At 40.5% G+C, this 140,351-nt stretch overlaps 16 protein-coding genes and 1 long non-coding RNA gene across 23 annotated transcripts in view; 4 read left to right on the forward strand and 13 right to left on the reverse strand.

Annotated features, from left to right (window-relative positions):
• Nucleotides 1-14,143: 14,143 nt before the first annotated feature.
• On the reverse strand, nt 14,144-15,120 carry LOC104415328 (UDP-glycosyltransferase 88B1-like). Its single transcript, XM_018868007.2, has 3 exons — nt 14,737-15,120; nt 14,444-14,647; nt 14,144-14,272 (listed from the first exon to the last, which is right to left on the reverse strand). Exons 1-3 carry the CDS (start codon nt 15,118-15,120, stop codon nt 14,144-14,146), a joined length of 717 nt encoding a protein of 238 aa, XP_018723552.2.
• A 5,194-nt stretch (nt 15,121-20,314) lies between these two features.
• Nucleotides 20,315-22,177, reverse strand: LOC104448101 (UDP-glycosyltransferase 88A1). The gene has a single exon (XM_010061884.3). It carries the CDS (start codon nt 22,089-22,091, stop codon nt 20,658-20,660), a length of 1,434 nt encoding a protein of 477 aa, XP_010060186.2. The 5' UTR covers nt 22,092-22,177; the 3' UTR covers nt 20,315-20,657.
• Nucleotides 22,178-25,799: 3,622 nt separating this feature from the next.
• LOC108957750 lies at nt 25,800-27,626 on the forward strand. Its single transcript, XR_005547620.1, has 2 exons — nt 25,800-26,196; nt 27,001-27,626. It is a non-coding gene; the product is annotated as an uncharacterized LOC108957750 (long non-coding RNA).
• Nucleotides 27,627-29,632: 2,006 nt separating this feature from the next.
• Nucleotides 29,633-33,227, reverse strand: LOC104448122 (anthocyanidin 5,3-O-glucosyltransferase). The gene is made up of 2 exons (XM_010061899.3): nt 30,415-33,227; nt 29,633-30,271 (listed from the first exon to the last, which is right to left on the reverse strand). Exons 1-2 carry the CDS (start codon nt 31,406-31,408, stop codon nt 29,820-29,822), a joined length of 1,446 nt encoding a protein of 481 aa, XP_010060201.2. The 5' UTR covers nt 31,409-33,227; the 3' UTR covers nt 29,633-29,819.
• Nucleotides 33,228-39,021: 5,794 nt separating this feature from the next.
• Nucleotides 39,022-40,830, reverse strand: LOC104448112 (anthocyanidin 5,3-O-glucosyltransferase). The gene is made up of 2 exons (XM_010061893.3): nt 39,739-40,830; nt 39,022-39,591 (listed from the first exon to the last, which is right to left on the reverse strand). The coding sequence occupies exons 1-2, from the start codon at nt 40,748-40,750 to the stop codon at nt 39,140-39,142; spliced, it is 1,464 nt and encodes a 487-aa protein (XP_010060195.2). The 5' UTR covers nt 40,751-40,830; the 3' UTR covers nt 39,022-39,139.
• Nucleotides 40,831-48,617: 7,787 nt separating this feature from the next.
• Nucleotides 48,618-49,187, forward strand: LOC120287387 (uncharacterized mitochondrial protein AtMg00820-like). The gene is made up of 2 exons (XM_039300177.1): nt 48,618-48,935; nt 49,116-49,187. The coding sequence occupies exons 1-2, from the start codon at nt 48,618-48,620 to the stop codon at nt 49,185-49,187; spliced, it is 390 nt and encodes a 129-aa protein (XP_039156111.1).
• Nucleotides 49,188-50,485: 1,298 nt separating this feature from the next.
• On the reverse strand, nt 50,486-52,232 carry LOC104415350 (UDP-glycosyltransferase 88B1). Its single transcript, XM_010026630.2, has 2 exons — nt 51,164-52,232; nt 50,486-51,010 (listed from the first exon to the last, which is right to left on the reverse strand). Exon 1 carries the CDS (start codon nt 51,893-51,895, stop codon nt 51,281-51,283), a length of 615 nt encoding a protein of 204 aa, XP_010024932.2. The 5' UTR covers nt 51,896-52,232; the 3' UTR covers nt 50,486-51,010; nt 51,164-51,280.
• Nucleotides 52,233-73,715: 21,483 nt separating this feature from the next.
• Nucleotides 73,716-74,844, reverse strand: LOC104415359 (UDP-glycosyltransferase 13-like). Its single transcript, XM_039303100.1, has one exon. The coding sequence runs from the start codon at nt 74,104-74,106 to the stop codon at nt 73,768-73,770; it is 339 nt and encodes a 112-aa protein (XP_039159034.1). The 5' UTR covers nt 74,107-74,844; the 3' UTR covers nt 73,716-73,767.
• A 10,977-nt stretch (nt 74,845-85,821) lies between these two features.
• LOC104448133 (UDP-glycosyltransferase 88B1) lies at nt 85,822-87,692 on the reverse strand. The gene is made up of 3 exons (XM_039300183.1): nt 87,352-87,692; nt 86,600-87,285; nt 85,822-86,446 (listed from the first exon to the last, which is right to left on the reverse strand). The coding sequence occupies exons 1-3, from the start codon at nt 87,690-87,692 to the stop codon at nt 85,983-85,985; spliced, it is 1,491 nt and encodes a 496-aa protein (XP_039156117.1). The 3' UTR covers nt 85,822-85,982.
• A 5,242-nt stretch (nt 87,693-92,934) lies between these two features.
• LOC104448141 (protein SGT1 homolog) lies at nt 92,935-98,652 on the reverse strand. Its single transcript, XM_010061924.3, has 10 exons — nt 98,359-98,652; nt 97,771-97,840; nt 97,197-97,321; nt 95,687-95,831; nt 95,315-95,411; nt 95,141-95,206; nt 94,487-94,625; nt 93,711-93,814; nt 93,489-93,593; nt 92,935-93,269 (listed from the first exon to the last, which is right to left on the reverse strand). Exons 1-10 carry the CDS (start codon nt 98,516-98,518, stop codon nt 93,162-93,164), a joined length of 1,119 nt encoding a protein of 372 aa, XP_010060226.1. The 5' UTR covers nt 98,519-98,652; the 3' UTR covers nt 92,935-93,161.
• Nucleotides 98,653-106,484: 7,832 nt separating this feature from the next.
• Nucleotides 106,485-109,720, forward strand: LOC104448148 (pentatricopeptide repeat-containing protein At5g52850, chloroplastic). Its single transcript, XM_010061934.3, has one exon. It carries the CDS (start codon nt 106,794-106,796, stop codon nt 109,128-109,130), a length of 2,337 nt encoding a protein of 778 aa, XP_010060236.2. The 5' UTR covers nt 106,485-106,793; the 3' UTR covers nt 109,131-109,720.
• Nucleotides 109,721-110,104: 384 nt separating this feature from the next.
• LOC104448157 (probable NADH dehydrogenase [ubiquinone] 1 alpha subcomplex subunit 5, mitochondrial) lies at nt 110,105-112,035 on the reverse strand. The gene is made up of 2 exons (XM_010061944.3): nt 111,627-112,035; nt 110,105-110,624 (listed from the first exon to the last, which is right to left on the reverse strand). Exons 1-2 carry the CDS (start codon nt 111,937-111,939, stop codon nt 110,428-110,430), a joined length of 510 nt encoding a protein of 169 aa, XP_010060246.1. The 5' UTR covers nt 111,940-112,035; the 3' UTR covers nt 110,105-110,427.
• Nucleotides 112,036-114,695: 2,660 nt separating this feature from the next.
• LOC104448165 (probable WRKY transcription factor 27) lies at nt 114,696-116,652 on the reverse strand. Its single transcript, XM_010061956.3, is given in 4 exon segments — nt 114,696-115,518; nt 115,521-115,633; nt 115,741-115,854; nt 115,949-116,652. Coding segments are annotated over 4 exon segments (1,194 nt in total). The 5' UTR covers nt 116,449-116,652; the 3' UTR covers nt 114,696-115,051.
• A 5,986-nt stretch (nt 116,653-122,638) lies between these two features.
• Nucleotides 122,639-127,276, reverse strand: LOC104448180. Of its 2 annotated transcripts, none has more exons than XM_010061981.3 (9): nt 126,708-127,276; nt 126,510-126,604; nt 126,081-126,160; nt 125,324-125,365; nt 125,121-125,248; nt 124,426-124,603; nt 123,846-124,024; nt 123,217-123,441; nt 122,639-123,130 (listed from the first exon to the last, which is right to left on the reverse strand). In XM_010061981.3, exons 1-9 carry the CDS (start codon nt 127,145-127,147, stop codon nt 122,818-122,820), a joined length of 1,680 nt encoding a protein of 559 aa, XP_010060283.2. In that variant the 5' UTR covers nt 127,148-127,276; the 3' UTR covers nt 122,639-122,817. The 2 variants fall into 2 exon arrangements, with proteins under 2 accessions (XP_010060283.2, XP_010060277.2); XM_010061975.3 differs by having other exon boundaries at nt 122,639-123,136; nt 126,708-127,274.
• A 1,867-nt stretch (nt 127,277-129,143) lies between these two features.
• LOC104448203 (pentatricopeptide repeat-containing protein At4g21190) lies at nt 129,144-132,183 on the reverse strand. 3 transcript variants are annotated; one of them, XM_010062011.3, is made up of 7 exons: nt 132,083-132,177; nt 131,789-131,960; nt 131,492-131,576; nt 131,123-131,221; nt 130,809-130,952; nt 130,487-130,699; nt 129,144-130,051 (listed from the first exon to the last, which is right to left on the reverse strand). In XM_010062011.3, the coding sequence occupies exons 3-7, from the start codon at nt 131,573-131,575 to the stop codon at nt 129,707-129,709; spliced, it is 885 nt and encodes a 294-aa protein (XP_010060313.2). In that variant the 5' UTR covers nt 131,576; nt 131,789-131,960; nt 132,083-132,177; the 3' UTR covers nt 129,144-129,706. The 3 variants fall into 3 exon arrangements, with proteins under 3 accessions (XP_010060313.2, XP_010060299.2, XP_010060307.2); XM_010061997.3 differs by having other exon boundaries at nt 131,714-131,960; XM_010062005.3 differs by lacking the exon at nt 131,789-131,960 and having other exon boundaries at nt 132,083-132,183.
• Nucleotides 132,184-134,492: 2,309 nt separating this feature from the next.
• LOC104448220 (uncharacterized protein At3g49140) lies at nt 134,493-139,821 on the forward strand. Of its 2 annotated transcripts, none has more exons than XM_039318091.1 (11): nt 134,493-134,703; nt 134,948-135,038; nt 135,134-135,344; nt 135,476-135,578; nt 135,695-135,762; nt 135,989-136,162; nt 136,874-136,999; nt 137,480-137,815; nt 138,424-138,576; nt 138,958-139,053; nt 139,516-139,821. In XM_039318091.1, exons 1-11 carry the CDS (start codon nt 134,625-134,627, stop codon nt 139,603-139,605), a joined length of 1,527 nt encoding a protein of 508 aa, XP_039174025.1. In that variant the 5' UTR covers nt 134,493-134,624; the 3' UTR covers nt 139,606-139,821. The 2 variants fall into 2 exon arrangements, with proteins under 2 accessions (XP_039174025.1, XP_039174058.1); XM_039318124.1 differs by having other exon boundaries at nt 135,155-135,344.
• A 170-nt stretch (nt 139,822-139,991) lies between these two features.
• LOC104448226 (DNA-directed primase/polymerase protein) overlaps nt 139,992-140,351 on the reverse strand; it is a 7,594-nt gene continuing 7,234 nt past the window's right edge. For all 3 annotated transcript variants that reach the window (XR_726204.3, XM_010062045.3, XM_010062038.3), the window contains one exon: nt 139,992-140,351. This exon is cut by the window's right edge and continues 296 nt beyond it. The gene's annotated coding sequence lies outside the window, so the exon portion shown is untranslated.

The following is a 140,351-nucleotide window of genomic DNA, read 5'->3' on the forward strand; positions in this document are numbered from 1 at the left end:
AACATGGAGAAATTTTGATTAGTGCAATGTCGATAGAAAATTGAATCTGTAACATTGAAAATGATGGGTCGACCAAATCCGAGTGTTTACATTTAGTTTTGTATAGATTCACATTCGAATGAATACTCAGCTTATATTCATGGGACACTTGCTGTAAAACGTGGTGTCCCATTCAAATGAATACTATAGGCTGGTTTAGAAAAAAATGTTTTATAGCCTATAGATCATATAGACTAAAGTCATTTTTTTATCGATGATGTAGGCGTTATGGGGAGCCCCATTAATAATTAATAGTTAAGACAATATTGATCCACAACATGATGATCTATTAACTCATTGTAAAAGCATTGATCGTGCTCGATCAACCGCTCTCCTTCTTTTGTCAGCCAATAGGTTGACTCTTAGTTCCCAAGGAAGTGGGTTGACAAAGAGCAGCCTAACCAGTATGATGTCAATAAGAATAATAGAATCGACCTTTCTTAACTTCTCGCACAAAAATGTTGTAGATCTATAAATGTGATTTGGTCTCGGTTATCAATAATGTTCAGAATTATATAAAAAAAAACTTACAGATGCCAAACGTCCAGATTTATATGGCCGGCAGTTGATCGACGATGATTTGGATGTCAGCCATTTCACATGATGTCATCAACGCTAACATAAATAATTTTTAATAATGTTTTAATTTTTTTTTTCTTTTTTCTTTCGTTCGTTATTCACTTTCTTCTTCCTCTAACAAGTTGCCGACTTGTACCCAGAGCCAACAAGTGACAATCAACTAGAAGAAGAAGAGAGTGAAGAATTAAGAAAGAAAAAGAAATACAAATACAAATACAAATACAAATACAAATACAAATATCAAAATAAATATTAAAATATTTAAAAAAATCCACGCACGGTGTCGGTGGCACGTGTCAAGTAAAAAAAGAAATAACATAAAATTATCTATAGAAAATGCTATAAAAAAAAAAAAAACCAATCCCAATATTTTAATATACGAGTTTATTAATACATTAATGATAATTACAATAGGATTGAACGTATAATTTGTAACGTAATTTTTATGTATATATTTATCTAATCTCTAAGGACGCCCATTACTTGACATGGTCAATCACTATCAACCAAAATCATATTGAAGTTTAGAAGCTAAACATTTTCATTTAAGATTTTCCCAATATTATTGAAAATGGCGATTCTCGTTCAAAAGTCGTTGTGATGCATTAGCATACAATGGACTAGTTTGGTAGTATCACCTGCTGGTTAGGTAGTGCACGTGCGTCTCGGTAAAGCCGAAACAATAGCACGCAACGAATACTCTAGGGCCTCCTTCTTCTTTTTTGCCATTATCAAAAGCAAAAAAAAATTATTTCTTTCCCATCAAAATCGAAATGCTATTAAAATGCCAAAATACTATGAAAAAAAAAAAAGCATTTGCGCTAATTTACGTGCCAGTAGTTATATACCATGACAAATTTTGATTTTATGAATAAAAAATTCAAATTATATGAAATGCAAGATGTCAATTAAGAAAAAGAAAAACGAAAAGTTGAACTTGACCCCTCTATATCTTTTACAAAAGAAATAATTGTAGAAAATAACTTCAATTTTACACTTATGTATCAAAAACCCTCGTCACTTTTAAGGATCTTTAGATTGCTTCTCTTCCGAATCAAAAACCCCCAACTTTGATCAGGACAGGATTTGAGGCAATGACCATTACCAGTCTCAAGTCCAAGGTCGGCACCCTAGGGACAGCAAGGGGTAGCTTGAGGAGGCTATGAATATCAATTCTTCAAACATAAATGATTGCGAAGAATGAATAACAACTCTTCAAACCTTTGATTACTGCAATTTCGAATGAAACACTGGAAAAATCATATGAGGTATTGAAATTTTGATTATAACATTGTTTGGCAAAGCAATACGATCAAGCTCCCAAACAACTATTCATATAAGAAAGATGTGTTTCAACATCCAATAAAAATGTATTACGCCAATGTGTACGTGAGTTTTCTTATACTTAAACCTTGCCGTTGTGTAAATATTAGAAGTATATTTGGATTTACTTTCAAATTCTTTTGTCCAAATTTGAGGTGCACAAATGTTGATTTTTTACTCAATTTTTTTTTTTTTATATATGTGCTTGTGGGTGAATAACCATGTACATTTGCAAATATGATTTTTGTTATCTTCGTAATGTGGATGATAATTTGATTTTACTGGAAAAAATTTAAAATTCGAGGAAGTAAAAGGAACATCAAATGCACGCTAGTATATTTAAAAGTACAGATTAGTTTGTGAGACAAAATAAATTTCTTTTCTAAAAAAGATAAATTTTCGTCATTGTATTTTAACGTGCTTTTTAAAATTGAAATCCATATATTAAATCCAGCCAAGGTGTCATTGGAAAATTTGTGATGAGACATGGATAAAGTTTTTCCAATATGAACATCCAAATGGCTATTTAGTTGACTATGTTTTATCCACGTCATATTCTATTATTGTCTACGTTATTTGATTATTTCCACAAATGTTCGTGAATTATGTATTCTTTATATATTGTTTTTAAATGCAGCTGCACTTTAAAGTTGAATGAGATATTTTTCAAAAGTTATCATAATTTTAGAGGTGTTGTAACCGGTGATATATCAAAATCGCGTAACTCAGATTATTTCCTAATGATACAGTTGCTGTCTGTAAAACCACCCGAAAATGGAGATAGATAATCCAAAACGAGAGAACGAATTCCAGAGAGATATTGTTTCATTCAGAAAATAAAGGATTTTGTTTGCACGTGGAGAACGAAGCACAGGCCACTTTGTTTGTAACGCGCGTCGATTCGCCTCCCTCGAATATTGCAAACCCAAAAGACGACAGAAAAATTCGTCAACGGACGGCCAACCACACGACCTACAAAATCCAGGGCATTTCATTCGCGCTTCCACGACTCAATAAGTCCAGCCAATGCCGACCAAAAGGACCCGCCGAGGGTCAGAGCGGCCTGAGCTTCTTCCTTCATGGCAAGCACTCGCTCTCTCACCATCTTGCCCTTCTCAGGGTGTGCAACGGAAATCGCCTAAATCCGAAATCGCCCGAACTAGACCGGATTAGCTGGTTTTGGACGGCTTAGGGGGTCCCGGTCTGATTCCCGGTTCCTATTTTTGGAATGGGTGATCAGACAGTTCAATTTCCGGTTTCAAAGCGGGAACCAAACCAACCAGACCAAATCAATAATTTATGATTTAAAAAAAAAAAAATTCTGGGCAACCCTATTGACGGGTTTGCACAAAAGGAAAATCGTAAGTGCTGCCTACCCAATATCTTTTAGTGGGGAAGAAAAAGAAATCCTGGAACAAAACGTGACTTGCCATGCAACTGCTCCCTAAACCAAAGAAGAAGGAAAAAGGAAGCTACCTGACATTCCTCTCTTTTTACTCCTCTTTCTTTTGTTTTATTTTCAAACTTACATCAAAAGTTGAGAAAAAGCCTCTCTCTCTCTCTCTCTCTCGTCCTCTCTAGAGTAGCATGCTGCCCCTTGCACGTGTGCTCTCCCTTGCACGCGTAGTCTCCCTTTCGTAGCATCTATCAGACGTCAACGTTTTGTACCCGCGATCATAGCCTCGCCTCACGCCTCACTCCGATTGAGTCGTTCGAGCCTCAACGTCAACGCCTTTCCCTCTCGTAGCCTCGCCTCCCACTTAACTCAACGTTGATGCCTTTGCCTCGTGCTAGATGTCGACACCTTTCAAGGAGTATCACTTTAAATTGTAAACTTTAATTGAAGAGAGCTCTTGATCTGAACAACTAAAAGATGTATATTTATTTGTTTTTTTCAATGTAACGACAAAAAGTGATTTGCTCCATTAGAACTGGACTCAACCAATCAGTCCAGTCCTATTAAGCGATTCTTCGGGTCTCGTTCCTGGTTCTTGGATGGAACTTGGTTGGACTGGGAAAGATCACCCCTACAATCCTCACTCTCCATCAATTCTTTGACTCGCTTTCCACCTCCTCTGACCTCTCCAACCCATCCTCCGACTCGTCCACCAGTAGGGCGATCCTCATCTCCTGCACCAACAGCACCCTATTGTGTCGTTGCTTCCCGTAGAGTGGCCACACCAGCATTGGCACACCCGTGCACACCGCCTCAAGCACCAAGTTCCACCTGCAGTGAGTCACGAATCCATCCATCGAGGGTTGGCTCAACAGCTCTACTGCGGGGCCCATTTCTTGACCTCGAGCCCCCTCCCTTTGGTATGTTCCAAAAAGCCCTATGGAAGTAGGGAGGTCCTGTAAGAGTTTTCCTAATGTAAATAATATTAATTGTTATTGTAATTTATCGTTTTACGGGGTTGGTCTAAAATGAGATATAATATTTTTTAATTAGTCTAATATGAAACAGCTAATGTGGGCTGAGTTAAGCCTAGCCCATAATAAAAGGGCTTGGTTGGAAAGCTCAAGTCTTTTTCTCTAACCATAATTTTCACAAGTATCCTCACAAAATGAGCATTTACCTTAAAGGGTGATGGGTTGTGTCGGGAGTGTTGGAGAAATCTCTCTAGAGTGTTTTGAAGGCGACAAAACGTTTCTATCGGTCTAGTCTGAAGTCACATGCGGACCCTTGTACTTAGAGTCTGAAGACTTTCAGATCACCAGACTCAGCACACAAGACTCAAGACTCAAGATTATTCTCATTGACAATTTCTAATCTAGCGACGAAGGCGATCCAGAGCTAAAGTGTTTGGTTAAGGATTTGGTCTTGTCGACGGAGAAGATCTCTGGGCTGGATTTGATACAACGGATTAATTATTCGAAATCAAGATCGTTTGAAGATCCTATGATTGACGAAATATTCTTGGAAGGTTCTATTCTTGGAAACCAAGATCCTGATTGTATGGGCGAACAGGATTGATGGGCTATCGACATGTTCCTTTAATAGCTCGAATGACTTTCTTAATTGATTCTGTCCAATGGGAAGATTGGAAGAATTCCTTTGGTAAGTTTCAACGGGTATGATGGCATAAAGGAGTATAAAAAGAAGACGTTCCAGTTATTCTAGTAAGTGCTCGATAGAGAAATTCCAGTCCGAAGCTCCTTGATTATTAGTCGATTCATATTGAGCGAAACTTGTACACACAAAGAGAGTCTATACTTAGTGATACCTTGAGAGAGTGTAGTAGATCTTCTACACCAAGAAATCAAGGAAGAACAGTCTTTGTAATATCTCTTTGTTCATAGTGGAATCCAACCGGTGGGGCTGTCGGTGCGGAAGAGTGGACGTAGGCTTGAAATAAGCCGAACCACTATAAACCTCGTGTTCAATTTTCTCTTCCCTACTCTCAGTCTTACTTTGATTGTTGTTTGTTTATTGACGAAGAAAAATTGTCTCATTTCTATCAATTGTCTAGTATTGTGCAATTATCATTAGAAATTACTCGTTATACCTATTCACCCCCCTCTAGGTACTTATACTAGTCATATCAATTGGTATCAGAGCTCGTGTACTCACTTTATTTGAAGTGTTTTACTTCAGAGTAAAAGATCCATGGCTAGTATGCTAGCTCCGAGGCTAGTGGAAGGTCAAAGCAATACCAGACCTCCTTACTTTGATGGAAAGGACTACAACATCTGGAAAAACAAAATGAAAGCATTTCTTCGATCAAAGGATCCTCTAGAATGGGACGTTGTAGAAAAAGGAATCACTCCTAAAGTTGCATCCGTCTCAGAAAGAGGGAAATAAACTGTTGAGACCAGCGGAATGTCTCAGGAAGAGATAATCAAGAGACAAACTCTTGATGCAAAAGCTATATATTCTTTATATTGTGCCTTGTCACCCACTGAATATAACAAAATATCTTCTTGTGTTACAGCAAAAGAAGTCTGGGATAGGTTACATATCACCTATGAAGGAACTGATCGAGTAAAAGAGACCAGAATCAACATCCTTCTCGGTCAATATGAAGCCTTCAAAATGAGACTGGAGAATCTATAACCGACATGTTTAGCCGTTTTACAGAAATTGTAAATGGTCTTGAAAATCAAGGACAACCAATTTCGATCCCATGAAGGTAAACAAGCTACTGCGTGGACTCTCCAAGGATTGGAATCACATAAAGACTTCAATAAGAGAGACGCGAAGAATCATGCCACTATATGTCGATGAGCTGGTTGGAACTCTTCGATCTTATGAAGTGGAACAATTAACGAAGACAAAGATCCAAAAGGTAAGAAATCCATTGCATTAAAATCAAATGATGATTCTGATGCTACTGATTACGAAGATGATATGGACAATGAGGAGCTTGCTCTCATGATAAGAAGATTCAGAAAGCTGAATAGAAAAGGAAGAAAATTCAACTCAAAGAAACAAAGCTTTCAAAGATAACGGACCAAGTCATTGATGATGATGAATCAAACAAAGATATAGTTTGCTTTGAATGTAAGAAAAGGGGACACATCAGACCCAACTGTCCTCTTCTAAAAAAGAAGAAAGGAAAAGCTGAAAAGCTGAAAAGCCTCGAAAGGCTCTCAAAGCCGAAACCTGGAGTGATGCAGAGTGTGAAGGAAGTGATGATGAATATGCCAATTTGTGTCTGATGGCGCAATCAGACTCAGACTCAAACTCTAAATCAGACTCAGACAGTGAATTTGAGGTAAGTAATTTTAAAATTCCTGTCAAGGTTTCTAAGTATATTGATGAGCTGTGTTTTAGTCTTAAGACTTCTCTTAAAAGGATTTCCGAACTTAAAAAGAAAACGTTGTTCTAAAACAACGGGAAATGTGTTGAAAGAAAGAGTTAAATGTTTAGACATGAATGTTTCTACTCTTAAAGAAAGTGAAGAAAATCTTTTGAAAGAAAATGCTCTTTTAAAAATTGACTCATCAAATATTTCAAATAAATTTTCAATAGGGTTCAAAAAACTTGAAAAAATTCTTTCAGCTCAAAGACCTTATTTCAATAAGTCTGGTTTAAGTATGACTCAAGGAAACTATTCCCTTGATTGATTTTCCTAAAGTAAAAGAAATAATCAAGCAAAGACCCTCAAGAGAGGCCTACAAAAATCATTTCAAGAAGGTTTTTGTAAAGTACTGTAGGTCGAAATGCTCTCAAGTGTTTAAAATGCAATAGCCCGGATCACTTTGAAAAAGAGTGTCCTATGGTTTGGAAACCCGTTAAGAAAACATGGGCTAATCTTGTTTATCTTACTAATACCAATGGACCCAAGAAAATATGGGTACCAAAGAAAACTTGAGACTCTCTTTTAAATGCGAGTCTCCATCAAAGAAAAGGTAAAGTGGTATCGGACAAGTGGATGTTCAAGACATATGACGAGACTCAAATTGCTTTATAAAGCTCGTTCAAGTAAATGGTGGAAAAGTCTCATTTGGTGGAAACAGCAAAGGAAGAATTGTGGGATTTGAAACTGTGAAAATTGGAAATCTCACAATAAGTAATGTTTCCCTAGTAGAAGGACTCAATTATAATCTTCTCGGATAAGCCAACTATGTGATACTGGTTTTAAGATCTTCTTTCAAGAAGGAATATGTTACGGAATCGGTAAAGACTCTACTCGCCTTTTATGGGTCGAAGGCATGGAAATATCTATCTTCTATATATGAAACCGGATGAATCGCAATGCTTAATTTCAATTCAAGACGAAGTAAGCTTGTGGCACAGAAAGCTTGGTCACATCAATATGAAGCAGATAGCCAAAATCTCATCAAAGCAGCTTGTTCGTGGTCTACTCAATTTATCATACCAAAAGTCTGATCTATGCACCCCATGTATATTGGGAAAGCATGTAAGAAATTCATTTAAGCCAATAAATCATGTCTCTACTAATCATGTACTGCAGGCTACATTTGCATATGGATCTCTTCGGACCAACCGAACCCGAGCATTGGAGGTAAGAAATATTGCCTAGTGATCGTGGACGATTACTCCCGATTTACTTGGGTATATTTCCTTGCAAGTAAGTCTGAAACCTTCTCGTATTTTGAAAAATTTGCTAAAAAGGTTCAAAATGAAAAAGGATATGTCATTTCAAGTATAAGAACAGACCATGGAGGTGAATTTGAAAATCAAGATTTTACAAAATTTTGTGATGAATCTGGCCTCAAGCATGTGTTCTCCTCTCCATACACTCCTCAGCAAAATGGAGTTGTGGAAAGAAAGAATAGATCTCTTCAAGAAATGGCTAAAACTCTTTTAATTGAAAGTAAGATTTCTTCATAATTTTGGGCTGAAGCTGTTTCAACAGCGTGCTATATCATAAATAGAATCTTTTTAAGACCTATTCTAGAGAAAACCCCTTATGAGTTATTCAAAGGCAAGAAGCCTATTGTTTCGTACTTTCATGTGTTCGGTTGCAAATGCTTTATATTGAAAAATGCAAAAGATCGAGTTGGTAAGTTTGAAGAAAGATCATATGAAGACATCTTCCTTGGATATTCTACATCAAGCAAAGCCTACAGAGTCTATAACAAGAAGAGTCAATCAGTGGAGGAATCAATGAATGTCAAATTTCAAGATTCAATGCAAAATGAATCCAGTCAGACTCAACATGAAGAATCTAAACCTGCTCCAGACTCTTCAAAGCTTACATCTCAAGAAGCATCTCGGACTGGAAGACCAAAGATCAAGTTGTTCGTGAAGATTCAAGTAAAGAAAGAGATCATCAATCGACAAATCAACCAAGAATCGGAAGCATAAGTCCGGTCATCCCAAAGATCTCATTATTGGCGAAATTAATGAAGGAATTCGCACCGCATCCAAAAGGCGTGAAGAGTCTAGTCTTTGTGGCACTTGTTTCTGAAATAGAACCCAAAAGCATAGAAGAAGCTTTATCGGATGAAAGCTGGATTGAAGCTATGCAAGAAGAGCTCGAACAATTCGGTATCAATGATGTCTGGGAATTGACTCCTAAACCAAAAGGTAAATCTGTTATTGGAGCTAAATGGGTTTTCAGGAACAAGATGAATGAGAAAGGAAAAGTCGTAAGAAACAAAGAAAGACTCGTGGCCAAGGGATATACGCAAGAAGAAGGGATAGACTATGATGAGACCTACGCTCCGGTAAAGGTTAGAAGCTATTCGATTATTGCTTGCTTTTGCTTGTTATGAAAATTTCAGGTTATTCCAAATGGACGTCAAAAGTGCCTTCTGAATGGATTTATCCATGAGGAAGTTTATGTGGAACAACCACCGGGGTTTGAAGACCCAAAGAAACCAGACTCGGTCTTGGACTGAAAAATGCCTTGTATGGTTTAAAGCAAGCACCTCGAGCTTGGTACGACAGACTAATCTATGCAGGATGAGTTTGAAATGAGTATGATGGGAGAGTTAACCTTCTTTCTTGGACTTCAAGTAAAACAATTGAAGGAAGGAACTTTCATTCATCAAGAAAAATATGCTAATGATCTTGTCAAAAGGTTTGGACTGGAAAAGTGCAAAAAGACCGACATACCAATGTCAAGTTCTTTGAAGATAGACAAAGATGAAGAAGGGAAGAAAGTTGATCAAAAGCTGTACAGGAGTATCATCGATTCACTTCTTTATCTTATTGCCTCTAGACGACATTTTGTTGAGTGTGTGCATCTCGTGCTAGGTTTCAATCGTACCTTAGAGAATTTCATCTCGGTCTGCGAAACGGATTATTAAATACATTGCTTCATCTTCAAGTATCGGTCTTTGGTATCCTAAGAATGGAGACTTTAATCTTATTGGATATTCAGACGCAGATCTAGCCGGTTGCAGAGTTGATAGAAAGAGCACCTCGGAAACTTGCCAATTGCTTGGGAACATGACAATGTCTTGGTTTTCAAGGAAACAAAACACTGTGGCTCTCTCTACAACAGAAGCAGAGTATGTAGCTCTTGGAAGTTGTTGTTCGCAAATTATGTGGATAAAACAACAGCTACAAGACTTTGGAATTGAAGACTCATGCACCGAGATTAGATGTGACAAAGACACCAAAGCGCAATCAATCTTACTAAAAATCCAATCCTTCACTCAAGGGCAAAGCATATAGAGATTCGCCATCACTTCATTAGAGATCATGTTCAAAATGGAGAAATCTCGATTCAATTTGTTGAGTCAAAGAGCCAACTAGCGGATATATTCACAAAGCCTTTGGAGAAGAATCAATTCGTTATCATCCGTTCCAAACTCAACATTTTGAAGCTTGAGGAAATCAAAGTCTAGAGACTCTCAGACTCTCAGACTCAACCATTCACGGCCATAGACTCGTAAGTTGTTTTAATATTCAATCTCGAAAAGGTACGATCTTTCGTTCGCTTATATTTGATTTATCTTTAATTTCCGAGAAAAACGGAATCTTGTCTTTTCAAAAAGATAATCTCTATTAAAAAGGCAATTATCGTTTTTAAAAAGGGGACGACTGTTCACTTTCCTTTATGTTGATTGGTTTTTTCCTTTCTTTAACTGGGTTATATACGTAAGTTGTCTTCTTCGCTAACTCCAAAACCCTAAAAGGCATTCTCCTTCCAATCTGTCTCGATTTCGTGTTCATCTTTGAGAAAGTTGTCATCTTTTCTTGGGAAAGCGAGTCAAGGAATCTTTCAACGACAAGAAACGATGTCTTCTTCTAGAAGGTCTTCAAGAATCGCAAGCGGGGACCACGAGAATGAGGGAGGGTCCTACCCATTTCGATCTCACCGAGGAAGAAGAGTTACCGAGACAAAGCAACGAGCCCGATTCACTCTCGGCCACGTCAATCTCCATTATCTACCCCACGAGTGTGGATCAACTACCACGGAAGAAATAATCGAGGAAGCGGACCTTGTAAGAGTCCAAAACCCACTTTTATTTATAAGCTCTATCGTGCTTTGAAAAGCATAGGTACACCACCGAACTATGTGGATGCCTTCCTTAAAGACAAAGGGTATAAAAATGAGTATATCTTTTTGCAACGGATGGAGGATTTGGGAATTGCTTCCAAAGGAAAGGCCGAGGAAGCACTTGCGAACATTCCAAGTGACCCTCGTGTAGGGGATTTAATCCGACCGACGAATGACGATGATAAACTATTTAGAGAATTCCAACCCAGGATGGGTGTTGCTGCGAAAGTGAAAGGAAAAAGAACGGAGTTGTTCAAATCAAAGGAACAGGAGGATCTGTTTTTCAAATTGTTGAAACGGGGGTAATAAACCCCGGAGCGTTGATTTTGATTTTCTCGGATGCCATCAATGTGAACTTAAAGGAGAAGTTCAATCTGCTTCAACTAGAGCAATTTTGCTCGACACCACGAACGGCTATGCACAATTGACAGCATATTTCTATTCGAATCTCAGCTTTTAGATGCGAATAGAATATCCTTCATGTTCGAGACCAAGACTATGAGGTAGATGTGGACATGTTGGCGAGACATAATTGGAGTTGAAAGAGGACGATATCAACCGATCAAGGTTTCAATCGCTCGTACCACACTGGAACTTGTCAAAGACAGGAGTACAGAAGGAAGAGTTACCTACACAAGAATGCATGCCATCAACATCTTACTGCACAAAATCGTGATCAACTGTCTCAGGCCAAAATCAACATCCAAGATAGACGTGTCTAATTCTAAGGCGAAATTGATGTACGCGATCAATTCAGGGAAGAAGTTCTCTCTTCCTCACACCATTCTCTTCCACATGTACAGAGCAATGGTGAAGGATAAGGGCTAGTTGCCTTACTCAGGTCTTGTGACTAAGATTTTCAGACACTTGAACATTGAACCTCCACATACTCTTTGCGTTCGACCATGCGATAAAATGGTGGTGGGTTTGAAAATGCTGACAAAAATGCGTCTGAAAGAGCTTGATAAGGCAATGGAGAAGTTCAAAGTGAAAACTCCGAGTTAAATCTCATCCAGTCTCTTCGTCGAAAAGGAAAGGGAAGGAGCCCATGGGTGCTCCATCCAAAAAGAAAAGAGCTCTAATCTTAGAGGATGAAGATGAAGATGATGAACTCACTATCTCTGCCTTGGCTTTGAAAAGACTCAGTCTAACTGTATCCGAATCAATGGAACGACAGGAGAAAAGAAAAGAAGCAGAGGAACAAGAACATAGAGAAGCGAGAGAGAGAAGAGAAAGAAAAAGAAGAAGAGGAGAAAGAAGTTGAAGAAGAAGAAGAAGCAAACAAAGAAAAGTCTGCAGATGAAGCTGGAGAGAAAGGCAATCAAGATTCTACCGAGCATGACCATCACTATTCCCCAAATGAGGCCTTAGAAACAGGGAGATGACGAGCAAGGAAGGACTACACCATATCATGATCACAAAGTGAAGGTGTGAGTCGCTCGCAAGCAAATCCGTAAGATATTCGGCTTCTCAAATGCCCGAGGAAGGACATGACACCTCAACACTAAATTTGCGCGATTACACCGAAGTTCCATCGTCCGCCTTCACTCCATCGATAGAGCAAATGCCAGCACGCACGGACAATACCGCAGATTTTCGTCGTATCCTTGATCTACTTCAATGCAATGCGGTCAAATATATGCTTTGGAATGTGAACTTCAAGTCCTGAAGAATTCGGACAAGCGTCTTCTCACCCCGTCGGATCAAATACAAGACCTCGCTCATCAAAATCAAGCAAATGCCAAAGGAGTAGAGGTGACTCGTCTAAGGGAAGACTTGAAGAGGCTGGAAGGTGTCGTATAGTCGATGGGAGATTTCCGATTGTGCGTGTTCCCAAAGCGGACTTGACTCTTTCTCACCTTTTTAATGATGACAAAAAGGGGAGAATTGCCAGCTTTGAACTGAACTAAACTTTGATTTTGAATCTGTCTTTAATTTCAGTTTGTTTGGATATTTATTTTTGAGTATGACTTGAGTGTGGTGGACTTGGTGAATTTGACTGACTTGAGTGTGTGGATTTGAAATTGACTGTTGCATTATTTATATCAAGTGTTATTGTATGTCTTTACTCATGAAAGACTAACCTATTTTCTGTGGATGCACGAGTCTAGTTGAGTTATTAATCTTTATGAGATATCCATACTGCTTGAGTAATGTTTTGCAGGTCAAAGTTGTTCAAATCTACGGGAAAGTTTTGTCACCATCAAAAAGGGGAGATTGTTGGAGAAATCTCTAGAGTGTTTTGAAGCGACAAAACGTTTCTATCGCCTAGTCCGGAAGCCGTAGACCCTTGTACTTAGAGTCCGAAGACTTTCGATCACCAGACTCAGACACAAGACTCAAGACTCAAGACTATTCTCATTGACGCTTTCTAATCTAGCGACGAAGGCGATCCAGAGCTAAAGTGTTTGGTTAAGGATTTGGTCTTGTCGATCGGAGAAGATCTCCCGGCTGGATTTGATACAACGGATTAATTATTCGAAATCAAGATCATTTGAAGATCCGATGATTGATGAAATATTCTTGGAAACCAAGATCCTGATTGTATGGGCGAACATGATTGATGGGCTATCGACATGTTCCTTTAATAGCTCGAATGACTTTCTTAATTGATTTTGTCCAACGGGAAGATTGGAAGAATTCCTTTGGTAAGTTTCAACGGGTATGATGGCATAAAGAAGTATAAAAAGAAGACGTTCCAGTTATTCTAGTAAGTGCTCGATAGAGAAATTCCGTAGTCCTAAGCTCCTTGATTATTAGTCGATTCATATTGAGCGAAACCGTACACACAAAGAGAGTCTATACTTAGTGATATCTTAAGAGAGTGTAGTAGATCTTCTACACCAAGAAATCAAGGAAGAACAGTGCTGTAATATCTCTTTGTTCATAATGGAATCCAATCAGTGGGCTGTCAGTGCAGAAGAGTGGACGTAGGCTTGAAATAAGCCGAACCACTATAAACCTCGTGTTCAATTTTCTCTTCCCTACTCTTAGTCTTACTTTGATTGTTGTTTGTTTATTGACGAAGAAAAATTGTCTCATTTCTATCAACTGTCTAGTATTGTGCGATTATCATTATAAATTACTCGTTATACCTATTCACCCCCCCTCTAGGTACTTATACTAGTCATATCAGGGAGAAGAACTTGTGCATGGATCATCGCTTTTTCGCTTCCGCATAAAAAAACAATGGATTCCAAAACATGTGCATTAATTTTTCTACTCGATTATCTATGCTTTTGTTCTAGTTATGGAGATCATGGGATTGCACGTTTTGTATCTTACAAGACCAAGTCCGGGTCGGATATTATCGACATGGTGGCCTTTTGGTTCTTGTCCTTGGTCGGGTGACGGACCACCCACAAGAACTGTTGACCGCTCCTCTCCAGCCCCGTGGCTATTTCCGTCAACTATTCCACCGAGAACACGCCAAAGCCCCCGAAACACAGGAACACGACGCTCCCTCTTGGCTGCGAGTTCAGCCACGTGAGAGATCTAGCGATCTGCCATTGTCATCTCCCTTGCTAGAGATCAGTGACCCGATGCAGTAAAGCCGTTCTGTGGGCTCGCCGGGCACACACTCGCCGTTCAAGATGGCTCGTATAGCTCTGGGCTGCGTGCTTTTTGAAGTCGTTGACTATGATCCCAGCAGAAGTCTGCATCTCCAGGGATGAGTAGGCCTTGTCATAGCGATCCTGCATTGGCTTCGCAACATCAGAGGGCGGTATAGGCGGTGAGCCCGGGACATCTATGGGGGCGTCAAAGTCTTTAAAGCTCTTGGCAAACTTGTCGTGAAAAGTTGGGACGTAAAGGAAGAAGTTTAGGTAGCCGGCGCCCGAAGTGAAGAATCAGTTGCAGGGGATGTTGAGCTTGCGTGTGGTGGCGATAGCAGTGACGCAGAAGAAGTCGATGATGAGGCCGTGAACGACATGGTTTTCGGAGATAGAGGTGAGGACGCGGCGGACATTGGGGTTGTTGAGGCGGAGGAGCTCGTTGGCGAGGGTCTTATAGTTGGGGGAGTTGGTGGAGAAGTTGGGGGTAGGGTGGTGGCAGGGAAGTAGTGGAAGGCAATGGAGGGGACAGTGTCAGAGACAGAGGCGATGTAGGCGGTAGTGGAGCCGGTGTCGTACGCTTGGTTGGTGCCGAGGATGTGGATGGAGAGGGAAGGGCGGTGGGTGAGGAGGAGCTTGCCGAGCTCCACCAAGGCGATGAGGTGGCTGATGGCCGGTGAAGGATAAAGCACGATTGCTTCCTTCATTGTTTGGGTTTTGTTGGTGTTGCTGGAACGACGATGGAGCTCCCTGAGACTGAGGGTTTTAGTGAGATTGGTTTGTTTCTTTTTAGTCTGGTTCACAATTAGTCTTCTCGAGATCGAAGTATATTTGATGCGTGAGGGAACGGCTGACACAATCAGTTGAAAATTTACTTATGTGAGGTTAAAGTATCGGCCCGATAGAGCTTTAAACGTGGAGAAATTTTGATATGAGTGCAATGTGTATAATAAAATTGGATCTGGAATATTGTAAATAAATAACTATTTTCAATAAAACTTTGAATCAAATAGCATCTCTTTGGAAACATTTATATCGATTGACAGACATGCTGGGTAAAAAGAGAAAATGACTGGAAATTGTTTATATGAAATGTGATAAAGAAAATTAGTCATAATATTATGAAGTACAAATACGTTATTACGTTAATGATGATTATAATGTAACCGAAGATGTAATTTGTAACGCATTTCTTATATATATTATTTAATTTCTAAGGATGCTTATGAATTACTTTTCGGACAATTCAATAATCAATCATAGTGAATCATATTTAAGTTTAGAAGCTAAACATCATCATTAAACATTTTGCCAAATTTCATAATCATTAAAGTAAGAGATAAGTGCACTGAAAATCTTAAAATTTATAACTAGTCCTAAAACTTTTAAAAAATACAATTAAATCCCAAAACAACCGATAATTGCTATGATTGGTGCAATCGAGGCATCCATTAACATTTAGACAAATTGACGATGTTACATAATGACTCAATTGTACCAATTTGTCAAGTTTTAGGACTTGATTGCGTTTTGACGAAAGTTTTAAAATTCAATTATACTTTTACAACAAGTTTGAGAACTTTCAATACTCTCATCCTTTAATCAAAAGCAAACATTTTTTCTCTTTCTCATCAAAACTTAAAATGTTATTTAAATGTCAAAATGTTATGAAAAATGCATACTTTAATTTTCGTGCCAACAATTATATACTATGACGACTTCAAATCTTGTGAATTAAAAAAATATTCAAATTGTGTGAGTTGCAAGATATTGATTAAAAAAGAAAAGAAAATACTAGATGCCCCCGTATCTCTTACACAAGGGATGGTCGTGAACAATATATTCAAGTTTTGTAAAAGATATCTTCAATTTTACATTTAGGCTCCATTTATTTAGCGAAAAAATAGATGATTTGGACACATTTTCTAAAAATAATCACTTATATCAGTTTAAAAAATAAATGAACAAGAAATGTTTCCATTGTTTACAAAAATTTTACACATAAATTATTGACATTTTTTATCGGCTAGTTATTTCAAAAAATACAAGAGAACCCCATGCTTTTTGTAACATAAAAGGGGAGGTGATTTAATATTAGTCGCAATCCTCATGCTTTTTGTAATTATCCCTTAACAAAATTTGTCTCTATGGCATCATGTATGCTATGCATGCGCTAACGTAGAGAGATGCCAATAACTTTCTAACATCATATGAAAACTTAGGCTTTGTCCTAGTAAATTTTGCGTGTGCCTCTATTTCATTCATAAAATTTCACGTGTCATTCTTAATTCTTTTTGCTTGTGAGAGGGAATGTAGAAATATCCGAGACCCCTTGACTTGCGGGTATCAATTTAAGTTTTTGGATTGGACTCGGCTTTTTAAGGCTTTGATTGCTGCAATTTCAAATGAAGCACTGGAAAAATAATGTGAGGGATTAAAATTTTGGGTATGTTTGTTTGGGAGAAAACTCTATGATAAAAGAAAATACTTTTTGGAAAATTATTTATTGGGAAAATGGTTAGTTCTCCTTTGTTTGATGATATATGATCAAAAATGTTTTCTTTGTTTAGATCTCATTTGGAAAATGAGAAAATGACAATCTCATTAGTCTGCCCGTGAACGCGCTCATAACTTGCCCCCTAGCTCAGCAATGACTTGTCTCCCCCCTTAGCCCATGCCTCTGAGAAAATATTGAGTGCCTTTCAAGTGCCAATGTGGCAAATAAGAAGGCTTTTAAGAGTGCAACACGTGTCGCGTATGGGGCCCAATTTTCAGGGCATTAAAAGCTCCACTCTCTCTCTCTCTCTCTCTATGTTTGCCCCCTACAATGCACGCTCTCTATCTCACCCATGTTGAAGCAGAGGCGGAGGCCGCCCGGTTGTTCGTCATACGAGCCATTGCGCCCTCGCAGATCTTCGAACCACTGCACCCAACCAATGAACTCCACGGTGACGGAAGAGGCAACCTTTTGAGGTGGGGGTAGAGACGTGTAAAGGTTCGTCAAACAAGCCACCGCACTCAACCGACGAACTTTGCGACGGTGGAGGCAACTTCAAGGCAGAACCGTGCGGTGATGAAAGAGCATTGACACAAAAAGAAGAAGAAGAAAGAAAGAAAATGAAATGATGGCTTCTTTGTCACTCCACTATGGACTTTGCTTCTTGACTTGTATGAACATAATGAATGAATTGAGTATAAGATGCGAAAACGCAACCCCAAAATCTCCATAACTATAATAAAAAATTCATATAAACAAGTAAAGAGATTTACGTACCTAATTTGGACTATTGTTCTTGATGCGAAATAACAACGATCCAAACTCAAGAACTTCTCTTTCATTGTCCTTTGTATAGCTTAATGAAATAGTCTCTCACCCTTAATGAATTAGTAAACGCTCATCTATGAGGATAATTATGTATGTTAAAGTTAGAGGAAAGATTTCCAATTAGGCCTTATCATTACGAGTTAGGTTTAACTCGGCCCATATTAGCCAACTTCATATTAGAATAATTAAAAAGCATTCCATCTCATCTTTGATCAATCTCATAAAACAATAAATTATAATATCAATTACTGCAGTTCATATTAGAAAAACTCTTACATCGAGGTCTTGTCTTCTGTGCTTCGCCATTGCTCATGAAGCTCCTCAATGGGGTTAGGATTTGTGGGGGAAGAGCAAGATGGGGAGGGAAGGAGGTTGGGTTCCACGTAAAGAGAAATTCTCATAATGTGTTTTCACATCTTTAGATTGAGGAATTCACTTTTCTAATTTTATGCATAAATGTTTTCTTTAATCAAAATGCGTTTTCAATTAACTAGTAATTTATTGCAAACCAAATAGGTGAAAATCTAAAAAATTAACTTTTAAAAAGTATTTTCAATCAAACAAATACACGTTTTGATTATTACATTGTTTTGTAAGGTACTATGATAAAACTCTCGGACGTCTACAATTATAAGTATGATGTGTTTAAATATCCAATAAGCTAAGTAGCACCGATGTCAACACGCGACGCGACACGACACGACACAATACGATACATTGACACATCGTTTATAAAAAAAAAAAAAGAAAATTCCAACACGTTAGGACACGTATATTAAATATATATTTTTATATATACATAATAAATTATTATTTTTACGATTATTTCAATAAAATTAATTTGATTCAAATTCATAAATAAATAAATAAAAACCTAGAATTAATTTACACTAAAAATATAAATCTACCATTTATTAATATCATATATTATTTCCATTTGACAAATTTAACTCCATTTTAATAATTCATAAAACTTGAAAAAAAAAAAAAAAAAAAGCAAATAATTCACATTCTAGACTCGTGTATCAAACGTATCGAAGAAAAGAGAAAAAAAAACTTGGGAGTTGAATTATGTATCACAAAAGTGAAAGTCCGAAGAGAAGAGAAAATAAATTTTTCTTTTTTTTTTTCTTGTTTATTATTATTATTATTATTATTATTATTATTATTATTATTTATTTTTTCATATATATACATTTTGACTCCTCATTTATAAATTTTTTTTAAATTAACATCACGTGTCGAGAACTCAAATGTCGAAATTCCGATTAGAGTGTCGAAGAGTGTTGGGAAAATTGATCAAATGTAGGATTTTTCGACACGTGTTAATCGAGTGTCGCAGAGTATTAGATACGTATCGGAGTGTCTAACATGACACGATAACTCTAAAAAAGTATTGGCGCTTCTTAGCCAATAAATATGTATTGCACCAATTTATATGTGAGTTTTGTAAATTAATTCAAATAAGTGACTCTTTACCAAATTTTTTTTTACCTTTACCAAAAAAAAAAATTCAAATAAGTGACTTTCACCAATGATTGCGGGGTTGATTTTAGTGGCCTGGACTGGCTCGAGTAAGGAGTAGAGAAAGGCTGCCAAAGGAAAAAGGTAACGGGTGCTGGCAATCGTCCACTTATGTTGTCGGAAAATTTGTGATGTGACGCGAAGAAAGTTGTCGAAAATGGTTGGCCTAATCATGTGGAAAACGGACAATCAACTGCTAAGTCACACATTTTTCATGAATTTTGCTTGCAAATTTCGACACCCTTGCGTTGGAGAAAAGACATTTCGTGGCCATCCTTTTTTTGGTCAAACATGGCATCCTTTGACTGTTAGTAATACCCCAAAGTTTTCGAATGTAGACATGCATGTGTCTATAGTTAGCTAAGTTTTATCCACATATTATATCAACGTCTGTCTACGTTAATTAAAATTTTCCACACTTGCCTACTTTTGTAAACTTGGTCGAATTTGAAGTCACACGGATTTTATAAATAAAATTTGTAAATGTAAAAGGAGTTAAAAAAAATAAAATTAAGAAAACTTAATTAGAAAAAAATAAGAGTATGGGACAAAAAAATCTTGTGAAGACTTCGGGCATATACTTTTACGGCCGAGGGACCGTTCAAGATTTACTCATAAATGCGAAATCCGTGCTTAGCAAGAATTCCTTAACTTGCTCAAATATCTAAGAATCATAGCTTGCAATGTTGTAAACGGGTACGTGACCGCATACTAGTTGTTATAAAATCACATCATTTTCACAAATGCAAAGAGATACCGTATAATATATTGCATGATCTTGGATATTCTAGTGCTCTTTACACAAAATAATAATAATAATAATAATAATAATAATAATAATAATAATAATAATAATAATAATAATAATAATAATAATAAACAATAGAGTGAATCGTGGATGAAACTAGAAACGAGTTACTCGCACTAAACTCACCGTTTAAGAGCTTGTTTGTTTTCCAATTCAGCTAAAGCAGCAAATAATTTTACTTCCACACCAAATTGAAAAATAATATCCAAATTTTGATGAAATTACCCACATAAAAAAAAATATATCACTTGTAAATCTACACGTCGATATTTATATAATTTGGAAGTTTCGACTCTTTTGAGCTAAAAAAGAGTCGATACATGAGCTCCGTGGGATTTAGATTTAATAGGTTGAGAAAATTAATTCAGACACGTGTTAAGTCTTTAGTTCTTGATAGAACGATGTTACACGGATCAAGGAACCTTATTAAATCGTCTTACCAAGCGACAAGACACTGATGCTAGAATGGCACGTACTTCAAAACCCAATTTTTAAAGGGGTAAAAAACTCTTAATAAATTTTCTTCGTGCAACTGCTATTTTTCACCTTATTGATGCAGATGCTGGATGCTACTACATCCCACCTACTCACTCCCGCTTCCACGACTCGACGAGATTACTCAGTTCAACGCTGGACGACCCGCCCGGACTCAGAGCAGCCTTCGCTTCCTCCTTCAAAGACTTCACTCGTTCCCTTATGATCTCACCCTCCTCCGACTCCATCAGCTCCCTGACTCGCTTCTCCACCTCCTCCGAACTCACCAGCCCGCTCTCCGACTCGTTAACTGGCAGGGCGATCTTGATTTCCTCCACCATCAGCCCTTTGTTCTGCCGCTGCTCCGCGTAGAGCGGCCACGCCACCATCGGCACGCCGGCGCACACTGCCTCGAGCACCGAGTTCCACCCGCAGTGAGTCACGAACCCGCCCACCGAGCTGTGGCTCAGCACCTCCACCTGCGGCGCCCACGTTTTCACCACCAGGCCCCTCTCCCCTGTCCGCTCCAAGAAGCCCTCTGGCAGAAGCGAGCTCAGTTCCGGGTCGGGCATCGCTGACGTGGCGGTCTTCTGGTCTGCATCACGTGGGGGGTTGCGGACCACCCACAAGAACCGCTGGCCACTCCTCTCCAACCCTGTCGCTATTCCCTTCAATTGTTCAACCGAGAAAACACCCAAGCTTCCGAAACACAAGAACACGATGCTTCCTTTAGGCTGCGAGTCCAGCCACGTCAGACAATCCGACCTGCCGGTGCTGCTGCCCTCTTTCTTTCCCTCTCCGCTTGTGATCAGCGGCCCGATGCAGTACAGCGGAGGCGTGGGCCCGTCGGGCACGCACTCTCCGTCCCTGATCGCTCGCACCGCCCTGGGCTCGAGCTTCTCGAACGTGTTGATTATGATCCCGGCAGACGTGGCCATGTTCTTGGAGCCCTCGAGGAAGAGCTCATAAGCCCTGTCGTTGCGGTCTTGCACCGGCTTCGCGATGTCGGAGGACGGCAAGGGCGGGGTCCCCGGGACATGAAGAACGGCGTTGAGGTCCTTGTAGCTCTTGGTGTACAGCTTGTGAAGAGTTGGGAAATATAAGAACGCGGTCAAGACGCTCGCGCCGGAAGTGAAGAAGTAGTAACAAGGGATGCTCAGCTCACGTGCGACGCTCAGAGCTGAAGCGCAGAAGAAGTCGATGATGAGGCCGTGAACGATGTGGTTCTTGGAGATGGAGGTGAGGGTGGCGTGGACGTTGGGGTTGTTGAGACGGAGGAGCTCGAGGGCGAGGGTCTCGTGGTGGGGGAGGTGGTGGAGAAGTCCGGTGGGAGGGAGGTGGGGGAGGTGGTGGAAGGCGATGGAGGGGCAGGCGGTGGAGACGGAGGCGATGTAGGAGGTGGTGGAGCCGGCGTTGTAGGCCTGGCTGGTGATGAGGACGTGGATGGAGAGGGAAGGGCGGTGGGAGAGCAGGAGCTTGCCCAGCTCCACCATGGAGATGAGGTGGCCGATGGCCGGCGATGGATATAGCACCACTGCCTCCTCCATCTGACGCGTACGAGAAAAGCGGTGGAGAGAGAGAGAGAGAGAGAGAGAGAGAGAGAGAGGATTCTTGAAAATGTGTGAGGTGATGCGTTGCACTTATGTGGGAAGGTAGATATAGGATCGGTTGTTTTTCTTTTTGGGCCATCCATGATGTGTGGGGTTAGTTTGAGTTTCACGTCTGCTTTTTCCGAGAAGAATAATCAGTGGGGAAGCACTTCTTTGAATTTTCAGTTACGTCATTTTCTATCTCTACTATTACTCGGCCCAAAGTAGGACCAGAGTCGGTAGAAGGCGATGGTGAGAAACGAGTCATTTTTTGCCTCACATATTTCGCGGAGATGTCTAGAATCCACGGTTGTTGAAGAAGGATGGAGTGTTGGAGTCAAACTGAGAAGGAGAAAATCTGAAGGGTGGGCCCCCTGTACACGTGAATCGACCAGGGCAGGCGTCGTAGAGGAGAGCAGAGCAGAGCAGAGGGAGCGTCAGAGTGGTGGGCCCCACATGCGCCCACGCGAATTTTGAACGCCTGACGCCCTCGTCTACGTGACGCCACGTGTCGATCGTTGAGTGGTCTTACCCACTGCCTACGTGGAGTGTAAAACCCAGCCAATATTTTCTGGAAGTGGAATGCGAACTGCTTGGCACTTGTCAAGTGCGCAATATTTTCCTGAGAAAATATTACGTGCATTTGTGTGCACTGCCAACGTAACAAATAAGAAAGGACGCAAGCTTCCGACACGTATTCAACTGGGGCCGAAACTATCGTTACAACACTCTCGCAAGTCGCAACAGTCAAAAGCCATGACTCACCAATAATCTCCCTCGCTCCCTCCCTCCCTCCCGAACAGTATAGGCCAAAAATCGAATCTCGATACAGGTCTCTCTGGTCGGAATTGGCCGAATCGTGCGCTCGGAAGCTCATCGTGGACGTTTGCCACACCAAGAACTTGATGCCCAAAGACGGCCAAGGCACCACGAACGCCTATGCCATCGTCGACTTCGACAGCCAGCGGCGGTGGACGAAGACCAAGTTCTGGGACCTAAACTCGCAGTGGGACGAGCAGGTCGAGCTCCCCATCGTTGATGCAGAGTCCATGCCCTCAGAGATTCAGGAGATCAATCTCTGCAATGATAAGAAGACCGGCAAGTGCAACAGCTTCCCGGGCAAGGTGAAGATTGCTGGGAGGGGAAGGCGCCGATCAGACGAGGGCTTGGTAAGAGAGAGAGAGAGAGAGAGAAGCGTGCAGGGGAGGAAAGTAACATTTGGGCCCACTTAAACACGTGTTGGCATCTCATGTATCTTCTTATTTGTTGCGCAGGCACATGAGGTGCATGCAATAATTTCTCATATTTTCATCATAAGGCAAGAGAGTTGGAGAAAGCGACTCCATGTCCTTGCTTCCGACTATGAAAAGTCGATTTGTCTTTTGGGATAGCTTTTGGCTCACCGCAACTGATTTAGATCATTACCAAACTACATATTATAATATGACTAATCCATGAATCAATATTGTGAGTGAGTCATCGTACTTGTACACCTAGCATAATTCATTTTTTCACTATAGATTGCTGTGCGTATTCGTCTTTTTATAGTTGCACATGTCCAATGTCATAAAACTTGCCCAGGAAAATGTGAATATAACCCAGTGTAGCTTGTGCGAACTTGATAGGTTCTAGAATAAATGAAAGTGGTTGTCCGATTCAATTTTGATTACCAATGGTTTTAAGTAGGTACTAGGACATTAAAAGTGTCATTCATATGACACTCACTTTAATTCTAAGCATATTGTATATGTATCAATTCAATTCTAAAATTTTAAGTTGTTTCAATGTAGTCATAAACTTTTCATGATTTGTTAATTTAGTTATTCCTGCCAATTTTGACGGAAAAATGCTAGCACGAACAATTTTCTGCATTATGTAAAACTTTTTTTCTGAACTTTTTTTCTTTATTCTTTTATTCTTTCCTCTCTTTTTTTTTCCAACTCTTGGCTAGTGAGGTCGCGAAGATAGCTAGCCACAGGCGAGGGCGTTGGACCCTTGCCCAAACCTGGCGAGAGCGTCATGGCCCTCATTGACCTTCACATTTGGCTAGCTAGGGAGTTGGAAAAAAAGGAAAATAAAAAAGAAAAGATGAAAAAAATAAAATAATAAAGGATAAAAAAAATGCCCACGTTAGCATCTAGTTAAAATATGTCAAAATGAAAATTGGAAAATCGTTAAAATGTTTAAGATTAAATTAATAGGATTGAAAGATCTAGAATTTAATTGGCAAATCCAAAAAGGATTTATAACTGAATTGACGCAAATGTAATAGATTTATGACTTTTTCTTTATTTTTGGCATTTCTCCTCTTTGGGTGTACTAAAACAACTGAGAAAGTTAGGTATGATGTAATTGAGTGTACAATCAAGAAACATTAGAGGACGTATATAATGCGACCATATTACTTTCAAACCTAACTACTTGTCACAATTAAAATTGTTAGGTATTGATGTAATTGAGTGTACTCAACCATTCGGCAAATTTTCATCTCCGGGCTTTCATTCGGTTACGTAAACAAAATTGAATCGAATCCGATGTGCCGTGCAAATCTCTTTCATAGGGGAAGGAGAGTAAGAGTTGTCTTCAAAATAAAGACCCTGGCAGCCCTGCCAACAAGTGAACTACACAGTGTGTACATCAAATGTGGGAGTCTCCCCTTGCTTTGCTTAGATGACATCGTAAGAGGGGCAACCTCAGATAAAAAAGGCCATTATCTGACGTTAAAATCTACCACTTCCAAGTCACTGATGCAACCCAGGTCCAAGTTAGTATTTCTTGTTGGATTGGGCCTGAGGGTCGAACAAATGGACTGGTGCGTGTGCATTGTGCGAGCGTGTGAGGGTCATTTTCTTTTGAGGAAAATAGCCTGGCTAAACCTGTGATAAGTGAACTTACATACCTAAGCATATAAACTCTCAACGATCCAACAAAAAATTATCATATTAGGGGTGTCAAAACCATGCCGAAACATAATATTTCGCTTACGGCTTAACCTTAAAATTTCCAAACCCTAAACTTCAACTGCCACTTCTCCTCTCCTTCAAGTTGATTCCTCCGATATGCTCTTCAATTCGTACTCGATGAAACAAGAACACTTCTTCTCATCTCCTTCGAATCCTAAGTTCAATGTCTCCTTCTTCCTCCCCCTTCATAATTTTAATGAAATTGAGACTGACCTTAAGTTAGACCCGTTAAATGGGTAAGTTGGATTGAAAATGATCCAATCCATTTGAGCCCATTTAATCCAATTCGACTCATATTTATGTAGTATAAATCTAATGACTCATGTTCAATCAAATCCATATTATTAAAACCCATTAATATTTGAGGAAAATCCACATCTACTTTAAGCCCTATACTAATTGGATAAAAACTTCAAATCATATTAGAAAATAGTAAATAAAAAAATTTAAAAAAACCCGTAAATAGAATCTGACCAATAAAATATAAATTTATAAAGAATTTAGGGCTGATAAACCCATTTTGCAACCTGGACTTAATGAGCCCAATTTCATGTGGGTAGCTCTTTTAATTATAATTGGGTTACAAATGATACAAGTTAGAATAAAAATAAAAATTTAAATTAAAAGAAAGGAAGAAAGGAAACGATGAATTAAGAAAAGAAAAAGAAAAAGAAAAAGAGGACAAAATCGTCAAATCGGAGAAAGAATCGAAGCGCGTTCGTTTCTTCACCGGCCTACACCCCCCCTCCTCCTCCTCCATCGCCACCATCATCGCCGCCGCCGCCGCCGTTCCCATCCCTTCTTGACCTCCGCAATCTCGAGTTTCGCCAGCTGCCCCAACCTTTAATTCCCTTCTGGGTCTTAGCCCCCCGGGGGGGGGAGGCCTGAGATGAAACGCCCCCTCGCCGCCGGCAAGGACGCCGAGGCCAAGAAGAAGAAGCTCCAGCCCAACCAGGAGGAGGAGTAGCCGCCCCCGAGGGGGAAAGCGCGGCCCCACTGGCCGAGTTCACCCACCTCAATGAGGACCCGCTGTTCAAGGTGCTCAAGCACGTCGACGCCCGCACGCTCACGGTGGAGGGGGCGGCGGAGGCGGCTCTGAGGTGAGTGGCAGAGGTGGCCAGCGAAGTGTTGCAGTTAGGTCTATTGTATGAGTTGAATAAATTCTGTGTTAGGTTATCCACTTACTGTGGAAATAGATCGAAAATGGATTAGGACGTGTGATCCATTCCGATCCATATAATTCAACTTAAAACTTTTTGAACCTATTTTAATCAGGCTTTTATATAATTATGATCCATATGCAATCCATTAACACCAAATATGAGTCAAAAAATGGGTCGTTGACCCATTTTGACACATCTATGCTAAACGACTTAATAACACATTGTATCATATGATTATAAATATATATTTTTTATTCCTAAATTGTAATCAAATATGTGAACGGGTCATCAATTTTTTATTTTTTATTTTTAAATTGAGTCCCTTGACGGCATGGTGCGCATCAAACCATCGAGTAGTTTTGTTAGATACTTGTAATATTGTTTATATGACAATAATTATATAGTATTAAATTAAATTGCATATTAAGCTATCCTTAAGGTATGCCCCATTCTTTTCTTTTTCGTGTTATAAATACGAAAGCAGAGAGGGAAGAATATGTTGTCAATACTTATTGGATATTGAAGAGGGCCAATGGACCATCTTCAGGTGCTGGTTAGTGCCATTGGGAAAGGGCTAGCGAGCCCTCACCACAGACGAATGAGATCTGTCAGCCCTTGCCGCTAGCAAGTGAACTGGCCGGAACTGTACCGATACAAAATAGAAATTTTTAGGTATTTTTTATTTGGATAAAAGACTAAAAAATTGGGTATTGTAACGGTTTCAATTCGGTTCGGTTTCAGATGTGCCCAAACCGAAGCACCTTCTCCAAGATTTGGAAAATCGAAATACAGCACCTTCGCCCAAATCCAGAAAAACCTCATTCAGGTCTTGAGCCCGTTTTGACTACTTTGCCTCCGATTTCTCCACCAACACGTTCCCAACCGAAGCCCTCACCGAGACGATGCCGTCGCCGGTTGTGCTTCTTTGGCTTGCTTGTATGACGGACGGTGGAGGCGCAGGGCAGAGGAATCGGCCATGGGAGGACATCGACACAGCCACGACAGGTAAATGCAAGGGACACGCCACGAGACGGCAAAAACTTTTTGACATCATGTTGTTACTTCAAGTTGATTGAGGAGTAGTGAGTGCGTAGTCATGGTGAGATGTTTGCAGCATTGAGCTTATTTATATGAATACTAGAAAAGATGGCTGCCTTGATATAAATTGGTGTAAAATTAAAGCAACTGATATTTCTTTTTTCTTTTTCTTTTTTTTTCGGTTGAGTTCATCTTAGAGAAGTCGTAATTAGTGGAAGCACCGGAGAAGAGAGCAGACACGGGTATGACTGTGCACAAGGAGAAGCAAAAACAGAAAATCCGAACTGAATCCAATTGTTTATTTGATAGGATTTTATCGGGTTCAGATATCAACAGATACAAATTTTACCTGTTCGGATTAGGTTGGGTATCACAGCAACCCAACTTGGCCTAAACTATTGAGCAATAACGGCCCTCGTCTTCCTTCTCCTCCATTTTAATTTTTTCACATTGATGATATATCGGATCTCCTGGGTAAGTCTCTAAAAGGCCCAAGGAGGAAATAGGTGGAAGAATCGCTCTAGGGTGATAGACCCCGTGCTATCCTCTATATTTCCTCTTATGTCGGAAAGACAAAGATAAATTAGGAATTATGAGGTCTTATGGTAAGAAATGTAGATTTCATGTCAGGGCGTGCTTGCACACTCTAGCTACTGCTGGGTAGGCTGGTATAGTAACCACCCGCGCTTGGGGTAAGTAGGGGTGGGTGAAATGCCCACTAGGGAGCTAGCACGCCTTATGGCACTACACGCAACATTGATGATATGACTTGTTCCAGGAGATGGTATTATATATATATATATAGCAATAGCAATATTGATTAGTTAAAGAACCAACAAAGAAATTCAATCTCACATTTAACGAAAGTAAGAAGGCTCAGTCGCACTATAAGAAGGGTTAGAGGAATTAAATAATGTGATTAGTGTATTAAAACCTACATTTTCGGTTACGCTCACAAAAAAGTTGAGGATGAAGTAATTGAGTGTAGTAAAAGGATCGAGAAAGTTAGTGATGATGTAATTAGTGTAACCATGAAAATAACAGGATTTATATAATTTAACCTATCCTTTTAATCACAATCAAGAGAGTTAGGGATGATGTAATTGAACGTACTGAAACATCGTGTCCTTGTCACAGGGAGAGCCACTCAAAGTATCCAATTTTCACCTAGCGAGGACTATAGTTGTCCTCAAGGAAAAAAAAAGGAGGAAAATATTTTATTAACAGTCCATGTCCAGCGCGACTAGTGGATCACCTAACATTCACCCTTCTGTCCGCAATTCATCAATCATCAACATTAGGAATTTCGAGACTTACCTTATCAGGCAATTGCAAAATGTTACTCGACAATTTCAAATAGGTTCACTCCCAAATCGAGCAAAAGATGACAATCTAATACTCTGCTACCGTCTTACTCTTGTGAGACCAAAGTTTAAGTGCAATATCGACATCACATGGTTACCATCTATTGATATTGTGGGTTTAATGTGAGTCCCACGAAATTCAATGATTAGGATACTGAATTCAGATGTATCTCATTCATGTGTAGATTCTTGTATTTTGGGAAGTTCATCTGAAACACGCCGCCTCCATTATTGTAGAGAGTTTTCAGATCGAGAAGTCAAAAGCGTAGAAGAGAAGGTTTGGGGGCGGGGGCGGGGCGGGGTGGAGTTGGTTGATTGTTAGTTAAACATCACAGTTTTGAAGAAACTTTTGCATGAAACATGAACCATGAGCCATATCAACATCATAACTAGCATCGCACGTCACCAATCGTCGTAACATTTCTAGAATGAGGTGTTGAAAATGAAAATATCTGAATGAATGCGTCCTAACTACCATTCTCTAGAAATTTTCGCATGAAGCATGAAACATGAAACATGAGGCATATCAATATCATAACTAGTTATCACACGTCACTAATTGTTATTTTAAGAACGAGGTGATAGAAGGGAAGATATTTAAATGAATGCCTCCTAATTGCAATGATATAGTCACATGGAATATCTGTGCTTATTAGTTAGCACTATATCAAGCTGCAATGAAGTTCGAAAGCAAAAGATGCACACAATTTGTAACCTACCAATTAAAGAAAGCTGAGGAAATTTTCTCCAATTACGAGCGAAAAATAATCATGACTTTCGAAGAATTATTGGATAAGATTGAATTGTTGTCATTATGTCACCATGGACTGGTGGCTGAATCTTACAAGACTTCCTAGCGATGCTGTCTGGTCGTGGACTCGGTCCAAATTAGCCTTTTCTTGTTAGCCATATCATATTTAAACAAGAATAGGAACGATGCATTTGTTGATCTTCCTCCTCGTGGACAGAGATTTACGATAATCGCCATGACAGTTTTTTTGTTCTACATATTCTTCTTAGAAAAGTAGATCATATACATAAAGAGGGCATTAAATTTTACAAGCGATCTTATCTAATGCTTATTTTGAGAATTATCGACGATATATAAAACCCTTAATATAAAATATTATTTACGCCAGATAATTGTTACTCATCTTCTCACGTCATTCCACTTTTAAACGAGTCCACCAACTTCGCCATCGCCACCCGCGACGACCCTCCCTCGCTCAACGCCTCCCTCGCCGCGTTCCTCATCTCCGCCACTCGCTCCCTCACCTTTCTCCCTTCCTCCAAGCACATCAGCTCCGCGATCCGCCCTGCCAACTCTTCCGTCGTCACGAACCCACCTTCCGACTCGGCCACCGACAGTACCAGCTTCATCTCGCCGGCTAGGTATGACCTGATCAGCTTGTGCTCTGCGTAGAGCGGCCAGACTATCATGGGCACACCGGCGCACACTGCCTCCATCACCGAGTTCCACCCGCAGTGGCTCACGAACCCGCCTACCGAGTCGTGGCTCAGCACCGCCACCTGCGGGGCCCATGACTTCACCACCAGCCCTCTGTCTTTAGTTCTCTCCGTGAACCCACTCGGAAGGATCGCATCCATGCCTGAAGAGAGACAGGAATTTGTTGGGTGTACTAACAAATCTTTGTAAAACTTGTGGTTGAGAGCTCGTGAACTGAATTATTTGACTTCTGACCGTGATTCGTAGTCCCCCGTATTATTCTCGTACCACTTGATGGAAACATACCTGGATCATCTTCTGGTTTAATAGTTAAGTTGCGCCAGATTTCATCGTCCGGTGGTGGGTTACGCACCACCCACAAGAACCTGAGCCCACTCCCCTCTAGCGCCTGAGCGATCTCTCTCAGCTGCTTGGACGAGAACACCCCCATGCTTCCGAAGGTCATAAACAAGACGCTTCGGTTCGGCTGCGAGTCGAGCCAGCTTAGGCAATCCCGCTTACTGATGTGATCGTCGACTGCCACGAGCGGCCCGATGCAGTACACCGGCGGAGTTCGGCCGTCCGGCACGCACAGTCCCTCCGATATCGCTTTCACGGCCCTCAGCTCGAGCGCCTCGAACGTGTTGCTTATGAGCCCGGCAGATTCCGCCAGCCGCATGGACGTTTCCAAGAAGTGGCCGTAGATTCTGCTGCTGCGGTCCAGCATTCTGGTCGGCATGTGCTTCGCCGGAATGGGCGGTACGCCCGGGATGTCGACGTCGCCGTCCAGGTCTTTGAAGCTGGTGTTAGTGATCTTGTGTAGGGTGGGGAGGTAGAGAAATGCCGCCAGAGGGTTCGCGCCGGAAGGGAAGTAATAGTACGCAGGGAGACGGAGCGCAGCAGCGACCTCGGCGCCGGAACCGTAGAAGAAGTCGACGACGAGGGCTCTGGGCTTCTGTGACGGCTGGGAGGCGGAGAGCAGCTCAGACAAGGTTTGGTGGAGGTTGGGGCTGTTGAGGCGGGCGTACTCAAAGTACATGGCCGGGTCGTCAGAGAAGGCGGTGGGGGCAGAGGAGAGAGAGGGGGGAGGGAGACGGAGGGGAGGTGGCGGAAGGCGATGGAAGGGGTGGCGGAGGAGACGGAGGAGACGTAAGGGGTGATGGAAGGGAGGAGGTGGGGAGGGGAGGAGATGAGGACGGTGACGGAGAGGGAGGGGTGGTGGCGGAGGAGGGACTGGGCGAGCTCCACCAGGGACATGAGGTGGCCTCTTCCCGGTGACGGGTACATCACGATGTGACATTCGTCTGCCTTCTCCATCTCCATCTCCATCGTGGGTTGCACGCTTCTGAGTAATTGGATCTGGTGCCCTTGCGCTTGTGAGGTGGCCTCTTCCGCGGTGGCTTTTATGGCCTCGGTCGGGACGCAAGCGGTGGAGTAACGAGAGCAAGACTGGTTGATGGAAGAGTCGGATGATTCGAGAAAATATTAGGCAGGTGAAATCTCTCCTGTCTCTCTTCAAAAACCCAGGCCCATCACTGCAGCTGCTCTGACCTGATGCTCTCTCTCTCCCCTCTGTTAAGATATATCGACAAAAGAAATCAGCTATTCATAATACTGATGATGGAAATAGAACAGATGGTGCTGCTGAGGCTGCTGAAGCTGATAAAAGAACTAAAGCAAGCGATTGCTGATACAAGCAAAAAGGGGAGAAGTGGCTGATACCAGTCGAAAGAAGAGACTGCAAATGAACGACTGAGATGAAGGGTAATGAAGACTGTCATCGACGATGGTGAATTTGTGAAAAGATTGACACGGATTGCGGATTGCTAGGATATGAAGAAATGTAAAGTTGTTATTCAATTGGAAAGTCAAAAACAGAAATTAGTTTTGTCAGTTAGTCTTCATCTTCTTAAATAGGAAAGTGTGTGTAGTTTCGATTAAGGGTTTTTGAGATGTGTAACAGAGAGATAGAGAGAGAAAGATAGAAAATCTCCATTGTTTTGAGTTCTCTGTAAAAGAGTACAGCAATATGCAGATAAAGAGATAGAAAGTATGGAGTCGAGATGAAAATCTCTTTCTGCTCATTGATGTACAAGTTCTGAAATACATTGTGATTGAAATAAGAAGAATACAAAGTCTTTCTTGATCAATCTTCGAGCTTTCCAATTCATCTTCTTGCTTCTGCATCTCTGGTTCTTCAGTACAGAGTTTCTACATCTCAGGTTCTTCAGTACAGATTTCTCATCTTCACACCCTCTCCCCTCTCCCCGTTAAACTCCGTTCTGTTGCCGAGACAAAAAAAATTCCCTTCATTTATTAAACCTGGTTCAAAATGATTCCCCGCTCTCTCTCTCTCTCTCTCTCCTTCGCCTCCGCGCTTAATCAATCCACTCCCCCACTCTCTGAAACTGCTAGCGAACCACCACGCCTCCGGTTCCGCCGGTTGCCTCCGCTGTCGCGCCCCCAGCCGCCGCGTCGACGGCTCTGCCTGCGGCTCCGCACTGAAGCAATATGCTCTCTTTCTCTTACGTGAAGTGCTGAATCTGCCAGCGAACCACGATGCCGACGCGCCTCTGCCGGTTGCCTCCACCGTCGTCTCCTGAGCCATCGTGTCGACGCAATCTGCTAGCGAACCATGACGCTGACGCTCCTCTGCCTCCACCGTCGCCTCCCGAGCCGCCGCGCCTCCGCCTCCGCCTCTACGCCGAATCAATCTGCTCTCTCTCTCTCCTCCGCGAAGCGCTGAATCTGCTAGCGAACGTTGACGTCGACGCCGACGCGCCTTCACCTCGGCCGTCGCCTCCCCGACCCGCCGTTGTGTTTTTCCCTCACCGTCGCGCCCTCCGCGCTGTTCTCTCTTTCTTTCCTCCGCAAAGCGCCCCTGCTCATGAACCCCGACGCCATCGACGCCGCCAACGCTGTCGCCTGCCAAGCCCCGCCATGGCCTGTCTCTTTCTTCTGATTACAGTATTGTTGAATGCTCGTTTTTTGCAATTATAATCATCATGGCGTCTTATTAGCTTTGGGGACTATGATGCTCTCCACTCCAGCCAAGGATTCTTGCCTATTTGTGTATCATTGGCTCTTCGCTACAACGGCTGGTCGAAGCCAACCACTCCCTTTCTATATGTTTGGAAAAAAGTGTAGATCTTAAGGTTTTAAAAAGATTGATACAATTTCTTTCGCAACGGTTTCTTGTGTTCCGTAAAAGATTCTCGCGAAGGAAAAGAAAAGGGAGGGCATCGCCAACTTCTATTTAACGGAAAAATTAACCAATGAGTCCTAAACTTACTGGGGATATGTCAATTCGGTTTTAAATTTTTTTTTTAATTTTATCAATTTAATCTCAAATCTTGGCATGAAATTTCAATGTAATTCTTCCGATCCATTTCTATCAGAAATCACCGACATTACAATGCAGTCATTGCCGACTATCTTATGTAGCACACCATCGTGTCAATGATTTTCGATGGCAATTGAGGCACGCAAAGATTTAAAACTCAATTAGCAAATTTGAAAAATTTATGACTAAATTGGCATATACAATAAGATTATGACTGATTGAACAATTTCCCCACTATTCACCACTAGCATGTCTTTTCAAGGAGATAAATACCCAACTAAAATCTTCTGCAATTAGCTTGTTCAATGTTTTTGTTTTCCTTTTATAGGACTAGGTGCATTTGAATTATCGACAAGCATTTGTTATAAATTGATCCTAATCAACATCTAAAAATAATAATTTCTCTTCGTTTTATGCTTTTTTGCATAAAAGGTTGAAAGGATGAAATGTTAGAGAACGTTTTCCTTTCATATGTTCAGTACATTGTCCACATTTCTAGGTTTCCTTTTTCTTTTTCATTTTTTTTTTGGCACAATGAACATAAGATATGTCATGAATAATTAAGTATCCACTCTTGAAAGGAAACCATGGGACATCAAGGAAAATTGAACTCAAAATGGTCAAGACCATTTCTTGAGATAAAAAGTTCTAAACCTTATTACATTAATAACAATTCAATGAAAAATATTTTAATTTGATCAAATTAATCATAAATATTTTCACATTGATACAAATTTAGTCTATCTTGCCAATTTAGGCCAAAAGTCGCCCACATGGATGCCGGTCATCCTAAACAACATGATTGGCACTAATGTGGACATTTTTAATAATAATTTAATAATTTTTTTTTAAATTTTTTAATGTCTTTTTATTTCTTTTCCTTTCACTTTTCTTTCCCTTTCTTTTGCCAGTGGCTAGTCGCACCATGGCTAGCGAGGGTTGGCGTCACTAACTTTTGTTTAAAGGGAAAATTAATCGGTCGATCCTAAACTTATTAGATATGTGCCAATTCAATTCTAAATTTTTTAATTTTTCCAATTTAATCCTAAATTTTTACACGAATTTCAATATAATCATTCTAGTCAATTTCCATCGGAAATCGCTAACATTGCGATTTAGTTGTCGCCTGTCCTATGTGGCACATCGTCGTGTTGGCAATTTTCAATGGAAATTAAGGAGGTGAGAAGGATTATATTGGAAGTTCAAGCAAAGATTTACAACTCAATTGATAAACTTGAAAATTTTATGACTGAATTGACCTTTTATTAATAGGGTTAGATTTTTTTTTTTTGGGTCAAAAAATATAATCGAGCTTCATTACTTCACGTAGTTTCTTCATAAGAAAAAACACAGGCCTCATAAACAATAAGGTCCCATAAAGTACTAAGAGGATTAGTAAGCCAATTTCTAGAAAGATAATTACCTTTATGGGCTTTAGTTACCTAGTCCACTACTTTATTTGTTTCTCTTGGGCAATGGGCTGTACTCAAGTTTTCAAATTAGGCCATCTCTAATTGGGAAAATTACCAAAAAAGTCTTAAACTTATTATAATTGTGTCAATTCAGTCATAAACTTATTTTTTTGACCAATTAAGTCTTAAACATTTTACAATTATTCCTGATCAGTCCATCTAGCCAAAATTGGCTGACTGGCGCTAACGTGGTGATCGGCCGATGCTGGTGACCTTTTTTTTATAATATTTTATTTTTTGAATATATTTCATATTTTTTACCCTCTCTCTCTCTCTCTCTTTTTTTTTTTTTTTTTTTTTCTCCCCCTCTCTCCTTCATCATTTGGCTCCGGCGCGATCAACCAGGGGGGAGGGCTGGCGGGTCACTAGATTGAGGCGGCCAAGCTATCTCACCTCGCCAACACCGGGTTTGGCAAGCTTGCTCCCAACGATGGCGAGGCGAGCCCTCACCAAATCCGACAAGGGGGCCTCGCCGTCACGTTTGGCAAGGCCCTCCTCGCCAGATCTGGCGGGGGCTCGCCCTGCCGTCACGAGGTGCGAGCTTGCCGACGGCAAGGCGAGCCCGCCGGATCGCCTTACTCTGGCGACCGACCAGCCTGGCTGGTCGCTAGAGTCAAAGGAAGGAGGAGGGAGGAAGAAGGAAGAGGGAGAAAGGGAAAAAAAAAGAGAGAGAGAGAGAGAGAGAGAGAGAGAGAGAGAGAGAGAGAGAGAGCGAAGCCCGCCGGATTGCCTTACTCGCGACCACCGGCCTACGGTCGCTAGAGCCAAAGGAAGGAGGAGGGAGGAGGGAGGAGGGAGGAAGAAGGAAGAGGGAGAAGGGGAAGATAAAAAAATTAATAAAATATTTCAAAAATAAAATATTATTAAAAAAGATCACCGACATCGGTCGACCGCCATGTCGCACCGGTTGGCTAATTTTGGCCGAATAAACGATTGAGAATAATTGTAAAAGGTTTATGATTCAATTGGTCAAAAAAATAAGTTTAAGACTAAACTTGCACAATTGCAATATGTTTAACACTTTTTTGGTAATTTTCCCTCTCTAATTTGCAGGCGTTGACTATAGTTTCCTCCTCCCACAAAACCTTTTCCTAATCTTCACTGCCCTTTGTTAGGGAAATCGCTTATGATGTTTTGAAGATGACAAAATAAATCAAAGGTTACTAATATATTTGATGGTTGAGTAATAGACCATGCAGATGATAGAACATGTAAATGATATTATCAAAGTCGAAGACGGCCGGGAAGACTGAACGTAACATATGTCCGGAGTATATTTTGAAGATTTCCAGACTTACGTGTCAAAGTCCGAAGACCGCTGACTCAAGACTCAAAGTCGAAGACTGCAGACTTTAGTGTCAAAGTCTGTTACATCGAAGTCCGATCATTCCGACAAATTCCGGATCGAACGTGAATGATGAACCAAAAGACGGAGACTCTTGCTTTGCCGAACCGGGTACGAGACCTTAAAGCTAAATCCGTTCGTAAGCGAGATATGTTCGGGCCGCATTGTAAAGTCTACGTTCGGATTGTAAAGTCTATGGCTCTCGGACTTTACATCCGGATTCGATGAATCGTAACTCAAGCCCAATCACATAACGACTAGTGATCCGGTTTGGATTCCACATCAAGATTGATTTGATTGGTTCAATCTAATTGATTGACGATTGGATCTTGAAGACAAGAACTTTCTATACGAAGAAGCTTTACTTATGGAAACCAAGATTCCGTTTGTATGGGCGATCGGAATCAATTTGGGATTCTATCTTTGTCACTCAACGGCTACCAAATCTTCTAGATACGAGCTGTCCAATGGGTATATTGGAAGACGATTCTCCGGATACTTGTCCAACGGGTAGTTTGGAAGTGGAGGAGTATTTAAGGAGATCATGGACCGATGAGCAAGTAAGAGACGGAGCGTAGAATTTATAATTCCAAAGTCTGAGCGACTTTCGATCATATACTTGTCTCTTGAGAGCTTAAACGTTTGTAATCGTGAGGGAAATACAAAAAGAGTGACTTAGTGAGATAGTGTGATCTACTACTAAGTGTTTGCACTCGAAGTTGTAATCTCTTGTTGATTGCATAGTGAAATCCAGCCAAGAAGGTCATTAGCGTGGGAGAGTGGACGTAGGCTTGGATTAAGTTCGAACCACTATAAATCTTGTGTTCTTATTCTCTTCCCTAACTCCTTTATTTTACTCGAAGTTTATTTTATTCCACATATATTTGCCAAGGTTTATTTTATACACCTATTCACCCCCTCTAGGTGTTCATACTAGCACTCACACCCTTATCACATTTAAGTTGTCTGACTCCACACTTAAGTTCAGTGAAGTGTTCTTCCTCAGATATCGATGCGCCTCCAACAAAGCTAGGGTTTTAGTTTGACTTGATAACGCTGTGGAAACCGTCTTCGCAAACCCATCCACCACTCTTCCAGTTTTGTCTCTATAGACACACGCTATGCTGCCTTCTGATTTGCCTTCCTCGAACTAGCCATCTACGTTCACCTTTAAATTATTTACGTCCGGTGCCTTCCAAACTGCAGGTGAAAACTCTTCTTTTTTCCTTAATTTTTTGCTTCTTGGATTCCATCACTCAAAGCTTTTCCAATTTGCTAAGGCAGCGTCCACCACTCGTGATGGATTTGGAGCACGTCTTCGGAATACGAATGATTTCTAGCCTTCCATATTTCCCAAATAATTGTCACCAGCAATTCTGGCTGAGGAGAGTTCTCTATTTTCCTAACTTGATTTAGCAGCCAAGTTTCAAACCGACCTAGCCCCTAATCTGATATTTTCATTTGTCGCACCGAGTGTTGCCATACCTCGTTTGTCCATTTGCACAACAGAAAAATATGCTCAACAGATTCAGGGCTTTGCCGGCAAAGAGGACACAGCGGTTTAGGTACAGTCTTCCTTTTCCACAAATTGTCTGTAGTCAGGATCGCGTTATGGCATAGGCTCCAGATAAATTTTTTAATTTTTTGATGTGTATGCAAGTTCCAAATCATAGTCCATAGCTCTCTTGGGTATTGGTAAGAAGATGATGGCTGAATTGTGTGCTGCTTCGTATCTGGTTCCCAGATTTGATTGTATGCGCTCTTTACAGTGTATTTGCCAGCTTTTGTTTTAGTCCACACGACTTTATCGTTTTCATCCATATCTGCAAGTGGAATTGTTGTCATTATGTCACCATGGATTGGGTGGGTCATTATTGATGACCACTGGTGGCTGAATCTTACCGGGCTTCTTAGATAGTGTCTGGTGGTGGACTCGGTCCAAATTAGTGTTTCTTGTTGGGCTGGGCTCGAGGGTCGAAAAGAAAGATTGGCGCGACGTGTGTTTGTGTGTTAACAGCAAAATCAATTTAACTTTCTAATTAAACGAGCCAAAGCTAACTTCGAGATAGTGAATTGGCAGAAAAATTGGCACCATTCGTTGCACCCTCTTTGGCCATAACATATCTAAACAAGAATAAGACCGATGCATTTGTTGATCTTTTACCTTGTGGACAGAGATTTACGATAATTAAAATGACAGGTTTTTATTGCATATATATTTTTAGAAAACTAGTTTATATGCATAAGGAGCGCATAAAATTTCATAAGCAATATTATCTATGCTTATTTTGATTGTTATAAGGGGCCACTTTGTCAAATCTACAATATATAAAATCACTTATACAAAATATTATGAGGTAAGTGTACATAAAATTTTAAAATTTGTCATGAAAAGTGCAACTAAGTCTTAATATTTTCAAAAAATATAATCAAATCCTAAAAATTTCAAAGTATACAATCAATTAAAGGACTTGAATGGATCAATTAAATAATTTGTTGCATTTTTTAAAAATTTAAAAATTTGATTATATTTTTTGAAAGATTTAAACTTAATTGCATATTCATAATAAGTTTAAGGGTTTGATTACACTTTTTGAAAATTTTATAACTTAATTACACCAATATTTAACATTACCAATGGATTTATCCCAAATATTATTTACACGGATTTTGCTAGTATAACAGTTTTTGGGTTACTACGAGAATAACATTGTATTTTGAGTCATGAATTTTTAAAGAAATGAATCCCACAATAAATATAATTATTTAAAATTTGATTTTTTATAGTCAACTGTTATTTTTCACTATACATTAAAAACTGTCATACAAACTTTTCTATATTGAGAATACACTGTACAATTACTCTTCTTCTCACATCATTCCTTTTTTAAACGAGTCCACCAACTTTGCCATCGCCACCCGCGACGACCCTCCCTCGCTCAAGGCCTGCCTCGCTTCATTCCTCATCTCCGCCGCTCGCCCCCTCACTTCTCTCCCTTTCTCCGACAACATCAATTCACTGACTCGCTCCGCCAACTCATCTGTCGTCACGAAGCCCCCTTCCGACTCGGCCACAGCCAGGACCAGCTTCAAATCCCAGGCCAGGTACGCCCTGTTCAGCTTCTGCTCCGCGTAGAGCGGCCAGACTATCATGGGCACCCCCGCGAACACCGCCTCCATCACCGAGTTCCACCCGCAGTGGCTCAGGAACCCGCCCACCGAGTCGTGGCTCAGCACCGCCACCTGCGGGGCCCACGACTTCAGCACCAGCCCCCTGTCCTTGGTTCTCTCCGTGAACCCACTCGGAAGGATCTCATCTATACCTGAAGAGAAAGGAAAGTGGCGTGTATAATAAGAAATCTTGACTCAACTCGCGTGGAGAGCTCATGAAGATCATTTTTCTGACCGTGATTTGAAGTCCCGCGCGTTATTCTTATGCCGCTTGTTGTAGACAATACACAGAAATATACCTGGATCATCTTCTGGTTTGATAGCTAAGTTGCGCCACATTTCATCGTGCGGTGGTGGGTAACGGACCACCCACAAGAACCTAACCCCACTCTTCTCGAGAGCGTGAGCGATCTCTCTCAGCTGCTTCGACGAGAACACCCCCATGCTCCCGAAGCTCATAAACAAGACGCTTTGGCTCGGCTGCGAGTCGAGCCAGATCAGGCATTCGTGCTTGCTGATGTGATCGTCAGCCGCCACGAGCGGCCCAATGCAGTACACCGGCGGAGTTCGGCCGTCTGGCACGCACAGTCCCTCGGATATCGCTTTGAGGGCCCTCGGCTCGAGCGCCTCAAACGTGTTGCTTATGAGGCCGGCGGATTCTGCCAGCCGCGTCGACGTTTCCAAGAAATGGCCGTAGATTCTGCTGCTCCGGTCCAGCATCCTCGACGGCATGTGCTTCGCCGGAATCGGCGGTACGCCCGGGATGTCGACGTTGCCATCCAGGTCTTTGAAGCTGGATGTGGTGAGCTTGTGTAGGGTGGGGAGGTAGAGAAACGCCGCGAGAGGGTTCGCGCCGGCGGGGAGGAAATAGTACGTGGGGAGGCGGAGCGCGGCGGCGACCTCGGCGGCGACGCTGTAGAAGAAGTCGACAACGAGGGCTTTGGGCTTCTGTGACGGCTGGGAGTCGGAAAGCAGCTCAGACAAGTCATGGTAAAGGTTGGGGTTGTTGAGGCGGGCGTACTCAAAGTACATGGCCGGGTCGTCAGAGAAGGCGGTGGGGGCGGAGGAGAGAGAGGGGGAGGGAGACGGAGGGAGGTGGCGGAAGGCGATGGAAGGGGTGGCGGAGGAGACAGAGGAGAGGTAAGGGATGATGGAAGGGAGGAGGTGGGGAGGGGAGGAGATGAGGACGGTGATGGCGAGGGAGGGGTGGCGGCGGAGGAGGGACTGGGCGAGCTCCACCAGGGACATGAGGTGGCCTCTTCCCGGTGACGGGTACATGACGATGTGACATATGTCTGCCTTCTCCATCATGATTTGACGCTTCTGAGTAATTGGATCTCTTCCGCGGTGGCTTTATGGCCTCGTTCGTGACGCAAGCAGTGGAGAGCGAGACTGGTTGATGGAAGAGTCGGATGATTTATTGTTCAATTCTGATGTTAGTTGAAATACGGTTCACCAATGTCTCTTCCTTCTGATTACAGTGTTGCTGGGACTGCACGTTTCGTGCAATTATAATCATCATGGCGTCTTATCAGCTTTGGGGACTATGATGCTCTCTACCCCTGCCTAGTATTCTTGCCCATTTGTGTATCATTGGCCCTTTTGCTACCAGGGCAGGTGGATAGCCAACCACTCCTTTTCTATATGTTTGGGAAAAAGTGTAGATACTTACTCACGGTTATTAAATAGATTGATACAATATCTTTTGCAATAGTTTCTTATGTTAGGTAAAAGATTCTCGTGAATTAATAAAAAAAGGGGAAGACATTGTCAACTTCCGTTTATGAAAAAAATAAAATAAGTAGAGATATCAATTTAGTTCTAAATGTTATAATTTTGCCAATTTAATGACGTTACGGTCTAGTTGTCGTCAATTGTCCTATGTGACACGTCGTCATATCAACGATTTTAGGTAGAAATTGAGGGAAACATAAAGATTATATTGAAATTTCTCACAAAGATTACAAACTCAATTGGCAAATTTGAAAAATTGATGATTGTATTGATCTCTGTACAATAATGTTATGACTGATTGAACAATTTTTTCATTGTTCACCAATATCATGTCTTTTCATGGAGATAAATACCCAATTGAAATCTTGTGTAGTTAACTTGTTCAATGTTTTTCTTTTCCTTATATGGTACTAGGTACATTCGAATTATTGGCAAGCATTTGTTATAAATTGATCCTAATCAACATCTAATAATAATTTTTCACTTCATCTATGCGCATTTCATGAATCAATCTCAACATATTTGGCATTTCTCTTTGTTTTATTTGCTGTATAAAAGGTTGAAAGGATGAAATTCTAGAGAAATTCTTCCCTTTATTCAGGACATTGTCTGCATTTGTAGTTTTTTGTCTTCACAGTGAACATAACATATGTCATGAATAAATAAGCTTACCATAACCTCTTACTGACCATGGGGACATCAACGAGAATTGAAATCAAAATGATCAAGACCAATTCTCGAGAAAAGTACAAAAAAAAGTTTCTAACCAATTACATTGATAACAACTTAGTCATAAATTTCTCAATTGGATCAAAATAATCATAGGCTTTTCTATATTGATATCAATTCAATTAATTTGGCTAATTTAAGCCAAACGTCATTTACATAGATGTCGATCATTATAAATGATACGATTAGTATTGGCGTAAATATTTTTAATAATAAATTAATTTTTGATTTTTGATTTTTTAATATCTTTTTATTTATTTCTTCTTCTTTTTTGGGTCAATGGCCAATCCCCAACCATAGTCCATAAGCCATGGTCGATGAGGGTTGGCCTTGCCAACTTCTATTTAATAGGAAAATTAATCAATTAATTTAAAACTTATTGGACAAAAGGAAAGGACAGCAGGTGTAAGAGGCAAAAAAGTCTTAAGGTTCTACTTCGAAATGACAAGTCCTCGTACACTTCTCATCACATCACGAAAAAGAAGAAAAGATGGCCTACTTGACACATTTTTCACCACGGCGGCGAGACCAACACCTTCGCTTTTCCTTGGGGCCGATATCTAAAGAACGTATGAAAGAGAGCGGGAAAAAGGACGGCCCTTCCTGGATCAACGCATTTTTCTGTCTCATGAAAAGACCAACCAACTAACGTTCAGAGCTACTGGAGAAAAGGAAGAAGATGAACCTCCCAGCCTCACAAGAGAGAGATTGAGAATCCACACTACATTTTCCTGTCTCATGGAAAGACAGATCAACTAACGTTCGGAGTTGCCGAAGAAAAGGCAGAAGATGAAGCTCCCAGCGTCCCAAGAGAGAGCTTGAGAATCCAAACTATTCACCAATATGACACCGACTTTGCTCAAAAGTCAGAACGGCATTTGCTGAACTGCCCGTTTCAGATCATTTTAAGGTGCATCTACTAGTCTATAACATGGTGACCTCGTCAACAAGAAGAAAAGATGGTTTACTTGACATTTTTTTTCATCCCAGCGAGACCCACATGCCTTGGCCTTCTCCTGGGCCAGTATCTAAGGAACGCACGAAAGAGAGTGGGAAAAAGGACAGCCTTTCCCTGGACCAACACATTTTTTCTTTTTCTTTTATCAATGGCAGTGTTGCAAATTGTGATCCATTTTCAGCAAAATCTGAAAACTACTCGCTTAATCATGAAGAAATAAGAGTCGAGAACATGAACAACAACTAGTTAATATCTAGAGAAGCCTAGAGAATGTGCAGCAAATCTCTAGCTTGGAGGTTGTATGTGTGATGCAAGAAAAGCTAGCTTAATCAAGAAATAAAATGCTCTTGTCTAGAATTGTTGAGAATGGCGGTTGCTAGCTAAACCTTGAAGACATGCGTGGGAATGCAAGCAAGCAATAGCAAAAGAAACAGTAAGCAGAAGTCCAAGCCGGTGGTCAAAGTCAAGAGTAGTCTAGGTCCTTCATTGTTGACAATTAGCTAGTTGTAACGTGTACAAGTCCAGCTATTGTTTCAGTTGGTTGTCAGCTTATATAAAAGAGCAAGTGCTCCCTGTTTTTTTGCATGGGGAGATGAGCTTAAAACTCCGTTTCAAGATGTACCTCCATTGTCACCTCCATCAAAACTAGTTTTGTCCATCTAATGAAACTATATTCCCTTTATCCCAAGACTTTTATCTTCGAACTACCCTACCTTGTTCCTTATCTATCCTCTACAAGTTATACCATACACAAATACATTTGCACACATTAAACCAAAAACTAATATCAAAATCATGCTTCCGTGCACATCCAAATTTTTAACAGGATGCTGTGAGGGTTTTTAACTAGTAGAAGCATAAAAAATACAAAAGGATAACTAATGATAAGCTGCAAACTTCTGGAGTTCAGAATGCCTGGCACCATTATGATTTTGAAAGTAACGGAATGAAAGTGCAGCTCATGTACAATTGATCCGAAACAATTTCTTCATTATTAAGCATAAGGCGTATGACCTGTATTTCGGTTTGACATTCAACTGTGAAGTCGCCTGATTGGGAACCTCATTCACAATCTGACCACTTTCCTGATCACCTTCCATGGGTACTATTTGGGTTGAGGTCTTTTCAAATGGCTGGTCAAGTGAATCACCAGATTCCTCTAAAACATAATTCCACAGAGCAGTTGATCATTAAGAAGTCAATCGATTTCCACAGTGTGAAACAAATCATCCACGAAGATCAGTATAAACATGCACACTCATGCATGAAACTATATTACGTGAGAAGGTTGGCCTGATCTAGGAAAATAACAACGAACTCAGCGTACTTACGCAACTAATTTAGATTCTAGTTTAAGTGAACTTTGGGCTGCTGTTGAATTGGGCTTAGTTTGCTTTTAGATTGGGCTTATGTCATTTTTAAAATGGATTTAATATAAAAGCCCAGAAATGTCAATGACCCAAGCGTGAGACTCCGAGTTTAGTTCATTTCCGAATTGGGCCCCAGGGCCCAGCCTAGTGTCCCTTTCCAATTAAAAAAAATTAGAAATTATTTTTAAGAATATTTTTCAAAATCAGAAAAATTGAAAAAATTTCCTAGAAAAATTATTTTTAGGGAAAAGCTTAAATATTACTTTTCGAGTAGTTTTTTCCTTAAAATATGTAAAAATCCTTGAAACTCAAAAATTGAACATGCTCGTAAAGCTTTACAATATAGTGTTGTTTGTCTTTAGAGATAGATGTTAGGTTGTTGTGATTATGCGTTTCCATGTCAATTATTATTTAATTGCACACTTTCAATACATTGATTTTTGTTTTCCTTTAGCCTAGTTTGGGATAGAACCTTATGACTCCTAATTAGTAAGAAGACTTCCTGAATATTATGGTTGGTAATTGAACAAGATAGGTCCTAAAATTGTACTAATTGAATGATTAGTGTAAATAAGTCCTTACACATAGATTTTCCGATTGCATAGGAAGTAAGTTAAACTTCCATGTCTCTAGTTGACCCCAATAGGTTAACGGCAACTCATTAGAAAATCCGCATAGTGCCAATTTGACTTAACAACAAGTATCACAATATTGCGCAAGATATAAGCTTGGGAGGATGCATGCTTAATGGAGGGTTGTGGACTTGCTTTTTAGGTGATACCCCTAAACCCATAAGCTCTTGCCCTTTCGGATGGAAAAAGTAGGTTGTGACATACCCCACTCGTCAATCGTATTAAATCTGTTAAGTTTTGATGTGTCGAAATACTTTATATAGGAACTACGAATAAATGCTTGTGATCACATCGAATTTATGATCGATGATTGATTAATTCGGAGAACGGAGAAACTACTATGTCTATTGACTTATTATCAATAGAGCATGCAACACCAAATACTGTGTATTTGGCTATCAAGTCTTATTTAAAATTTAAAGCTTTATACTAACCAGTACTTGTACGACACTTAATTTCGTACCGTTTGTTGTTGGATTGTGCCTGAAGGTCGAACAATTGGACTATTGTGTGTTATATAGACTAGCCTCACTTAAGGGTGAGATATCTTAATTAGCTTGTGATCCGATGGTCAAAACTCATTGAATTTTTAGGAAAAGAAATTCGATAGTCGCATTTTGCTTAATATTCATAATCGATTGGAAAAATCACATGTTTTTTATGAAATCATTTCATTGAAAATTATTAGATAATATAAACCTACAAGACGTGAAAAACCTATAATTTTTTACGAGACCCAAACGTATATCAACATTAATGGCTATTTTATTCTAGTTTGATGCATCAGGTGCATGCAATAACTTCTCTTTATGTAATTAAGATTTTCCAAGGGTTGCGACGATTGTTGACACCGATTTATTCTCGAATGAAAGCACATGCGTAGATAGAGATATCTATGCAGAAGATTATTGTTAATATAATAGTTATTTCCTTTTCCACATGTTGCTGATTTGGTTTTTTAGTTATTAGAATTAGTGAAGTCATGTGTGTTGGTTATCCTAGTTTTTAGGTGTTAGTGGGGCAAGTGCTTTATGGGAACATGGGTAGTTATGGTGTGTTTTACGTTATGTATTTTGTCTTTTGTAAAAGACTTGGAGTTGCTTTGTACGTAAGATGAAGTTTCAGCCTCATCTCTCCTCTCTTTAGCAATTTAACAGTGGTATCAGAGCCTGAGAGAAACGTGGGAGAGTTTAAAAAAAAAAAAAAGAACTTTCTTGAGAAAATTGCAGCAGCAATATTTCCAATGGCCACCGACAATTTTGTTCAACCAGCAATTCCACGCTTTGATGGTCACTATGACCATTGGAGTATGTTAATGGAGAATTTTTTACGATCAAAGGAGTATTGGTCGGTTGTCGAATCTGGAATTTAAGAGCCACCAGCAGGCATGGCTTTGACGGATCCCCAGCAGCGTGGAAGCTCGAAAGTTGAAGGACTGAAGGCAAAAATTATTTTTTTCAGGCTATCGATCGTTCCATCTTGGAGACTATTCTTTGCAAAGAAACTTCCAAGGATATATGGGATTCTATGAAGAAGAAATATCAAGGCTCTGTTAGAGTGAAGCGTGCACAGCTTCAAGCCTTGAGAAAAGATTTTGAAACATTAGCGATGAAAGATGGAGAATTTGTTACTAGTTATTGTGCCAGAACAATGGAGATCAGCAACAAGATGCGATTCCATGGCGAGAAGATGGACGACGTCACCATTGTGGAGAAGATTTTGCGTTCCTTGACATCAAAGTTTAATTATGTTGTCTGCTCAATTGAAGAGTCGAAAGACATAGATGCGCTCACTCTTGATGAATTGCAAAGCTCCTTATTGGTCCATGAATGGAAGATGAACAAGTTCAACAGAGGAGCAAGCATTGAAGGCTTCTACCAATACTCATTCCAACAATTTCAGAGGAAGGGGTAGAGGTAGAGGTAGAGGAAGGGGAGATCGAGGAAATAGAGATGTTGGCAGGAATTTCAAAGCCAATAATGACCAATTTCAAGGCAAAGGCGGAGGACGGGATCCTTACAAAGCCAAGGTAGAGTGTTTTAGATGTCATAAATTTGGTCATTATGTATCTGAATGTTATACTAAGCTGCCTAATAATAAAGAAAAGGCAGAGAGTTCAATCTTTGTTGAAGAAAAGGAAGCAGAAACGTTGTTGATGGCTGTTCAAGATGAAAATGAGTGCGAGTCAGATATTTGGTATGTGGATACAGGCTGCAGTAACCACATGAGTGGAAGTAAGTCTTCTTTTTCTCATCTAAATGAAGATTTTCATTCCACTGTGAGTTTTGGGGATCATTCTACTGTGAAAGTGATGGGAAAAGGAGATATTAAGATAATAACCAAGAATGGTTTTGTGGAAACGATCTCTAATGTGTTGTATGTTCCTGACTTGAAAAGTAATCTGTTGAGTGCTGGCCAATTACAAGAAAAGGGTTATGTAATCATCATTCAGAGAGGTGTCTGTGAAATTTATGATTCCGTTAGAGGTGCTATTGCAGTTGTTCCTATGAATTCAAATAGATTGTTTCCATTAAAGATTGAAAATATTAAGTCTTGTTTGATGGTTGAAAAGAAAGATCCGTCATGGCTTTGGCACTTTCGCTATGGTCACTTGAGTTTTGGTGGATTGAAAACCCTCAAACAGAAAAACATGGTGACGGGTCTTCCTCAAATTACTGTTCCTTCCCAAGTCTGTGAAGAATGTGTTGTTAGCAAACAACATCGTTATCAATTTTCAAAAGAAAAGTCATGGAGAGCAAAGGATGTTTTGCAGCTGGTGCATTCGGACATTTGCGGTCCCATAAATCCATCTTCTAATGGAGGTAAAAGATACTTAATTACCTTCATTGATGATTTTTCCAGAAAAACTTGGGTTTATTTTTTACAGGAAAAATCAGAAGCTTTCTCCACATTTAAAAGCTTCAAAACTCGTGTTGAAAATGAAGCAAGAAAGACTATTAAGACTCTTCGAACAGATCGAGGCGGTGAATATTGCTCAAAAGAATTTGAAGTTTTTTGTGCAGAGTATGGCATTCGAAAGAGCTTATCTGCATATACACCACAACGAGAATGGTGTATCGAGAGGAAAAATAGAACAATTCTCAACATGGTGAGAAGTTTATTGGCAAGAGGAAGAGTTCCAAAGACTTTCGGCGGGAAGCGTAAATTGGAGTATTCATGTTTTGAACAGTCCAACTTTTGCTGTTCGAATATGACACCTGAAGAGGCTTGGAGTGGGAGAAGACCGGCTGTAGATCACTTCAGAATTTTGGATGCATCGCATATGCCCATGTCCCGGATATGAAAAGGAAGAAATTTGATGACAAGGCTGAAAAATGTGTCTTTCTTGGTATAAGTGAAGCATCTAAAGCATATAAATTATTCAATCCACTAATAAAGAATATTGTGACTAGCGGGGATGTTGTTTTCGATGAAGAGAACATTTGGGATTGGAATAGGCAGCAGCCTACCCAAGTTCTTTATGACAATGATGCTGAACAGGAGCAAATTTCAGCACCTTATATGCCCCAAAATTCATCAAATACAACTTCTACAGTTGCTGAAATTTCACCAACAGGCATCAAGTCAATGAAGAAGAAGCCCAATCTCTTCGCCGCGTTAGAAGAAAGCCTGCTTGGATGGAAGATTATGAGGTAACTGGAATTAGAGATTCAATTACTCACTTTGCCTTATTTTCATACTATGACCCTACAACTTTTGAGAGTGCTGTCAAAGAAGAAAAATGGCAAAAAGCGATGGATGATGAAATTAATGCCATCAAAAGAAATGATACTTGGGAGTTATCCGATCTTCCGGATGGACAAAAAACCATTGGTGTGAAGTGGGTCTTTAAAACAAAACTGAAAGAAAATGGTGAAGTTGACAAATACAAAGCACGTTTGGTAGCCAAGGGATACAAGCAGCAATATGGGATCGACTATACAGAGGTTTTTTCTCCAGTTGCGAGACATGACACGATCAGATTGGTGGTTGCATTGATGGCACATAATTCTTGGCCTATTTTCCAACTAGATGTCAAATCGGCATTCTTGCATGGGTACTTGGAGGAACAGGTATTTGTTGAGCAACCCCCTGGTTATGTCAAGATTGGAAATGAGCATAAAATTTATAGATTGAAGAAAGCTTTTTATGGGCTAAAACAAGCCCCTCGGGCTTGGTATAGTCGCATTGAAACTTATTTTCTTAAAGTTGGTTTTTCAAAATGTCCTTATGAGCATACGCTTTTTGTCAAGATTGGAGATAAAGGGAAAATGCTTATTGTCTGCTTGTATGTTGACGATCTTATATTTACTTGGAAGTTGTGATGGCATGTTTGAAGAATTCAAGAAATCTATGATGGATGAGTTTGAAATGTCGATCTTGGTATGATGCATTACTTCCTTGGCATAGAAATGGTACAATCGGATGATGGGATCTTTATTTCTCAAAAGAAATATGTGGGAGAAATTTTGGACAGGTTTCAGATGAAGGATTGTAATCCTGTAAACACTCCAGTTGAGTTTGGCTTAAAGTTATACAAAGATCATGAAGGGAGGAAGGTTGACAGCACACTTTATAAACAAATTGTGGGCAGTTTGATGTATTTAACTGCAACAAGACCAGACATAATGTATTCTGTGAGTTTAATTAGTAGATATATGGAGAATTCTACACAAATGCATTTGTTAGCTACCAAGAGAATTCTTCGTTACTTGCAAGGAACTAGAGACTTTGGGCTATTTTACAAGAAGGGTGAAAAGTCTGATTTGTTGGGATTTACTGATAGTGACTATGCAGGAGATCAAGATGATAGGAGGAGCACTTCGGGTTATGCTTTTATGTTTGGAACAGGTGCTATTTCGTGGTCATCCAAGAAGCAACCAATTGTCACATTGTCAAGTACAGAAGCTGAATTTGTTGCTGCAACAGCTAGTGCTTGTCAAGCTATTTGGCTAAGGAGAATTCTTGAGGAGTTACAATTCAAGCAACCGGGACCTACTAAAATTTTTTGTGACAATAACTCAGCAATAAAACTCTCCAAGAATCCGGTGTTACATGGAAGAAGCAAGCACATTGATGTGAAGTTTTACTTCTTGAGAGATCTTAGCAATGATGGAACAATTGATATAATCTACTGCAGGAGTGAAGATCAAGTTGCTGATATATTCACCAAGGCCCTCAAGATGGAGTCATTTGTGAAGCTTAGAAGGTTACTAGGTGTTTGCACGGTGAAAAAAGTCAAGGCTTTAAACTGAATGTTAGCAAACATCAGTTTAAGGGAGGGATTGTTAATATAACAGTTATTTCCTTTTCCACATGTTGTTGATTTGGTTTTTTAGTTATTAGAATTAGTGGAGTCATGTGTGTTGGTTATCCTAGTTTTTAGGTGTTAGTGGGGCAAGTGCTTTATGGGGAACATGGGTAGTTATGGTGTGTTTTACGTTATGTATTTTGTCTTTTGTAAAAGACTTGGAGTTGCTTTGTACGTAAGATGAAGTTTCAGCCTCATCTCTCCTCTCTTTAGCAATTTAACAATTATGGCGTTGTCGTTGTCGTTATTTCAAGATAGCAAAACCACATAAACACTTGCACCATTCATTACGCCCTCTTCGGCCATATGATATTTAAACAAGGATATAAACGATGCCTTCATTGATCTTCCATGTGGGTAGAAAATGATATTATTACTCTTCTTCTCGCATCATTCCGCTTTTGAACGAATCCACCAACTTCGCCATCGCCACCCGCGACGACCCTCCCTCGCTCAACGCCTCCCTCGCCGCATTCCTCATCTCCGCCATCCGCTCCCTTACTTCTCTCCCTTTCTCCGAGCACATCAACTCGGTGACTCGCCCCGCGAACTCCTCCCTCGTCACGAACCCTCCTTCCGACTCGGCCACTGACAGTACCAGCTTCAGGTCCCAGGCAAGGTACGCCCTGATCAGCTTCTGCTCCGCGAAGAGCGGCCAGACTATCACGGGCACGCTGGCCCACAACGCCTCCATCACCGAGTTCCAGCCGCAGTGGCTCACGAACCCGCCCACCGAGTCGTGGTTCAGCACGGCCACCTGCGGGGCCCACGACTTCAGCACTAGCCCTCTTTCCTTGGTTCTCTCCGTGAACCCAGGCGGAAAGATCGCATCCATGCCTGAAGACAAAGGAAATCGTTGGGTGTACTAACAAATCTTAAGAAAATCGTGCGATTGAGAGCTCGTGAACTGAATTATTTGACTTCTGACCGTGGTTCGCAGTCCCCCGTATTATCCGTGTACCTCTCGATGGAGACGAGACGCAAACATACCTGGATCATCTTCTGATTTAATAGCTAAGTTGCGCCAGATTTCATCGTCTGGTGGTGGGTTACGGACCACCCACAAGAACCTGACCCCACTCCTCTCGAGAGCGTGAGCGATCTCAGTCAGCTGCTTCGACGAGAACACCCCATGCTCCCGAAGCTCATAAACAAGACGCTCCGGCTGGGCTGCGAGTCGAGCCAGCTGAGACAATCGCCCCTGCTGATGTGATCATTGGCCACCACGAGCGGCCCGATGCAGTACACCGGCGGAGTCCGGCCGTCTGGCACGCACAGTCCCTGGGATATCGCTTTGACCGCCCTCGGCTCGATCGCCTCGAACGTGTTGCATATGAGCCCGGCGGATTCTGCCAGCCGCGTCGACGTTTCCAAGAAGTGGCCGTAGATTCTGCTGCTCCGGTCCAGCATTCTCGACGGCATGTGCTTCGCCTGAATGGGTGGTACGCCAGGGATGTCGACGTTGCCGTCGAGGTCTTTCAAGCTGGTGGTGGTGAGCTTGTGTAGGGTGGGGAGGTAAAGAAACGCGGCGAGAGGGTTTGTGCCGGCAGGGTGGAAATAGTACGTGGGGAGGTGAAGCGCGGCAGTGACCTCGGCAGCGGAGCTGTAGTAGAAGTCGATGACGAGGGCTTTGGGCTTCTGCGACGGCTTGGAGGCGGAGAGCATCTCCGACAAGGCTTGATGGAGGTTGGGGTTGTTGAGGCGGGCGAACTCGAAGTACATGGCCGGGTTGTCAGAGAAGCCGGTGGGGGCGGTGGAGAGAGAGGGGGAGGGAGACGGAAGGGAGGTGGAGGAAGGCGATGGAAGGGTTGGCAGAGGAGACGGAGGAGATGTAAGGAGTGATGACAGGGAGGAGGTGGGGAGGGGAGGAGATGAGGACGGTGACGGAGAGGCAAGAGTGGTGGCGGAGGAGGAACTGGGCGAGCTCCACCAGGGAATTGAGGTGGGCTCTTCCCGGTGATGGGTACATCACGATGTGACATCTGTCTGCCTTCTCCATCATGGATTTGATGCTTCTGAGTAATTGGATCTCTTCCGCGGTGGCTTTATAGCCTCGTTCGGGACGCAAGCAGTGGAGTTACGAGAGCAAGACTGGCTGATGGAAAAGTAGGATGATTTACGGTTTAATTGCGATGTTAGTTGAAATAGGGTTCACCAATATCCCTTTCTTCCTTCTGATTACAGTGTTGTTGACAGCTCGTTTTCTGCAATTATAATCATCATCAACCTGAAGGTTTTAGGTGTCATCCCTATCGAGAGCCTTGGCTACTTAGCTGTAGAGGAAAAGCAATGAGGTGAAAGAGAATTACGTACCTTCTGAAGCTGAAGAATTTTGACTACGAAGGATCGAAGGACACTGATTTGATGACTGCATTAGTGCTGAAAATATTCTGCACTTAATGTAACTCTGTACATTTCATTACTTTGTGTCAGTAGTTAACTGAATGATTTCAGTAAAAAAACCCATTTACAATCATATGTAAAGACAATATTCTTGGTTGAACATAGTAACGTGGTGCATCTTTTACTAATAGGTTTTACATGGGGGCAACAATGTCACCCCTAGTCACGTCAAAATCCCTAGCAAAGCTCCGATGGATAATACAACATCCTGCAGCAGCCTTACAATTTCCAATAAGGTCCACAGTTTGTATCATAGCTCATAAGAAACATTGTTTGCATTTTTTTATTATTTTGCTTATTTTATAAGGAAAAGCATATATTACCTATCTACCCAAGAATAGTTATTTAGAAGCTCACACCAGCAGTTCTAATAGTATCTTGCAGTCTGAGCATTTGACAGTCTGATGGCTCATCCAAGACCTATAACGTGAAATTCGTGAGTGAAGTTATCAGCAAAGTCAGGTTAGGTACAAGATTTTATAGACGCCCTAAACACATTAAATGAACTGATATTTGTAAAAGGGTAGAACTCAACATTTTCGTCTTTAGCAAGATGCGATTCCTATCCCAGGAAGTCTCTGACTAAAATAAGAACAAAAAAGAAATAATTCACTTAGACTGGCTTGAGTATTTTCTGGTTGGTTGTCCATTAAAAAGGAAAAGACAGCAGGTGTAAGAGGCAAAAGATTCTGAAGGTTCTATACCTATACGCAAATGACAAGTCCTCGTACACTTTTCATCACATCATGAAAAAGAAGAAAAGATGGCCTACTTGACACAATTCCTTGGGGCCAGTATCTGAGGAATGTTCGAAAGAGAGGGGGAAAAAAGGACGGCCCTTCCTGGATCAAGGCATTTTTATGTATCATGAAAAACAGATCAACTAACTTTCAGAGTTGCAGGAGAAAAGGAAGAAGATGAACCACCCAGCGTCACAAGAGAGAGCTTGAGAATCCGCACTACATTTTTCTGTCTCAAGGAAAGACAGATTAACTAAGTTCGCAGTTGCCAAAGACAAGGAAGAAGATGAAGCTCCCAGCGTCACAGGAGAGAGCTTAAAAATCCACACTATTTATCAGGATAGGGATCATGAACGATAGCTTTCACATTACGTCACAAGACTGAGTAGCAATTGTGGAGGTGATTATCAATATAACAGAGACTTTGCTCAAAAGTCAACAACGCCATTACTAAACTGGACCCCGTTTCGGATTACTTTAAGGTGCATCTGCTAGTCTATAACATGATGCCCTCTGTCAAAAAGAGTCCTTCAAATAATTGCATCTAATAATACATGTTCTTCACAAATCAAACCATGAACTATCATTGGGTCCAAAAATTTTAAAGAACACAGAAAAATTACATATATCACCAACTTCATTGAATTTATGAAAATATTCTCTGCAGATCTTTGAAGAAATTGGACACCATCACAATGTGCGATAGCATCATGAATTCATAGTAGGTCAAACTAAGCCCGAGTGGAGCTTAATGCAAATTGGTGGTGGGTTTTTGAGTCAATACATGTTAAGCAAAATTAAAAACAAAGCCTTGTCTATCCGACTTGATATATGGCCCTTAGTCAGGAGCTAGAGAAACCCCTTATGGAAATTGGGAACGTTTGTGTGTCCTCATGCTTCTTAAGTTGATTTAATTCACCTTCCGTTCACCGGAAAGAACTCAAACCCAACTGGGTTTCCGAGATGTTCTTTGAGTTCGAAGTCTCCAGATCCGAAACACCCTGTTTTGACTTTTATACAGCACGATCTGTTTATATAATTGTTATTGTTCTTAGGCACGAAATCTAGTTGATCAGGAAGGAATCGGTAATATTCCATCGACCTATTCACATGCCCTCGATGAGTAGTTGCTCAGCTTGAAATTTTTGAACTTTTTCACTTTCAGTACAGTTGTATATGGAAATTAGAAATTTTATGAGCTTAAGCACACTAAAGGTCGACCTGATTCATTATCAGATGTCTAGTAGAGCAACAGAGTTTACCATGCATACTTGAGCTCAATAAGTGCTCAAGCTACTCAAATTCAAATCGAATTTGAAAAGAATCGAGCTGACTTTGAATAGTCTATGAGTTAAGCTCAAGCAACTCATGAGAAGCTGAGACCTATATTATCTGTGTACTTGTTTTTATTGTGTTATCAATGTCGAAAAATTGTGCTTGTTTTAGGCTTTTAGTTATGCTTTCAGCTTGAAAAAAAGCTAAATTTGATGGCTCCAATTTTTGTTTTGCCTTATTCAGGCGATCCATTCAAAATTCAAATGTTAATGGAAGTGGACATGGACCAATCCAGTGATGCTATGAGTCTCATAAACTCATTAGAATATGAAGGTGAAGAAGACTTCGAAGAGGCACCCAAGATGAGCAAGGTGCCCAATCTTCGTCCTCTCGGTAAACAAAAATCAACAATATGGCTTCATTTTCATAAAGGGGAAAGCCGAGAATGGGAAAACTGAAGTCTTTTGCATTTATTGTGGGGCCAAGTATAGTTACAATATTGATAACAGAACTTCTGCTATGTTGAAGCAGTTGAAAAAGTGCAACAAGTATCCCCACAATTTAGATAAGAAGCAAAAGTTGTTTGCCCCACATAAAGTGAATGAGACTCAAATGACACTGGGGCATATTACTAGTATTGGTAGTGCTAATGTCTTAACGACATGGAAATTTGATCAAAATCATTGTAGGCAAATGCTTGTTCAGATAATCATAATGGATGAACAACATCTTCCAATGGTTGAGTGTGTTGGATTCCATAATTATGTTAATCAATTACAGCCCCTCTTCAATCACATCTCACGATTTACTGTGGCTAGGGATTACATGGAATTGTTTCTTTGTGAAAAAGCAAGATTGAAGACTTACTTTCATAAGCTTAATCTAGGGTCGCACTCACGACCGATACATGGAGTTTCATTCAAAATTTGAACTATTTATGTCTCATTGCACACTTTATTGATGACAACTGGAAATTGCACAAAAGAATCATGAATTTTGTGGCGATGCCTAGTCATAAGGGTAAGGATATTGGGAAAATGGTTGAGAAATACATCTACAAGTGGGAAATAGAGAAAAAAGTGTTCACAATTGTTAACACCTAAATTTTGATGACCCAATCATTTATTTATTGCATAAAAATTAGGGATTTTTTTTACCCCTACAAATATATACATACATACATATATATATATATATATATATATATATTATTATATATTATATATTATATATATATATATATAAATTAAATTGCGTAGCATTTAGTTTTAGGAGCATTTTTTTTATTGCATTTGCATCGGGCGGTGACAGATGGGTTTGAATTGGTAGTTCTAAGCTTTAATTTGACGAGTTGGACTAAGCCCACCAAGAGAGCAAATTAGCCCGAGCCCGTTATTTTTTTTTTATGACTAAAAATTATCTTGTGAGAAATGGAGATTTGATATTTTCGGTGATATGATGATGGATTTTTCAATATCCTTGGAAAGGGCAAGTGTGACAAGGAGATATTATGAACTCATCTTTGTAAGATTTGAAATTTGAGAAAAATCATATTACAACCTTGAATCTTTGGCAATATGTGATAAAATCAGTGGAGAATATTCATTTTTGCATAATCCAAAGATGCAAAGGAAATCAAACAAGGCTAGAAGAACTGTCGAAAATAAAAAAGAGATATTGCATTCGAGAGGAGATCTTCGTGTATGTTGATATGAAAAAGGAGATAAAAGCTTCAGTCCCTTGCCTATAAATTGGCTCGCATACAGATGAAAAGCAGGGGCTTTTTCTTTGTTCTTTTGGGAAAAGCACACAGGAAAAGAAGGAAAAAGAACTCTTGAGGGGTCAAAGTCAAGTAGCAGAGAAGGTACAGAGAGAAGACGTGTGGCCAGCAGAGAGAGAAAAGAAAAAAAAAGAACAACAACAACAACTGTTCTTCTTCTTCGTAATGACAAAAAGCATATTGGAGATTTGGGAAATGCTTTTCCTCTATATTGATTGTATACATTTACATTGGTAAAGTTATAGTGTAAGAGACAAAAGAATAAAATAGGAAAAAATAATAAATGAATCACTATTTTCCTATTTTCCAATTTACCAAACTAATTCACGATTGACCGGATCACAATCGACTGAATCACAATTGACAGAATTGGGATCTTCAAGATATATTTCCAACACTCCCCCTCAAGCTGGTAGCCTATAAATGTCAAGGATACCTAACTTCAATAGGTACCTATGCTGTTTCCAACATAATGCTTTAGTGAAGATGTCCGCAGGTTGCTCTATTGTTCCAATTCCTTTTGTCACGAGAACTCCATCTTTGATTTTATCTCGAGTGAAATGACAATTCACTTCTATGTGTTTTGTTCTCTCATGAAAAACTGGATTTGCCGCTAATTTAAGTGCAGCATCATTATCACAAAACAATATTTGGTCCACTGACCTGTCCTCCAAGATCCAAGAGTAGTCCTCATATCCAGACTATTTCGCAGGTAGCCTTTGCCATGGCTCGATACTCTGATTCCGTAGATGATAGTGATACAGTTGACTGCTTCTTTGTCTTCCAAGAGATTAATGACTTTTCCAGCTTACCCACCCATAGGTAGTGTAGTTAGTCTGAGTTCTCCCCATCATCGTCGAGGTCAAGAGTTCAAACCCTCTCGTTGCATTTCCATGACTTAAGTGGGGGTCCCAGAGGTGGATTACTAGGCCAGTTCCCCCCTCCCCCGAGATTTTACGTCTAAATAGTAGCTTGCGATGAGGCCTAACGGTGCTACCAAGCACTGGAGGGTCATGTGATCCCAAAGGGTGATCTCCGGCGGCTCCTCGGTCATCAAAAAAAAAAAAAAGACTTTCCCAGCTTTATACAAAAACCAGTAATGGATCTTCTAGTCATTGGACAAGTGGCATAATCGGTGTCACAAAAAGTTGTCATCTTCATATTACAGTCACGAGATAGAAGTATACCAAGGCCTGGACATCCCTTCAAATACTTCACAACCTTCAACACCGCATTCATATGTGATTGCTTTGGCATATGCATGAACTGACTGAGTATTTGTACTGCATAAAATATGTCAGGTCTTGTCATTGTAAGATATATCAATTTTCGGACAAGTCGCTGATATTCAAAAAGATCTTTGAGCACTAAGTCCTTGATGGTTGAAGGGGAATTAAGGTCATATTCATGCGTTGTCAATTTGACATTATGCTCAACTGGAATGACTACTAGTTTACATCCTGATAACTCTTCTTCAAAAATAATCTCCAAGATGAACTTCCTTTGACTGAGGCAAATTCCTTCATCAGATCGAGCAATCTCGATACTGAGAAAATATTTTGGTGGTCCCAAATCTTTGATATGAAAAATGGAGTGCAAATACCTTTTGAACTTGACAACATTAGAATCATTATTTCCCATGACAAGTATATCATCGACATATATCAACAAATAATTGATGAGTCTTTTGTAGTTCGTGTAAACAAGGCATAATCATTCTCAGAATGCTCAAAACCTACATTGGTTAGTACAACAGTGGATTTGGCATACCATTGTCTAGATGCCTATTTTAATATGTATATGGATTTGAGAAGACGACATACCCGAGACTCCCATTGTTTGCGTAATCCTTAAGGAATATCCATGTAGATTTCTTCATCCATATCACTGTGGAGAAAAGCATTATGCACATCCATCTAATGGAGGGACTAATTCCGTATGGCTGCAACGGACAAGAAGGAACGTACAGTGACTTCTTTAGCTACTGGAGAAAAAGTCTTATGGTAGTCAAAGCCTTCTTTTTGAGTGAATCCCAAATCGAGCTTTATAGCGCTCAATAGGACCATCTGCCTTGAATTTGATCTTATAAACCCATTTGCAGCCAGTCGGTTTCTGTCTTGGGGGCAAGGGGACAATATCCCAGGTGTGATTCTCCATTAGAGCAGTAAGTTCGGATTCCATCGCATGTCGCCATCTAGGATCTTGTGTTGCCTCAACGAATGAGGATGGTTTCTGTTCTTTTGATATACAACCGATACAACACATGTGTCCTAGCGATAACTAATTAAATGACACATATGAGGTAATGGGATATTGTGTACTTGAAGAACTCGTCGCAGAACATATGTAATATTGGGTCCATGTAGGCGGACGAGTGTGCCGTCCGGAACGTCGAGGCCGCTCAATGATATGTGCCGGAGGATCCGATGACTCATAAATAACTGGTGAAGCAACTGTTAATGAAGGAGACTAAGAAATGTCTTTAGATAAACTTGGCGATGTTGTTTCTGGAGGTGTAGATTCCATCGGTACAGACAGAGATGGTCCTGATGATATAGATGGTCCTGGTACGATAAGGAACCCTGTGCCGAAGATAAAGATTCATCGGACAAAAAATGTCTGTCATGCCTGTCACGACCTAAATTTTCGGGTGAACCACCTAAAGTTTAGGTTAATGGACTACTAAGTCTTTAAACTTAGCTCGAGCTCTCCCAAGCCCATACCAATTCGCAACTTAAGGTTCAAGTTCTTAACATGCAATTGATTTTTTAATCAGGAGTCGCCACTAATCTATTTTTTGGTGGATCGATTAGAAACCCAAGTAAAGTAACGAGAGTTTCACTTTACTTCTACGAACCAGAGACTAAGGGTACAAGGACTTGGTTATACTAGATTTCTCTAATGCCCTTTTGGTACCATTCTTTTATTTTGAAAAATGTTTTTTTGCAGGCAACTTAAATTGATTTTAAATCTAATTCCCTAACATGTGAGGTAATTATGTGGGTGTGCAATCTATCAATTTAACACCCAAATAAACAATGAATAAAATGCAAAAGTTACCTCGAAGCAATGAAAGTAACTGCAATGTTAATTCAAAATCCATATCAACAACCTTAGATATGATTTCTAATTAACACGCAATTCCTTTTTTATTTATATTTTCACTTGATTAATGGAAATTATACAATATGCAATGCAATATGACTTAATTCTAATGACATGCAATTTTTAATTAAATGAACCTAGCAATAGTCACTAAATGGCATGCATTTCATGAATCTAATCCTAATGACATGCACATGACATTTTTTATTTTATTTTCTTTCTTTTTTTTAAAAAAAAAGAATGCAATCTATCCTAAATATTGAAACTAATTTATTCTAAGACATTTTTTTGTATTTTTTATGAAATTCGAAATTAGAAAAATGTGAAAATGATCTAATTAGATGAAGATCCTATTCAATTTGTATTAGGAATTAGGTTGAACTAAATCCTAATTTAAACTAAAATATTATCTTAACTCAAATAATCCTAAAATGCAATCTATTCAAGAAAATACCTAAACTTATAATAAATTAAGAAAAGTATTATCTAAAACTAAACTAAGTGTAGTTTTACCCTAATATGCAATGATATGCAAAACATGCCCTAATTCTACATGACAAATGCATGATGATTTTTTTTTGTTTTTCCTTTTTTTCTTTGTTTTTATTTCGAAATTAATAATTGCCAAATAATTAAACATGCATTCCAAGTTTAAAAAAAAAAAAAAAAACTAGCAACCTAAATAAATTGATTTGACTTCTTTTTTAATTATTTTTTTGATTTTTTGATTTTTGATTTTTATTTTTTAAAAATTTTGAAATAATAAAACTCTTATCCTAAACATGCAAGATAACCCTAAACCATGCAACATTCTAATTCAAACATATTTCAAAATAAATAAAGCAATCAAGACAAGCCAAACCAAAGATATCATACATCGTTCGGATCAAGGAATAGTATTTCGCTAGTAAAATCCATAAATTGATCTTAAGCCTTAAAGATCAAAATATCAATTTTATTCTTGCTTAATTAATTATTTCATCTAAAGCCTTATAGATGAAATAAAAAATTCAAGTGCGGTTGCGAATCGGTGGCACATCATAATTTCTAAATATGCATAGGGAAACATTTCACTAAAGAGAAAAAAAAATATATAAAATATAGATAAAATGAATCTGCATAATAAAATAAAGTAAATCTACCTAATTTGATTTTTCTTTTTTCTTTTCCAAAACGAGCTTGGCAACCAATCCGAGCTTTGGCGCGGGAAGTCGGGTCTTTGGTGCGAGCCGCGAGTAAGGCGAGCAGCGGTAGCGTGGGCGCGAAGCTGGCTGTCGAGCACCGAGGAGAGGTGAGTAGCGACGGTGTGGGCTCTAGCGGTGTCGGGTCACGACAGGGACAGCGGTGCGGCGACGGCTGAGCGTTGGGCAAAGGCGAGCAGGGGCGGTGTGGTCTCTAGTGCTGTAGATCGGCGACGGTAGAGGCGGAGCTAGGGTGCTCGAGTCGCGGTGGTGCGGCTCCAGTTGGGCTGGCGAAGAACGGACACGCGGTGGCAAGTGGCCAAAGGCGTGGCTGATGCAGGCGCGGCGGCGATGTCGGGCTTCGAGCAGAAAGGCTGCAACCGTGGACGTAGCTGCAAACGTCGGCGCTAGTGCAGCGACGGCAAGGTAGAGAGGGAGGCGCGACGCGGAGGTGCGGTGGCCGGCGCGAGGGAATGCTGGTGCGGCGTTGGCAGTAAGGCGCGGCGACGGTGCTCGTGGTAGCGTGGCGGCAAGCGGGCTTCGGGTCGAGCAAAGGCCGAAGGCAGGAGCGTCGCTACTGCTCGGAGGTCGACGGCGTAGCCCGGAGACCGAAGATGCAGGGACCGGCGGTGCAGCAAAAATAACCCCCTAGAGAAGATGAACAATAGGGGTCTTGTCAATTGTTTTTTTTTTCTTTTTCCCTCTTCTCTCTCACGTCCCCTCACGTCCACTCTTTGCAGCACTCTTTTGACTTTTTCTTTCACAAACAAACGAATTCTTTCTTTTTCCTCTTGAATTTTCAACTCCAATCAATCGAAGGAAAAAGCCCCCAAAACTTCCACACGTATTTTGCTCTCCAAAATTTCGAGTAGAAAGGCTGCAACCGTGGACACAGCTGCAAACGTCAACGCCGGTGCAGCGACGGCAAGGTAGAGAGGGAGGTGCGACGCGGAGGTGCGGTGGCCGACGCGAGGGAATGATGGTGCGGCGTTGGCAGTAAGGCGCGGCGACGGTGCTCGTGGTGGCGCAGCGGCAAGCGGGCTTCGGGTCGAGCAAAGGCCAAAGGTAGGAGCGTCGCTACTGCTCGGAGGTCGACGACGTAGCCCGGAGACCGAAGATGCAGGGACCGGCGGTGCAGCAAAAATAACCCCCTAGAGAAGATGAACAGTAGGGTCTTTTCAATTGTTTTTTTTTCTTTTTCCCTCTTCTCTCTCACATCCCCTCATGTCCACTCTTTGCAGCACTCTTTTGACTTTTTCTTTCACAAACAAATGAATTCTTTCTTTTTCCTCTTGAATTTTCAACTCCAATCAATCGAAGGAAAAAGCCCCCAAAACTTCCACACATATTTTGCTCTCCAAAATTTCGAATTCCCCCCCCCCTGATTACGAAAAATAAAGCTCTCTTTTATACTGATTACGGATGACTGCTTTGTATGGCATATTTCAAACTTCCATCTTCTATTGCATTAAATCAAGGATGCAAATCGGAGCATGATTTCGCAATCAGCTCGATTTTGCACCGATTCCTTCCATTTTATCAAAATCCTTGCCCTTTGTTCACCTGATTTTTAATTGTTTATGCATTTATCAAAATCTGAATATCCATAAGAATTTCAAATTTCCATGCATAATCAATCAAATCGATTTCCTCTATTTTTTTTTCAATTTTCCTTTTATTGGTTCAAAATGCAATTTTATTTTTTCAAAATTAGGTGTCAACAATGCCCTAATGGTAAAGAGGGCTGTGATGAAGAAACCATTTCTTCAAACGGAAACACATCTTCGTGGAATACAACATCCCTGCTAATGAAGAAAGTCCCTGTAAAAATCTCCATAACTCGATATCATTTCTAAAGAGGAGGATATCCCATGAAAACGCACTGAGTGGTCCGAGGGCCCATTTTATTTTGAGGACCTACATTTTTCGCATAGCATAAACAACCAAATACTTTAAGGTGATTGTTATTAGGCTATTTGTTGTAAAGCATCTCAAAAGGGGTCCTACCATTAAGAATCCTAGTTGGCATGCGATTAATCAAGTAGGCTGTTGTGACCACACAATCTCCCAAAAATATTATGGAATAGAAGCTTGGTATTTTAAAGCACGAGCTATCTCTAACAGGTGCCTATGTTTGCACTCAACGACTCCATTTTGTTGTGAAGTGTAAGTGCAGGAGCTTTCATGAAGTATGCCATGAAAAGATAATAATGTGTTGCAATCAGAAGTGAAAAATTCACACCCATTATCTGTACGGATTCGTTGTACATATTTACCAAACTGATTCCTCATTATGGAAAGGAAACTTGACAAATTACCAAAAGTTTGGATTTTCGATTGCATTAGATATACCCAGGTGACACGAGTGTAATCATCAACAATTATAAGGAAGAATCGAGATCCATCACCGTGAGGGGTATGATAAGGTCCCCAAATATCCATATGAAGCAATGAAAAAGGATTTGTTGCATGAGATGTACTTTTTGGAAATGATGCTCGAGATTGTTTAGCTAAAGGACATATTGGACATTTTGGATGAGGAAAAGATGCATTGTGACCCAATTGTTGATGAGAAAGGAGGTTTTTATTTTTACTAATGGCATTACAAGAAACATGCTTATTCAAAAATTCTAAATCTCCTGGGGAATTGTTCCAGAAATAGAGTCCCTGTGCCATACTATCCAAGCCCATCACTCTGCCACTCGAATGGTCCTGAAAGAGACAATTGTCTGAATTGAATATGGCATGGCAAGAGTTATTCTCACATACTCTTGAGACAGATAGAAGATTGAATTCAAATTCTGGAATATATAGGACATTTTTTAGGATAAAATTTTGACCAAGATGTACATTTGTGATGTTCCCATTTGGGAGACGCACCGTGACGGGATTCTGGCATTTTATATATTTGAGAAAACAGATTTTTGTTGCATACTATGTAGTCACTAGCATCTAAATCGATAATCCATACATCAACTAAAAATGAATTCTTGTTGTAAAGGAAGGTACCTGAGAATCCTGCACCATTATTGCTAGTCTTGAATTGATCCAACGTCTATACAATATTCTGATATTGTTCTTGGTGATCATTTGATGAGGTGATCCATCATCCTTTTGTACGGAAACCTGAGAAACTGTGGATTCTCTCTTTTTGTCATTGTCATTAGGTTTTCCATGCAGCTACATGTTTCAAAAGTATGATGCGGACATTTATAGTAGTCGCAATATTTATTTTTAAATCAGGAATTTTTCCTACTGACCTTTCTTGCGGACGTGGCATTTCGCAGCCCATAGGATCTGTTATTAAGAGGCGCTGATGTGGCACGATCCCATCCGTCCAATTCTGTTGAAGCCGCGGACAAATGGTGACCGTCCGATCCAACGTGTTGATCTCGTCCATCCATTCCAGCGTTGAGATCCCAGCCGTCAGATCCAACGTGTTTATTTGGGCCGTCCATTCTAGATCAACGATCCTAGCTATCCACTCCAAATCTTTGATCCAAGCCGTCCGTTTGCAAGGACTTAAGGTTTCCTCCATTTCTTCTTGCCGCAACCACGACCCTTTGTCTCTCAGATCTGTGGAGGTTCCACCGAAGGTCATCTCGCTGGAGGGAAGGACGGTAAGGCTCATGCCCTCACCTACCCAAGCGTGTTCGGCAACGGCCATCCGATGGTGCTCCTTTTGGATGGCCAACTGGTAGATGCGGCCGAGTGGCGGTGGAGGGTCTATTGCGAGGATCTACGACTAGAAAGCCAAGAATGACTCATTAGGAATCAATAAGAATCTCGTCGTTTTTTCTCTTTCTTTGATTTCGCGATCTTGTTTGAGGGTGTTCTCGGGCCACGGAGTTGCTCTTCGGCAGCCTCAAGCTCATTCCATAGAGCAAAGAGGCTGTTGAAGCAAGATATAACCGAGAGGTTCCCTTGCTTCAACTCTAACAAAGCTTGAGTGATGGTGAACAACTTCGCTTGATCGAGGCGTCCATACATCTCACATATGTTGTCCCAAAGGGTTCTGAAATCTTCGGTAGGTGGAAGCCCGACCGTGATTTTTGGAGTGAGGTAGTTGCCAAGCCATGTGCAAACCAGTTGGTTGCACTTGCACCACTGCCTTTGAAGCCATTCATTGGCCGAAAATGGGACGGCTCCGTTGAGGAAGCCATCCTTGTCTTTGGTGAAAAGGGCGCGTTGGAGATCTCGAGCCCAAGCCGTGTAATTCTCTGGTCCAGTAAGCTACATTCCAATGAGCTTCAATTTAGGTCCATTGGCGAGCGATGTGTAGAGGGGATCCCTAGGTTCGGGGCGGCCGCTGCCTATGACGGGAAGAACATAGGGTACGTACTCGGGTTGGGGAACCGGGTAGGGATCGTCCCTTGACCCGGTATGGACCTGAATCCTTGATTTGGGTTTCCTTGGCCCGACCCACTTCTTGGGTCAATCTCTTGGAACTGGGTTGATTGAGGGGGCGGCCCACCACCACTAGGCCGAGAAGCTGCAAGGAATTCCTCTCCAGACAAGTTGTATGGAAATTGTGGTCCAATCCATGTCTGTCTCGACTCGGTGGCCCATTGGCCTTGGAAAAAATACTATGGAATTATGGCCACTGAATTGGGCCAGAGATCTGTGCTGGAGTAAGAGCAGAAGTAACGTGAGTGTCTTCAAGAGCAGAAGGCATGGGTGTTTGGTTTTGGGATGAAGACTCCTCTACTAGGATACTCTCAAAGTTCCTGTCTTTCTCCATGGTATCAAGAAAGTGAATTCCTAATCGTTTGGCTTATTGTCTTTGCAAGAAAATCTGCGTCAACAAGTCAAAGAAGAAAAACGATGGCAATTCTTAAGATGCGGAAGCTTGCCCAGAAAGAACAGCTCTGATACCATGACAGAAAGCATAATGGAGATTCGGGAAATGCTTTTCCTCTATATTGATTCTCTACATTTACATTTGTAAATTTATAGTGTAAGAGACAAAAGAATAAAACGGGAAAAAATAATAAATGAATCACTATTTTCCTTTTTTCCTATTTACCAAACTAATTCACAATTGACTAAATCACAATCGATAGAATTGAGATCTTCAAGATATATTTCCAACACGTAAGACCTTCCGCCGGCGTCCGCTGCTGCCCGGACCGCGCTTGCCACTGCCGCTTAACCCCTTGCAACACTAGTCGAGCCGCCGACCATCGCCGCTCCACCAACAACATGTGGGCCACCCCCGCACCAGTCACCACACTAGCCATTGCTGCTTTATCCCTCGCGATACTAGCACTCACGAAGTCGCCACTGCTCTCCGTCGCCGCTGCTGTCCCTCTGCATAACACCACTGCTCGCCACCGCTGCTCTCGTCCGCCTCATTGCGCCAACCACTGCCGCTCGACCCCTCGTGACACCAGCATTTGCGAAGCCGCCACTACTCTCGACCGCTGCTATTGTCCCTATGCATGATGCTTTCGCTTGCTGGTTGTCGCGCCTCCACCTCGCCTAACCTGCCGATCCGCAACCCTCTTCCTATCCATGACTATGGCTGCCCCCCTCACCACGCCCCTGCTGCCCCTCACCAAAGCTCCGAATGCTAACGCCTCGTCAGCCATACCGCATTTTGTCGCCCCTCCGAATCCAAAAACATTATCCGTGCGATATCGAAAATTAGGCAAGAATCTTGTTTAATTTGATTTTCATATATCTCTATCGCTTAATTTGTGAAATCATTACCTCATATGAATATTTGAATGATGCTATCATATCCACAAAAGATCAATTAGTTTTTCTAAAATTAGGGGAATCTTCCTAATTTCACAACGTGTATATGATTAATAGTCCGATTTCATGCTTGAAATATGACTCGCAATTGCACGGAAAAATTGCCAATCCGATTTCACACTCAAGATACGATTTGCGATTTTTGTTAAAAATGGCCAATCCGATCTCATGCGCGAGATACAATTCGTCAATTTATTAGGTTTAAATATCAATCATATCTTGCATGATTTGTTGTCGTATTGTTGAATTGATTTTGTTTCCGCAAAAGAAAACCCAAAAAAATATTTGAGTTAGATTAGGTTCATGTTAGAATATTACTTGTTTTAGAGTTATTTTGCATGTTTAGAATATGAAATTTATTTATTTCGAATTTTTAAAATAAAAATTCCATAAATAAAAAAAACATTAATTTAGGATGTTAGTTTTTCCTTTCTTTAATTTAAATTGCATGTTTAATTGTTGAGTAATTTTAATTTCGAAATTTAATTAAAAATAAAAGAAAACATAAAAATCATCATGCACATGTCATGTAGAATTAGGTCATCAATTGCACATCATCTAGATGTGTAAATGCTAGAATAGTTGCATTAGTTTTTTCCTATCACTAGATTAGGTCATTTAATAAAGGGATAAGTGTTCCAGAAATCCTACAACTTGTCACGAAAATGCATTTCAGTCCTAAAACTTGCAAAAAGTGCATTTAAATCCTAAAACTTGTCAAATTGTTTCAAACGAGTCCTAAGATCGATGCCGTTAGCCTTTTCCGTTAAAAATGCTGACGTGGCATTTTAAATAATTTTTATTTTCCAGGTGTATTTTTAATTAATTTTTATCCATTTTAAAAAAGAAATTAGATTTTAAAACTAAAAAAATTAAATTTATTCTTATCTTATTTTCAACAAAAACTAAAAAGAAAAGTTAAAATATATATTTTTAAAATTGTTAAAAAAAAAAAAAAAAAAAAAAAAAAAAAAAATTAGCGCGGCTCTCCTCCCCCCGCGCCGCCCATCGCCGGAGGGGCCGGGCGACGATCGTCGGCCCTAGGCGGGGGTGGGCGGGCCTCGCTTGCCCCGGGCGAGCCGCGACCGTCGCCCGCCATGGGCTAGGCCTCGTTGGCCCTCGCTCGGGGCTGGCGGGCCCCGATCTCGGGCACCCGCACCGGGGAGCGAGGTGCCCGATTTAAGCCGTCGGCCCTCGCGGGGTCGGCGGGCCGTCGCCCCGCACGGTCGTCGCCGGCCCTCACGAGGGTCCGGCCCCTAGCGAGGGCCGATGAGGCCTCGCCCGGGCGGGCGACGCGCCGCCCTCGCCGGGGCCGGCGAGGCCCGACCACCCCCGCCCGGCCGTCACCTGGCCTCCGGCGATGGGTGGCGGCGGCAACGGTGGCGGGGGGAGGAGCCGCTTTTTTTTTTTTTAATAAATATTTTAACTTTTTTAAAAATATTATTGGTAAAAATAAGATAAAATGAATAAATTTGATTTTTTTAGTTTTTAAATCTAATTTTTTAAAAAATAATTAAAAAAATTCACGTGGAAAATAAAAATTATTTAAAATGCCACATCAGCATATTTAACGGAAAAGGCTAACGGCGTCGATCTTAGGACTCGTTTGAAACAATTTGACAAGTTTTAGGACTTAAATGCATTTTCGTGACAAATTGTAGGACTTCTGGAACATTTATCCCTTTAATAAATGTTGTGTGACATATAGTTCGCATGTTAGGTTGCATGTTGCATGTCATTTTAGTTATAAAAAAATTTGTATGTCATTGCATTGCATTGTACATAATTTTTAGGCTTCATTTAAACAAAAGAAAATCTTGAAAAATATTGAATAATTGCGTGTCTATTAGAAATCACATCTAGGACTATTGATGTGAATTCTAATATAACATTGCATATGCTTTTGTTGCTATGAGGTAAGTCCCATAATTTATTTATTACTTTATTTGGGTGTTAAATTGATGGTTTGCATACCTGCATGATCACCTCACATATTAGGGAAATAAATTAAAATCAATTTAAGCTGCTTGCAAAACATTTTCTCGAAATAAAAGAGAAATGTACCGAAAGGACGTTAGAAAAATCTAACGTAATCAAATCCCTGAACTCACAATCTCTGGTTCGCATGAGTAAAGTAAATCTCTCGTTACTTTACTTGGGTTTCTAATCGACCCACCAAAAATAGATTAGTGGTGACTCCTAATTAAAAAATCATTTGCATGATAACAACTTGAACCTAAGTCGTGAATTGGTATGGGCTTAGGAGAGCCCGAGCTAAGTCTAGACTTAGTAATCCATTAACCAAACCCTAAGTGGTTCACCCAAGATTAAGTCCCGACAACAATCACCGTAGATAATACTAGTTTAAATGATGTTGACATTAGTTTTTTGAAAGAAAAATTATCAAGAGATAGGCTATTGATCTTAGATGGATATGTTTTAAATACGAGGTGCACGGCTCATATATTGAACTTGATTGCGAAGGATGGATTAATCGAGATACATGATCTTATTGTACGTATTGGAAACGTGGTTAGGTATGTGAGGAGTCCTCCTATGAGATTCAAACATTCAAAGATTGCATTAGGAGTGCAATGATTACTCATAAGGGTTCAGTGTGTCTTGATATCATAACTAGGTGGAACTCCACATATCTCATGTTAGACATTGTCTTAAAGTTTAGAAAGGCCTTTGAAAGGATGGAGGAATATGATCCTTCTTTTTTAACAGAGCTTGAATATAAAACTCCTAAACATGAAGATTGGGAAAATGTCAAAATTCTTTTGATATTTTACCACCAACAAGATATCTGGAACTCTGTATATCACTTCCAATGATAATTTTAATAGATATCCACTTTATATAAAAACTTTGAAACAAACAGAGAAGATATTAAATCCTAGGGTGGAAGCTATGGGTGCAAAGATAAAAGATAAGTTTGACAGTTATTATGAAAGTTTTGAAAAAGTAAACATGATGGTGTTAATTGCAGTGATATTGGATCCAAGGAAAAAGATGAATTATGTGCGGTATTGTTATAAATAATCTATGATGATATGCAAAAGTTGATGAAATGTCCGATAAGGAGAGGATTGCACTCGAACTTTTGTTTTATTTTAATGAGAAATATTATCTTATTTCCTATGAAAGGAATTTGGGTGATCAATTTTTAAGTAATATTGGTAGTAGTTGGGATTTTGATAGTCATGAGACAAAGAATGATAAGGACGACCTTGCTTTGATTGAGGATTTCACTTGAGATAAGACATTTGAATTATTTCTACATGAGGAGAAAAAAGTGTGCATGGGCAACTTATTTGAACTCGACAAGTATCTTAAAGCCAATCATGAAAAAAATCGTGATCTTGACCTTTTGGTGGAAAATTGCTGATCAAAAGTTTAAAGTCATCTCTTTGTTGGCTTGGCATGTTTTGTCCATTCCCGTAACAATTGTTGCATCAGAGTCGACTTTTAGTATATCTAGTTGTGTGCTTAATGGCTTTTGAAGTATTTTGACTCTTAAAGTAGTGGAAACTTTGATCTACACTCAAGATTGGTTGAGATTGACTACTGTGCCAATTAATGTTGAAGAGTGCATCAAGAATGCAAAAAGTTTGAGCAGGGCAAGTCATGGATATATCTTTTTATCTTATAATTCTTTCGTATATGTAACAAGTAATACTTTATTTCATATTTTGTTTTTGTTAGATATGGATGATGCTGACTAGGAGCTTATAGGTAAATAGAGTTCACAAGTTAAAGTGGAGGAAATATATGTGTTAAGATTTTCCATTAAGAACTCGAATCCCATTTTGTGGTAAAGTTTGCGCACTAAATTACTTTTTGTTTTATTTGATTAAGTTCGATTAGCTAGCGAAGTCTCTACTTTCTTTAGACTATTTTCATTATTTCTGTTTAATTTGATTAGGTTTGATTAGCCAACGCGAGCACTCCTCCTTCCTAAAGTTTACACACCTAGCTCTATGGAATCATCCAGAATTGAAGAGCATAGGTGATCGGACCATAAGTTGCGATTTTATCTAGAGGATATCTATCGAAAATACCAAAATTGAATAGGGTTCCTCTGCTTGAGAATGGCTTCCCTTCTTCTGCTTTTTTGTGATTATCCACTCTGAACATTGGCATTCATCTTGTTACCAAAAAAAAACATTGGCATTCATCAAATGCAATTTGTAATTTTTAGATAAAGAGAACTGCATGTTACTTAATGCTTCTTCATACCATCTACCTCATTTTCTGTATAATGTGCTTTTGTTGGAATCCGTGGTTTGTAGTGGAAGAATGGTGACTACCATAAATTGGGATTCAATACATGAAATTTGTCCTCTTGTTTATTGATCACCTGGTGTTAATTGAGTTTGGCTTATCCATCATTTTGATTTACTCTTGAAAATTGTGTTATACGATGTGTTTATCCTTGCCATTACTATTCCTATCTCAGCTTGATTTATAATTCCACGTGCGTTTTTGAATTTCATATATATTTGGGTTATCATTGGTACAAATACACTTTTTCTATATGCCTAAAAGTGAAAAAGAATTAGTAACTGCCTTAGCCATGATGTGCTGGGGGCCTCACGGTTACAGTCTAGTCTTCACCAATCGTCCTATGTAGCACATTGCCATATCAACGATTTTTAGTCAAAAATTGAGAGAAATAGAAGGATTATATTGGAATTTATTGCAAAGATTTAGAACTCAATCGGTGAACTTGAAAATTTTATGATTAAATTTGCATATGTACAATAGTGTTATGATTGATTGGACAATTTTTCCACTATTCAACAATAGCATGTCTTTTCAAGGAGATAAATACCCAATTGAAATCTTGAGCAGTTAACTTGTTCAAGGTTTTTCTTTTCCTTTTATAGTACTAGGTACATTTGAATTATCGCCAAGCATTTGTTATAAATTGATCCTAATAAACATCTAATAATAATTTTTCACTTCATCTATGCGCATTTCATGAATCAATCTTAACATACTTGCCATTTCTCTTTGTTTTATGCTTTTTTGCTGTATAAAAGGTTGAAAGGATGAAATTTTAGAGAAACTCTTTCCTTTATTCAGGACATTTTCCGCATTTGTAAGTTTTTTTTTTTTCACGGTGAACATAACCTTTGTCATGAATAATTAAGCTTACCATAACCTCCGATCCACTCTTGAAAAGAACCATGGAGACATAAACAAGAATTGAACTCAAAATGATCAAGACCAATTCATGAGAAAAGTACCCAAAAAAATAAAATTATTAACCTATTGCATTGATAATTATTCAATCATTAACCTTTTAATTGGATCAAATTAGTCAGTCTTTTTGACATTGGTACCAATTTAGTTCATCCGACCAATTTAAGCTAAATGTCGCTCACATGGGTTCCATTTATCATAAATTGCATGGTTAGTACCGATGTGAACATTTTTAATAATAATTTAAATTTTTTATTTTTAGTATTTAACATTTCTTTCTTTCTTTTCCTTGCGCTTTCCTTTCCTTTCCTTTTTTTTTGGTCGATGGCCAGTTGCTAACCATGGGCCATAGGCCATGGCCAGTGAAGGTTGGCGAATAGATGCGCCAAATTAATCATAAAATTTAGCGTTTAACAATCATTCCAGGAAAAATTAACCAATTAATCTTAAACTTATTGAATAGATGCAAATTTTCTAAGTTTTTATTTTTTTCCAAATTAATCATAAAATTTAGCGTGAAATTTTAATACAATCATTCCAGTGAATTTTGGTTGGAAATCGTTAATCTTGCGTTCAATTATTGCAAACTGTCATATTTGGTACATCACTAAGTCAGCGATTTTCAATGGAAATTAAAGAGGATAGAAGGATTATATTGGAAGTTCATACAAAAATTTAGAACTCAATTAATAAATTAAAAAGTTTACAACTTGATTGACCTTTTGTACATAAGGATTCGATTGACCTTTTGTACATAAGGATTCGATTGAACGGTTGTCGTTATGTCACCATGGATAGGGTGGGTCGTTATTGATGACCACTGGTGGCTGAATCTTACAAGGCTTCTGAGGGAAAGTGTCTCGTCGTGGACTCGGTCCAAATTAATATCTCTTGTTGGGCTGGGCTTGAGGGTCGAAAATATAGATCGGCGTGGCGTGTGACTGTGTGTTGACGGCAAAATCAATTCAACTTTCTAATTAGACGAACCAAAGCCAACTTCGAGATAGTGAATTGGCAGAAACATTGGCACCATTCGCTGCACCCTTTTCGGCCATAACATATTTAAACAATAATAAGAACGATGCATTTGTTGATCTTTCACCTAGTGAACAAAGATTTACAATAATTAGGATGACAGTTTTTTATTTCATATATAATTTTAGAAAAGTAGATAATATACGCAAGGAGAACATTAAATTTTTCGAGCAATTTTATCTATTCTTATTTTGAGTATCATAAGGGGCCACTTTGTCAAATCAACGATATATAAAATTATTTATATAAAATATTACGAGATAAGTACACTAAAAATTTTAAAACTTATCACCAATATGCAATCAAATCTTAGAATTTTTAAAATGTGCAATAAATGAAAGAACTCCATTCGATTACTTTAACAAATTTTAGGATTTTATTGTACTTGAAAAAATTAAAATTTGATTACACTTTTTGAAAATTTCAAAAATTAATTATATTTTCATGATAAATTTTAGAACTTAATTGTACTATTTGAAAATTTTAAAAATTAATTACACCAAATTTTAAGATTTCCTTTATCCCAAATATTATTTACACCGTATAATTACTCTTCTTCTCACATCATTCCTTTTCTAAACGAGGCCACCAACTTGAACATCGCCACCCGAGACGATCCTCCCTCACTCAACACTTGCCTGGCCTCATTCCTCATCTTCGCCACTCGCTCCCTCACTTCTCTCCCTTTCTCCGAGCACATCTGTAAGAGTTTTGCTAATGTGAACTAAATTAATTAATATTATAATTTATTATTTTTACGATTACTATAAAATAGGGTTGATCTAAGGTGAGATAGAAGATTTCTTAATTAGTCTAATATAAAATTAGTTAGTGTGAGCCAAGTTGAGCCTGATCCGCAATAAGAGGGTCTGGCTGGAATCTCTATAAATAGTGCTCAAATCTCTCCTCTAATCATAATTCTCATATTTTCTCACATTATCCTCACCTAAGGCATTTACCTAACGCTAATCGAGGGGGCCGCCTCATTGAGCCAGTGATACGGAAGGCCGTGAAACATTGTGTTTCCACTTTCGCTTCAAGAACGATGAATCTTAAAATAGGTACGTTAATCTTTCTATTCAATTATGCATGTTCTTGTTATAATTACGGAGATTTTGGGATTGCGCAATTTGCATCCAATAACATCAACTCGGTGAATTGCCCCGCCAATTCGTCCCTCGTCACAGATCCTCCTTCCGACATCGGCAGTACCAGCTTCAAATACCAGGCCAGGTACGGCCTGTTCAGCTTCTGCTCCGCGTAGAGCGGCCAAACTATCATGGGCACCCCTGCGATCAGCGCCTCCATCACCGAGTTCCACCCGCAATGGCTCAAGAACCCGCCCACCGAGTCGTGGCTCAGCACCGCCACCTGCGGGGCCCACGACTTCAGCACCAGCCCCGTCCTTGGTTCTCTCCGCGAACCCACTCGGAAGGATCTCATCTATTCCTGAAGAGAAAGAAAGTGGCGGGTGTAATGAGAAATCTTAACTCAACTCGCGTTGAGAGCTCATGAAGATCATTTTTCTGACCGTGATTCGGAGTCCTGCAAGTTATTCCTATGCCGCTCGACGTAGACAACATAGAAACATATCTGGATCATCTTTTGGTTTGATAGCTAAGTTGCGCCAGATTTCATCGTGCGGTGGTGGGTTACGGACCACCCACAAGAACCTGACCCCACTCTTCTCGAGAGCGTGAGCGATCTCTCTCAGCTGCTTCGACGAGAACACCCCCATGCTCCCGAAGCTCATAAACAAGACGCTTCTGCTCGGCTGCGAGTCGAGCCAGCTCAGGCAATCGTGCTTGCTGATGTGATCGTCAGCAGCCACGAGTGGCCCAATGCAGTTCACCGGCGGAGTTCGGCCGCCTGGCACGCACAGTCCCTCGGATATCGCTTTGAGGGCCCTCGGCTCGAGCGCCTCAAACGTGTTGCTTATGAGGCCGGCGGATTATGCCAGCCGCGTCAACGTTTCCAAGAAATGGCCATAGATTCTGCTGCTCCGGTCCAGCATCCTCGACGGCATGTGCTTCGCCGGAATCGGCGGTACGCCCGGGATGTCGACATTGCCGTCCATGTCTTTGAAGCTGGAAGTAGTGAGCTTGTGTAGGGTGGGGAGGTAGAGAAACGCCGTGAGAGGGTTCGCGCCGGCGGGGAGGAAATAGTATGTGGGAGAGGCGGGCGCGGTGGCAACCTCGTACGTGGGGCGGCGGCTCTGTAGAAGAAGTCGACAACGAGGCGGAGAGCAGCTCAGACAAGGCATGGTAGAGGTTGGGGTTGTTGAGGCGGGCGCACTCAAAATACATGGCCGGGTCGTCAGAGGCGGGCGGTGGGGGCGGAGGAGAGAGGGGGGAGGGAGACGGAGGAGGTGGGGAAGGCGATGGAAGGGGTGGCGGAGGAGACGGAGGAGATGTTGTAAGGGGTGATGGAAGGGCACAATATTAAAGAGGAGGTGGGGAAGGAGGAGATGAGGACGAAATGTGGCAACCTCGGCGGCGGCTCTGTAGAAGAAGTCGACAACGAGGGCTTTGAACCGACAATGGAAGGGAGTTCTTTAATAGTGAGTGTGTTTCTTATTTTCACTGAATGGAATCCCGGAGAGCTCTTGCACTTATACACCACAGCAAAATGGTGTTGTTGAGAGGAAACATCGTCACCTTTTAGAAGTAGCACTTCTGTGACGGCTGGGAGGCACCTACACGGAGAGCAGCTCAGACAAGGCATGGTAGAGGTTGGGGTTGTTGAGGCGGGGCGCACAAAATACATGGCCGGGTCGTCATCAAATGAGAAGGCGGTGGGGGCGGAGGAGGAGGTATGGGGGAGGACCGGAGGGAGGTGGCGGAAGGCGATGGAAGGGGGCCACCTAAGTATTTTCTTGGAGGAGACGGAGGAGATGTTATCAGGGGTGATGGAAGGGAGGAGGTGGGGGGAGGAGATGAGGACGGTGACGGAGAATGGGAGGGGTGGTGGCGGAGGAGGGACTGGCCGATCTCCACCAGTGACATGAAATAGTTTGGCTAAGGTGACCTCTTCCCGGCGAAGGAATAATCGACAAAAGGAATACGACGTGACATATACAATCAATACAACAATTTCTTCCCTCACGCCTGCCTTCTCCATCATGAAAGAGGTGGCTTCTGAGTAATTGGATCTCTTCCGGCGGTGGCTTTATGGCCTCGTTCGTGACGCAAGCAGTGGAGTGACAAGAGCGAGACTGGCTGATGGAAGAGTCGGATGTTTTATTGTTCAATTCTGATGTTAGTTGAAATACGGTTCTCCAATGTCTCTTTCTTCTGATTACAGTGTTGCTGACTGCACGTTTCGTGCAATTATAATCATCATGGCGTCTTATCAGCCTTGGGGACTGTGATGCTCTCTACTCCTGCCAAGTATTCTTGCCCATTTGTGTATCATTGGCCCTTTTGCTACAAGGGCAGGTGGATAGCCAACCACTCCTTTTCTATATCTTTGGAAAAAAGTGTGGATATTTAGGGCTGTATGGCAATTCAAAATTTATATTCTAGAAATAGTTTTTCTGTTCCAGATCTGTTTTGGAAGAGAAACCGTTTGATAAACTTATTCAGGTTTTTCTATTTTTGAAAGATTTCTATTCCAGAAATAAGTTTGGAAGAGAAATCAGAAATAATTTCTTTCACTAAACCCTAATTTTGGTGAGTCCTCCCTCATCTCCTCTACATCTTTGCCTCCACCTCTTCCTCCGCCTCTCCTCATTTTATTAAAAATAAAAATAAATTTATTAAAATAAATAAATAAATTTTTATTTATCATTTTATTTTTAGTTTATTAAAAATAAATTTATTAAATTTATTAAAAATAATTTATTTATGATAAATAAAAATAAATTACTTTTTATTTATTAAAAATAAATTTTTTTATTATTATTTTTGCCTTGAGTGTTTTGCCAAATCAAATTTTTTTATTCATTTTAAAATAAATTTATTCATAAAATAAAATAAAATAGAATAAATAAAATAAAGTTTATTTTTATATTTTTATTTTAAAATAAAATGATATTTTTATTTTATTTTTTTTATTTTATTTATTTTATTTTATTTTATTTTATTTTATTCATTTTTTTTTTTGTTACTAAATCATTTTTATTTTTATTTTTTATATTAAAGGTCGTCGATCGTCGCCACCGCCGTCCAAAAAGGAATAAATTTTGTGTCGTTATCAAATGAATTTCTATTTTTAGAGTAGAAATTGTGTCGTTATCAAACGGTTATTTTTGCTTAGAAACTCTTCTAGAAATATAAATAAAAAATTTATTTTTGTTCCAAAACAATTTCTGGAAACAATGGTTGTCATGCGCGCCTTTACTCACGGCCATTAAATAGATTGTTACAATTTCTTTTGTAATAGTTTCTTACGTTAGGTAAAAGATTCTCGTGAATTAATAAAAATAGGGGAAGACATCATCAACTTCCGTTTACAAAAAAAAAAAATAATAAGTAGAGATATCAATTTAGTTCTAAATTTTGTAATTTTTCCAATTTAATGATGTTACGGTCTACTTGTCATCAATTATCCTATGTGACACGTCACCATATCAATGATTTTAGGCAGAAATTGAGAGAAACGTAAAGATTATATTGAAATTTCTCGCAAAGATTACAAATTCAATTAGCAAATTTGAAAAATTGATGATTGTATTGATCTTTGTACAACAATGTTATGACTGATTGGACAATTTTTTCATTGTTCACCAATAGCATGTCTTTTCATGGAGATAAATACCCAACTAAAATCTTGTGTAGTTAACTTGTTTAATGTTTTTCTTTTCCTTATATAGTACTGGGTACATTCGAATTATTGTCAAGGATTTGTTATAAATTGATCCTAATCAACATCTAATAATAATTTTTTTTCACTTCATCTATGCGCATTTCATGAATCAATCTCAACATATTTGGCATTTCTCTTTGTTTTATTTGTTGTATAAAAGGTTGAAAGGATGAAATTTTAGAGAAATTCTCCTCTTTATTCATGACATTGTCCACATTTGTAGTTTTTTGTCTTCGCAGTGAACATGACACATGTCATGAATAAATAAGCTTACCATAACCTCTTATTGACCATAGGGACATCAACGAGAATTGAAATCAAAATGATCAAGACCAATTCTCGAGAAAAATACAAAAAAAAAGTTTCCAATCTATTACATTGATAACAATTTAGTCATAAACCTCTCAATTTGATCAAAATAGTCATAGGTTTTTTTATATTGATATCAATTTAATCAATCTGGCCAATTTAAGCCAACGTCACTTACATGGATGTCGATCATTATAAATGGCACGATTAGTACTAGCATAAATATTTTTAATAATAAATTAATTTTAAATTTTTTGATTTTTTAATATTTCTTTCTTTCTTTTTTTCTTATTTTGGGGGTCAATGGCCAATCCCCAACCATAGGCCATAAGCCATGGTTAATGAGGGTTGGCCTTTTCAACTTCTATTTAATAGAAAAATTAATCAATTAATTTTAAACTTATTGGACAAAAGGAAGGGAGAGCAGGTGTAAGAGGCAAAAAAAGTCTAAAAGTTCTACTTCGAAATGACAAGTCCCCGTACATGTCTCATCACATCACGAAAAAGAAGAAAATATGGTCTACTTGACACTTCTTTCACCACAGCGAGACCAACACCTTCACTTTTCCCTGGGACTGATATCTAAAGAATGTACAAAAGAGAAAGCGGGAAAAAGGACGGCCCTTCCTGGATCAACGCATTTTTCTGTCTCATGGAATGACCAACCAACTAACGTTCAAAGCTATTGGAGAAAAGGAAGAAGATGAACCTCCCGGCCTCACAAAGAGAGAGCTTGAGAATCCACACTACATTTTCTTGTCTCGTGGAAAGACAGATCAACTAACATTTGAAGTTGCCAAAGAAAAGGAAGAAGATGAAGCTCCCAGCGTCCCAAGAGAGAGCTTGAGAATCCAAACTATTCATCATGATAAAGATCGTGAAGGATAGCTTTCACATCACGTCACAAGAATGAGTTGCGATCGTGGAATTGATTATCAATATTGTTGCGAAAAGGCGAGCGATCGAACAATAATATAAATAGAAGATGAAAATAAATCGAACACCAGATTTACATAATTCGGTCATAAAGACATATGTCCACGGGAAAAGCAACGGCGAATTTCACCATAGATCAAACGATATAAGGAGATTACACACTTAAGTCACTTAAACACTCTCTCGGTGTTTCCCAAGCCCCAATTACACCCAATAATGCACGCAGTATTTAACCCCGAAATTTCTCAAGAAATAATCTCTCAATCTCATGAAAGAATTACACGTAAATTTTACCACAAGATTTAAATCGACTACAAACACTAATTTTTCTTAGATGTAATTCATGGACAAAAACGATAAAGAAAATCCCTCTCAAGCACTCGACGACGAGACGGCGCTTCAAAACCAATTCTTCATGATCAACCTCCTACCACCCACGGCCATAAGTCTATATATATATATATATGAGACCCATATTCTATTGCCGACTTCTCATATCTTAAACGATTTTATCCAAAACATATCTCTATATATTTTAAACAAAATCCAAATTCAAGTAAAAGTTGGACATTCCTATTTTAGTAGCCAAATTCTCCAACGTAGATTCGAATTTTGGGAAGTTGATATTCGGATCTTCTTTGCTCAATTTCGAACATCTGCAACATATTCAATTTGGAATATTCGAAATTTCACATTGAACTCAAACTCGAGATATATTTTAACAATCTCCTCCTTGACTCAATGTTTGAGCTAAGTTGCAATGACTTCATTGAAATTCAAACTCTGCTACTACTCTCCCATAACTCCCAATGGGCTCAACCGCTACAGACATTATCCAAGTCTAAGCTTCGCTTGAACTTCGCCATAATTGAGGACCTCATCTGAATACCAACTCCACATGCAATTTTAATTGCTTAGCAAGGATTTTCTGATGCAACCTCCTTAACCGTAGAAAAAGCAAAATCATTGTTGCATCCATATCTATCATGAGATCGAATATGTACTTTGTTAATTTCAGCAGTTACAGCAACCATTAGCTCTATAGGCTCCACCTTGCTACAAACACCATATGTGTCGATTACTTTGCTAGTACTTGTACTCGATACCTCAGGAGTTTCTGGTCATAACTCCACCTCAAGCTCAACACCGTTCAAATCCGTTTGAACACTGCTATAATCACTCATAGCTAGAAGTATTGAAGACTCGTCAAAAGTAACTTCTCTGCTAATAATAGGTGAATTTAACTCCAGGCACCACAATCAATAACCCCTCTCATCTCGTACATAGCCTATGAATATGCATTTTCTTACTCTTCTATCGAACTTACCATCACTCACTCGAATATAACATAGGTAACCAAATATTCTAAAAACAGAATAATCAGTAACGTTGCCTAACCACACTTTCTTACTCTTCTATCGAACTTACCATCACTCGCTCGAATATAACATGGATAACCAAATATTCTAAAAACAGAATAATCAGTAACGTTACCTAACCACACTTCTTCAGAAGTCCCATATCCAATCGTAGTTGATGGGGATTTATTCATCAGGTAGCACGATGTACTTAGTGCATCCGTCATACCAGCACTAGAGAGCATTTTATGGCCATCTCTAACAATGTTTTGCTCATTAATTCCGCAACATATTATGATTTATTAGCATAAGTGCGGTGTTTCACTACACCTTCCTTTATGCAGAATTCATTTAACAGCTTCAGCAAAATTCCATACTATTGTTAGTCTGCACCTACTTGATCATCTTACCAGTCTTATTTTCGATTAAAGCTATCAACTGCTTGATTTTGACAACAGCATTAAACTTGTGCCTAAGCACAAATACCCACGTCTTCATCGAGTCGTCATCAACAATTGTTAGCATATATCTAGCACTCTTCCTCGATGGAAACTGCGACAACTTGCAAACATTCAAGTGAATTAACTTTACAATTTCCGTAATTTCTTTGACAGTTATACTGAACTGTACTTTCCGCCGTTGATCTAAATCATAGCACCGGCATACATTCAGTTTGTTAGAAACATAACCACATAACAGATTTCTTTCACTTAAAACCTCCAGGCTTCTCTCGCCAATGTGCCTCAAATGCATATGCCACAATTCAGACTTTCAAATAGATGCATCCGACGTCTTCGCAACGAAATTTGTTACTGTCTCACCTTGAAACTCATACAAGTTATTGTCCTTGATTCATTTCATTATTATCAAAACACATTGAACAATTTTCAAAATACTACATTCTGAAATATATCGATACCCAGCTAAATCCAAGGCACTCAAGGAAAGTAAATTCTTCTTCAACTTTGGAACATACCTTACTCCAGTCAATGTCCTCACAATACCATCATGCATTCTGATTTTAATATTGCTAACACCGATGACATTGCATTCAGCATTGTCCCCAACTGCATTTACTATTATTTATACATTGATAAGTAGTAAACCAGTTTCCATTTGGTGTAACATGAAAAGAACAACCATAATCCATAATCCATCAATCAAACGATGAATCATCAATGACAAATAAGACAGCGTTATTTGCTACAGCTGCAACATTATCTGCAGAATCAACTATAATTCCCTCACCCTTCTCATTCTTCAACCTAAAACAATTCCTTCTAAGATGCCCCATCTTGCCACAGCTCCAACAAACAACATCAGCAATCCTAGATTGACTACGCCTGTTCATATTAGTACTACTCTTACCCACACGCGTTCTAGATCATCCTATATTTTCACTACTAAAACAGTAGATACGGGTTTGCCAGATTCTCTTCTATGAATGTCCTCGCTTAGAATCAAATCTCGAACTCCATTAAACGTCAAACTTATTGATCCAGAAAAATTACTAACAACAGTAACAATAATATTCCAACTATCAGGCAACGAGGATAACATAATCAAAGCACGTACCTCATCTTCAAAGTCAATCTCAACTGAACTCAATTGACTAACAATCACATTGAATTCATTGATATGATTTGTAACTGACGCACCTTCACTCATCTTCAAATTAAACAAACGTCGCATCAAATAAACCTTGTTGATCGCAGAAGGCTTCTCGAGCATATCTGATAGGGCTTGCATTAAATCAGTAGTGGTCTTCTCCTTCAAGATGTTAAATGCGACGTTACAAGTCAACGTCAGCCGAATAACACCCATAGCTCATCTATCCAACAAATCCCAATTAGCTTGCTTTATCGACTTTGGTTTCTCCCCAGATAAGGGCAAGTTAGTTTCATATGATAAAGATAATCTTCAATCTGCATCTTCCAGAAACTAAAATCCTTCCCATCAAATCTGTCAATTCTCACTTTTACTTCTTCTATCGCCATCGATTAGCTTCAACTTAACCAAACCTGGCTCTGATAATACCAATTGTTGTGGAAAGGCGAGAGATCAGACAATAATATAGACAAAAGAAGAAAATAAATCGAACACCGGATTTACATGGTTCGGTCGTAAAGACCTACGTCCATGGAGAGAGTGGCGACGAATTTCACTATAGATCAAGCGATATAAAAAAATTACATACTCAAGTCACTCAAATACTCTCTCGGTGTTTCCTAAGCTCCAATTACACCCAATAACGCACGCAATGTTTAGCTCCTGAAATTTCTCAAGAAATAATCTCTCAATATTATGAAAGAAATACACGCAAATCTTACCACAAGACTTAAATCGGCTGCAAACACTAATCTTTCTTGGATGTAATTCACGGACAAGAACGACAAAGAAAATCCCTCCTAAGCACTCGACGATCAGATGGCGCTTCAAGACCAATTCTTCATGATCAACCTCCTACCACCCACGGACACAAGTATATATATATACTTCTCATAGGATTTTGTTTTCTATCGTAAATGATTTTATCCAAAACATATCTTTGTGTGTTTTAAACAAAATTCAAATCCAAGTGAAAGTTGGACTTTCTTATTTTAGCGGCCAAATTGTCTAACGCAAATTCGAATTTTGGGAAGTTGATCTCCGGATCTTCTTTGCTCAATTTCGAACGTCCGCAACATATCCAATTCGGAATATTCAAAATTTAACATTAGACTCAAACTCGAGACATATTTTAACATACGTAAACTTTGCTCAAAAGTCAAAATGGTGTTTACTAAATTGTCCGTTTTAGATCATTTTAAGGTACATCTACTAGTCTATAACATGGTGACCTCGTCGACAAGAAGAAAAGATGGTCTACTTGACACTTTTTTCATCCTTGCGAGACCCACAACACCCTGGCCTTCTCCTAGGGCTAGTATCTAAGGAACGTATGAAAGAGGGTGGGAAAAAGGACAGCCCTTCCCTGGACAACACATTTTTTTTTTTTCTTTATCGATGGAAGTATTGGAAATTGTGATCCATTTTCAGTAAAATCTGAAAGCTACTTGCTTAATCATGAAGAAAGAAGAGTCGAGAACATGAACAACAACTAGTTAATATCTAGAGAAGCCTAGAGAACGTGCAGCAAATCTCTAACTTGGAGGTTGCACGTGTGATGCAAGAAAAGCTAGCTTAATCAAGAAGTAAAGTGCTCTTGTCTAGAATTGTCGAGAATGGTGGTTGATGGCTGAAATTTGAAGACTTCCGTGGGAATGCAAGCAAGCAATAGCAAAAGAAACAGTAAGCAAAAGTCCAAGCCGGCGGTCAAAGTCAAGAGTAGTCTAGGTCCTTCATTGTTGACAAATAGCTAGCTGTAACGTGTACAAGTCCAGCTATTGTTTGAGTCTGTTGTCAGCCTATATAAAGAAGTAAGTGCTCCATGTTTTGCGTGGGGAGATGAGCTTAAAACTCCGTATCAAGATCGCGTCCATTGTCACCTCCATCAAAATTAGTTTTGTCCATCTAATGAAACTATCTTCCCTTTATCTTCGAACTATCCTACCTCATTCCTTATCCATCATCTACAAGCTATATCATACACATATACACTTACACACATTAAACCAGAAACTATCATCCATATCAAAACCATACTTCCACGCACATTCAAATTTTTAACCGGATGCTGTGAGGGCTTTTAACTGGTAGAAGCATAAAAACTACGAAAGCATAACTAATGATAAGCCACAAACTTCCGGAGTCCAGAATGCCTGGCACCATGATGATTTTGAAAGTAACAGAACGAAAGTGCATCTCATGTACAATTGATCCGAAACAATTTCTTCATTATGAAGCATAAGGCGTATGACCTGTATTTCGGTTTGACATTCAACTGTGCCTGATTGGGAACCTCATTCACAATCTGACCACTTTCCTGATCACCTTCCATGGGTACCATTTGGGTTGAGGTCTTTTCAAATGGCTGTTCAAGTGAATCACCAGATTCCTCTAAAACATAGTTCCGCAAAGCAGTTGATCATTAAGAAGTCAATCGATTTCCACAGTGTGAAACAAATCATCCACGAAGATCAGTATAAACACGCACACTCATGCATGAAAGGTGCCTAGATTACTTGAGAAGGTTGGCCTGTTCTAGGAAAGTAACAACGAGCTCAGCGTACTTACGCAACTAATTTAGATTCTAGTTTTAGTGAACTTTGGGCTGCTGTTAAATTGGGCTTAGTGTGCTTTTAGATTGGGCTTAAGTCATTTTGAAAATGGATTTAATATAAAAGCCCATAAATGTCAATGGCCCAAGCGTGAGACTCAATTTTAGTTCATTTTCGGATTGGGTCCCAGGGCCCAGCCCAGTGTCCCTTTCCGATTATAAAAATTAAAAAATTATTTTAAGAATATTTTTCTAAATCAGAAAAATTCCAAAAAAAATTTCAAAAAAATTATTTTTTAGGGAAAAGCTTAAATATTACTTTTTGAGTAGTTTTTTTTTTCTTAAAATGTGTGAAAATCATTGACACTCAAAAATTGAACACGCTCATAAAGCTTTATATAATATAGTGTTGTTTGTTGTTAGAGACAAATGTTAGGTTGTTGTGATTATGCGTTTTCATGTCAATTATTATTTAATCGCACATTTTCGATACATTGATTATTGTTTTCCTTTAGGCTAGTTTGGGATAGAACCTTATGACTTTTAATTAGTAAGAAGACTTGCTGAATATTTTGGTTTGTAAATAAGATTAGGTCCTGAAATTGTACTAATTGAATGATCAATGTAAATAAGCCCCTGAACATAGATTTTTTGGTTGCGTAGGAAGTGAGTTAAACTTCCATATCTCTAGTTGACCCCAATAGGTTAATAGCAACTCATCATTAGAAAATCTACATAGTGCCAATTTGAATTAATAACAAGTACCACAACGTTGCGCAAGATATGAGCTTGGGAGGATGCATGCTTAATTGAGGGCTATAGACTTGCTTTTTAGGCGATACCCCTAAACTCATAAGCTCTTGCCCTTTCAGATGGAAAAAGTAGGTTGTGACAAACCCCACTCGTTAATCGTATTAAATCTTTTAAGTTTTCATGTGTCGAAATACTTTATATAGGAACTACGAACAAATGCTTGTGATCATAACGAATTTATGATCGAGGATCTATAAATTGGGAGACCGGAGAAACTACTCTATCTAGTGACTTGTTACTAGTAGAGCATGCAACACCAAATACCGTGTATTTGGCTATCAAGTCTTATTTAAAATTTAAAGCTTTATACTAACCAGTACCCATACAACACTTAATTTCGTACCATTTGCTGTTGGATTGTGCCTGAAGATCGAACAATTGGAATGTTGTGTGTTATATAGACTAGCCTCACTTGAGGGTGAGATAGTTTAATTAGCTTGTGATCCGATGATCAAAACTCGTTGAATTTTTAGGAAAAGAAATTTGATAGTCGCATTTTGCTTAATATTCATAATTGATTGGAAAAAATCACATGTTTTTGATGAAATCATTTCCTTGAAAATTATTAGACAATATAAACGTACAAGACGTGCTAAAACCTATAATTTTTTACGAGACCCAAACGTATATCAACATTAATGGCTATTTTAGTCTAGTTTGATGCATCGGGTGCATGCAATAACTTCTCTTTATGGAATTAAGATTTTCCAAGGGTTGCGACGATTGTTGACCACTGATTTATTCTTGAATGAAAGCACATGCGTGGATAGATATATCTATGCAGAAGATTATGGCGTTGTCGTTTACGTTATTTTAAGGTAGCAAAACCACAGAAACACTTGCACCATTCATTACGCCCTCTTCGGCCATATGATATTTAAACAAAGGATATAAACGATGCCTTCATTGATCTTCCATGTGGGTAGAAAATGATATTATTACTCTTCTTCTCGCATCATTCCGCTTTTGAACGAGTCCACCAACTTCGCCATCGCCACCCGCGACGACCCTCCCTCGCTCAACGCCTCCCTCGCCGCATTCCTCATCTCCGCCATCCGCTCCCTTACTTCTCTGCCTTTCTCCGAGCACATCAACTTGGTGACTCGCCCTGCGAACTCGTCCCTCGTCACGAACCCTCCTTCCGACTCGGCCACTGACAGTACCAGCTTCAGGTCCCAGGCAAGGTACGCCCTGATCAGCTTCTGCTCCGCGAAGAGCGGCCAGACTATCACGGGCACGCTGGCCCACAACGCCTCCATCACCGAGTTCCAGCCGCAGTGGCTCACGAACCCGCCCACCGAGTCGTGGTTCAGCACGGCCACCTGCGGGGCCCACGACTTCAGCACTAGCCCTCTTTCCTTGGTTCTCTCCGTGAACCCAGGCGGAAAGATCGCATCCATGCCTGAAGACAAAGGAAATCGTTGGGTGTACTAACAAATCTTAAGAAAATCGTGCGATTGAGAGCTCGTGAACTGAATTATTTGATTTCTGACCGTGGTTCGCAGTCCCCCGTATTATCCTCGTACCACTCGATGGAGACGAGACGCAAACATACCTGGATCATCTTCTGATTTAATAGCTAAGTTGCGCCAGATTTCATCATCTGGTGGTGGGTAACGGACCACCCACAAGAACCTGACCCCACTCCTCTCGAGAGCGTGAGCGATCTCAGTCAGCTGCTTCGACGAGAACACCCCCATGCTCCCGAAGCTCATAAACAAGACGCTCCGGCTGGGCTGCGAGTCGAGCCAGCTGAGACAATCGCCCCTGCTGATGTGATCGTTGGCCACCACGAGCGGCCCGATGCAGTACACCGGCGGAGTCCGGCCGTCTGGCACGCACAGTCCCTCGGATATCGCTTTGACCGCCCTCGGCTCGATCGCCTCGAACGTGTTGCATATGAGCCCGGCGGATTCTGCCAGCCGCGTCGACGTTTCCAAGAAGTGGCCGTAGATTCTGCTGCTCCGGTCCAGCATTCTCGACGGCATGTGCTTCGCCGGAATGGGTGGTACGCCAGGGATGTCGACGTTGCCGTCGAGGTCTTTCAAGCTGGTGGTGGTGAGCTTGTGTAGGGTGGGGAGGTAAAGAAACGCGGCGAGAGGGTTTGTGCCGGCAGGGTGGAAATAGTACGTGGGGAGGTGAAGCGCGGCAGTGACCTCGGCAGCGGAGCTGTAGTAGAAGTCGATGACGAGGGCTTTGGGCTTCTGCGACGGCTTGAGGCGGAGAGCATCTCCGACAAGGCTAGATGGAGGTTGGGGTTGTTGAGGCGGGCGAACTCGAAGTACATGGCCGGGTTGTCAGAGAAGCCGGTGGGGGCGGTGGAGAGAGAGGGGGAGGGAGACGGAAGGGAGGTGGAGGAAGGCGATGGAAGGGCTGGCAGAGGAGACGGAGGAGATGTAAGGAGTGATGACAGGGAGGAGGTGGGGAGGGGAGGAGATGAGGACGGTGACGGAGAGGCAAGAGTGGTGGCGGAGGAGGAACTGGGCGAGCTCCACCAGGGAATTGAGGTGGGCTCTTCCCGGCGACGGGTACATCACGACGTGACATTTGTCTGCCTTCTCCATCTCTGGTGAGAACGAGACGCCTTCTCCCGCAGGCAGTGGCTTTATAGCGACGCGGACGAAAGCATCGGGAGTTACCGCTCCCATAGATAAGGAGATTATCTTGCCTCGTTAATCAGCCCCCTACGAAAACAGTAACGAAGATTTTACTTTCTCTCTCAAGTTTCTTCCCACTTTTATTTAATATTTAAGAACGCTATCGTTTTCTATTACTTTTTTTGCAGAAAAGTGCAGAACTTTTTTCCTTCCTCATATATATTGAACAGATTAATATGATTACTTTTGCAAAATTTTCTTATGCTCAATAAAATATTCTTGTGAAAAAAAAGGGGATAAATGTACTGCAAATCTTAAAACTTATCGTGAAAGCACAATTGAATTCTAAAATTTTCAAAAAGTATAATTAAATTCTAAAACTTATTAAATTAATGCGATCGAAAAGGAGGAACGACGTCGCCTAGAACTAGGGGCCCTCAACCTAGTCAAGGCGAGTCTTGTTGGCCCAAGCAAGGGTCAGCTAGAGGTGTGTATGGTCCAGGCAGGCGGTTCCCGACCTAGAACTGGGAACCGCCCGCTAAGGACCGGTTCCGAAAAATTGGAACTGGGATCCACCCATTTGTTGCTTGGATCCACCCGAGAACCGGACCGGGTGGATCCGTGGAACCAATTTTTAACGCGAAAAATTTTGGTTTTCAACACAAAACGGTCGCAAAACAATTTTGGTTTCTCGGACCGCCGGTCCAATCTGGTTCCCAAGTTTTGAGCTCTAAAATTCCAAGTTCCAATCTCCAAAAACTAAAACAATAATTAATAGTCGAATGCTCAACATTAAATAACAGTCAACTACACGTGAATGATAAAAAAAACTAAGTGCGGTGGGGAAAAAACCCTCAAGATGACTCATGGATCTACCTTGTAATCTTCACCAACATCTGCCATTGTCAACTCAATTTCCATGACTTCCAGAGGTGCAACAACAGAAGTCGCAACATCTTTGGGGGCCACATTTTCTACCAAAGAATCTGTCCATTGAAAGAAATCACAAGCTCCATGTCCCTGTGTTCAAGCCAACACAAGTTAAATAAACAACAACCAAAAGTGCAATCTTGTGAGTACCAAATGATTAGAACGAATGAGCACAAGGGAAGAAATCAAAAAACACAGCAAAAGGGAAAAGCAACCCAGGATTATGCAAATTCAAGCATGAGCACCATCGAAGACAAAGCACCAAGATGAACAGCGATCGATTCCCAAAACAAAGACTTGAACACTTCACCTATTGGGTAATCAAACTGAAGTACAAGTTCGCAAGCGGAAGATGAATTGAGAGGCAAGCTGGAAGCCGATAATCGTACCTTGTTGAGTGACGGAAAAGGGGCTCGGTTGAGATGGACAGCAAGGTGGAGGAGCAAATGCGGCCGGGCGGGTGGCGACCGGCGTGAGGGGGCGGACAGCAACGGAGGAGCAACATCGGCGGTGTCGATGCTCGGGGAGGAATCAAAGACGAAGGGACTGAGCGTCGGCGAGGGGGTAGACAGCAGAGGCGGAGGAGCAGCGGTTGTGGCGAGTGGCGACCGGCGCGAGGGGGTGGACAGCGGTGGAGGAGGAGCAACGGCAGCGGCGTGGATGCTCGAGGAGGAATCAAAGACGAAGAGAAGAGACTGAGGAAGAAACAGAGAGAGAATCAAAGATTGAGGAAGAAACCGGAAGAGATGAGACGCGAATTAGGGCTTCGTACCTTGTTGAGTGACGGAAAATGGGCTCGATCGAGATGTACAGCAGAGGTGGAGGAGCAATGGCGGGCCGTGGCGGGTGGCGACCGGCGCAGGGGGCGGATAGTAGAGGCGGAGGAGTAGCGGTTGTGGTGAGTGGCGACCGGCGCGAGGGGGCGGACAACGGCGGAGGAGGAGTAGCGGCGGCGGCGTGGATGCTCGAGGAGGAATCGAAGACGAAGAGAAGAGACTCGAGGAAGAAACAGAGAGAATCAAAGACCGAGGAAGAAACCGGAAGAGATGAGACGCGAATTAGGGCTTCATAAATTTCGTTTAGTATTTTTTTTTTATATTATAAATAGCTACCGGTCCAATCTAGGTGGGCGGGCGGGCGGATCCGCCCGGACCGACCGATTCCCACCGGTTCTCAACAATTGGAACCGGAACTGGACCGGTTCCCTCAAGAACCGCCGGTTCCGGCGGTTCCGGCCCGGTTCGGGCGGTTCCGGGTATTTTGCACACCCCTAAGTCAACCACCCTAGCCTAGGGTCGGCGATGAGCAGCAGCAATAATGCCAAGCTGCAAGTCCTTACCCTTATTTCCAATTTTTAAAATTGTTTTAGCTTATTTTTAGTTTTAAAATATAATTTAAATAAGATTGGAAGGATAAATTAATATGAAATGCCACGTAGAAGATAAATTAGTTTATAAATACCATGTTAGTATTTTTTTATTGGACAAATCAATAGTGTTAATGGAGGGACTTAATTATATTTGACAAGTTCTATGATTTAATTGTATTTTTTGAAAATTTTAAGATTCAATTGTATTTTTATGATAAGTTTTAAGATTTATGGTGCACATATTTAGGAAAAAAACAAAGAATGACAAACGACTGTTCAACAATAGCATGTCTATTCGAGGAGATAAATATTCAATTCAAATCTTGTGCAATCATCTTGTCCAACGAGTTATTTAGGATGCGAATGATAAATATTATGGTCAGAAATTGATTTTTGGAAGAGAAATAAATTTTTCTATTTCTATTTTTAAATGAGTTTCTAAGCAAAAAGACTCGTTTGATAACAACACAAAATTTCTTTCTTTCGAATGGTGGCAACCGACGGACAATGGTAGTGGCGGCTAAAGCAACCAGCAAATAGCGGACGACAAGTGGCGACGACCGGAACCTAAACGGTGGTCACCGCAATGGATGGACAACCGGTTCATAATAAGGACGAACGATGAGATAAATTTTTATTTCTCATTTGTGTTCCAGAAATAAATAAGTAAAAAAATTTTACTTCGATTTCTATTTCAAACCTATTTTTAGAACAAAAATCTATTTCAAAATAATAAAAAAATAGAATAATTTTATCAAACGGATTTCTATTTCAAAACAAGTCTCGAAATAAAAAAATTATTTTTAGAACAAAAATTGTAATTTGTCATGCACTCCCTTAGTTTCTCTCGTAGTACTACGTACATTTGGATTATTGGCAAACATATGTTATAAATGGATCAACTTCAATACGTAATAACAATTTGTCACCTCACGTGTACTATTAGTTGAATCAATCTCAAATTGTACAGCATTTTTCTTTGTTTTGTGATTTGCAGTAGTACAAAAAGTCTTGCGGAATGGAATGTAAGATATTTTCTTTCCTTTAATCTTTAGAGATTGTCCGCATTTGTAGTTCTTTTTCTTGTCACAATGAACGTAGCATGTATTTCTTAATAATCAACTCTTCAAAGGCAACCATGGGGGCCATGGGGGCATTGGCAAGAATTGAACTCCAAATTTATTATTAAAAAAAAAAAAAAAAAAAAAACTATGCTTATAAGTTGTGAAAGTGTAAGTCTGTCCTCCTTTACCTCACCACAAAGACCATCATAAAAGAGGGCTAATAGACATCATAAAGGATGTTTTGCCCATTAAATGAAAATGCGAGTAAACCTCACTCATCGATCATAAGATCTTTTATGAACAAAAAAATCGTAAAATCTTTGAAATTTTTATGTGTTGAGACGTTTCATATAGGAGTTACAAGCAAATGCATGTGATCACAATGGATTTACGATCGAATCTATTACTTAGAAGACCATAAAAGCCCCCAGTCAACGCATAGCTCACCAAATACCTTGTATTTGGCTATCAAAATTTTATTTACGTTAAAACGTTCTACCCACTAGTACTTCTATGTAATTTCACAGAAACATCTCTGTATGTTAGCGTACTCAAATGAGAAGTGAAGATGGACTCTTGAACTATGTAGTAAGAAAGTATATTTCACCGGGGTTCGAGTTACTGATTTGCCTTATTATTATGGAACATGACTGTTGTCCACGGAAATTGAAACAATACCTGGGTAGACTACTATGGACATTTAATCAATGTAAAACTTGACATATCAACTACCAGTCCATCAAATGTGTTCAAGCATGTGGCTCATCCGTTCAATAAGTGCCGCTATCAAGCATGACTCAATTGACCAAATGACTAGTTCCGGTACGCTTCTCAAGTAGAGAAGATGGTCTAACAGCGAGACCTGCACCTCAGCCCTTCCCTGGGGCCAGTATCCGAGGAATGCACGAAAGAGAGTGGTAAAAGGACAGCTTTTCCCTGGATCAACACATTTTTTTCTGGCTCATGGAAAGACAGATCAACTAACTTTCAGTGCTGCTGAACAAAATGAAGAAGATGAGCCCCCCACATCACAACGGAGAGCTCGAGATTCCACACCATTCATCAGGTTAGGGTAGGGTTCGTGAAGGATTGCTTTCGCACTACGTCACAAGAATGAGTAGCGATCGTGGAGGTGATTATCAATATAATAACATAGACTTTGCTCAAAGGTCAGAGCAGCGTTTATGGAACTGGACCCCCTCTTTCAGATCATCGTAAGGTGATGACCTCGTCGACAAGAAGAAAAGATGGTCCACAGGACACATTTTTCCATCCCGGCGAGACCACCACTTGGCCTTTTCCTGGGCCAGTAACGAAGGTACGAAAGAGAGTGGGAAAAGGGACAGCCGATAGGTTCGAGAGAGATGGGAAAAAGGACAGGCTTTCCCTGGACCAACGCATTTTTCCAGTTTCTTGGAAAGACAGATCAACTAACGTTCAGAGCTGTCGAAGATAAGGAAGAAGATGAAGCTCCAGCATCACAAAGCATCACAAACCGAAAGCTTGAGAATCCACGCTGTTCATCAGGGTACGGTTCACGAAGGAGTGCTTTCACGCTACGTCACAAGAATGGGTAGAGATCACGAAGGTGCTACTCAATATAACATGGACTTTGCTCAAGTCAGAACGACATTTACTGAACCGGACCCCCTTCCAGATCATTTCCAGTTGCATCTGCTAGTCTATGACATGATGACCTCGTGAATAAGAGTCCTTAAAAAAATTGCATCTAATAATACTTATTCTTCTCAAATCAAACTACGAACTATCATTGGATTCACAAAATTATAAAGAACACAGAAAATTACATATATTACCAGCTTTATTATATTTCTGAAAATATTCTCTGTAGATCTTTGAATAACTTGGACACCATTATCATGTGCGGCAGCATTGTAACGTCAGTCAAATGTGTGCAACCATCAAAAAATAAAAAGGGTAAATAGCCAGACCAGAAGACAGAGCTCTATTACATCTCAATATGAAATTCACGACCAGCAACTTCATTAACAACAGTACATGTATTACCACCAAGCTGAGTTTTTCTATGGTAAGGTATTTCTACAAGATTCAGACACAATCCATTCATGAAACTAGAACAGCAGCCAAAATGTAAACAGCCAAGACCTCATCGTAAAGTTACAAAGGACCACGAGCCTAGTACTCCCATTTCTTCACCTCCATACCTTCAGGAGGACTTCCTTCTACCTTCTTCGACCCCACTTCTTTCCAATTTGTGGACAGGACTGTTCCATTTGACTCCACCTGTTAAATGCATCACTACAAGTATGAGCAAAAATCTAGCTAAAGCAATTGTATTTAAGGCTGTATCAAACCTTTGCTGAAAGGTTCCCAGTGAGGACAAGATGCAACGTAAAAGAAGAGGACATTTGCATGCCCATCGTGAAAGAACCAAACATACACAAAATCATGTCATGCTTAAGCTACAGCTATGAAAGATAATGCAAGAGCCTTCAGTCTTACAAATGATTTTCTCATTGCTCTCCTTGTGTCATCATCAGCATCCTTGTAAATATCTTGGAAAAATCTGTTCAAAGCTGCATCCCCATCCAACTTTTCTTCTTTCTCCTGAAATGCAACAAGCAAGAAGACAACTCTGGTCAAAATGCAACTATCACTCTTGCAAAAACAAACTCTACACCCTAGCTCGAGATAGAGAATCGAGAGATGAGGCTGATGACAAACCTCCTTCTTTACTTGAGCTTCCAGCTTATCCCAGTCTACCCTTTTTGGTTTTGATGATGGATACGAGGGCCTTTGAGATCCAGATACAGTGCCAGATACAGTGCCTGTGAGTTTCATTTGACATGCTCATCAATAGTTAAATCTCCCAGAATATTCATCAGTAAAAGAGGAGATAATCCTTCTTCCGGACAGCCATTCTCAAACATGGTGGATAAATCATGTACAGCCGTCAATGGTCCAACGACCAAAAGCAGTCTGTTCGTGCATTAAATAAAATTGTTACTAGACTCCATAAGTTGCGGTGTTCCAGATATGCATAAGCTTCTCGTTTTAAATGAATGTTTGTAATATACTTTGAAGTGGTATATCTTATACCAAGCACCAGATAGATATAAGGAATTTCTCCAAACAGTTCCATCTCCCTGGAGTCCAAGGCATCATTTAATTGAGACAAATTAGTAGGTATTAATGTATCTCAGTCTAACAACTAATGACACTTTCAGAATGACTTAAGTAACAATGTGTACCTTCAGAAAGTTACAGTGTGTACCTTCAGAAATTTCATAAAAGTTAGCAAATCTAATGTTGCAAGACATCAGGTATGAGTCCACAAATTCAAGAGGGTGACATTTGATTTTTTATTTGATTTGATTTTATTTTATTTTTATTTTGGGGGTGGGGAAAGAATTCCGTGAGGTTTGACACGCTAAATACAAGCAAGAATTAAAATGTGGAGCACTTTCACTATAGGGATGAAAGAAAAGCAGAACATGTACCTGAGACTACATGAATTTTTTGAGGAACTGTGCTGTCCTTGCTAAATTCAAGAGAAGTCCAGTTTAATGGCTCAGCTTTTGCAAGCCGGACTTCGATTTTGCTTGGCAAGACTTCATATTTGCACTTCTCCGGTGCTATCTGTTACAAATGGAACCCAAATGAAGCAGAAAGCAGACAAGAAAACTGGTAAAAAGGCCAGTAGAAAGTGCATTCGCTAGACCCGACTTGGTACTCGAGGAAAACTATAAATCCCTATTGATCCTATTTGAAGATCTCGAAATAGAATCCTGTCTCAAGAAATTTAACCCAAGAAAATCAACTTATTAATGCATAATTAGTGCCTTTTTATACATGTGATAAGACCGATCACACAATGACCAACCCACACATGTCAAACTTATCGGCCACCTTGCCTACATTTGAAACAATTAATTTTTAAACTTTTTAGTTTCCTTCCAAAATTTTGAAAATTGAAAAAAAAAAAAAAAAAATCTAGCTTAAAAAAAATTAAGAAAAATTACGTATTTGAAAGGTCTCCTAAATATGTCAACTTACAAAACACACAAGATTTGATTAAAAAACAGTTTAATGTATAAGTCACTACAAACAAACCTATTATAGGCTGCTCTATTACAAATTGCTGGGTTACACACCTTTCCGAATAGGCGGGGTTGAAAATGATATGCATCCTCACCAGGGACATCAATGATAACGCTAAGCTGCAAAGGGCATCAATCAAGTCAGTGTCCATCCTATTTTTTAAAAAGAAAAATGAGCAACAAGTCCAACATTGATAAGCACAAAATCCTATGTGATTAAAACCTTACAATTTGTTCACCAAAATCAACAGCAACATTTTCAGCTGGTATGCCTTTTGCAAATATAGTTATAACCACTTCCTCAGGCTTCTGGTAGAATTCATGTCTGCACTCACAAAAGATCAGCTGTTAAATTACTGATAAGCCTGCTTAATTATGGAAAGGGCATGCATTCTAAGATCTTTTTTTAATGGATGCTATAAAGGCTTTTAACTGGTAGAAGCATAACAGCTGCGAAAGCATAACTAATGATAAGCTGCAAACTTCCAAAGCCCAGACTCTGTCGCACCATGATGATTTTCAAACTGACAGAACAAAAGTGCAGCTCATATACAATTGATCTGAAACAAATTCTTCCTTATTAAGCATATGGCGTATGACCTGTATTTCGGTTTGACATTCAACTGTGAAGTCGCCTGATTGGGAACCTCATTCACAATCTGACCACCTTCCTCATCACCTTCCACAGGTACCACCTGGGTTGAGGCCTTTTCAAATGGCTGGTCAAGTGAATCACCAGATTCCTCTAAAACATAATTCCACAGAGCAGTTGATCATTAAGAAGTCATTCAATTTCCACAATGTGCAACAAATCATCCACAAAGATCAGTATTAAACATGTACACTTATACATGAAAAGTGCCTAGATCACACGAGAAGGTTGGCCTGTTATAGGGGAATAACAATGAGCTCCGCTTGCATGCCTGTTATAGGGGAATAACAATGAGCTCCGCTTAGTCATGCAGCTGATATAGATTCTCATCAAGTTCAAGTAGCTCCGTAACTAATTATATTAATTTGCATCCTCAAGCAAGGGTGAGCATGGTTCAAGCTAGGCCAATCCACCCCTAACCTTAGGACTAACCCGCACAGTGATGGTCCTCAATTTTTTCGGACAATAACCGACCCTATTGAGCCTAGAACTGAGGACCAAACCGATTCAATGGGTTCAGCCTGATTTAAGGGTTAACCCGTGACCAACCAATAATTTTTTTGTTTCATTTTTTGTACTCCCTGACAAGGCAAACCTATCATTTCAAATTACATATTTATTGACAATGCAGCGTTGTGCAATCAAACTATAAATACCAATACATATTCAACAAATTTAAGATAAGACAACAATAGAAATTTCAGACCTGCTAAAAGCAAAAAACCATAAAAATGATTAAGACCGCTCATAGAGATATAGGACAAGATGAGAATTTACGCGGCGATCGAGAAAGTTGTTTCTTTCGATCTTGGCAAATTGAAGACTAACAAGACAAAGAAGACAGAAGAGAACGAATACTGGAGAAGGGTGCCGTGAGGTGCCGTTTAATTATGCCATTTATAACTCCGTGGGAAGCCGTTTAATGGTGTTGACGCCGTTTGACTTAAGGTTTTCTGTTTAGAATATATAAAAAAAAAAATTATAAATAATTGGATTGACCCTAAACTCCTAAGACCGAGGACCAACCCACAGTGCCGAAGATCCCAAGACCAAAGACCGACCCAATCCTCTTGGGAATTGGACTGGACTAGCAGGGTTGGGCCGATCCAAAGTTAACCCCGAACCGATGCTCGCCCCTAAGAAAAACTCGAGCAGCTTGAGCACCTAATCAAATGATTGTGTTATAAAAAAAATTTAAATAGATTGTACAAATTTGAGCATGACAAATTACTATCACACTGCTTCTCATTAGTATAACAAATTGAGAACCCAAGTTTAAGCTCAACTCAAGCTCATATTAATTGATTGGACACAAAATGAGCTCCTGCATATTGAGTATCTTACAAAATGAAACGCAAGAGGACAAAATAAGCTTAATTTAACTCAATTCAAGTACCAGCTTTTATTTCTCAAGTAGAGAGATTGATTCATCATAAAGAGATTTAGCTAGTCTAATACCTGCAATACGCTCGTCGCACTTTTTGATTAAATTGGTGAATCTTGCATCCTCAGGATCCAGAGAAGAACCTAATTCAAATGCTGCTTTGGCAGTCTGATACTCTTCAAGCTCATAACAGGCATTGCTGAGAGAGAGTAAACAAGTGAATATCAGCTCCATATGCCCTCAACAAATAGCTTTACATAAATGAACAAAAATGATCCAAGTGCAAGTTCTAGAGCTCCAAGGTGACAGCATGTTTACATGTATTACTATGTAGGGAGGAAAGTAGCGCTATATTTCATTGCATATGTGAGATAAGATACACCTATCTTTTTATCCCACACGTGTAGATGACCTTCTAAACATCAAAGTGAACAAGCAATATAGCATGAAAATTAAAGACAACGAATAGTCACAATGTATCAATTACATACAGAAGTCTTGACCATTTTTCAAAAGAGAATCATCTAGGTTTCATCTGATTTGTCACTATGACATTACCACGATCCAAAATAACAAGCTTCCACACACCACTGTCACAATTAGCTGATGCAAGGTCAAAATTTAGAAAAGGAATCGAGTGATACTAACCCCTTGCGAATGTATGCTTTAGTCATTGAAGGATCTAACTCGATTGCTCTGTTTGCATCAGCAACAGCCTCTAAAGAGGGGGGAAATCAGGAAAACACCAGATAAGTCAAAACAGATTGACATAATTAGTAAGAAGGTAGGGCTATGCCGTATTCCGAACAAGACGCGTAGATTAACCGCTATGACCTAGCTAACAGAAAATCAGAGCAAATCAGCGCAAGGTCTCTCTTTTTCTCCGCCCTTTCTTCACTTCACGTCTGTTATCCCCGAAACAACTCCAACTGGCACAAGGAAAAAAAAATGGACAGATAGAAAAGATCACTGCCGCTCTATCATCTTCCATTCTCCAACCAGCCTAGTTTGATCATCGGGATTTAACAAAGTTCAATATCGAGAAAACAAGCGATCTCAGACCGATGTTCTAGCAGTATACAAACCCTACAATCATGAATTTCACATCCTGACAATAAATTGCATGTAAAAGACGCGCGAGATACAACACCAACGGATTTCTCGACTTACTTAGACACGAAAACAATTAAACCGAAGAACCGACAAAAGGAGTATAGAGAGGGAACAGAAGTGTACCGGTGAAGTTGGAGAGTTTGAGGTTGGCCTGAGCGCGGTCGGCGAAGAGCTCGGCGTTGTTAGGGCTGAGGGAGATTGCCTGGGTGTAAAGGTCGACGGCGAGCTCGAAGTGGTCGTCGATGAACGCCTCCTTCGCCTTGATCTCGAGATCGGACGCCATGGCCGGGAGGATCTGAGGCGAGCAGAAGGTTCTAGAATCGAAGCAGAAGCGAGATGAGAGGAGGGGGGAGAGGCAATGGAAGAGAGGGTGAAAAAAGGGTACTGGACGAGGATTGACTCCCGATAGGTTGTGATTTATTTGTAAATGCACTTTGTAAATATTCGTTGATTATTCCCAGAGTATTTTATACGAGGACCCAAGTCGGGCTAAATTGCAGGCTGAAATGGTAATTTCCTTGCTGTGAAATCGGTGATCTGAAATAGGAAAAATAATTGAAAATAGATATCTCTTCGAATAAACTCTCCGTAAAATCTTTTTGGAAAGGATTTAGCTTCCGATTTCCTCCTCCTAACAATTTAAGATCGTTCTTGTTTAGCCAAAAGAAATATTCGTTGTCCAATCTTGTTTTATGTTTTGCCCCTTCGATTTATCCTGTCCGATCTAATTTTGTAATATGCCAAAAGTGATCATTTGGTGTGGCTTTTTTATTATCCCAAATTAGTTTTTTTTTAAAAGGTCTTTTTGTATTTTTAAAAGATTTTTTTTTACATCGCATACCAATACCAATATACCAAATCTAAAAATGGATCAAGGCACTTAAATGTATCTTCAACCCAAGATTTATATTACATATATTAAAATATTTCACAACCCTTAATTATGAAATTTATATTTACGTATAATATATGTATGATCTTATTCACTAAAACTTTTGGGTTGAATTTATTAAAGTTAGTTTTTATCCCTTTTGTATGTCTATCCATCTTATTAGTCAAATTCCATGTGTCACTCTTAATTTAGTTTATACGTGATAAAAGTATTAAAATGTTTTGTTATTTATATATTCTTTATGTACTATTGCCCAGGGGATTATGCCAGTCACGTCCACGTTTCCAAGGAGCGGTCGTAAATTCTGCTGCTCCGCTCCAACATTCTCGTTCGCATGTGCATTTTTCATAGCCGTAGAAGAACTCGACGAAAGAGCTTTGGACTCCCGGGACGGCTTGATGGTGGAGAGCAGCTCAGAAAACGCTGGGTGTAGGCTCGGGTTTCGAGGCCGGCATACTCAAAGCGCATAGCCAGTTTGTCAGAGAACGCCGCCACGGTGGCTGCGGCGGCGGCGGCGGCGGCAAAAGAGAAGGGCGGAGAGGGAGACAGGGGGAAGTTGGTGGAAGGCCATGGATAGGGTGGAGGAGGAGACGGAGGAGATGTAAGAGGTGATGAAAGGAAGGAAGTGGGGACGGGTAAGATGACGCAGAGGCGAGAGTGGTGACGGAGGGCGGGCTCCACCAGGCGGCACTTAAACTGAACCTTATGTTCGCGAAAAAGCTGGTAACGTGACCGGGAGAGAACACATCCATGAGAACAAAGAACTTCGAAAAAGTTTTATGCACATGCACTTGAATAATACCAGCCCAGTTCTTTTATTTTTCTTTCATAGTTCCAGGTACATTCAAATTATTGGCAAACATTTGTTATAAATGGAAATTGTGTATATCAATTTCATGAACCAATTAAAACATGAAGGATATTTCTATATGTCTTATGACTTTTTTATTATAAAAAATGTTTTATGAGATGGTACGTTAAAGATTTTTTTTACTTTAATGTAGACATTGTCCGCAATGGTAGGTGTTTTTTCCACGATGGACATAATATATATCATGAAGAGTCGAATTTACCATAACCTGCGGCCAACACTTGAAAGGCAACCATGGGGGCATGGGCAAGAATTGAAGTCGTCGGCTGTGATCGTGTGGTTCCGTCCTCTATATCTTACCAGTAGGACCATCGTAAAGAGAGCTAGTACTCCATAGTAAATCTTTTAAATTCGTGTATTGAGACACTTGAAGAGTTTACGAACTAATGCAAGTGGTCACAACGGATTCATGACCACGGAACGATTACTTAGGAGACCATAGTAGCTCCCTAGTCCAGTGACTTACTATCCACGACAGAGCATGATTTAATTAACCAATGACAAGTTCTCGCACACTTAACATAATCGGTGTATTTGACACTTTCTTCATCACAGGAGAGTCCGAGACCAACACCTTGGCCTTTCCTTGGGGCCAGTAGATGAGGAGAGGAAACGGATCAATTGCCCTGGAGAGCTGCAGAAGAGAGTGAAGAAGATGAAGGTATTTGCATACAAGCGAGAGAGCTTGAGAATCCACACCATTCATCGAGGCACGACTCTCGATGGATAGCTTTTACCTTACATCATGAGAACGTGTAGCGACTGTGAATGTGACTATTGGTATAAGATGGACTTTGCCCAAAAAATCGTAAAGGGTTTGCTGAACTTGAGGAAAATTATTGGAAAAGTCACAAATCTATTACACTTTACCAATTAAATTTTAGACTTTTTACATTTTGTCAATTGAATTCATTTGGCCAATTTGAGCAAGATATGACATGGATGCTGACCGTTTATCAAAGACGACCAACACTAATATAAATATTTTAAATAATTTTTGATTTTTTTTATAATTTTTCAATATGTTCTTTATTTTCTATTCTTTACTTTCTTTCTTTTGGCGCAAGGGCCCAATGCTAGCAATGGCCAAGGGCGTCGTGGCCCTTATCCGATGCCCTTGCTAGCCATAGCGAGGGCATCACAGCCCTTGCCCAAATTAGGGCCAAGCAAGTGTTAGGACACCCTCACAAGCCAAAACGAGAGCACTAGCCCTTGGCCCAAATCTAGCGAAGGTGTCACACCCTCACTGACCCTTAGTACCAAAAAAAAATAATAATAATAAAGAAAAGAAAAAATAAAATATTTTAAAAATACTATTAAAAATTGTTTGGATTACCATCAACCGTGCTACGTAGGAGGGCAACATCCACATTTGTGATTTTCAACCAAAGTTGACTAGATTGACTCAATTGGCAAAATATAAAAATATTTAAAATTCAATTGGAGTAATTTTGACAAATGTAATTACAAGGTTTAAAATTAAATTGATACAAATGCAATAAGTTCAATATTTTTTTTTAATACTTTTCCACTAATCTTGACCCCCTTTCAGATCATTTTTAGGAGCATTTGCTAGTCTACAACATGAAGACCTCGCTAATAAGAGTCCTTCAAATATTCCAAAATGTTGCATTTCCTAATGCATATGCTATACAAATAAAACCATGAACTTCATAATATTTGCAAAATATTTTCCATATATCTTTCAAGAAATTGGATCCCATCACAATTTGTGGAAACATTGCTATGTCAATCATGTTCGCAAACAACAGAAAACACAAAAGAAGAAAATTACCAAAAAAATCACAAACATATTGTAATTATTTCAAGTCAATTTCAAACTTATTTTTTGATTAATTAATTATAAATTTTTTTGCAATTGTGACAGTTTAGTCCAACTTGCCAAAATTAGCCAACCAACGGCCAGTGCTAGCCACTACCGATGACAATTTGTTAATAATATTTTTTTGAATTATTTTATTAATTTTTTAACTTTTTTCTCCTCCCTCCTTCTTCCTTCTTCCTTTGGTTTTGACAACCAACTAGAAGGGAGGACTGGCCGATCGTCAAATTGAGGTGGCTGGGCAAGCTCACCTCGCCATCATTGGGCAAAGGTGAGCTCGCCCAACTAGTAGCAAGGTGAGTCCCCGCCGGATCTAGCATGGGCTCGCCTTGCCCAACCGCCTCGATCCGACAACCGGCCAGCCCTCCCTTTGGTTGGTTGCCAAGCCAAAGGAAGAAGGAGAGAGGAGGGGGAAAAAAAGAAAGAAAGAAAAAAAAAAAAGATTAAGAAAATAATAAAATAAAATATTATAAAAATTATCACTAGCACCAACCAGTTGCCACGTTAGCACCAATCTTCCAAATTTGACTGATTGGACTAAATTAGCACAATTAGAAAAAGTTTAGGACTTAGTTGGCCAAAAAAATATGTTTAGGACTGTATTGACATAATTATAATAAGATTAGAACTCTATTGCTTCTCAATTCAAAATTTCCAACCAGCAACTTTATAACAAACAGTATATGTATTACCAACAACTAGGACCTTTCTATTGAGAAGGTATATCTACTGGATTCGGACACAAGCGATGAAGCATAGTTCATGAAGCTAGAATAGAAGCAGCTAAAATATGATTGAAACCTCTCTAGTAGAGTTTCTAGGGTTTCTTGAGTTCTTTAGAATGTTCTTGGGGGCGGGTAATATGAGAAATGTATCACATTCTAGAGTGTTTTTTTTTTTTTTTTTTTTTTTTGGTGACTAATGCATGTAGCTAGTAGATAGGAAGATAGAACCTCCACCATTAGATTGTGCGAAAATGTAAGGTTGTAATTAGAGGGGTACTTTTATAAATAGGGATCTCCTCTCTCATTTGTATCATCTCACAAATAATAGAAAATTTAAAGTTTTTCTAAGAGTTCATGTCTCTAAAGATCTTTGAGAGTGTGGTGAGAGGAGGCTTACTTGAAAGAAATTAAGAGAAACACTAGTTTAGGACTACGAGCCTAATACCTTCTTTGACCTTTTCTATCCTTTCTTTCGTGTTGGATGGGATTGTTTCGTTTGACTCCACCCATCACATGCATCATCACAAGTATGAGCAAAATCTATTAATCACACTTGTATTTAAGGCGATACCAAAAACTTCTGCTGGAAGCCTCCTCACTGGGCCAAAATAATGCAAAATCAAATATGAAGAAAAGACGACCTTCACAAAGTTTAGTCCAAAGCCACATCTCCATCCAAATTTTTTCTTTATCCTAAAATTCAACTAAACACCTCAAGTCAAAATGCAATTTTCCACGTCAATTTGTTGTGACAGAGAAACAAGACAACAAACCCCTTCTTTGTTTGACCTGCAAGTTTTTCAGAGTCTACACTTTTTCGTTTTAAAGATGAGTATGAGGGCCTCTAAGACACTGACAACAAACCCCTTCTTTGTTTGGCCAGCAAGGTTTTCAGAGTATATACTTTTTCGTTTTAAAGATGAGTATGAGGGCCTCTAAAGATTCAGTGCCTGTATTGTTTTATTTGGCATGCTCACTGATAATTGAATCCACCTAGATTAACAGTATAAGAGGGGTAATCTTTGCTCTAAACAACCATACTCAAAATAAATCATGTAATTATGGCATTTGCGAGACTTCAAAGGTTGCCATGTCCTAGTGATGCATAAGCTTCCTCATTAGATGAATTTTTGTTTGTAATATACTTTGAATTGATATATCCTATACCAAGCACTGATAAAAGCACTAGAAACCAGTATATTTGTGACAAATGGATAGTAAAATCCAAATTGGTATACGATCAATTACTACATGTGATTAAACTCATAAATTTGATTATAAAATTTAATATAAATAAACGGAGGGTAAATTTATCACCGGTATATCAATTTAGGGTTCTTCGTGATATTAGAAACCATTATTATTGGATGATCATGATACTTCCCAAAAATCGAAATTATTGATCAATGGAGGAACAATATCACCATTTTTTCAATAAGATACCAAAGTGGATGATTGACTCATTCCATACTAGAAATAATCGCAGGAAATCTTTTGATAACACGGATTCCTATTTCTCAATGATATCCCACGATCAAGACAATTGGCTGAATCCCGTGAAACCATTTCATAGAAGTTCATTGATATCTTCTTTTATAAAGCAAATCGACTTTGATTCTTGAATAATCCACATCACTTCTGCTTCTATTGTAACAAAAGATTCCCCTTTTATGTGGAAAGGGCCCGTATCAATAATTCTGATTTTACATATGGACAATTCCTCAATATCTTGTTCATTCGCAACAAAATATTTTCTTTGTGCGGCGGTAAAAAAAAATACGCTTTTTTGGAGGGAAAGAGGGGGATGGGGCTTCTCTCGCTTTTGACATAGCGGGCCCCGGTGGGAGGCCCGCACGACGGGCTATTAGCTCAGTGGTAGAGCGCCCCGATAATTGCGTCGTTGTGCGGGCCGTGAGGGCTCTCACCACATGGATAGTTCAATGTGCTCATCGCCCGACCCCGAGATGTGGATCATCCAAGGCACATTAGCACGGCGTACTTCTCCTGTTCGAACCGGGTTTGAAACCAAACCTCTCCTCAGGAGGATAGATGGGGCGATTTAACTTTAAAGAAAAATATAATTAGAGAAAATCAAGAATTTATTTTATTTAATCGTAAAGTTGGGCAGCTTGACTGTATAAATCTCATGGGGGGACAAAACGAACCACGTGCCCCTACGAAATTAAAACCGATTGAGAAGCTCCTCTACTTCTCATATTTCGGAATTATTCATTTCAATTACGAAAAGTCATGTCTAAAGGCTACGATTCTTGAGTTTCAAACTTCATATATAATTTGTCCATTTGCTTACTGTCTAGGGGTAGACGGACATTAGGGTCGAAAATAGAAGATGGATTTTGCATAGAAAAGAAACATTAAAGCAGCAAAAGAACGATGCAAACTTTGGACAAATTTCCTGAAAAAGAATGATGGATGATGATAATTCATAAAGTAGACGATCCACAATTGAGAAGTTCCATAAGACTCCATTTACTTCGCAGGAAAAGTGATATTTCTAAAAAAATGCTTTTCAAAAGTCAATTTCCAAAAAGATAATGATATTATTCGATATTTGGCTGAAACATGAAAATGAAAAAGGAAATTTTTTTGGTCATTTAATAAAAAAATTTGATTTAATTTTCCTAAATAGTCATACACTATTTGCACATTAGTGCCTCACGCATGAACAACCAGGGAATCGGGTTAAGGCACCAGGGTCCTCCATTTGGCCTTGATGGACCTCGATCCAAGTGTCAAGGACATGAGCAAGGACACCTAAGTTCAAAGCCCAAGAACCTTGTGCCGGTGCCCAACTCTTTGGTGCCTTGGCTTGGGTAAAGAGGCTGGGTCAAGGACCTAGTGCCCATGCTTGAATCCCCAGTGCCTATGCTTGGGTTCTCAAAGTCCATTGAGGCTAGGCTTGGGCCTGATACCAGGGTTCTGGGTCCAACCTCAATGGACTTATATGTAGACATTGGGGTCCTAGGCACTGAGACCTTGAGCACAAATACCAAAGACCTAAGCATGGCCTCAAAGGACCTACCATGAGCTTTAGGTCCCCGGTCTGGCCTTGATAGATTGAGACGTGAACGCCAAGGTCTTAAACATGACCTCGATGGACCTAATCATGGGCATCGAAGCCCCAAGCTTTGGCCTTGATGGTCCTAGGCTTTGGCATGGGAGATCCGAGCATTGGCACTAGGGTCCCGAGCGTAGCCTCAATGGACCCGGGCACAAGCGTCAAGGACCTAGGCACAAGTATCGAGGACCCAAGCATAAGCACTAGGGTTTTGGACACAAGCACCAAGGTCCCAAGCCTCAACCTCACACTTGCTCAAGCACCACTTGCTCGAGCACCAAGGACTTGAGCTTGAGTGCCCGAGTGTTAGGGACTTGAGCTTGAGCTTTGGGGACCCAAACACAACCTTTGTGAGCAAGGGCCCAAGTGCTGGGCATCAAGTTGGGCACCAAGGCATCAAGTTGAGGCGTGGGCACTGGAGACTTGGGCCTCATGTATGGACTCGATACTGGATGTCAAGGACCCAAAATCTAACGTTGGGTTCCCATGCCCAAGCATAGATTTTCTAGTCTAAAAGTGCAAATTTCTAGTTATATTTTGGAAAATTATATCCAATTTGTTAAAGAAGATCATTTTTAGAATTTCAATTGATTCGAAAATATTTTCCGTTCAATTATTTTCCTAAGCCATTCATTCAATCATCGGAAACGAAGATAATAATATTTTGGAATTTATTTTTTTACGAAACAAACTGAGTTTAATTGTAAAAAATCAAAGTCTTTTAGCACTAGAATATTTCATTAATTTAGTACAAATATTAAATTCAATCCGGATCCAATTCCGTAAATACGCTACCCTCATATGATAGCTTCTCCTGTAGTACAGTGCCGTCCCCTGCTTCGACAACTGCGGACGTTCCGTCTTGACTTTAGTTGAGGCCCGACGTACAGAGCCAGAGAGATGCACGAATTATATCCACAAGTCGAAATATGAGGTCTTCGAATACTTCTCGCCATGCGGAAGATAGATAGCTCATTCTCGAGTTGCTTCATGGGTTCTATCGTCGGAGATCTTCCATGGAATGATCGAAGCGCCTTACACATCGTATCTTGATCTCGAAGAACATCAATCTCGTGGCTATGTTCCATTTCTAAAGCCATCTGTCTCAGTTCCCGACATTCATAGTTCGTATAGCTAGAGAGAGAAACATGTCACGCCAGACCCTATATGCACTCTTCAGTGAAAACCCATCATCACGTTTCAGAGATATTTGCTCACGGATATTGGTTTTTTGCAACTCACGGTCTCTTAGAGATGGTATATGCGTTCACAGCCCAGTTATCAAGTTGGGCTTCGAGGATGATCTGTACTTGAACAACAACCTCTTGTGCCTTTATTCGAAATGTTGCGGTCTTGAGCAAGCACGCCAGTTTTTTGATGAAATGCCACAGAGGGACGTGGTGTCTTGGACGGGGCTTTTGTCTGCTTATGTTAAAAGTGGGAATCATGAGAATGCCCTGCAGTTATTTTATTCAATGTTGACGTCAGGGCAGACTCCAAATGAGTTTACTCTTTCAAGTGTTTTGCGGTCGTGTTCTGTGCTAGAAGAATTTGACCGTGGATCTAGTATCCATACTTATATTGTAAAGAAGGGGATGGAGTCAAATCCAATCCTTGGTAGTAATTTAATTGATCTATACTACAAATGTGGTTATAGAGAGCAAGCCTGTAATATGCTTATGCATATGGAAAATAGTGATGCAATTGCTTGGACAACAATGATATCGTCATTCCTTGAAGACCGGAAATGGAACTTAGCATTACATCTATACCTTCGGATGGTTGAGGCCAAGGTTCCTCCAAATGAGTACACGTTTGTTAAGCTTCTTGCTGCATCGAGCTTTCTTGGTTTGAAATATGGAATGCTTATTCATGCCCATTTGATAATGTGGGGAATTCAGTTGAATTTGATATTGAAGACAGCTTTAGTGGACATGTACTCAAGATTTCACATGATGGAAGATGCCATCAAGATCTTCTCTCTAACGCCGGATTTTGATGTATTCTTATGGACTACAATCATTTCTGGATATGTGCAGAGTTCAAAAGTCAGGGAGGCCATCAAGGCGTTTCTTCTGATGGAAGTATCTGGGGTTGCAGCAAATAATTTTACATACTCGAGCCTCTTGACTGCTTGCACATCAATTCTGTCGCTGGAACTGGGACAGCAGCTCCACTCAAGGGTAATCTTAGTTGGCCTGGATAAAGACGTATCTGCTGGAAACGCACTTATAGACATGTATATGAAATGCTCATGTACAGTGGAAAATGCCTTTCAAGTATTTAGATACATATACTCACCAAATGTCATCTCTTGGACCACCTTGATTGCTGGTCTTGCTGCACATAACTATTTAAGGGAATCTTTCCAGTTCTTCCAGGAAATGCGAGAAGCTGGAGTTGAGCCAAATTCCTTCACTCTCTCTAGCATTCTTAGGGCTTGTGGTACGACAGAATATCCTACTCATGCTATGCAGCTTCATGGGTTTATAATCAAAAGTAAGGCAGACCATGACATAACAGTTGACAATGCACTTGTTGATGCTTATGCCGGACTGGAATTGTTTGATGATGCATGGGGTGTTCTAAGCATGATGGACCACAGAGATACCATCACATACACAACTTTGGCTACAAGAATGAATCATGCGGGTCATCATGGTATGGCATTGAAAATGATTAGATATATGGTAAAGGAAGAAGTCATGATGGATGAATTTAGTCTGGCCTGTTTCTTGTCTGCATCAGCAGGGATGAATGAAATGATTTCTGGGGGGCAACTTCACTGTTATTCCGTAAAATCAGGCCTTGGCAGATGGATTTCAGTCTCAAATGCCCTAATTGATTTGTATGCAAAATGTCAGTGTATGAAAGATGCACACAAAACTTTTGAAGAAATACCTGAACCAAATACTGTGTCCTGGAATGGGTTGATCAGTGGATTGGTATCGACAGGGAATATTTCTCCTGCTTTCTCCATGTTTGAAGATATGAGGTTGTCAGGAGTCAAGCCCGATTCTGTGACACTCTTGTTAGTGCTTTCTGCTTGCAGTCGTGGACGTTTGGTTGATCTTGGTCTAGAGTATTTTCATTCTGTTAAAGAAGCATACGAAATAGCACCAGAATTGTATCACTATAATTGTCTGGTCAATCTCCTAGGCCAAGCAGGGCGTCTAGATGAAGCCAGAGATATGATAGAGAACATGCCCTTAAAACAAAATGCAATGATCTACAAAACGTTGCTCAGTGCCTGTAGATTACATAAGAATGTACCTTTGGGTGAAGAGATGGCAAGAAAAGGAATGGAACTCGACCCATTTGATCTTACATTCTATCTTTTACTTGCAAAGCTGTATGATGCTTCTGGCAGATCTGACCTGGGTGATGGGACTCGCCAAATGATGAGAGATTTGGATTTGAGGAGTTTCCCTCGGCTGAATCAACATGTCTCTTCTGCTGGAGATAGGTTCAATATGCAGATGTAAGATCTATGGAGGTTCATCAGATTGGATCTTGCCTCTTGGATGATATATTTGTAAGGATAATTGCGATTTTTCTGAGATTAAGCCACCTCCTGTTGCAGAGCTCAGAGATCTCACTTCTGTTAGCGGCTCAATTGTTTGACTGGTCAGTCTAGTGAGATTATGGGCAATGTGACCTCAGGTTCTCAGGAGATGTAGTGCATCACAAAAGTCTAATCTGCGGCAATGACCACCAGTGAAGAAATTTCTAATCACCTCAAGCTTCTGTCATGTCTGAAAATCTAACCATACAGTACTCATCACTTGGTCATTTCATGGTTAGTCAAACTTATGCAAGACGGAGCAATTTTTCCCTAAGTCTCCAACCATCTTAAATGCAGAAAGCGCCAGGCCGAGTATGGAGCGTCAGAGTATCAGAGCTGAGATCCACAGACTACAATAGTCAATGATGCACGCGTGGGCAAGGGAGTCTCAAATTCGAGTCTGTTGATTTTGAATTATTACAACCTATGGCATTTACCGATCAGTGATGATCAGTATGCTTAGTGGATGTAGAGTTCCCTCAGAATAAAATGCAAAGAAAGTTCCCATTACGCCTACCATACATTTTATCTGATCCATCAGGCTTATTTCTTTCTCATGCAATGAGTGAAGATGCACTCTAATTCCATATCCTTGAAGTCTCAGATTAAGAGGAAGACGTTATCATATTGCTCTGGTACCATTTCATTTTACAATACGTCTTCTCGCAGTAGCATGCATAGGCTCTTCCTAGCTTCATCAGCAGGAAAAGGAAAGATGTAGACTTTTGGAACGGAGGCAGAACATATTTTGTTCCAAAAGGAAAAGATAGTGTCAGGATATCTTTTACCCTTCTCATTAATCAAGGCCAAGTAAAATTTCAAAACTAACAACATGTTTTATCTTCTCTCGCCACTCAGATAGAAAGACTATGACAGGCTGATTGACAACTTTCGCCACAATCAAAGAACAAAATATATTCTTGCTAGTGGAGAGACAGTTCCTTTCTGTCACACATGTAGTTTTCTCCAAGAAAATGAGGAACACATTATGAAAATCTCATTTTTCACTGAGTATGAAACAAAGCTTAAATCCCTCCCATGGCACAGAAATCAATTGAAAAACCTTGAGATTACATGCTGAATGCTCCAAAATGAGTCCCATGGTGCAAACTAGTGCATCTAGAAGAAGGGCTTATTACAGAATAACACATCAAAGAGAAAATGGAAATCACATTCAGCCTTTGCAATTCAGTCAGATATCAAGTGCCAGCAGCTCATCATGCCTTCGACTGAGATTCGCCAGAGGTCACTTCAGGCTTACTTTCCTTCTGGCCTATACTAATAGTCTCCAGCGTCTTGTAGAACTCCTCAGGCAGTGGCCCCGGTCGGTGTTGGGGGACATGCTTTGGAATAGGAGCATCATTCTCAATAACCTCACACTCATAATCATCAGGGACACCCCACGGATCCCACTCTGCAAAATCACAATGTCCACGATAAGCACTGTTTATGCATGAACGTTTCTCTTCCTAACATTCTTCATCTTAGACATCAGGAAACACATCAGTAGAATGTGAAACAGAACTGAGAGTTTGGTTATACACTAAACAGTAACTAACAACCCAGGACTTTTGAAATTTCAACTCTCCTGAAGAGATACTAAGAACTCAACAGACTCAATGAAGATAATGGGAGTTCTATTCATTTTCATTGAGCTTCCATGCTAAGATTCATTGCATTGCACTATCTCTAGAGTTGCCGCTTCCTGCAAAACTAAAGTCAAGATGCCTTGCAACTGATACAATAGAGTACTCACAACCAGGAGGGTTAATCAAGTCGAGAGAGCAATGCGACAACTTCCTTCAAGGCTCATCCAAGAAGCAGCCATATGTGAAAAAATCCTAGTGCAATGATCCTCTTACATTGGAAGCAAAAGCCTACACTAAAGCGTTCACCAGCACACGGTGTTTGCCAAACATATGACTTAAAATAACAGATATGAACGGATATGACGATCTCAACCAATGACACATACTTCCTCCCGAACCACAACTAATGCAATCTCAAGGGAGGTGGAACTATCAGGTTCTTCAGGTCCCTAAAGCCCAACACTTCATTGGAGGCTTTCAATTACCAATTTCCACGACATTCATTCTCATTTGCTCCAGATTCATCAGAAAAACTTCATCATTGTCTCGCGATAGCTAAATAAATCGGCAACACACCACTCTACCGATCATAGCGAAACCTAGCAGCGCAATTCCAAGGATGCACAAAACTAATCCTTCATCTATCTTAGTAGATTATGCATAATCTAAATGAGCATATATAAGAACATGTAAATGACTGACACAAAACCGCTTCGACAACGCAAACCAATTCACCCCCATCCATCCATCCATCGGAATACCAGTGCACCACCAGAACCGGTCGACACAACACAATGCAATCAAAAGCGGTTTTCGAATCAACGGACCGATCATTTTGGAGATGAGGGTGAGCTCGTCGCGCGCCTCCTCGACGAGCTCCTCCACCTGGCCGCACCCGAGCCGCTTCTCGATCGCCTCCCAGTCCTCCTCCTCCCGGCACACCTTCAACCGGTGCCTCGTGAAGCTCTCCACCGCCTTCCGGTATCCCTCGTCCTCGGGGACCGCCTGGATCTCCTTTAGGGTTTTGCTGTACAGCTCGATCAGCACCTCCCTCGCGTTCGGGACCACGTCCAGCCCCACGATCCCCGTCGTCTGCTTCACCTTGGCCATCAGCGGCCGTCCGATCGCTCGCAGAAACATCTCTGCCGCCGGCGTAGCTTCGCAAGGCACTGGATCGATCACTCTCTCTCTCTCTCTCTCTCTCTCAGCAGCTGGTTCGAGCTTCAGGAAAAATGGAGGAGGCACTGAAGCTGCGTCCGCGAAGTGGATTCTTGGGCTCCGATTGGCAGGGCCCAAGTTCGATTAAATGGGCCGAAAATCAAATGCGCGGGCTTTATTTATGGGCCCTTGCGTCTAGTTTCTTGCCAATTGAATGATGAATGTGTTCTCTCTTTAATGTGGTAATTAGTGCGTATGAATAATCTAGCTTGAGTAAAAAATCATCTCCTTAAACCAAAAATCTATGCTTTTCATGCCAGGTAAATAATTTCGTGCACACCACGTGGCAAGGATGCGATAAAATCTCTACAATACCCGATGTCTGACTCGGGTTTTCGGCGTAAATCGCGTGTCTGGTGTGATTTAATGTCACCGACCAAGACTAAACGGAACTCCCACTCTTTCCTCGAAACTTTCACCCCAATTGAGTATAAGATCTGCTCAAGGACGAGTCTTGCTTCCTCGGGGTGGAGGAGGCAGAAGGGAAGGAGAGTCATAGCTACCTGCTTGTCGTCGCTCGGAGATATCCATGGTCATGGAGCAGCAAGATGCCTCCGGCGAATGAAATTGTCATGCGAAGGCTACAAAAAGGGTGTCGAGGCAAGGAGTTTCAATTTGACAGAGCTATAATTTTAAGGTTTGCTGATCCACATCTACGCTTTAAGCTTGCAAAGAAGGTCTTTTCATAGGAATTCTTGACAAAAAATTCACGAGAAAAGTGGTCGTGGATCTTTTCTTCTCCATGCCATTTTTGCTAAATCCAATGTCGCCCGTCTCCATTCAGAGAAATTTGAGCACGCACGATAGTTCTCATGGGCCAAGCCGGACCTCATGTTTCGCTGCCCACCCCCCCTCCTCTTCTCCGGGGCGAAAAAGCGCGCAAGATCACGAAATCGGTCCAAGATTGACCCGGCTCGGCCCGGCCCATCCACGAAAGGTACGCCCAATGTTGTAAAGCATGGCCTTGCACGTCTTTTTTGTATATAATTGTTTCATATACAAGCTGATTTGAATATTAATTTTCACGGTCCGTGATAGATCGTTCCCGATTCTTTTCTTCTTGTCTATAGTCGTATATTAATTTTGTTACTTGAAAGCAACATCCATGCCGTCCATCTATTTTTTTATCATTAAAATACGCTCCACAAGCTGCCGTACAACCCATTAAATAAACACAAAAACATATATATAAAATATATTTTGGAGATTGTTTGTCACTCTCTAGGCTGATTTTTTTTTTTATTTTGGGGATTTGTTCGCTGAAGAAATCCAAATGTGGACCGAAGCTTTTGAAGTTCTTTTAGATGGAAATTATCCAAAAGAAATAAGAAGAGAAAAGAGGTCATACATAATTAATTTTTTCATTTATTTTGTGGGTGATTGATATTAGCTGCAACAATTCCAAGCTTGAAAAGTTATTAGCAATCGAGACAAGATCTCCGAAGAAAGCAAAAGACATAATTGAATTCCTTACATAAAATAAGATTAAATCATCATCAACTTGCATTTGCGAATTTCCATCATGAGATTCCATACAACCTCATATGGGCGATGCATGTTTTCGAGGATGCTCGCCTTGATATCAACAGCCCCATTTGATTATAGAAGCCCATCATTATTGTCATCATGGAAAATGATTATTCTAATGGCAATTTACAGAGATACATTTGTTTTTTCCATATATTATTTCTCCCCCGTTCAGACCGGTGAGGAGATAAGCATAAAGAAATGGATGAATAAAATAGGTTTGACCGGCTAGTCTAAATAAGAATAAGAAATATTTGACCGGAGAAAAATAATTTAATGAATTTAAATAAATTTAAATAAAATGGGGCATTAGCGTGAGCGTGTGAAAAGACAAAAAGGGATCTTGCGTTTGTCTCGTGATAAAGGCGACTGGAGCGGAGCCGGTCACGCTCTCCAGCCTCCCTTACAGGGAACCGACAACTGTCATGCACCCACTTGCCTTTCCCTCTATATATCCGTTTAGAACTTTTTTTTTTCTAAAGAAATATAAACTCGATTTTTCTTTAATTTTCTTTATTTACTTAAAATTTCTCCATCTTCAGCTCCAGTTGACCCTCCTCCAGATGATGATGAATCCCTTATGTTTTTTACATGGAGCAATCGTGCCTTTCAATGATATGAACCTTAAAACTTATCGAGATGAGAATAATAAAAAGTAACCGAGAATGATCATATGCAATCATGCGATGATACTTACACACATATTCGATAGAAATTAAAAAAAGAAGAAGTAAAAATAAATGGAAACTTTTTGAGAGACATCATTCACTGACTGAATATTTACAGACGAACACCTAGCATAAAAAAAAAAGCACGAACATATGTAAGTTTGTGATCTCATCAAAGCGAATTTCTTTGTAGTTTTACATGCTGTGGGTCGATTGATTCTCTAGCAGCATGCGCTGGATGGGTGATTCGATATGCATATGAAAGATATATGACGTCGGGTATTATGCAGAGGAGGAATCGAATCGGCCAAAACCCCAAAAGAAGAAGGTGGTGGCATCACGAAAAGGTCAAGAAAGGGGAAGCTAGTGACGAAAGAGTGCACAAGATGAACACGATAAGCCCACCAACCAAGCATCGAGAAAAATGGACAGACGGTGGAAGAAAGATGTGAGAGAGAGAGAGAGAGGTCTGAAGAAGCAAGCTGCTAAACTCAAGTTCACTTTGATATTCCACGCACGGGAGATCATGGACATCCTAGAATTGTTGCTGTACATACAAAACTGAAGGTAAAGACTCGAAGGCGAAAGATTTGAAAAAGAAGAAAAGACAGGCGCAAAAACAGGTGAAAGAGAGAGGAGAGAACCCTGGATATGGGGACGGACGGAAGAGAGATTCTTCCCATCTAATCGCTTTCTGTACCTAACTGGCGGTGGTGGACGAAGATCTTGTCAAGAAAGAAAAAAGAAAAGAGAGAGCTTTCATATACGAAACGATCCAACTCTGTCTATGTATATCCACGTCAAGCCTTGGACTTTTTTTTTTTTTTTTTCCGGGCGGTTCAAGGGCCCCCGCCAGCGCCGGCAGCGGCGGAGCTGAACCGGGTGAAGTCCGCCCGGCCGGGACCCGACGAGAAGTTGTCTCCGGAAGCCGGGCTCTGGCCGAGCTCGCGGAACCCCATGAAGATCTCCTCGCTCATGGCCGCCACGTTGGGAATCAGCAGGTCGTCCTCGCCTTCCTCCTCCTCCGGGCGGTCGTCGTTGTCTTCATAGTCTCCGACCAAGTCCTCGCTGTCCTTGTCCATGCCCAGGTCCTCGCTCGTCAGGAGAGCGCAGGGATGGGCCACGTCCTCGTCGATCGGAGCTGTCAGGGGGGTCGTCGGGGAGAGGCTGGCGGCGTTGGAGGAGGTGGAGCACGGGGCGGCGGGAGCGGAATGGGCCGGGCAGATCGAGTCGGGTTTCTGGAGGGAGGAGGAGGTGCTGTACTTGTTGCGGGTGCTGCCGGCGAGGGAGTTGCGGTGGGTGGGACGGGGTGGGTGTGGTCGCCCGTATAGGTGATGACGAAGATGTTCGGGTCGGCGTTGCTCCGCTCCACTTGCTTCCTCGCCGAACAACCTTTGGAGCTACTGCATCTGTAGTAGTTCCTGCTCATCATTTTTCATTCAAAATAAAAAAAGAACGAATGAGACTGTGACTGACGAGTTGTGTGAACTCCATCAAAGGAGCGAAAGTTCAAGGAATCGTTGTGGACCTCGGGAATGGAGAGCCTTTGATGGGTTTTTGACCGTATTTACGCCAAGCCCATGGATCGGACGACAGATTCTCCGCCGTCACATGGCAAACCGACTTCTTCTGCTGGCTCTTCCTGCCACAGGAAAAAAGAAGCAAGAGAAAAAGGAAATTAGAAATCTCTTCTGATGATTCGGTGGAACTGTTCGGCGATACGCGGAAGCTGTTACCTTTTTCTGGATCTTGGTGTCTGAGCCTGCATGGCGGGCAGAGGGAATGGAGAAGAAACAGGCTGCTGAGCGGGAAGCACTTTCCAGTCAAGGCCCTGGTGTCGCGCCGCCCGTTGCGGCTGCTGCTGAGGAGCTTGGAGGGCTCCAATGGCGGGAGCCGAGGAAACGCGGTCGAAGCGGGGGACGGCGGTGGCCTTCGGCGAGACCGGCGCGCGGGAGCCACAAGCGGGCGCGAAATCGGAAGCGCGGGAGAGGGAACGGTCGGCGTCGGGGTAAAAGGGTCTGTACAGTTCTCGGAGCTCATCGAGAGCTCCATTCCGGGGCGCGGCAAGGTTGGGGAAGCCAAACGGGTCCTTGTCGTCGTCCTCGAAAGTCAACGAGGCCAAGCAAGCCAGCGGGTTCTCGCCTTCCGGCGGGGCCGCCGCGGCGGAGGAGGCGGAGGCGGCGGAGGAGGAGGAGCAGCTCCTGACCAGGGCGCTCAGATCCCAGTCTTCGGCCATTCAGGGAAAAAAGAATGACGGCCTGGGGACAGCCTGGTGTCTGAACTAGGGTTCCGCTTTCTGGGTGCAATGCTTCTTCCTGCTGCTCTGGTTCATGCAATTGGGCGATTGGAATGGCGGGGGAGGGAGGCACAGGACGGCGCTGACTTTTGGACAGAAGGCAAGGAACGGTGGAGAGAGAACGAGTGAGGAGGGGGCGGGGAAAATAGGTGGAGCACTTGACTTGGTAAAAATTGTTAATTTATTTATACGCGAGGGAAAGGACACGGAAAGGGAGAGGGAGAGGAGGGAGGAGGGGAGGAGGGGCAGGGGTGTTTTCGTCTTTTCGATTTTTTCTCCATTTTTTTCTTTCTTTTGGGGGGTTCCGGTGGGGACCACCAGGAGGGTGGGGGTGTGTGTGGGTGGGTGGTTTCTGGGTGTTTGTGTAGTGTCCAAAAGTGGCTTTTACATTGACTTTGCGAAATGTCAAAATGGAGACAGCGCAAATTGCCGAGTGTGGGAATGGAAGGCTCCGATGCTCCCCCTCTCCTCCAAAAAAAAAAAAAAAAAAAAAAAAAATGAAAAAAGGAACAGAGAAAAGATGCTCTCGTCTCGGTCTTGGCAGAAGAATCCGTGGCGACTCACTAATTTCCGTACTCGAGCTCTCATTGGAACTCCCCTCTCTCTCTCTCTCTCTCTCTCTGTGAAATCGTGAAAGTTCCGGGGGGAAAAGAAAGAGAGAGAAGGGAATCCTCAGTCCCACCCGCGTGGGTGCACTCTCCGATTTAGATGATTCTTTATAGTAAAGAGAAAGTTCATTGAAATTTAGTATAATTTAAACTCATCAAAACATGTGGTGGGTCGATATTTTTCTTTTCAAATTAGCTCATTTAACATGTTTTACCTAATTTCATGTAATTTAAATAAAATAGTTTATACCTAATTCAATCAATACTCGACTCAACTCATGTTGTCAAAGCCATTTTATGTTTGACCAAATTTTAGAGAATTCATAATATCAAAATTAAGGCAAAAACACGGAATGAACAAATACGAGAATGGGCAAAGAAAAGTTATAGAAATAGGTTAAGTCTAAATAAGTGATAAACCTAATTAACACTCCTATTATTTTTTATTTTAACATTTTATACTTATTCATCGAATGTAACTAATTTATTTAACAACCCAACTCATCAAATATTAGTTAAGAATCGAGTTATGACAAGTTCATTAAACTTTCAGCTCATGAAATAGTCCGTAACTTTATGAATTAGATTAAATACGACTAAAAAGTCCAATCATTTGCATTTTTACGGCGTGCGGCTCTTCCTAAAAGTTTAAGAGAAACATCAGTCGGGATCACATCATGCCCGAGCTCGGAACATATTGGATCCAAGCCGAAAGATGTGCCTGGGCCGCCGACGAAATTGACGGATAAATTATCACTTTATGCGGTGAAAATACAAGGGGCGCACGAGGGAAGTGATCGCGACGCGCCGTGCGAGACTAGGATGATCTCGCTTCCGCGCGTGCTGAAGGCGAATACAAAAAACGAGCGCATCGCGGAGAAGCTTTGCTTCGCCTGCCAACGTCCCGCCTCCCAATACGCGCGCGTGTGGCCTGTAAAGGACGCGCATCGGGATGGGCCCGAACTTCATTAAACTCGCTCGATCTCGATCTCGATCTCGACGTCGACGTCGACGTCGATGTCGATGGATTCCAAAAGATGATGTTAGGCGTTGCTGCAAAGAGTGATGCGCGGGGGCGCGTGGCCGAAGGAGATGCGCACGGAGGGCGGACCAAATTCGTCGCTGCTGCGTTCCAGCGAAATACGTAGGTTCAAGTGCGTTACTGAATTCGCATCTTTTTTTTCCAAATCAACGGCTCGGCTAATTTTTCAAATGGACGGTAAAAGTGTCGGCTCTTTCATTTGATCCTTTGGATCCCAGCACCACGCGTTTAATTAAAACAAGTATAACATGGAGCAACCGTGTCAATGTGATGCGAGCTGACGTGTTTACATGTCCCTTTCGGTGCGTCAATAGGCGTTCAAGCATTTTTCCCACGCGTGCTATGAAAATGTTCATATTCAACAATCCTCGTCATGTTATGTGCCGTTGGGCTCGTTTGATGATCGCGCCGTGTTTTGTGTTTTGTGTAAAATATGATGCAAATAGATAAGCACGCCGTGATCCGATGGGATTTAAATTTAACATGTGGTGCGATCATGACATAAAGATGTAAATTACCTAGGCCAATGTACTTTTTGGGAGGAAAAGATGTGAGTGGCTTTTTACATGGAAGGTGATAAAGATTTGTCTTTTCATGAATGTCAATATTATCCTTTTCAAAACAAAGGATCAAATAAATTGTTTTTGGGTTAAAATTTTGAAAAAAAAAAAGAAAAGAAATTTGGGACAAAAAGAAAAAAAATCCTCTTTCACCACAGGCATAGTATCTATATATATTCACTTTGTCTATTCAAATTTTCATTTGTACTTAAATACACATTGAATTTGATAACCTAGGGATAAGAGCGTAGAGCCCCGATTATCCAAAACCTTGTGTAATACCCTGCAAATCTTATAAATTTTAACATTTTTCTTTACGATTCTCACAAAAATAGATAGATAACTTCAAAGGGTTTTTCCCCTTTTTTGGCACAATGTGTTTACGGCCGGGAGAGGAGGTAAAAGGTAATCAAGGGATAAGAGCACGGATCCCGACTATCTAAAATACCCTGCAAGTCTCGTGAATTTAACCTTTCTCCTTTTCATTTCCCATGAAAACAGGCACGTAGCATCAAAGGGTTCTTTTTTCAGTTTTGGCCCATTGTCTTTCTCGCCGGAAGGGGAGGTAAAAGGGATAGGTGTCCTAAGAGGATCACCATCTGTCACCAGTCCCGACTGCTCGAGCTCGAGCGTTTTTCTGAACATGGAAAACAGACACATTGGACGGTCCTCACATGGGACGTATATGCATGTGGAAGAGAGGGGGCATTACTTAATGGCGAAATCCGCAGATTCCTCAAAAGCACCGCAAACGGCAACTCGCATTTACGAGCCCTTTGGATTTTGCCATTAATGGGATTCTCGATCTCCGGCGAGGGAATCAGTCCGTTTCGAATGGAAATCACTTTGATTACTGCCGGTGCCAGTGGTGTTGAGATCGACTGAAAATAGGTTGCCAGACATTTTCAATTTTGGCGCTTGAATTTGATGATGCTTTAGTTGATTTGCAAGGTCAATATATATTGATATAGCACTTGCAACTACTACGCATTACTATTTCAAGTGTATATCTAAACTGTTGGCAACAAGAGACTAGTAGCAATGTAGAGATCAATGATGATAAAATCATCAAACAAGATCTACATTTATTACACTTTAACCAATTCTATCATAGACATTTCACTTGTGTTAATTAAGTTTTAAATATTTTCATATTTGGTCAATTGAATTTATTGGGTCAATTTTAATAAATAAATAAAAATCATTGACGTGGACATCAATAGTACCATATAGAATAATTGGCGCTAACTTTGATAATTTTTTATAATTTTTTTTTTCTTTCTATCTTTTCCTTTCATCTTCTACCAAGTCCAGCGAAGGCTGACCACAAATGAGGGCCAACAACTCTCATTGGCCATTGAGCTAGGTCCAACAACCCTTGCTTAGCTTGGAAGAAGAAAGAAAGTAAAAGAATAGAAATTCAGAAATATTTTTAAAAAACTATCTATATTAATGCCGCGCCATGTAAAACGCCTGGCGTCTACATCAATGATTTTCGGTTAAAATTATCTATATGGATCAATTGGTAAAATATGAAAATATTTAGAACTCTATTGGTAATATTGAAAAATTTAGGACTAGATTAGTCAAAATGCAATTGGTTTAAAATTTTTTGAACAGTTTTCCACGTCTATGACTTATTAGTCCTCGAAAATTATTTGCCACCGGGGCTTGTCCTAACTCAAATTGATTACAAAGAAGGGCTCATCTCGTCCACTTATAAAGTAGTTTACTCTAGCTTAGTTTTCATTTACAATTTTTAATTGCTGCTATACGGTTCATTGGAGAAACTTCATTTCTATTTGCCATCAAAAATTAATTTGAAGAAATTACATACAGACTTCTCACATCTAAAATGCCATCAAAAAGCAATGTTTTCCACCAATTATGGCCAAGGGATTAATTGAGTTAATCGAGCGATTAGGATGCGCGCCTAAAAGGAGCGTGACCAAAGTTCGGTCCGAGCAGGAGGTGGAATTAATCAAATGCATAACAGATGATTGGAGATGTCACATAATCCCAGCACTCCAAGTAAAACTTCTCTCTCTCTTTTTCGGTCAAACTCTAAGTAAAACTGATCTGGTAGCAAAGTCAACAAAGTGCGTAATTAGTGCTTCAAATCATGTTGATGGCAGCACCATCCCACAAAGCATTGTTATAAAGGCACATGACATGTGCATAGACTTCGTCTCATAGAAAGTAAGAGTGCATTTGACCAAATACCTCACCAAGATATCATTCTGATCATCCTAACTTCAAGGGTCAGCCATTTTAGGACACGTGTTTGAGGTCCAAACTTTACGAGCTTTTGAAGATATGAGAATCAAGAAAGGATCTCTCCTTCTTCTTCTTCTACTGTACGAATAATAAGAAAGTCGTGCGCGCCTCAATGTGTCCACAAGGATAGTGGGGAGTCAACGGCGTTCTGGTGGAGTCAACGAATAGAGAAGTCAGAGGGGGAAATCGAGGGGAGGGCGATCGGTGACAGTGGTCACTTGGGGAGATCGAAGCTCTGGTTGGCTCTCTCACCGCTTTGGATAAGGGTCGGAGAGGGACATACATGGGATGCACTGCACGTAGGAGGGGGGGGCCTTGAAAAGCTGAATGAGATGACATTGATGTCTGTCGCTCTCGCATGAAAGTGTGTGTACAGAGAGAGAGAGAGAGAGAGATGGGGGCGTTTTTGGGTTTGGCAACTATCACACATAAAAGAGTGAAGGCGGGGGGAGGGGTCCTGGTGTTACAGGAATGGATAATTAAAAAAGACGAGCAACTTTTTCAGTGTTGTCAAGACAAGGAAAGATTGCAATCTTGAATCTAACTAAAAACCCTGTTCCCACTTCTTTTGATTTTACCCCTCCCTAGCCCTCTTTCTCGACAAGCCCACTTCGCTTTTTCTTCTCAAATTTCCTCTAATTTTCTCGGGGTACTAATGTAAGCTTTTGGATTGGTGGAGACATCGAATTAGTGCTTTTCACGGTCGTGGAAATAAAGGTGACCTTTCGAAGAGGTTCCACGTATTCTACTCTTTTTTCAGACATAAGTTTAGTACGGGACAGGCTCGCTCTTTAGCTTCTCCGTGCTTGGAGGGGACAGAGAGAGGGGTAGGGGACTGGCCAGTGGCCACCATTAGACGACGCAGGGGTGAGAAAAGTGCCCATGATGCTAGGAGATGCTAAACGATGCCCCCACAACACCTCGAAAGGCGCTGCGGGAGAAGATAGTGCCAAAACACAGGCGGAGACGGAGATGGCAGAGAGCCACGTGTTTAATTTGACTGCAGCTGAGCAAATTTCTGAGTTGAATATAAGCCCCCGCCCCACCCCCCCAACGCAGAGCGATTTTGGCCCTTGTTGGTGCCTCTGTCCATCATTATATTCGTAAGCTATTGCTATGCGCCTTCACTGCCGGAAATGGTAATGGGAGTCCATCACTGATTGCGCTCCAGTGACCGAGTGTATGCTCTCTAGTGTGGTCACACGATGTGGGGCAAAGGCTTAAGTAACATGCTGAGGTTTGGGAACGGAAGATTGCTGTTCATCTTCCGTGAGAGAGGGATTTCCCAGCAAAAACGTTACAGGATCACTTGAGTGGAAAACAAATAGCACAGAGACAACACAAGCCCCGGTAGGCTGATACAGGCAAAATATCTTCGACCCGAATTTACCAACTTCCACCTCGAAAAAGAGGGAGAAAGTAAAGGCGGGACCCCTAACATCGATTTGGTCAGATATCCAACAAGCGACAACTCAAGTTTTATACCAACGAAGAAAAAGAGTAAGAAATTTATTATTTTGGCATGCCGCATCCGCAGCAAACATCTTTTAAAGTTATCCCAAATGAGTAACCTGGGCATCTGCATGTTCATGCATACACAGGAGCATTCAGATTGCATATCGGGGGATGGACAGAGAGAGAGAGAGAGAGAGACTAATCATCTTTCATGGACATCAGGAGATATTTGGCACATTAAAATTACAATCATTCCAGCATTTTACAAACTGAACCTAATAATATCATGAGCTAGAGAAAACAGCACGTACATTATTGTCTCTGTTGAATGAAATATACAAGAACGGTTGGCGTCACCAAAACCATGTTATTGCTGCTTTTTAGCTTCACTTCTTCGAATCAATCGAGCTGATCCTGTCTTAGCCAATCCTGAATAGTAATCACCGACGTTTGCCACAAATAGTGGATCCCTGTCCTCACTAACATCAGCGATGTTACCAGCAGCATTTCCATGATCAGTCTGCTCTAACTCTCTCGTTAAATCTTCCATCGTCTTCTTTAAAGTGGCTTTGTTGGCCTGTCCTGCCTCGCCCATTGAAATACCAACCATGGTAATTTTTGGAAGAAAAGGATTAGGTTGCAATTTTTGCTTCACAGGTTCACCAGTCAAGCTTTCTAATCTGTGTCTGACACATGAGAATAACATAGTAAGATGCCATAAAGTTCATCGCATTTCATTGAAATGAATGTGCTACTAGGAGACTACCTTGCACCAACTTCTTTCTGCAGCTTCTGTTGCTCCTTCGACCAAGGATGTCTAAGCCAATCTCCAAACGGGAAGCGGAAATCTGCCTTTTGTCCTAGGTCAACATGGTGGTTTTCTTCTAAGGCAAGCTTGTCTGTTGACTCTTGAGAAGATTCATCCGTTTTCATTCCACGATCACCGAGATAGTGGGTTAAATCAGAAGCTCTAACTAAAGATGCTGCAGTCCTGAAGAAAAAGGAACTTCAGTGAAAATATAATGGAAAGATCCAGAGCTAAACTGTCTTGAGAAGGCAAAGAAGTACTTAAGTAATCTTAAAGCAGTGACAACAAACAAAGAAGTTGTAAAATTTCGGACTGTTGGACACAAATAGAAAGAGGCCCATTATCAGGAAGAGAACAGAATTGGTGTTATGAGTGCATCACCTAATTATGTTGTGAAAACTTTCCCAATTCAATACAGAAAACTACAAGATTCCCCACCTCACAAAATAAGTGTAATCCCAGATCAATGGTTCACATGTCATGTTAGTTTACCTGATTCATCTGAAGTTTCTAGTGGTCAGAGCATATGGAAAACAAGATATTTCTCCCGGCAACATCAGTGTTCTCCTTTTATTAGAAGTACATACCTTCGCTCAAATGAGTCAACTATATAAGGAAATTTTGGTTGAATCCCAGTGGCTTTGCGCAACCATCGATTTCCCAGGATCACTCTGTCAACGGCATAGAGTAGCTGCATCTCAGCAGCCTTTGAAATGACACTTAAAGGTATACCAGGATGCCCCATCTCTTCCAAAACTTCTTGAACCTTTCCGACAAAAAAAACTGCCATCAACTAAAACTTCGATTATATTATATCATGCCAAAGAAAATTATAATTGATTTTAAGAACACTATTGCCCCCTTGGCAGCTAAGATGAATGGACAATCAGCACATCATAAAACATTGAATCTCCAGCAACTAGCTTCCTGGTCACTAGATAGCAAAAGCAAACTGCTTGCAGGCTGGAATATGGTTAGTCCACACATCAAACCTTCTGTATCGTGCAGCAAAAAATGTTGGATTGTAGTTTTTCTTCCTTTCCATCCTTGTCTTTGGGTAGGGTTGTCAACTTGGGATTCAGTGTTTTCTTTTTTTTTTCAATCTGTTGTTTATATTTGAGTCAGAGGATTTTGGGAATTGTTTAAGAGGTAAATTAGAAGCTGTACCTCTGGAGGCTCCCATAGACTATCTCCCACATCATCAGCAACTTCGGTCAGGTTATCATCAATCACATCTCGACGCCGCTGCATGTGCCGAGTTTGAATCAAAGAATGAAAATGCTGCTCAACAGATTCTTCAAGAATGTTGTCAAGCATGTTTTTATCAAAAAAATAAGGAGTATACCTGATAAAGAGAAGATGAGGAAGTGGCTGTTAGATACAGCAAAAGACACTAATCAAACATAGTACCAGAAAATTGAGAAACAACTTCTGCATGTATAATTTGCAGGTAAGAATATAATGAAGAAATTGAGAATTAACAATGAAAAGAAGCGTCACCAATCCAACTAATCAAATCCAATATCAAATATCTGACTACATAAATTAGGCAGACCAATTTAGAAAAGAATTAAAAATTTAGGACTAGACTCCTGCCCAAGTGATCTAATGAGAACTTTTTATTTTTTATTTTTTTTAGGGGGAGAGATGCTCGAACAGGGGACGAACAGAAAAGAAGGAAGAAAAGAGCTCATGACATTTGATGAAGAGATTGATCCAAGTGCAAAGTGCTAACCCAGCCAGAGAACCGCTAACAGGAAATGTCAAGTTCTTAATCAATAAAATTGACCAAATAAAAGTGAGATGCCGCAGCACATTTGAATCTCAAATCGATGAAAAGAGACGTGTGTCAAAGACCTTACCATTTAATACCATCTGAAGTAGCTATTGCAATGTCTAAATTTTGGGCACTAAATACGGGCACACCATCAATTTGTCTATTTCCATTTCCCTGAGATATTGTCTTCAGAAGTTTATTGGCTGCCTTGACCTTCAAAGAAAAAGGGAAAAGCTTAGACATCAATAAATTTGCATGCGCATTGAGTAAGATGGTCTTGCCAGATACCTGTTTCTCGTTAGGAACAAACTGGAACAAGTGAGGTTTCTCCTGCATAAAGATTAAATCAAAAGATAAGTCACTATTTATTAGTGGGAGGTAAAAACTCATTCAGATATCTCAAACAGGAATCTATGAGTTTCCTGAAAAAGTAGCATAAGTATTGTCGGCCATTTTCAGCTGAAACCCCAGACTTACATATTCTCTGAAAAACTTCACAGTTCTCTCAGCTTACATTACTTTCTACAATCCCACGAGACAATTTCTTAGCTATAGGGTGACAATTTCTTAGCTATAGGGTAACAATTGCTTGGAGGTTAACCCTCACATTTTAATGAACTACCATCCCGATATTAAAAATTGTACTGAACATGGAAATGGTAAAGCTTAAACAGAGATTTTCAATGAAACATAGAATCAATCATATCAGGAAAGAGGAAGTGACATATATCCACAATACGCACTATATATACTACTACATATTTATTGAGGTCAGATCTCAGCCGAACAAATTTTGCCAACCTCAAACTTGCCTGCCGCACCTCTCAAAAAGAACTTCCCAAATTGTACAAACTTCTTCCAAAGCATATGGCTAGGATGTTCAGCACTCATTGAATTGCGATAGAAACAACAGAACTAACAGAAGATGGCCAATAAAGTAGAGAAGGCAATTGACTGTGATGGGTATAACAAGCACCACGCAAGAAAAGAAAACTTCCATGGCAATAGGATTCAAGGATGCATCACGGGCTGGGAATTGGAGTACCTTGAAATGCTCATATGCTAGATCCAGTCGACAAGCACCCACGACGCCACTTGGGATGTTCAACCGCTTAACGTAAGTAACTACAGAGAATACATCAGATCAGAGTTTGAGTCATGCATATACATGCATATAGAGTGAGAGTGTCAGTTCAGAAAGGAACATGCACTCGGTTGAGCTTGATCTGTAAAACATCCCCTGGTGTAATTATTCATTTCGTGTATACCAATAAGAGCAGACATCTTCCATCAATTTCACTGAGAATAGGAAGCTTTACAGAGAGAATTGAATGATTTCTAAAGACATGATCATACAGAACAGGTCATTAGCCACACAGCAATGGTTGGCAATGCCCTGGAATATAGTGAAGAGGTTCATCCTTAAGAAGCTAAGAGTGAGAAGCATGCTCATTTAATAAAAGCAAAACCATACCTGCGTCGCCTAAATCCATGAAGAACCGGAAGACAGGGCCATTCCTCTCGCTCTTAGTAATCGAAGCGAACACCTTCTTCAGCCACTCCGGCGTTCTGCACATCAGTTAAGTAGCGACAAAAAACCCTAAGACCTTCAACCATCGCAACGAAGCAAATCAATGGAACAAGGAAAGCACAATTGCACAGCAAAACAAACCGCTTCGAAAGGAAGGGAACATCGAAGTGCGTGGACACGGCCATGAGGCCCGTCCCCGAGAGGTCGCACATGCTGAACACCTGCCCGACGAAGGCCGGGCCGCGGCCCTTGCCGTTCGATTTGATCGCCGAAATCCGCACCGTCGACGGGAACGCGCCGGCGGCGGCGGCGCCCGGCTCGGCCGGAGCCTTGACCTCCGGCGCCGGCTTGAGCGGCGTCGGATGAGGCGGCGGCGGCGCCGAGTCGGAGGGCGAGGCGATCGACAGGGCCGGCGGGAGCCGGACGGGGAGGAGGAGCTTGGGAGGCGGAGGCGGGGAGGCCAGGGAAGGAGGGGCGGCCTTGTGATTGGGGATGAGAGGGAGGAGAGTGGAGTTGAGGAGGTGGGAGAGGGGGTTGGGGTGGTGACGGTGCTTGCGCGGCGGCTCGGGGGAGACGGCCATGGCGGAGGGGAGCGGAGCTCCGGCGGTCGGGTGCGACGGTGGGAAGCCTGGAGAAAGGAGGAGGAAACGAGGGATAAGGAAGGCCGAAGCTTCTTCGCTCTCTCTCTCTCTCTCTCACCGGGCTTCTTCTAGATAGACCGTCCGTGCCATTCGACCGGCTCACGCGCGGTGGCGGTGGCGCGGGTCCTATCAGTGCCTCGTCGCTAATGAGAATGACACGATCAGCTAAAGCCAAAGGGCGCCTACGACATATATACATATATATGTGTATGTATATAAGAAAATATTGCTTTATTTTTCCTAATTTCAAAGAAAATTCTTTGTCTAAAACTAGATAATACTAGTTAAACATATTGATTCTAAACACTATATGAAGTGCATGTCTAATCAGCACGAAGTAAGCATTCGAAAAAACTTACAGAAATAGTCTAGTAATCCGGCACACAACCTAAATACATTCCTTATTTTAATGTGTCGATATCTACATGTTTTGTCCCTCCAATTTCTTTCACTTCTGAAAATATTCTCGAATTTTATATCCTAGAGTATAGACAAATTATAACATACTCAAGTCCAAACTTGGAGACCAGAGGTGTGCAAGCAAGTGGTTCTTAACCTTTATGTCTTTTATGATTAAATGTGCCATTGGCAAAAAAAGGAATTGTAAATTCGGGCATTTTTCCGAATTCAATCCTGCTCTTCAACTCATATGTTATGTACGGATTTATAGATTTTCAGTAACGCATCATGTATCTCACCATTTAATTAAGTTCATGTAAAAAAAAAATCATCCCTAAAATCTAAACCGCCTCTTTAATCTTGTGATTCAAACCAGCTCGTTTTAAAAATTCACTAAGGCGAGAAGGCCGTCCCGGCCTAACAGGGGCCCCAAAAACCCAAGCCGGTTCGATCTGAGCTAATCCGGGTTTTGGGGCCTTCGGGCTATTCCTTCACCCCGGATTAGGGGCCCTCCGTGGAGAGAGGAGTCGAAGAGGAAGGCTCGGGAACAGAAGTAGGGTGGGAACGACCAAGGCTGTATAGGAAAATAAAAGGACAGTTTTCATAATTTTAGGGGAAATTTTCAAAAAATGACCCGAAGTGTCATTATTTGCTCAAATAAAGGCCTGAAGTGGATTTTGTTTCAAATAAAAACCTAAAGTGGCCTTAGTTGTTTCAAATAAGGGCCTAAAGTGGCTTTGATTATTTCAAATAAGGACCCGACCGTGCCGATCGTCGCCTAGCTAAATTTTTCAACCAATCAAGGGTATTTTTGTCATTTTACATTTCACTTTTTTTTTTTTTTTTTCTTCTTCTTCCTCTTAGCCGGTGGTCGACCGGCCACTGGCGATGCCCACAAAGGGCTAAGCGAGGGTCACCCCCGCTGGTGAGGGCCACCCATGTTGGCCACAGGTGAGGGACGGTCTAGCCTGAGTGTGGCGACCCTTGCCCAGGGGCCATCCGCGAGGTCGGCACGGGTTGACCTCGCGGATGGCCCTGGGCGAGGGTTGCCATACCCAAGTGAGGCCAACCCTTGCCTAGCCCTTTGTGGGCATTGCTAGTGGCTGGCTGGCCACTGGTGAAGAAGAAGAAGAACTAGCCAAAAAAATGGAAAAAAGAAAAAAAAGGAGGAAATGACAAATGACGAAAATACCCTTGATCACTGGAAAGACGGATCCTTATTTAAAACGGACATAGCCACTTCAGGCTATTATTTGAAATAAACATAACCACTTTACGTTCTCATTTGAAATAACATCCACTTTAAACATTTATTTGAGAAAATGAAGACACTTGAAGTTCTTATTTGAAACAATGTCCACTTCGGACCCTTATTTGAGAAAAAGATGGTACTTCGAGTCCCTTTTTGGAATTTTCCCTAATTTTAGTTTGTGGAACTCTATTATGACTTCTTTTTACGGCAAACTTTTTGATAGTTCCTATACCCGGGCCACCTTGGATCAATTCAAACCAAGAGATAAGGAGGGAAGAATTCATATTTCCGGGAGGTCTCTCTCTAAATATAACATCAGTGCCACAAAATACACTATTCAAAGTACAAGCTGTGGATATGACCTCACCGAAACTTGAAAAAAATACGAGTATGAGCTTGACACAGGTCAAGCCGGCAAAATCAAGAGTATGACGGTAGTCATTCGACCCCAGCTCGTACAAACTGGTACGGCTAAAAGTATGTCGTCATCGAACAATCTGTTCAGCAGGCAAACAAAATCAAAACAATTTGCACCGGGCACAATTCAAAAGCATAGCGTTGTTCCTCGCACGGGTACTCTTATCATAAATCTCTGAGCAGCAGTGTTCTCCCCCTTCCTGGAAAATCCAGAAAGCAACGCCATAGTCATTTTGCCAATGCCTTCCTCACACCATCATGTGAACCATGAGTCTCCCCTCTATACAAAGGATCCTTCACTTAAGACAAGGGCAGGCCACAAAACAAACATTCGAGCACATTATCTGGTGCCATGGAAGAGATAAACTGAACACATTCTCTCTCTGAACTGCTATAGAGGCCACTGTCAAGAACTTTACATACATTAGAGATCAATCGGATTCATAAACCCCATCTGTGTCCGGAATTGTTTCATCGGCATCAGTTGTGTTCCCTTCCAATGGACCATCAGACTCATTCAGTTGCTTAGTTTCTTCAATAATCTCATCACCATTCACGCTGCTGCTTTCGTTAACGGCATTGAATTCATTCAGACGCTTCGCTGATATTTTAACACGCTTCCCTTTGATGTATCGGTACTCCCATTTTGGTGGCGGGTATTTCTTTGTTAGTTTCTCATATTTGTCCATCATACCTAGCTGTTGGAAGACATTGCCCACCATCGAAACAATTGAAACATTGGGTTTAACTCCAAGTTCCTCCATGTCAGCAAATACCTAAAAAGAACGTGTGAGGGAAAACGAAGAATCTTAAGATATAGTCGATAGTGGGCCATGAAAATAAATGGAGTCCAATCATGCATCAAGATGGTCTAAATGGCAAAAAAGAAAGGTGGCAGTTGAAAACATAGGTACCTTAGATAAGCACAAATACATCCTTATAGATGACGAATAGTGAAAACCATATGAGCATGTGCATGGTGCATTTCCCAATAATTTTTTATTGAATTGAGCATGTTTTCAGATGCTTGAAATTTCACTCTGTAATGAAGAGCTAAACCACAAAGCAGAGCAGTGCAAGCACGACTAACAGAATTATTCGAAAGTCAATCCGTCATGCCTATATCCAATAAGATTAAACAACCAATAGCATCTTTTGTTCTCATAGCTCAAGAAAGTGACATAAACTTTAGTAAGACCAAAGAAGAGTACCTCAAACATCTTGTCATGCATGCCTCTCTTATAATATATCGATATCACTTTGTTGAAGAATTTACGAGGTGTGCCTTCCAGATTCTGAGAAAATATCGTTGTCCACAGTTCCTCAGCTTCGTCAAGCCTGCCATCTTCTGCTAATGCATTAAGCAATGTAAAGTAACTTCCCATCGTTCTTCCTTGACCTTTGCTTAACATCCACTTAGAGACCTATGGCACCAACAAGATTTATGTGATTTTATAGTGAAAAATTCCAGGCAACTATGCAAGAGATAATAACATAGAAAGCGGAGGAGCACAGAGGATAAAGAAGTGGCACCTGTATTATTCTCTTCCATTCCTTTTCGTTCTCAAGTGTCTTCAAGGCTTTCTTGACTGTGATCAGGGGAAACTCTAGTTCCCAAGCAATAAACGAATCAAGTGCCCCATAGACTTCCTCTTTTACATTTGACAATCCCTTCACCTGAAAAGAGAGATTGTTAACCCAAAAAAAGCTGTTCAAAGATGCAAAGAAGCCATATATCTTATGAAACAAATAATTTCAGAAAATTCAATGCCCTAATACTGGTTATATACTTTTATTAGGCTCCTATAAAGTACAGATAAAGGAATGAGATGAGTTTGCAAGCATACACAGTCAACAAGCTTTGCAGACTTGGAGATTGTCCCAATTTTCTTCTGTGATTTCCATACTCGAGGATATCTAGGCCGGGGACCTTTCGCTCCACACACCTAATAATCATCAAAAAGCCTCATTGTAAGAGGAGGAATTCCCATCTTATGGTCGCACTAAAGGAAACAAGTAGACAACTTCCTTTTGCAATAGAAAACACATTACTTCGATCACAAAACAGTAATTGCTACTGCATGATTAGGGCGAAATTCCCGTAATCATTCACTCCCTCATTTGCAGGTTAGCACTAAGCAGTGAACCATGCAGAAAAAGCTTGTTCAAATATAATTCATCCACAAGCTAATCTGCAGCAGCCGTTCTTATCTTACCACAATAGTTCTAATGTTTCTGGAGATTTGACTCGATTCAAATCTTCTCGGTATAACCGGCAGAGAATAATTGAAACTAAGCATCCTGAAAAAAAACACACACACAAAGAATCGGTAAATGCAGCAGAATTAAGCTCAACAAAAAGCAAGTTACGTAGCAGAGAACCACAGAAACGATTCATGGTCTAACGACCCAATCCTGGGATTACTCTAAAATTCAACCTTGCGAAAGCAAATATATGAATTTCAAATTAGCTCCCAGTTTGTCCTCGAGGTGCCGCCAACTGCGGACATTACCATGCTCCTATCTAGTAAGATATAATCCTAAAACAAATGGTCTTCCGACAGCTTCCAATCGAAACGAAACCAAACGCAAAATCAAGAGCCACTGAATTAGCCGAGAGACGCATTGACAGATGGGGCGGCGCCGCAGATAGACGCCGTTCGCACTGAAACTTCACTCAACTCTCTGGCCAAAAGAAAAGGAAGTGGTAATAATCGGACGACCGTGCAAAGTCCCGACTCGACATCATCTCCGCAACGAAGTAACCGCAGCGCTCGTTCGCGGGAAGGAGGGCTAGGAAAACTTACCGTTCGATGATTTCCTCCTTATCTTCGCTGAAAATCCCTTTCACTGTTGAGAACTCTCCCTCGCCTGCAAATTTCTATCACCATGAAGGCAGCGGAAAGAGAGAATCTGTCGCAGACGAGTCCGAACTCCGAACTGAATCGCAACGGTGGGCTTCGGTTTTGGGCCCGAAGGATGGGCTTCTGTTGGCCCTAAAATTCACCACTCGGAAATAAATGGGCCCACAAAATTGACAGCCAGCAGTAAAAGCTTCCTCTAGATTTTGACTTTTTTTAAAAAAAAAAAAAATTGGCTGTCAATTGCAAAGAGATAATAAACATGAAATACTGAATTTTATTTTCCCTTTAAAAGGAGAAAAAATTGGGATTATTCATGAAAATTGTAGTAGATTCTTTATGACGTTTTAACAAATTGCATTTTTTTAGTGAAAACCACTTGAATAAATATTTTTGTATAATTACGATACTAACCTAATAAGGATGTTGCCCCATTGGTGCACACTCTTTCCTACTCTTCTAAAAAGATAGATTAGCATTTTTTTATCACTAAAAATCTCAAATTAGTATATCTATTAAAAATTTACTCCAAATGACAAAAAAAAAATTACTTATACACTTGAAACAAATTTACTCCCACAAAAAAGAAATGGTATATTTATAACAAATATACCATCCGTTAAATTGAATTAAAACCATAAAATTAAGAAATTGATACAACTATAAAAAATTAAAAATAATATACTAGTTAACTGTCACGTGTTCTTCCTTTGGATCTTCTAAGGAATTGACAAAGAATACGACCACCTCAAAGATGGCAACTCTGACACGGGACGAGGCTCGAGCAATTCCTAATCACCCAAGAGCTGCCATTGGAGGGCCTCATAATCCGAGCGTTGCCTCAGGACTGGGGGCTCGACCGATTCCCAATCGCCCAAGAGCCTTATCCGACAAACGGAGTTGCTGCAAGACTAGGGGCTCGACCAATTCCCAGTTGCCCTAGTTGCCCAAGAGCCTAATCTAGCAAGTGTTAGTAAGCTTTGCTCTCCCTTGCACTCTCACACTTAAGGGAGAGAATTTTTAGAGAGAGAAAATAGAGAGAAGCTCTAGAGAATAATTATACTTCTTAAATGGAGTGGATGATATAAATAGGGGAAGGCTCGTCTATTTATACAAAAGTCTCTTTAATTATAACCATTAATCTTCTATACGATCTAACAGTAAAGGATCCCAATTCTCATCTAATCGATTCCACGGTGAAGATGCACTTTGATCTAATGGTTAAGGATTTTTATTCCCGTCACATTAGTCAAGCGGTGGAGATTGATCTCGTCTAACAGTTGAGATTATCAATTTTCATCAAACGATTCCGAAGTTTAGAAAAGTCAAGAATAAATGGTAAGGGAAAGTTTGGGTTAACAAAGTTTGAACTATAGTTGTCCAAATCCCAAATTAAATTTCTTTCCTTATCCAGTGCCCACGGACTTCTCCTATGACCGATCAAGCAGAGGGTTTTACTTTTTTCGTGTGTTGACTTTGTTGGCCGTATATATAAGATATATATCCGCTCTTGGTCAGACAACATTAAAGCGCTAATTTTTGTGTGCCGTGGTTGCTAATATCATGGGGAAGTGCTACAGTGCTTGGTAGCGGGTCTTTTTATCGGTCGTGAATTGAAACTTATTCGTAAATTACATTAAAAAAGTATTAGTGTTCGATCCAATTAAATATCGTTAGTTTAAAATTGATTTAATTATTTCATCAGATTGATAGATTATTTAGCGAGGAATTATCAAGCAAAATACTGCGTGGCTATAATTAAAGCTTGAGTGTTTGAGTGACTAGAGTCGATTTTTTATTTAAATGTGCCCTCCCAAAGAGAAAACCGTTTGTTGGCATCTAGAGTTCTTAAATTGTTTGACCATTTGAAAATTTCTTTATCGAGAACGAGGAAGAACAAAAATTGTTTCCACCATCACCATTCACATTTTAGTTAAAAAAAGAAGAAGAAAAGAAGTGGGAAAGAGGCTTCTCGTAAATTACGAAATTTAAAAGCTAATTAGCGTAATAAGCACGAAAATATCAATTATTTGAGTAAATGGAAATTTTTTTGCAAAAATATTATAATTTGGAAGCTAAGAGCAATATTATTGAAAATTTTCGTGAAAAGTGGATATTCTTTCGGATCCAACGTGATATCCTATCGATAAAAAAATAAAAGAAAAAGAGAGGGAGAGAGAAGATAAAGTCCAACGCGATGTCCCGATCCAGATATCCAATTTGGATATTTTGGGCCGAGCCCGGGATCGACCAAAAACGTCAGCTCGTTTTCGTAGCGAGCGGCGACGACTAAAGCGGGGTTGCGTTTTGGGCGAACGCGAGACGATGACGTCACCTCATCCGCTTCGCTTCTTTTTTGGGCTCGCAACGAACTCAGAGAGTGATAGAGAGAGAGAGAGAGAAGCGCTTGCGCAGCGCATGATCTCTCGCCACCTCGCGCCTTGATTCTCCGTCCAGCCGAAGCAGCTTCCTCCGCCGGGACGGGACGATGATCGAGTCGGCCATGGCGGTCCGGTTCGCCTCCGGTCCGACCTTCTCCTCCTCCTCCGCCGCCGCCGCCATAATCCGTAACTTCGTAGCTTCCTCTTCTGTTGCTTTCTTTCTCCTTCCTTGCTGAGATAATGGCGATGCAACGGTTCGTCTCCATTCGTTTTTGGTGCTAGATTTTTTCAGTAAACATCGAAGACCAGCTCATTTGTGCTCGCTTGTTGAGATTTTCTTGTGATTTTCGTTCATTTTCTTATTCACTCGAGAGAGGCATAATGTTGTCCGCTGATGCAGAAAATTTAGATTCTCTTCTTTCTTTCGAAGGTTACCGTTCCTTCTGGAGCTCGGACGAGTGCCCCGGTGCGCACGCGAGCTCTCGCCGGATTTCGCACTCCGGCAGCTTCGACATTCCGTGGTGAGTGCTCGACGCTTAGGCTCGTTTTGATGAATAAAGGCTGTTTTCGGAATTGATTTGGATTTGGAAGCAATGAGATCGGTTGACTGCTACAGTTACCAGAGGTTCAATGGCAGCTCTCTATTGAAAAAGAAGAATGCCGCGAGGAACAAGGTTAGAGCTACTGCAGAGCATTTAGGCTCCGCTTCTGATCCGGCGAAGTGCAATGGAAGGGCCGGGTATCATCCGTTTGAGGATATCGCTGAGTTAGCATCTGGCGGGGATGCGACACTTACTGCCGCAGAAACCACAAGGACGATTGTCGAGGTATCTTTACTGTATATCACATGCCGGATGTTCATATCGAAGCTTTTGCTTTTATTCATGTGGCTTTACGTTCGATTGAAGTGTTGTTCTTGGTTATGTAGCTGATGCTTCTGTTAGTGTGTTGAGTACAGGTTAACACCAAAGCGACCCTGTTGTTTTCTGGTGTGATTGAGGATGAAATCTACGAGAACATTCTTTGCCCAGATTTGCGTTACACGACTGATGAACAGGGAAGTGAGTATACGAAGTCCACTTTGTTCAAATTTTATAATCCTGGTTATACTTCCCCGAGCCACATGAAAAAAGAAAAAAATATGAGAATATACTCTCTCTGCTTTGGCGTTTTGCAGATATTTACTTTCAGGTGAACAATGATGAGGAGACTATTCAAACACTAGCTTCAGGGAGTAATGTTGTGGTGTGCCCTTTTTCCACTAGAAATATGTTTGTGCACAGTATTTAAGTTTATATAGTGTATTGACTGGCAATAGTTGTGTATCAAACACAACTTCTTATTTAAACAAAATAACATGATGCTTCTTTTTTAAACAAAATAACATGATGCTTTTGCAATTCATTCTGCAAGAATTGCTTGAAGATGCTTCTGTTGTCATCTTAGTTAATGGGTGTGATATAAAATGCAGCAAGTGATAATAGGCCTGGATACCAAGGAGATGCTCGATGAGATGGAGATATCAGGTCCAGCAGATATTCACTTTGGGATCGATGAGATTGGGGAGGAAGATAGTGACATTGACGAGGATGAGGATGAGGATGAGGATGAGGATGAGGATGGTGAAGACGATGATTATGGAGAGGTATACATACTTTCAGATACAAAGGAGCCTTGCAATAATGTTGTATAATGTCATATTCTCGGCTTTAGTTCTCTCCTTACTTTTGTGCCCAGTATCTGCTTACTAAGATTTAGAATTCCCTTTGTTTTGTTTTATTTGTGGTGTCTTTACTCTTTATACTCTAGTTTTCTGCAATAAAATTTATCTATATGTTATCCGGTGTTAGTTGGTCAACTCCTTGTATGCAGATATCTGTAAATGAGGGAGACATACTTCTATTTTACATGTTTGAATATTACTTTGGCTTCTCAATTAATTTCCTTTTTTCTGTCACAGTACATTCATTCAGATGAGGACAACGTTTATATTAGTTTGTATTTGGTGTAATTATTGTGTACGAGTGTCTTACCTTCCCCCTCTGTTAATTTTAAGTAAATTTTGTTATTCTTATAACTGTAAGTGAGGTAAAATTTTGAGTTTGCTTAAACTCAATGAAGGAAAATTTTACTGTGATTCTAACTCATCTTGATTATTGGTATAGTCTATCATTTCACATTCAATAACCAAAGTCCATTTATTTGGAGGCCAGAGAATTGCAATTTTGTTTATTTTAGCATTTTTCATGTGAAGTTACAATGGCAATGTGTTGTACTTTCCCTCATAGAAAAAAGAGAAATCTTGGCACAGGGCCAAAATGGCTAGACCTCTGAACTAGTTTATCACCTGTGATAGGACTGGGTTTCTGTACTTGACGATGAGGATGATGAGGACCAATCTGATGGAGATCCAGGAGATTGGGCAAAATTGGAGACAATGAGATCTTCTCACCCAATGTACTTTGCCGAAAAGGTGGCTGAGGTAAATGAGTACTGCTCAAGTTTTGGTCCTGGATAATTAGATACCATGAAAACCGTTAGAATATTTAAACAACAAACCACGCATTAATCTAACGGCTTAAGCTTTTAAAAAAGTTGGCAATGGTTCCACAAAATTTTACATGGTAGCTGGAGGTCTAGTGTTCAGTTCTTTTTAGGCTCCATTCGTCTCCCCAATTAAATTTCCATGCTTAGCACTAGGCAAAAAGACTAAACTAAGCATGAGGGGGAATGTTAGAATATTTAAATAATAAACCACGCTTTCATCTAATAGCTAAAAGCTTTTAGAACAGTTGGCAGTAATTCCACGAAATCTCACAAAAACAAAAACCAAGAATGATTTAAGCTGGATGCGCCAAAAAATTTCAATGTTTCATAGTATTGTACCTCATAAAATAAAAACAAATGTGGCAGTATCTATCTTTTAATTCGGTTTTCACTTTCGCTCGAATTCTTATTTCAGGTTGCTTCAGATGGCCCTATTGATTGGATGGAACGGCCTCCTGTTGGCATTGCCATACAAGGCCTTTTAAGCCCTGCACTTCTCGAAGAAAACTCCATCAATCAGAGACACCTATCTAGTCCCGATACTGGTGCCGAAGTAGATCGCACTAGAACTATCCTTGAAGACAAACAAGTAGATTCTAGTAGCACTGATGCTGATGGACAAGATCATTCACTTGAAGATGGCCCCAGTCGGGCAGAGGAACTGGGCAAGAATGGAAGCCCCAGGAGTGGGAAGTCCCTTTACAAGCTCGAGATGATCAATATTCAGCTGCTTTCAGTACATGGTCCTCCGGTATGTTCTCAAGATTTTACTCTGTGCTTAAGATCCCAGTGTACTTTATGAGTATGACTCTGTAACTCATCTCTTTGTGGCAGGATCATGCGTTTTCACCACACATATGTACACATTTTCACATTCTAAACCATTCTGTACCACATATTTCTCTTTACTGCAGTTGAGTCATTACAATGATTCAGCAAAAAGAGGAGGTTTGGATGATGCCCAAATTGATCCAGACATTGTTGGACTTGTATCTATTTAGTTGTTCCCATTCCTATTTCCGTACTGTTGTCCTCCCACCCCTTAAAGAAGGGAACACAAGTTGGCTAGCTTCAAATTATTGGCCATCATCTGGTTTGTCATTCTAAATACTACATTTTGGCTTAAGGAAAGGAAGAGGTGATTGATTAACTTCAGAGCTAAAAGGCCTAAATACCTGCTGTCTTAGCTCAAATGGAATGCTTTCATTAGCTGTTTTTGGATTTTGAAAAATCACGTGTGATTTCCTCTTGTAGAATAACAGCTTCAAACTATTGAGTTGTTTATATATGAATTTGCTTGTTGAATTGTGATGATTTTATGTAGCAGTTATCTAATTTTCTCCCTTCAACCCTATGCAGCACACTGTTGAGGTAGAAGATTTCAGGAAAGCGCAACCAGATGCTATTGCTCACTCAGCCGCCAAGATCATCTCCCGATTGAAAGCTGGCGAAGAGAAAACTATACAAGCCCTCAAGTCCCTCTGCTGGAGATGCAAGGGGATTCAAGTGGAGGTGAGATACAGACTGGTAGTTAGAAGTTGTTGTGGTGCTTAAGCTGCATGCTTGTACCCCTGCTGTTGCAGTAGTTGAGCTGCATTCCTGTATCACTAATGCTGGGGAAGGAATTTTCTCAGTTGATTAAAAAGTTCTCATTGCTTGTTATGCATCAATTCAAAATGTTTTGTACTTTTTGCAATTTTGAGGATACAGCATGAATTGGTATTTTGACTCAAATGACTCAATCATTCTCAACCCTGAAAAAAATTATTGCCATTTTGTGAAATCTGTTTCCTAATGTGAATTATTACTGTAATTAATCATTATGATGCTTCTCTTGAGTTCAGATATCCTGCCCTATGATAGTAAGAGTGATATTTATGTCCTTTCTGACAGGAAGCTATGATAACTGGTGTTGATGCTCTTGGCTTCGATGTAAGAATCTGCTCAGGAACACAAATTCAAACATTGCGCTTTGCATTTGAAACAAGGGTATGCTGTTTCTGTGCCAAAAAGCATTTCTCAGGGCTTCTTTAGTCGATATAAATCTTGAATTTCCTTTTCTCAAGTTTATGGTTTGTCTGCTTCAGCAAAACTCCCTTCGGGAGCTATGAGCTAACACGAGAGAAAAAAAGAAAGAAAAACCCTTAGGAGCTTCCTTTCTTTTTTTTTTTCTTTTCCTTGTTTGAATTATTTAGAGCTTTTGAGAACGTCAGTGAGATGCGTAAGTGTGGCCCTTTTCTATTAAAAGATATCAGGGCAAAGTGATTCTGGCAAACATTGACAAATTTTTATAAGCCATCCCTTTTGGTGAGTTCACCGAGTCCATGACTTATATTCATTTATGGACAGTTAAAATCACTTTTTTGCCATTGCTTCTATGTTTTACTTGCCAAAATTCAAAATGCGTTTTCTGGAGTCGCTATTTCATTCTTCTGACTATTGTCTTTGCAGGCCACTTCAGAGCAAAGTGCTGAGAGACAGGTTAATAATCTACTGTTCCCAAGGGTCCTGCGCAAGCCACATAAGAAGAAGGCTCATTAAAAGCGAAACGTTTCATTTTAGGTTTCAACACGAGTGCAGAATTGTTTGTTGTATCGCTCTCAATTGATTAATTTAGCACCTCCAGTGCAAAAAGTGAAAAAGAATATAAAAAAAAAAGGGAATGAGGAAGGAAAAGATGGAGAGAAAAACACAGGATGAGTTCTGTACATGTATTTTGTGCAAGCAATGGATTTCATTCTTCTTCAGAGCCATTTATCACCCGACCCTTGGCTATCTGTCATGTTACTTTTTCCATACGTGGTTGGTTCACTGAAACGATCTTGGAGGTCAGCGGGTTGATTAGGCCTGCGATAGTTTCTGATCGATTCCCAACCAGATCGTGCAAAAACCACAGCGCAACCAGATATAAACACGGACCATACAGATTCAAGATCCAAGAGTTGGACATCAGATAGTCCGAGAATGAAAAAAGCACATGGCTTAGGAAATTATTTTGAACTATACACAAGGGCAAAAATGCACCATTAATCAGAGAGCTTTGCTCTGTACTACCATAAGAACTATGATAAAAACATCAAGACGCCTCGATATATTGCAGAAAATTGAAGAGCTTAAATATAGCTTCCACTCAGATTAATGATCATCAGGTGAAGCGAACCGGAAATTGTGAGCAAGCCTTGCTCACGCCCTATAAATACCATGACTTTTCCATAAAAACCATCTGCGAGTGGTCGGAATAATTTCTCAGCCCGATGTTTCAACTTTGAATAGCATAACTCCTCTGA

Source organism: Eucalyptus grandis, chromosome 1, assembly GCF_016545825.1.
Source record: "Eucalyptus grandis isolate ANBG69807.140 chromosome 1, ASM1654582v1, whole genome shotgun sequence".
NCBI lineage: Eukaryota > Viridiplantae > Streptophyta > Magnoliopsida > Myrtales > Myrtaceae > Eucalyptus > Eucalyptus grandis.

Excerpts from the sequence above, each read along its gene's own strand:
- LOC104448122 (XM_010061899.3), bottom strand. The coding sequence starts at position 31,408 with ATGTCACATCGTGATGTACCCGTCACCGGGAAGAGGCCACCTCATGTC. Across the intron at positions 30,272-30,414 it reads TAAACCAGAAGATGATCCAG|GCATGGATGCGATCCTTCCG; the intron begins GTATGTTTCCAT and ends GTCTCTCTTCAG.
- LOC104448203 (XM_010062005.3), bottom strand. The coding sequence starts at position 131,575 with ATGCTTAGTTTCAATTATTCTCTGCCGGTTATACCGAGAAGATTTGAA. Across the intron at positions 130,700-130,808 it reads AATGGAAGAGAATAATACAG|GTCTCTAAGTGGATGTTAAG; the intron begins GTGCCACTTCTT and ends TTGGTGCCATAG. Across the intron at positions 130,052-130,486 it reads TGCATGACAAGATGTTTGAG|GTATTTGCTGACATGGAGGA; the intron begins GTACTCTTCTTT and ends CGTTCTTTTTAG.
- LOC104448133 (XM_039300183.1), bottom strand. The coding sequence starts at position 87,692 with ATGGGAGCGGTAACTCCCGATGCTTTCGTCCGCGTCGCTATAAAGCCA. Across the intron at positions 87,286-87,351 it reads TCTCTCCACCGCCCCCACCG|CCTTGTCGGAGATGCTCTCC; the intron begins GCTTCTCTGACA and ends ACCTCCATCTAG. Across the intron at positions 86,447-86,599 it reads TAAATCAGAAGATGATCCAG|GCATGGATGCGATCTTTCCG; the intron begins GTATGTTTGCGT and ends CTTTGTCTTCAG.
- LOC104415350 (XM_010026630.2), bottom strand. The coding sequence starts at position 51,895 with ATGTACTTCGAGTTCGCCCGCCTCAACAACCCCAACCTCCATCAAGCC.
- LOC104448148 (XM_010061934.3), top strand. The coding sequence starts at position 106,794 with ATGTCACGCCAGACCCTATATGCACTCTTCAGTGAAAACCCATCATCA.
- LOC104415328 (XM_018868007.2), bottom strand. The coding sequence starts at position 15,120 with ATGAAGGAAGCAATCGTGCTTTATCCTTCACCGGCCATCAGCCACCTC. Across the intron at positions 14,648-14,736 it reads CACTGCTATCGCCACCACAC|TTTGCCAAGAGCTTTAAAGA; the intron begins GCAAGCTCAACA and ends TTTCACGACAAG. Across the intron at positions 14,273-14,443 it reads CGAGCCATCTTGAACGGCGA|TTGACGGAAATAGCCACGGG; the intron begins GTGTGTGCCCGG and ends TCGGTGGAATAG.
- LOC104448141 (XM_010061924.3), bottom strand. The coding sequence starts at position 98,518 with ATGGCGTCCGATCTCGAGATCAAGGCGAAGGAGGCGTTCATCGACGAC. Across the intron at positions 95,207-95,314 it reads TTGATTTTGGTGAACAAATT|CTTAGCGTTATCATTGATGT; the intron begins GTAAGGTTTTAA and ends TGCCCTTTGCAG. Across the intron at positions 93,815-94,486 it reads AAAAATTCATGTAGTCTCAG|GCACTGTATCTGGCACTGTA; the intron begins GTACATGTTCTG and ends TGAAACTCACAG.
- LOC104448180 (XM_010061975.3), bottom strand. The coding sequence starts at position 127,147 with ATGGCCGTCTCCCCCGAGCCGCCGCGCAAGCACCGTCACCACCCCAAC. Across the intron at positions 126,161-126,509 it reads CATGGATTTAGGCGACGCAG|TTACTTACGTTAAGCGGTTG; the intron begins GTATGGTTTTGC and ends TATTCTCTGTAG. Across the intron at positions 124,025-124,425 it reads GTCTATGGGAGCCTCCAGAG|GTTCAAGAAGTTTTGGAAGA; the intron begins GTACAGCTTCTA and ends TTTGTCGGAAAG.
- LOC104415359 (XM_039303100.1), bottom strand. The coding sequence starts at position 74,106 with ATGAGATCCTTCCGAGTGGGTTCGCGGAGAGAACCAAGGACGGGGCTG.
- LOC104448101 (XM_010061884.3), bottom strand. The coding sequence starts at position 22,091 with ATGGAGGAGGCAGTGGTGCTATATCCATCGCCGGCCATCGGCCACCTC.
- LOC104448220 (XM_039318091.1), top strand. The coding sequence starts at position 134,625 with ATGATCGAGTCGGCCATGGCGGTCCGGTTCGCCTCCGGTCCGACCTTC. Across the intron at positions 135,579-135,694 it reads CACGACTGATGAACAGGGAA|ATATTTACTTTCAGGTGAAC; the intron begins GTGAGTATACGA and ends GGCGTTTTGCAG. Across the intron at positions 137,816-138,423 it reads TTTCAGTACATGGTCCTCCG|CACACTGTTGAGGTAGAAGA; the intron begins GTATGTTCTCAA and ends AACCCTATGCAG.
- LOC120287387 (XM_039300177.1), top strand. The coding sequence starts at position 48,618 with ATGGATGATGAAATTAATGCCATCAAAAGAAATGATACTTGGGAGTTA. Across the intron at positions 48,936-49,115 it reads ATGGGTACTTGGAGGAACAG|ATTGGAGATAAAGGGAAAAT; the intron begins GTATTTGTTGAG and ends CTTTTTGTCAAG.
- LOC104448112 (XM_010061893.3), bottom strand. The coding sequence starts at position 40,750 with ATGATGGAGAAGGCAGACATATGTCACATCGTCATGTACCCGTCACCG. Across the intron at positions 39,592-39,738 it reads CAAACCAGAAGATGATCCAG|GTATAGATGAGATCCTTCCG; the intron begins GTATATTTCTGT and ends CTTTCTCTTCAG.
- LOC104448157 (XM_010061944.3), bottom strand. The coding sequence starts at position 111,939 with ATGTTTCTGCGAGCGATCGGACGGCCGCTGATGGCCAAGGTGAAGCAG. Across the intron at positions 110,625-111,626 it reads CCTCATCTCCAAAATGATCG|AGTGGGATCCGTGGGGTGTC; the intron begins GTCCGTTGATTC and ends GTGATTTTGCAG.